At 41.1% G+C, this 143,799-nt stretch overlaps 6 protein-coding genes across 11 annotated transcripts in view; 4 read left to right on the top strand and 2 right to left on the bottom strand.

Moving 5' to 3' along the window:
* The window catches only part of cdk9 (cyclin-dependent kinase 9 (CDC2-related kinase)), a 12,715-nt gene extending 9,062 nt beyond the window's left edge, over positions 1-3,653 (top strand). For both annotated transcript variants that reach the window (XM_063464557.1, XM_063464556.1), the window contains 6 exons: positions 1,404-1,485; positions 1,574-1,664; positions 1,748-1,914; positions 2,004-2,175; positions 2,305-2,453; positions 2,542-3,653. In XM_063464557.1, coding sequence (XP_063320627.1) covers positions 1,404-1,485; positions 1,574-1,664; positions 1,748-1,914; positions 2,004-2,175; positions 2,305-2,453; positions 2,542-2,907 — 1,027 coding nt within the window. In that variant the 3' untranslated portion in view covers positions 2,908-3,653. The remainder of the gene's footprint in view (positions 1-1,403; positions 1,486-1,573; positions 1,665-1,747; positions 1,915-2,003; positions 2,176-2,304; positions 2,454-2,541) is intronic.
* Positions 3,654-35,732: 32,079 nt separating this feature from the next.
* On the bottom strand, positions 35,733-51,540 carry lmo4a (LIM domain only 4a). Its single transcript, XM_063463883.1, has 5 exons — positions 51,337-51,540; positions 40,931-41,177; positions 37,984-38,080; positions 37,725-37,883; positions 35,733-37,288 (listed from the first exon to the last, which is right to left on the bottom strand). The coding sequence occupies exons 2-5, from the start codon at positions 41,170-41,172 to the stop codon at positions 37,280-37,282; spliced, it is 507 nt and encodes a 168-aa protein (XP_063319953.1). The 5' UTR covers positions 41,173-41,177; positions 51,337-51,540; the 3' UTR covers positions 35,733-37,279.
* Positions 51,541-53,749: 2,209 nt separating this feature from the next.
* On the top strand, positions 53,750-70,935 carry lrsam1 (leucine rich repeat and sterile alpha motif containing 1). 2 transcript variants are annotated; one of them, XM_063464883.1, is made up of 25 exons: positions 53,750-54,047; positions 57,235-57,413; positions 57,503-57,559; positions 58,464-58,508; positions 58,736-58,813; positions 59,059-59,127; positions 59,212-59,296; positions 59,377-59,498; positions 59,583-59,673; positions 61,545-61,654; positions 61,770-61,799; positions 62,554-62,676; positions 62,820-62,959; positions 63,054-63,098; positions 63,638-63,708; positions 63,990-64,089; positions 64,180-64,267; positions 64,362-64,436; positions 64,757-64,837; positions 66,905-67,000; positions 67,923-68,021; positions 68,101-68,232; positions 68,855-68,921; positions 69,065-69,270; positions 70,107-70,935. In XM_063464883.1, exons 2-25 carry the CDS (start codon positions 57,342-57,344, stop codon positions 70,227-70,229), a joined length of 2,205 nt encoding a protein of 734 aa, XP_063320953.1. In that variant the 5' UTR covers positions 53,750-54,047; positions 57,235-57,341; the 3' UTR covers positions 70,230-70,935. The 2 variants fall into 2 exon arrangements, with proteins under 2 accessions (XP_063320953.1, XP_063320952.1); XM_063464882.1 differs by having other exon boundaries at positions 69,062-69,270.
* A 1,818-nt stretch (positions 70,936-72,753) lies between these two features.
* ndor1 (NADPH dependent diflavin oxidoreductase 1) lies at positions 72,754-80,001 on the top strand. 3 transcript variants are annotated; one of them, XM_063464662.1, is made up of 15 exons: positions 72,754-72,851; positions 73,883-74,022; positions 74,224-74,301; positions 74,888-74,985; positions 75,080-75,178; positions 75,256-75,357; positions 75,438-75,641; positions 75,819-75,946; positions 76,161-76,372; positions 76,532-76,639; positions 76,726-76,840; positions 77,172-77,318; positions 77,413-77,531; positions 77,662-77,756; positions 77,951-80,001. In XM_063464662.1, the coding sequence occupies exons 2-15, from the start codon at positions 73,888-73,890 to the stop codon at positions 78,093-78,095; spliced, it is 1,785 nt and encodes a 594-aa protein (XP_063320732.1). In that variant the 5' UTR covers positions 72,754-72,851; positions 73,883-73,887; the 3' UTR covers positions 78,096-80,001. The 3 variants fall into 3 exon arrangements, with proteins under 3 accessions (XP_063320732.1, XP_063320731.1, XP_063320733.1); XM_063464661.1 differs by having other exon boundaries at positions 72,757-72,851; positions 73,886-74,022; XM_063464663.1 differs by having other exon boundaries at positions 72,757-72,851; positions 73,886-74,022; positions 77,662-77,809; positions 77,951-78,050.
* Positions 79,817-83,840, bottom strand: ntmt1 (N-terminal Xaa-Pro-Lys N-methyltransferase 1). 2 transcript variants are annotated; one of them, XM_063464664.1, is made up of 4 exons: positions 83,595-83,664; positions 82,111-82,270; positions 81,455-81,707; positions 79,817-80,739 (listed from the first exon to the last, which is right to left on the bottom strand). In XM_063464664.1, the coding sequence occupies exons 2-4, from the start codon at positions 82,267-82,269 to the stop codon at positions 80,483-80,485; spliced, it is 669 nt and encodes a 222-aa protein (XP_063320734.1). In that variant the 5' UTR covers position 82,270; positions 83,595-83,664; the 3' UTR covers positions 79,817-80,482. The 2 variants fall into 2 exon arrangements, with proteins under 2 accessions (XP_063320734.1, XP_063320735.1); XM_063464665.1 differs by lacking the exon at positions 83,595-83,664 and adding an exon at positions 83,730-83,840 and having other exon boundaries at positions 79,818-80,739.
* A 41,701-nt stretch (positions 83,841-125,541) lies between these two features.
* On the top strand, positions 125,542-126,642 carry ier5l (immediate early response 5-like). Its single transcript, XM_063464428.1, has one exon. It carries the CDS (start codon positions 125,714-125,716, stop codon positions 126,593-126,595), a length of 882 nt encoding a protein of 293 aa, XP_063320498.1. The 5' UTR covers positions 125,542-125,713; the 3' UTR covers positions 126,596-126,642.
* The last annotated feature ends 17,157 nt before the right edge of the window (positions 126,643-143,799 follow it).

Here is a 143,799-nt window from a genome sequence, read left to right as displayed (position 1 = left end):
TGCTTGTGTTTTTGGTGGCTGTCGAAATTTTGTGAGGTTTAACCTGAGATTCTGGCGTTTCAGGCAAAATACATTTATATTTAAAAATCGATTCAGGATTGTAATGAATCGATATCGTGTTATTCAAGCTAGAATTGATTTTAATCGGAAAATCGATCATAAAAAACCCACCCCTAGTGTCTGTAAAGGTCTAAGTACTCCTGGCGGCACTGCACCACTTACATGATGTTGTTCACCTTGTTTTGTCTTTGGGATGAAGTAGTTCTTGTCTGAAGTGGACTGAGATCATGTCTACCACACAAATGCCAGCAGTGTTGTTTCTCTAGCCTACTATACGTTTGGCTATATACTAGAGCTGGGCGATATAAGATTTTTTTTCATATCACGATATGTTTTTTTTTTTTCATTTCTGGCGATAACGATATATATCACGATATAAGCCAAATAACTATATTTGTAAGATTTAAATGTGTCGTTGCTCACAAGTAAAATGTGAAATAATTAGCAGCTTGTTTTAATTTAAATATTTATTTCCTATTATAAGTTTAACAGGGTAAATGTACTTAAGGAACATGAAACTTCAGTTTCAGATAAATAAAGGCAAATATTGCAAACTACACAAAATGCAGCCGCTAAAGCGTTTAAGTTTCAAAATAGAACAAACAAAACAGACTACTAAATTGTCAATTCCACTTAGAAACAAAATTGACTAACTTTTGTCAATATCAAATAAACTGAGAACTAAAAGGAAATTCTCAATCTCTCCTTGTTGTATAGCTTAGCTTTTCAAACAGTTTTAACAGTTACTTTAGTCTGACAAAAGCTGAATGACGAATTAGCGCTTTCAGTCAGAGATTGAGCATGCACCGGTTTATTGTATTTCCAGACTTGCTTTCAGCACAATTTACAGTGCGCGCTACTCTATTTTTTGTCAGACTTGAAATAGCCGAAATACCTTCACGCTACGGAACTTCTATGGCCCTTCCGTTCGATAAGCTCTCCGGAATTGGAACCATCATTGGTTTTTTCTTCGGTAACCTTCACTCACGCTCTCGGTTGATTTTTCTCTAGTCGGCAAACTCATTTCCTTCATTACCCGGCTGCAAAAACAAATACACATGTGCGCCTTGGCACTTGTGCTGTACGTAACAAGTCACGTGACGTGACGCTGCGGCTGTGATTGGTTAGGCTCTGCACTACTTAATTTGGATTGGCTGTTCTTTTTCTTTCTTTTTTTTAGAGGACAAGAGAGATGAGGCCTATCGCAATAGTTAAATTTTTCTATCGAGAAAAAGTTATTTCGCAATACATATCGTTATCGTTCTGTCGCCCAGCTCTACTATATACCATTTGAGTTGAGTAGTTTAAAAAGCCGTCTGTTCTAAAATTTGTCTTTTGTACAGGGAGGTGTTCAAAGCGAAGCACCGGCAAACAGGGAAGAAAGTTGCACTGAAGAAAGTGCTGATGGAAAACGAGAAAGAAGGGGTAAGAAACCAGAGCATTGGCGTCATTTAAAATCCAGTGTGCTGAAAGTTGGTGTGGATGAAATGTAACTGGTTTTCCTCCACTTTAGTTCCCAATCACAGCTCTGAGAGAGATCAAAATCCTTCAACTGCTCAAACACGAGAACGTTGTCAATCTGATCGAGATCTGCAGGACCAAAGGTTCGTGTGACACGAGTGCGTGTTTGTGTGGATTTATTTCTGTTTGTTGGGGGTTGTTTTTAATTTGCTGTTCTCCTTTTCAGCTACTCAGTTTAACAGGTACAAAGGCAGCATCTACTTGGTGTTTGACTTCTGTGAGCATGACCTGGCTGGGCTGCTGAGCAACGCCAACGTGAAGTTCACGCTGGCAGAGATCAAGAAGGTGATGCAGATGCTGCTCAATGGGCTGTACTACATCCACAGGAACAAGGTTAGACTCTCAGAGACACAGTGGGTACTTTAAACCAAATGAAATTCCACTGTCAGAATATTAATGGGGATCTGTTGTTCTTTGCTCAGATCCTTCACAGAGACATGAAGGCAGCAAATGTGCTCATAACCAGAGACGGCGTCCTGAAGCTGGCCGACTTTGGTTTGGCTCGAGCCTTCAGCCTGGCCAAGAACAGCCAGGGGAACCGCTACACTAACCGCGTGGTGACGCTGTGGTACCGACCTCCAGAGCTGCTGTTGGGTAAGAAAGAAACAAAAAACTTGTACTCAAACATAGTCACAGGTATAATCAGGAAAAAGTAGTACAAGTAAATTTCAAATGTACTCCTGGTGCAGTTTTTAAATTTCTGTGTTATCTTTGTTTTTGCAGGTGAGCGAGACTACGGGCCTCCAATCGACCTGTGGGGCGCCGGCTGCATCATGGCCGAGATGTGGACACGGAGTCCAATCATGCAGGGGAACACGGAGCAGCACCAGTTGACCCTCATCAGCCAGCTCTGCGGCTCCATCACGGCAGAGGTGAGCCTTCATTCTTCCTCTCAGACTCTGTGTTTGTTCTGTTTCTCAGCTCTGTGTTAACTCAACTAACACTCTGTTCTCCCATCAGGTGTGGCCCGGTGTAGACAAGAAGTATGAGCTGTACCAGAAGATGGAGCTGCCCAAAGGTCAGAAAAGGAAGGTGAAGGACCGCCTCAAAGCTTACGTCAAAGACCCGTACGCCCTGGACCTCATCGACAGGCTGCTGGTCCTGGACCCGGCACAGCGAATCGACAGTGACGACGCCCTCAACCACGACTTCTTCTGGTCAGACCCGATGCCGTCAGACCTCAAGAACATGCTCTCCACCCACAACACGTCCATGTTTGAGTACCTGGCCCCGCCTCGGCGGAGAGGACACATGCCCCAGCAGCAGCCCAATCAGAACCGGAATCCCGCGACCACGAGCCAGACAGAGTTCGACCGCGTGTTTTAAACCAGGTTCTTGACGCTTGGCAGTCCAATTTTCCTTCTAGACATCTGTGGATTAACTGGGAGCAAACGTTTTCTCCTTGTCCTCACTGCATGTTTGAGGCAAAACTTCTTTTTTCTTACAGCTACTCATTTCTCTGTGTTACAGAGTTATTTATGAAGACAGTGTTAAAGTTTTATTTAAGACACACTTACAAGGACACTTATTCTTCTGACACAAAGGGACGTGCATACCTAAAATAAAGTTGTTGTTTTTTTTTGTTTGTTTTTTTTTCTCTTCTTCCTTAAATGTACCTGGCAGCATGTGGTCTGACACATGTGCGGCCTGACTTTACCTTCAGGATGTGAAGTGACTGAAAGACTGCAGTACCTCCAGCAGGGGGCAGCATCATATCGCTGTATATCTTTATACAGCACATGTACATAACTTTTTATACTCTAGCATCGCTGAACAAAAGTGTTTTTGAACTGTGGGCTGGGCCGGTGCCTCTAATGTGAAATTTGGGGTCAATAAAATATTTTAAACACTGATTCCTGACCTTTATTTAGAAACTTTTTTTTTTTTTTTTTTTTGTTTAACAACTGCAGCTGTTTTAGTCTGGATGAAAAACCAGATGTTGTCTTCTGTTTTATACACACTCACAGAATACCATATCTGGTTTTTGGTCAGGACCAGGAGGTTTTTATTTTATTTTTTATAAATAACTAATGTTGTCAACCAGGTTTGAAACTGATAGTGTGTTACATGGACCCAGGATCATTACTATTTCATTATTTTTAAAAAATATATTAAATGTGTTGTTTCCCTGAAAAAGTTATGTGGATATCTCCTTTATTACATAATTTTCTCTTAGATTAATAAGCTTTCTGGTTGCATAAGTGCTCAAAAATGAAATTTAAAAAGTGCATTGGTGTGCAAAAGTCTTAAGTCATTTCTTTATATTTTTCGTCCAGCCAGACTTTAATGAAACTTTCCTCAAAAGTGCTCTTGCAATAGTTGTCCCGGCTTTCTAAACTTCTTTCATTGGCTGCTCTTTCACCAAGCTGGGCATCTTAACTCGAGGGATGAACCTGTGTTTTGTCCAAACTTATAAGAAACCCTAAAGTTACAAAATCTTTAGGTACTTGGATAATAGCAGCCTGTCACAGAAAAACATTTTTGTTTCTGAATTATAAATGCAGAAAAGTACCAACAGATTTTGCAGAACCATCTGGAAAGCATCTGATTGACAACAGCTTCATTCTTCAGCATGACAGTGATCCGATACATACTGTCAGTGTAAAAACACACCAGAGCCCGGATCTCAGCGTTACTGAAGCAGCGTGAAACGATCCTGACAGAGAACAGAGAAAAGGCAGAAATGTCCAAGCTTTGAGAGCTTTGAATATCCTTAAAGAAGCCTGGAGAACTATTCCTGATACTACTTAAAGAAATTACAGAAGCTGCCCCAGAGATCAGGCCGTGTCAAAGAATAAAGGTGCTCATTCACTTTCAAGCTAACAAGAATTGTGCAAACAGGCTACAATAAATCGTTGCATCTATTCCCCATTTTCCAAGCAAAATATAAAATAAGACACGTCTTCTTCACTTCAGTGACCTACATCAGTCCAGCGAGTCAGAAGCCTGGTGGCAGAAAGTGGGTTTATATAATATATATTTTGTAATTTAATTTGAAAATGAAATATAATTTAAGAAGTGCTAAATGTATATTCTTATATCTTAATTAACTAAAAAAAAAATTTCATCTGAAAATGTGGTTGATTTGTTTTATGGATGTTCTACATGAGGCCAACAGAGGAAGGCTTTATTAATATGCATGTATATCTGCTGTGTGTGTTTATGTGAACCCACTCTGGGCTGGTAGTTTCCCTCCCCTCAGCCTAACAGCAGTCTGTGTGCGCTGTCAGAGCAGAGCTTTACAGATGATGGATTGCTCTTTTAGTTCCAGAGCTCATTCCCCGTCACTTCTCCTGAAGAGGAGGGTGTGAAGACAACGCTGACAACAACAACTAACATAAATTAGAAAGCGCTCCAGTGGACAGATGGGCCTCCGACTCCTGCAGCCGCCTGCATGCAAATGGACTCCCGGCTCTCTGCTGCTGATGGTGATGATCTGTATGGATGAGAGGTGGATGGTCTGAGCTGTGCCAGGTTTGGGCCTCATCAGAACTGACTGTGAACTGTTTCCAAAGGCTCTTCACACTGATGTGATGATATTCTGGGTTCAGGAGGTGTTTAGGGGCAACTGCCATGTCAGACTGGGATAAATGTCACCTCACATGGAGTCCTCCATGTGACAGTGCTGCTGTTTTTTGGTGTGGCTGTGCTCTGTGGAGTTCATTTAATGTGGAAATACTGATGCATGCTCTGTTTTCTCACAGTCTCCAGGTCAGGAGCTCATCATCATATGCATTAAGAGAACCCTTCTCCTGTTTTATCTTCTGCAAAATCCCAGAAGAAGCTCCATTCTCTAACAGCCAGCAGGGGGCGAGTACTCTGGTTTCAGCCAAAATCTGATTGTCTATTAAGGAAATTATCTGACCTCAGTAAACACTGTCCCGGCTAAGTCTTACTGAATATAACATGATTCTTATTTTGTAAAATCTGGTCCCATTTAGAATAAAACAGGTGACTTAACAGGGTGGTACAGACCACCACATGCCCACGCTGGCTCACTTTACACCCTTGTGAGGTTCACTTCCTGCTTATATCACATTTCCGGTTCCACAGTTCCTTTTTAATTGCTCTCCTCAGTCTCACCTGTGTTCACTTATCTAGTCACACTGCCCCATATATAAGCTCTCAGGTGTTAAAGTTGTTGCCGAAATGATCCCATATGGTCTTCCGGCACCTTCATTTAATGTGTGATTAAATCTGACGGGCAATTTAATACAAAATGATGTCAACCAAGTTCATTCTTAATAGCGCTGCAGCCTGGCAGTCCTTCCAGGTGACGAGACAGACGCAGGTGAGTCATCGTGCAGTCATGCCTACACACTTTTATCCCTTATCATCCCATTCATGTGCTGATGTGTCCAGACCAACACTGTACTTCAATATGGGGCTAGCTCAGTAACTTTTTATAAGTGGCAGATAATTTCAAATGCAATGTTTGAAAAAGCTAAAACATATCAGCAAGTACACAAACTGCCCACTCAAAGAGTGACAAAAAAGATTAATGTGTGGTAATATCAGAGAAAGAGAGGAAGAAAACACCTTACTTTCAATATTTGATAAACTGGAAAGATTAAATTTAACGATTAAGTTTATTGTTATTGTATTTAATGTCATGTTCAGAGGTTCAGTGCACAGGTTAGATATAAGTAGCAGCAGAGACATCATGATCAAAGAATTCTGGATTGAATCTCAAAGATGGCTTGTTGAATAATAAGCCAAATACAGACTGAGTAACCAAAATCTACCTTTTATTTGCTCAATCCAAAAGCAAAACAAAGAAAAAGCCAAGAGGGAAACCATAAACTCAGTCCAAAGAATAAACATGGAAGCAAGCTGGTGAGTACAACTGACTAAGACAAAGTTAGGGAGGAGACGGGACTATTTATACACACAGAAGGATAATCAGGGTGTAGACAATAAAGGCTAACTGGGGAAGAAGCAAAACTAAACAGACCAGAGACACATAATTACCAAAGTAAAGGAGAAAATGAATAACTGAAAGCAGGGAACAGAGAAACATGAACACTCTGGGGGGACTAATCAAACTCTCTGAACAAAAGCAGTAACTAGAACTACAATGCAAACAAGATGAAAGGCTCATAATGCTGAAAGTCAAACCATAACTACAAAATAAAAGATGAGCCAACCAAGTTGTCGTGGTTTGGGGGGGTTTAAGTTTTGGATTTGTGTATATTTTGATTTCTATTCATTCTTCAAAGTTTTTGTTTTTTAAGTGTTGTTTATTGTGTAAATCTGGGTTCATGTTTTTTATTAGTCTTCTGTGTTTTCGGTTCCTATGATGCTGTTTGTATTTTCTTTTAGTACTTATAGAATTTATCAAGACTTCCCTTGATTACCTCATGTGTATATTTATAGCCTTGTCCTACTTTGTTCATTTTCAGAATGTCTGTTTGCATAACTTTATGTGCATTCGCTGGGTCCATTCTGTCAGAAAAGCCTGCGATGTTGTGGATTAATTTGCGAGACTCAAATGCAGGCTGTAGGAAACAAGAGAATTTAAAACAAGCTTTCCAAGATTCTTTATTTCTCACACGCATAGTCATGCAAGTACAACACACAGTGAAATGTGTCCTGAAAGGCTTGTTGACTGCGGAAAAGCTGACTTTGGAATATGAAACAAAACAATAAATAAATTTGAAAACCTAAAAAAGAGCACAGTCTGTGCGGCGCGGTCTGGATGCGGCCGCACCATCTTTGAACATTGGAAGGAATTACAAAGTCTCCCCAAAAAACACAGAGTTAGGAGGCACATGGGTGTGCAGACAATACAACAAGGGACAAAGGAAGACTGAAACGATATATGCACCAGAGGTAACAAGGAAAGATGAAATAGTTAGGGAACTAAACACAGCTGAAAAAAATCTAGAAAGTGAACAAGGGGAAACAAACCACCACCAAAATAAAACAGGAAATAAGATTAACCTAGCAAAGGGAATTCAGAGGAAAACGGGGATCAGTGAAAGACAAAACACAACACACCGAGGTGGAAGGAACAAAATGAAAAAACAGCAAGTTATATCAATAGCACACTAACCCAAACACACACAACCCCAAATCAAAGATTACCTAAAATGCAAGACTTGAATAAAGTATAACACATAAAAAACACAAATATAAACAATACTGACAACCTAATTTTTAAAAAGGTGAAAAGAACACAGACAATGCTCAAAAAGAAAAGGAAGAAAAAACTTTTAAAGTCTTGGGTCCCAGACTAAGGAAATCCCAGAAAGTTAATTCTGTTGATCTGGATGTTTTCAGTGGAAGAAACATTTCCCAACTCATCCAAGAAACTTCTTTAGTGAAGAAGTCCTGAAGAACAGAATCAGCTTTCTGGGGCTAAAGAGTAAATGATGCCAGTGAGTGAATGACCATCCGTGAACTGAAGTGGTGGCTTACAACACGAGCCATCAGCCACCTGCAACAAAGTTCTGAGATCCCTTGGGGGGGGCAGTGTTGGGATCTGGGTTTGCTTCAGTTGATCAGATCAGTGAGTGACCAAGTTTTCCCATCAGTGGATTTTTTTTCTTCCCTGATGGCAGGGACATGAAGACAATTCCAGGATTCATTAGGCTTGGATTGTGAAAGAGTGGTTGAGGGAGCACGAGATATCATTTTCACACTTGGACTGGCCACCACGGAGTCCAGACGCGAACCCCACTGAGAGTCTGTGCTGGAGAAAATTTTACACAGCGGTGTGACTCTCCCATCATCGATGCAGGATCTTAGTGACAACTTAATGCGACTCTAGATGGAAATCACTGTTGATATTGGATGAGGTTATTTAAATGAATCAAAGCTAAAGGTGGTCCAATAAACTCGTACGTTTCATCACTGTTTTGGGAAACATGTTGATGTAATGGTTTCTGGAGCTGCTTTAAGACATACATTCATCTGAAAGCTCCTCCTGATTTTTCTTTTTCAGCTTTCTGGCTCATGTGTTTAACTCTAATTGAACTCTTTCTTGATTTGATTGTTTCCTGTCTGTAAAAGCTTGGAAATATTCCGGTTCTCTAATTTCATTCCAGCCTACTTCAAATGTTGGTTTCACAGCATAGAAGCTGTGAGTTTCACTTTCACATTTCAAATTCAGGGAGGCCTCCGTGTACTCTTCCACTGTTTTCATTGCTTTCTTCCTTCTCTTTCCTTTGCCCCCCCTTCCTCTAACACCATTTCAGTCCTGCGGCTGTATGTGGCTGATGGCATCCGGCGTGCAGGGCAGCACACTTGAAAGGGGTCCTGTCACTCACTCGAGGCGACCATATGTGTGCCGGCATGAGCTCCATGCCAGCGGCGGGCTGCCTCTGCCAGAAGACATTAGGGAAGCAGCAGGGTGTCATTAAGGCGGCACGATGATTGATTAACTTAAATCTCGAGCATGAGACCTACCAGTCGCAGCTCCTACCTCTCTGCTCACACACACCGCACACACTCAGTGACAGAGGAGAGGTGGAGATGGAGGCAGAGGGAGCCCCCTGCAGATGCGAGGGTGTAATTGCATTATCTGCCCAGTAGGGATAGGATGAGCTTGGGTTGCTCTGAAATGAACACAGCGAGGGGGCCACATCAAGCCATTAGTAGCTCTCCAGCCCTCTGCTTCTACTCAGAGACGGATTTCAGATGCGGCTTTTCTTTCGTGGAGCTGTGGGGAGTTAATGGCAGCTCCCAGTTGCTTATCCACACTGAGTGGCTGGATGTTTTTCTGGTAAAAGACAAGAGGCTGCCTCTTCAAAGCTGACCTCAGAGGAGTTTTTAACACAAAACATCGACTGCAAAGAATGATATTAGTGGTATTTAAATTCTAACAAACACATGGTGTTAAATACAAACTGCAAAAAATACTGGTGCAGCAAGTTTCTGAGTGCTGTCTGGGATTAAATTGGAGTTTTACCTCCATTTACAGTGATGTAAGTGAAAGTAACAATGATGCTACTTCCAAAATTCTTATATTTATTTCAATGCCTTCCCATCCTGATTCCCAAATCCTTTTTTTAAATCTCTGGATTCCTTGATCACTTCGTTTATTTGGAATGTAAACATCCAAAATTGAAAAAAGCTATTCTTCAAAGACCCAAGCTGGTGGGAGGTTTAGTCCACCCTAATTTCCAATATAACTATTGGGCCACCAATATCATATGTATGTTGTATTGGAGACACTACCACCCTGACCCGGCATCACCAGTTGGGGTCACCACGGAGTCTTTTTCGAGCAGGAAAATTTCTCTACCCGCAAATTTAGGCTCATCATCCCCTCTGGTCTTGCCAGTAGTAATAATAGAGTAGTCCAGCAGTCTCTTAGAATCTGGTCTCAGTTTAGGAAGAGTCTTGGTCTCCAGGCTTTCTCACTTCAAAGCCCAATTGCAGAAAACCACCCATTTGTTCCTTCATTGACAGTATTTTTCACATCTGGCACAGAAAGGGTCTAAAATCTTTTGCAGACTTATATGTAATAGGACAATTTGCAATTTTTTCTCAGTTATCTAACAAATGTTGCATTGCTGTTGCTCAAGGTCTTTACGGGATTTCTTATTTTGAAAATTGGTCAGATTTTTTGACATGATCATGTCTGACTTCCTGTCTTTGTCATCCGCTCTGTGCATCTTGATGCTTTAATAGTTTGGAATTTCTTAGATCACAAAGCCTTTATGTTACCTCATACAATACCACAATCTTCTCAGCAAATTCACTTCAAGCTCAGACTGTACAATGCTCAGAGACAGCGCAAAAACCCCAAGAGCTACAGCTCAGACTCTGCAGGCCTCAGCCAGCATGTTAAATGTTGAAGTTCATGAGAGTACAGTTAGAAAAAGACTGAAATATGGCTTGTTTAGAAGGGAGCACAGCTCAGGTTTGCAAATTTGAATCTGAATGAACCAGAAGACCTCTGGAACCATGGCCTTTGGATAGACAAAACAGACAAAATCAAAGTGGAGATATTTGTCCAAACACAACACTTCATACCAACAGTCAGCACTGTGGTGGGGGCCTGATGACTTGGGCTTTCTTCTTGTAGCCAAGGGACTGGGAACCCAAGCAAGAAAAAGAAAAGAATGGAGCTGTTGCAATGGTCCAGTCAGAGTCCAGATCTTAAGTTGCTTGAAATGCTGTAGTGGGAGTGGGATCTTAAGAGAGCTATGCAGAAACAAATATCCGTAAACCTCAAGGAACTGAAGCATCAGTGTAAAGAAGAGGCACCAGTCATATAAGAGATTGATGAGAAAATGAAGTTATTGCTGCTGAAGGTGGTTCTACAAGCTACTGAATCATGGTTCATCATGGTGTAGTTAGTTTGTCACTGGACTGCACAGAGTCCAATGGAGTGCTTCAGTTTCCCACAGATATAGCAGACTGATCCTCCGTTTCACAGAGGGCAAAACAGAAGAGAAGCAGTGAGAGAAGTGAAAGTCTTTGTTTTCTTTGATGTAGGAGAGTTTGAGGTTTTTTGCACGTTATTCTTAATAAATAACATTATGTATGTATGCGATGCACTTGGTGCTATAGGGTTAGCAGCAGACATCGTTATTGTTGTAATGCAAAGGTCCTTTGTCTTCTGTTTAATTGCCAGCTTGTCAGTCATCTGAGAGCTCTGTGACCTTCACATCTGTGGCTGTTGGGCATCTTTATGACTTTTGTCTTTAATTTGTAAGGTTATAACTGACCCCCCATTTGCCAAATTTGTAAACCTTTCTGCTCCTCAGGTCTTCTTGGATGAATTCGATTGGTTACTCTTTGACCTAGGTCACACGTGCAGGCCGACAGCTTCCACAGACAGTTGCAGAAATCTCCAAACAGCATGTGTGCAAAATTACCGACCTCTACTGCTGACTGCCTTTCTCTCTTCCCTCCATCCCAGCATGTCCCGGAGTCATGTGGCGCCTCGCAGAGATGAGTGATGAAATCAGCAGAGAGGGAGTTCACACCGGGACTGCCGCTCGGGCTAATGTTTTGTTTGATATTAACATGCACGAGGCACTTAAACTCCCACTGATTTGGATGAAAAAACATTTGGAATCGGGCTCATCAATCAAAGGGCACACACACAGGAGCTGTCAAAATCCCGGCGTGCGCTGTGTGTGTTACACTGCTCAAAGCAATTGGTGTTATAAAAGGAGAAACTCTGTTTTTCTCTTTTTATTCAATAACTTTAATGATGCATTTTTTCCCCCTGAGGACAGAGGAGCACCTGGACAACCACGAACCTGTTTCTACACTGGTGACCACACCACACATCCACGGTGTCACCACATTTGTGTGCATGGATTTTTAGGGTGCTTCGTTTCCTGCATAAAATCTGGATAAGCAATTTGCTTGTTAAGTCTTGTGTCATTAACCACTTACAGATCCAAATTCTCCTGCAGGTCCCAATCAAACACCTCTCGTTTCAGTGGTGCCTGAAACAAGGGGTCGCTCCAGATTTTCCTCTGTTTTTTTCTTTTAAACAGTCAAAACTTGTCCACATTCTTTCATTTCCAATAAAATGATCAGTGTGTTTGCTCGCCTAAGTGTTACAATGAAGTTTAGTTTTCAGGCATTAATGAAAAACAGGAAATAAGAGGTTTAGCAAGAGTTAGAAGAAAAACTGTTTCTGGATCACTTTCACAAACGGTGTCTTCTTTGGACAACAGAGCTTTGACCTTCACTGTGGACAGTACAGTGAGCTGTGTTCACAGTGATGCCTTGAAGTGTTTCTGAACCTATTCAGTGATTTCAATTTCAGGATCATTTCTGTTTTTAAAAGAGTGCTGCCTGAGGACATGAAGATCACTGGGATCCAATGTTGATTTTTTGGCTTTATGCCTTGTGCACTGAGATTTCTCCAGATTCTCAAAATCTTGTGATATTGTGTACCGCATCAGAGACGAATTGCTGCCCCAAGTGAAGGAGCTAAAGAACTTCGGGCTCTTGTTTATGAGTGAGGGGAGTGTGAGATTGATACAGGGGTTGGTGCATTGTACAGAGTGGTGTGGATGCTGTCCTGGTCTATATCCCCACGCTCACCTGTGCTCATGAGCTCTGGATAAAGAGAAAAAAGAATGAGAATGAGGTCTTGGACACAAGCAGTGGAAATGTGCTTATTCTGAAAGGTGGTTGGGCTCAGCCTTAGAGAGAGGGTGAGAAGTTCAGTCATTTGATGGGGTTTAGAGTAGAGCCGCTACCCCTTCACATTAAATGAGCCAGCTGAGGTGGTTTAGGCATCTGATTAGGATACCTTCTGAGAGGTGAGGTGTTCTGGGCATGGCCTGCTGGGAGGAGGCCCTGGGACAGACCCCAGATGAGTTGGTGGAAGTGGCGGGGGAGACTGAGGTCTGGGCTTCTCTGCTTAGGCTACTACCTGGATAAGTGGTAGAGGGAGGATGGATGGATGGATGGATATTATCTACTTAGATCAGGATCATTATTTTGAAGTTGTTTCATAACACGTAGGTGCAGCTTTTTTTTTTTTTTTTTTTTTTTTTTTGCACACTTTTGAACCATTACCCATCTTTACTTAAGAGAAACTGTCTAAGATGCTACTTTTTATGCCCGGTCACTCTGTTAGTTGCAAAACGTTTCTTGACTTCTTTCCTTTACTTTTTCAGTCTACTGTTATCCTTGTTGAGACTCATTGCTATGATCAAGTTCAAAATGAAATTGTAAAATGTCTCGGGTTAAACATCTGATATGTTTTCTATATTGTAAATAAGATATGACAGCACAGCCAACCAGCCCACTCCACATATCCACCTTATCATGTTTATGGATTGAAAAGTGGAGGAAATACTTAAGTACACTCCTGTTTTGCAGAACAAACATCTTCTTTTCACTCATAAAAGTCATGCAAAGAGTAAGGTGGCTCTTCTACACAATCCTCAAAGACGCTGCTGCATCTTCACCAATCCCGCCGTCTTGTTCTGGCAGATGATGGCTATCCAGCTGCCAAAACACCTGAAGATTTCATACAAATGGTGTGTACTCCCTTCACAGAGCAGTGCATGCCAGCTCTGACCAGAACAGAGAAAGAAGAAGGAATAAGAGGACAAGTACATCTGAGTTTGAGTCTCTAGTTTGAGAGAGAGACGCTTCACAGGTCCTCAACTGCCAGCTTCATTAAATGGTACCTGCAAAACACCAGTCCTGACATGAACAGTGAAGAGGCGACTCTGGGATGTCAGCCTTTTAGGCAGAGCTGCAAAGAAGAACACAGAGCTGACCAATAAAAGGAAAATAATAAGACTGGTGAGAGAACACAGACAGAGGAAGCATGGAGGGGAGAAAAAGAGTGTTATGGACTTAGAGATCCAGAGGTGTTTGGGTCAAAAAGAAGAACATTTGGGAGAAGCAGAGCAAATGAAAAGATGGAGCAGGAGTGCATGACGCAATCTGTCAGCAAGGTGGAGAAAGATGATGATTTATGGGTTTTAAAGTGGGAGATCTGAAAAGGATGAAAAGGAAGTGGAAAATGTGTGTTAATTCACAGAGTGCTCACAGACTTGGACTTAAGGTCTTTCTGTGGTGTAAAAACTGTGCATCATCTCTCACTGGATGGTATGATGATGTAACACTTTCATAATATGATAATATGCTAATAGTCAGGAGGATGCAACGTGATTTTTAAGGGTCCTCTCAGTGTGAACAGACTGGATCTCCTTAGTAATCACCGACCAGCAGAGAGCAGTGTGGAGCAGCTGACTGCAGACAGCACGTCAGTGTGGATGTCATGGGATAGGTTAGAAACAGCAGCTTAAATATCCCTGCCATGCTTTAGATGTGATCAAACATCCAGGTGGATTAGCAAACAGCTGGCACAGCCTCTGGGCTCAAGAGATCAGGCAGCCTCAAAGCCAGAGAGTCTGCAGGAGGTGGCACTTCTTGTCTGAAAGTCAAAGAGCCCAGACAAAAGGCACAGCCTGATGTCTTTTGCTTTAGATCCAAATCCCACACTCATAATGTCGAGTATCTGCTGAGACTGGATCTACATAACCAGCCTGTTATCATCCCCATCCAATAATATTGTTTTGCCAAAGCTGCCAAGGTGTCCTTTAGCAGCATATCAGGTTCTGGTATTTGTCAGACAAGCCTGTCACTACAAACTCTTCATTTTTCTGCTCTGAACAAGTCTCATTTTAACCCAAACCACCATCTTTTCTTAAACGGGAACACACAGTTTTTAGGAGAATGCATTTATCAGAGGTCCACAGCTGTTAAATAAAACCCTCAGAGCCTTAGATAGCCATCAAACTCGAACTCCTACAGGATTATGATGTCCAGTGTCCTGCTGGGACACTGGACATCCAGCTAGAGGTACTTCATGTCAAGCTGAACCAGCATCGTAGCACAGACGCACGCACATGGATGGGCTAAAGCAGGGGTGGGGAACTCCAGGCCTCAAAGGCCGGTGTCCTCCAGGTTTTAGATGTGTCCTTGATCCAATGCAGCTGATTTAAATGTCTAAATTATCTCCTTAAGATGTCTTAAAGTTCTCCAGAGGCTTGATAATGAACCAATCATTTGATTCAGGCGTGTTGACCCAGGTTGATATCTAAAACCTGCACGACACCGGCTCTTGAGGCCCGGAGTTGCCCACCCCTGGGTTAAAGGATGATGTTCCTGCTCCTACTGACCAGCCAAACCACTTCACATCAAAAGGAAAATAACAAGAACACGAGATACACCTGAACAAGATGCTCTGACAGGGTCCTGGCAGGGTAGGGTTTGGACAATGACCAAAAGCATTCTATTCTCTTTCCAATGGCTGCCCGTCCCAGATCCATTTTGTCTTAAAAAGAAGTTGTTCCTTCCCGTCATGGCCAAGCGTCACCCATAGGGGATAAAGAAACATCCACACAGGAAGTGACATGTGTCAATAAAGGTTATTCTTCACTCTTCACTAGTTGCTTCAGTTACTCACCTGAAAGTTGAGAGAAGTTTAGTTTAGGATCCATCAGCAGTGATTTCATGGTCGGTCTCTGGTCAATGCAAATTGAATTCTGTATCGTTACACCCGAAACAGAAGTAAGAACAACTGAGTGGCAGCTTCAAAATGCTTTAGTACTAACTACATTGGAAACAACAAAACTGCAGTTCCTCTATTGGCCACTAGAGATTCCAAAAGCGAGTGAGTCCCTTCATAATCCCATGTTAACGTGTCAAACTTTACAGCAGAAACAAAGATGTTTACAGCCTGCTGTACACGCTTGTTTAGGTTTTATTACAGCTTAAAGTTTGGACTTTACAGAGGTCACTACAGCCACTGAACTGGATATGTTATCCATCTTTGTGGTGCTGATGTCTATTTTTAAACACATAAATCAAAAACACCTGATATGGTTGTGTGTCAGAGTTCTTCAGAATGTATGGGACAATTCGAAAATGTAAGTAGAAAGCAGAAACAAAAGTGTTTGTCTTTCAAAGCCATCACAGGTTTATATTAGTATTTATTTGGGTTCATAAAGTTCACAGAGGTCTGGTCACTCCTCCCCTGCTTTTGTTGAAAAGTGTCTCCATCTTAGATACTGCTTGTCATCTCTTCTTTTTATATGATTCCCCACGCTGCGGATCTCGAGGGCGCTGGCCTTGACTGCATATCAAAAAAGAGCAATTTGACTGGGGCCTTTGAAACATTTAGCTGTAATGTCAGTCCTGGCCTCTTTCAGATAGAAAGGAGAGGGAAATGTCAGTGCAGATTTCTATCAGCCAAGTCAGTAAAGAGTGCCCTCTCTGTGGCCAGCTGTGCCTGCCAACAGGACAACTGCCCTTTATTGCTGGTGTTTTTAGACCCTTTTGCCAGGATTTGGAAATGCTTTTTAACATTCAGTGTGCACATGTTTGCCCCTCAGGGAAAAGACCAGAGGCCACAAAACAAAAAGTCTTGTTTGTACATCAACATTTACTTGTTGTCAAAGTGGAAAAGTAAACTTTTCTTCACTTTCAGTCGATCAGTGCAGGGTGAGGGCAGATACAACAGGAGGTCCGTATCAGTCTTCAGTGGTCTAAATGTTTTCCTCTTTAGTGAATAAGGGACACATCCACCTGTTAAAGCTGGAAAACATTTTTTTAAATCTATATCTGGATGTTCTCTCTGGATACAAAACCAGTCAGGGTGTAAATGAGCACTTCTGAGACAAGTCTTATCCATGTGTGAATGTAATCATTACAACCTGACTGCTTTCTTCAGAAAAAGGTCAACCCTAAGCAGCTGTATTTGTGATCAGTGGCTAATATTAATTACATGCACAAGCAGGGTCTGACAAAATGACACTGTATGATACCCCAATATAAAAACTCCTGCAGTCACACCGAAGGTCATCAGATGGTGGCTCAAAAAAATTTTTCTTTAGAAAGTCTGAAATTAATTTTACCCACAGACAATCCAAGAACTTCAAACCTCCAGGCTGGGTGAAGTTCTATGGTTTTATTTGGATACATTAACTGGCACGTATCTGTGCCTGTGTGATGCACCTGTGGAGTTTATGTGAGCGCTCCATCCTCTCATCTAAATGTGGTTACTGTGGCTCCAAAAAACAGGACAACCAAAATGCAGAAAACAAATAAATAGCTTGGCGGTAGTTACACCCATCTTTGAAATACAGTCTATGTTTTGACCTTTTCTTTTGTCCTTAGAGCAGAACAAAAGAAGTTTGGCCATATTTTTGACCCCTTTAGGGTTACTGTTAGGTTAACAACCACCTCCTTTATGGGCTTTTCACCTGCTTGGCTTAAAAGTTTATAAGGGAAGAACTCTTATAAGACTTGACCTCTAGGATAAATTATAGTATCTATAATTTTCACAAAGAAAATATAACTGGAAGGCAAAAATTACCATTTAATTCATTTAAATATTTAAGAATCTTCTCAGTTTAGTTTTTACTAACCAGCAACTGCACTTCTTCCTTGGCACATTTCAGAGGTGCAGGCATCTGGGTGACAAAAATAAGATTACTGAGAGGTGGAGGAGATCACGTCCATGTCAAAGTCAGTGACTGATTTAGCTCCTGATAGACCAATAGGTTCTCTTCCTTGTCCCTCTATGAGACGAGTCTTCCTGCAGCCGTCTCTGCAAACAGCTTACTGCTGCTTACTGCTAACACAAGTGTTACAAGCGCAGCCAAACCAAACTCCCAGCTGCTCACATATGTGGGCTTAAATGTTCTCAGTGGCCTTCAGGATGAAAGCTGCACAAACCCACAGGCCGAGCCAACACGGGGCCCATTTAATCCTAATAATAAACACGTTAAATTTAATGTCAGCGCTGAAAGGAGGGGGAGGCTTTGGAAGGTCTTGGTATTGAGAGTCAATTAAGCCTGGCTCAGCAGTGGGCTGAGAAAAAATGCAACCAGTGTGGACACAGCAACATTTAGGTATGCTTTTCTCATTTATGCTGCTTTGGTACATGAGCAAAACTTTATTGGCTCTATTTAGAGCCACAGCACTTACTTCAGGCTGTGACTAAAGAGGAATTGAAAACAAAAACAGCAAGTGCAGCACTCAATGAGTTATTCAGCTGTCTTCTGCTGTAATAATGATGAATGATCCTGTACATGATTCATAAGTTTAAAAGAGGAAGCTGCATTTTATATTCATAAAACCCACAAGAGCAAAACCAAAACTTCCTGACTTCCTCTCCAGTTCTTTCCAAGGAATGTCTGCAAATACTCATTAGCCAACATTAGTCAGCCTTGTTAACAAACTGAGCCAGTTAAGTTATTTTTATCTTTTTATGTTTAATCTGTGTTTGTTCATTTGTTTTTAGTGAATCCTGCCCAGTCTGAGGAGTGACCCCACAAACCATATATTTAGTAATACCTGCCCAATAACTAGGCCTGCTAATAAATGCTTGTGACCACCATGGTCAAGAGCGAACTGTTTATTGTGGTCAGAAGCAGGTCAGGTATTTGTGCTTGTGCAATGTTTCTGGTGTAATTTTGATAACTTGACTCTATTCTTTTACTGTGTTTAATTTAGTCCTGTGGGAAAGCTAGTCAAGTTTGGTCATTCTAAGATTCAGAATAGAGAATTATCCACGGTACATTCATTGGCTAGTAACCTTTGACAAGTTATAAGCCAATAAGCATGTGGTTTGATAAAATTTCATAGTCAGATCCATCGCTCTCTCATCACATCCAAAACACCACATTTCAAGACACCAATATGGCGATGGGTGGCTATGTCCATCCTTTATATACAGTCTGTGGTTTACACTGAGCCAGCCTGTATGCATTTATTAACTTGACTTAATTTAGTGAATTTTGTCTAAATTTTAAGCACTCTGTATCTCTTTGAAGTACTACACAAATGAATTGCTTGTATTAACAAAACATATATAGAATAACATTTCTAGATTGTGGCCCGAGCGATAGCATGAACTTCTAGTTAGCTCTTCTTTGATGGTAAATTTCAACAGAAAGAGCTGATTTGTGAGTATGTAGGCTATCCAGTGTCCCTCCTGTCATTAAAGTCATTGCATTTCAAACAGACTGACTCCTGAATTGTTGGATAAAGTCAACAGAAGGACGCCTGAATTCCATCTCAGTATTTTCAAGCCGTGATTATTTCACACCATGCTGATGGGTGAAGAACTTGGACAGGAAATGTTACAGAAACTGAACCCTGCTCCTGAGCTGCAGACTCATCTGGTCACCCAGCTGCTTTCTCTCATAATGCCTCGGTGGCTTTTGATGCTCACAAGCAATTTCCTACAGATGACTATCACATTACATCAAATTAAATTGCATTACCTCACACCCAGCGCAGAGGTTTATTTACTCAACAGATGGCGGCCTCATCCTGGGGAAATATGAAACGTGCCTCTTTGGATCCTGCAGGTTTGCTCATTTTTAATGGCTTTATTTATGAATTAAGAGTCAGGCCAGCTCACATGGCTACAGGTTGACACATAGAAATCAAAGCAGGATGTTGATCTTCACTAATTTGGTTTTGGTTTAAACAAGAAGAAAATTTATTGCACTGTTTACTTTCTGGAAACAGCATGAGAGCTTAATCTAATAATTCATAAACATTTAAGCTGGGTTTTAAATAAACTGTGAGTAAACTCCACCTGGTATATGAGCTGATCTGTGTGGGAAAACTGAGATTCAGTGAGTGGGAATGTGTTGCAGAAAAACACAGTCTGCGAGGAAGCATGATGCATGGCTGTTTCCTGTTTTCCTCCTGTGAATGGGCTCTTTGTTCCCTCTGCTCGGCTGCAGTCGCACTGAACGTGTCTCTGAGGTATCCCGAGCTGAGACCTGGACTCTGTCTGAGAGGCTGCCGACACTGCCGGAGCAGATAAGGACAGAGGTGGCTGGTGCCAAGGAGGGAAATGGAAATAATGACCTCCTTATTATCGCCTTATTATCTGCTCTTTAGCCCGCTGGCTCCTTCGTTAGGCACAGCAGAGATGTATGGAGCAGCTGTGCAGGGCAGGAAGAGCTACAGTGACATGAGAGGTTTTCATTAAAACTACATTTTACCTTCTGACATTAGCCGAAGTTACAGGGAAATTTTAAATTTGCTGTTTAAACAGTCTCATTAAGGAGACCTGTCCTTGCTTCTGAGGTCAGGAAGTGAGTCCCTATGATGTAAATCATTACATTTAATCATGAAGACCTAGTTTAAGGGAGTTTAGGTTTAGAGTAAGGGCTGGGGTAAGTCTCTGGGAAATTAATGTGACATTTTAAAATCAGTTTTCACCAAGTTTCAACTTCCAGAGATGAAAAATGAATCCTGCAAGTCCATAATTGCAGTTCCTCTAGTGTCCAGTTAAGGTTGCTTCCAAAAGTGAGTCCATCCCCACAGACCCCCTTTTTAAAACGTCCCATTTTACAGCAGAAATAAACATGTTTAAAGCCTCCTGCAAAGAATGGTTTTGGTCTCTGCAGCTAATTTCCCCTTTCGGAACAACTCCACTTTCCACCTCCACTTTGTTCAAAGCATCGTTTTGACTTTTGTTAGGGGTTATAGTTAGAGGTGTGGCTACTAGTTGTCTGCTAGGCCTCACTTAAAAGATACACCTTATTATTGGCACTAAAATTCGGCATTGAAATTGTTCTGATCAAACTGGGGCAACCTCTGGTGCTAAAAACTAGAATTTCCTTTGATGGCCACTTTGTTTTGCCTAAAGAATTTGGAGGGAATTTCAACACCTAAAACTAATTTAATGGTAACAAATATAATGTTTAATGGATGAAAAACATTGTGTAACCCAGTGCTTTTACTTTCCATCCTTTCGTAATTATTTTGTTTCTATTTTGCCTCCCTTTGTAGTCTTTTAAAAATATTTTACATCTCTTTGTAGTAATTTTCTGCCACTGTAACACATAGACTTCATTAATCCCACATTGGGGAAATTCACCTGTTACAGCAGCACAAGAGCCAGCGAGAAAAATGAATTAGAGCTATATTAGAAAATTTAAAAATAATTAAAAACAATAGATATATACATGCTATATAGCACATACTACATACTACACATGTAGTTCCTCATCCTTTTATGGTTCTAACGTGTCTCTTTGTTTGTGCTTCCCGTCCTGTTATAGTCAGTTTTTATTTGTATGTGCTCATTTTGTGTCCCTTTATTAGTCTATTGTAGATTTCTTGGAAAGCTTTGCATGCCTTTGTGGCCACGTTTGTGATCATTTCGATAGTTTTGCATCTGCTGACATTCATTTTGTATTCTTTCATTGGCGGTAAATTTGTTTACCCTAGACGTCATTCAGAATTCTTTTGTTGTCATATTGCTTGTTTCTGCTGTTGCTTTTGATTCCTATTTAGGCATTTGGAATTATTTTTGCGTAATTTTGTTGTAATCATGAGTTGTTTTACATCTATATGTAATTATTTTACAGCTGTTTTGTGTACCTTAGTTTGTGTTGTCCATCCTGTTGTTATGTTTTGTTCACTTGTGCTCATTTTGCTTCCCTTTGTAGTCTTTTGTAGTCACTTGATGTTGTTTTGAATCTCTGTGTTTATTTTGCATGTCTCTGTGGTAATTTTTTGTTCTTTTGTAGTTATTTTGTGCCCATTGGCTGTTTTATTGTATGCCTTTGTTATTGTTTTCCGTCCTTTTGTAGTTGTTTCGTGCCTGCTACTACTCATTTTGCTTCCTTTTTTGGCTTTCTTGAAGATGTTCTGAATTACATTTTGGTATTTCTACCACTTTGCAGTTGTTTTGCATCCCTTCATAGTACTCTTGCCTTTCTCTGTGCTTTATTTACATCTGTTTATATTAATTTTTAAATCTTTTTGTTGTCATTTTGCATCAACTCACAATCATTTTAAGTTGTGATTGTTTTGAACCCATGTGTAGTTATTTTTCATTGCTTTTTGATCTTTCAGCAGTTATTTTTTGTTATTTTGTGTTTCATGTCAAGAAGAGAAGTTAAGTTTTGGCCTCTTGAACCCTTGGATTTTGTGTTTTTGCTCTTTATATCTGCTCAGTAGAACTGCCATATTGCTTGCCTGTGATGGCTCTGTGAGTATATAATGAGGCGCTGCCCTTGGCTAAATATAACATGCTAACATTTACACATGAAACTGTATATGGAAATGAAACGGATGCGTCGGTGTGAGGACTTTATTTAAAAGCAGTCCATTTACCGAACTTAATTAAAAGTTAACACTGAAACAGTGAGTGGAGTGAATCTTTAAACATTCAGGCTTCTCAGAGGATGAACCTTTATGACTTCACACCCACTAAAAAACAAAAAAAGAAAAAAAGCCCTTTGATGTTTTCATGTGTAAGAAGCAGTGCCACCTCCAGGGGGCACCAGCGGGGTTCTAGCCTGGTCTATTTTGTCTTTATCGTCCATGTGTGCGTGTAAGTGTGTGTGAACAAGGTTAGGGAGTGCTGGCCACCGGGTGCAGCTCCTGCGTCAACAAATGACTCTAAAGCTATTCTCAGCACCGTGTCCTCATTAAAACATTCCCCAAAGTGCCCCTCCGTTAAAACGCCCTTGGCTTCGTGTTTAGGTGTCTAATTAGGGTCCTTGCCTCAGCCGTGGTCCTGGCTTGTGTGTCAGTTTAATGAGGCAATTAGGGATATTAGAGATATTGTATCTGGACCAGAGATTTGAGGGGAACTGGGAAGTGTAGTGCAGGCTGTGGGGGCAGTGGGAGGACAGAGGTGTAGAGTTGCAGGCGTGTTGGTGCAGGCTCCAGCAATGACCCACTGGAAAAAAGAAGAAAAAGTTAATTAAAGAAAAGTTTAAGAGGGAAACACTGGTTCATGGAGCTTCTGTGGATAATTATGTGCAAAGTACAGTAGCTACTGCAAATCTCAGGCTTTAAATGGTTCACAGGGACTTCTGATTTGACCTTTTTCTTTTTAAGTGCTTCATAACAGTATGTAATGAACAGGCTACAACAAAGAGCTTCTGCCATCTTAAAGGGGAGCTCTTGTGTTCATTTCTAGATACATATTTTTATTCATGGACTCTATTTCAGTAGCTTTGCATAACTCACTGTTCAAATTAATCCTTCACCGGTCAAAATGCATCCTCTATCTGCTCCTCCCATTTAAGCCAACTTGCTTCTGAATGGCTTCAGAAGTGGGTGGGGCTTATTAGGAACATCCCCCTCTTGCTGACATCATATGGTCCCAGGGATTTAAAAAAATGACATAAACTGACTGTTTAGAGCAGTATGCTGAACCTCTATCTGACAGGGATCACATGTACATGCACTGGCCTCATTTTTTAAAACTTTAAAATCATTTAATATACTATTTTAATAAGCTAATAATCTTCACGAATGTCTGATATTCATATTTTTTGATATTCATGTTTTTTCATGTATATCTATACTGTGAATAGCTGCATATATTCAAGCTACATTAGCCATTTTTCTGGCCACTAGGTGGTAAGGAAACATTCACGAGGGGCTTAAACATGGATCAGATTAAACTGTATTAGGATCATTCTATCTCAAATCCACCAATCTTTACATTTCCTGTTGTAAAAAAAAGAAATTTAGCTTCATATATCAAATATACTTCTCAGTATATGTTTTCTTTGATAAATGGTCTGTTAGTCAATTTTCCTTTTTTCGCACATTGACATTTGCGGCAATGTTTGAACATTGAAACTGTTACCAGAGTTTTAAGTCATCATCAAGAAATAAAGAGAACCTGTTCCCATGTTACATGTTTGTAACTGTTACAAATAATGCTTCTGGTCTCTGTGATCCTTTTACCGCTCACTACAAATGGTCACTAGATTTAGTTGAGGGTTGGAGGTAATGGAGCGTGATGCAATGTGGCAATGTAAAGTCCTTAGTTGTGCGGCAAGCAGCAATCGTCTCTTGTCCAAATGTGGTCACATCTGGCTGACAATAAACCCCAAAATGAGAATGCTGAGGTTTCAAAATGGCTCCAGAAATCAATATGTTTCAACCGAGGCTGCTCCTGTCTTTTATACTTTGTGACCAGTTTATGCTTTCCTTTTTGACCTGTTTTATTTTTCTGTTGTTCTTTAATGACATCTGTGTTGATGAGGGTGATGAAATTGAGCCAAGCCATAAATGAGCCAAAAAGTCCAAAACACTGAGCTAAAGACACTAAAGGGCTCAGAAAAACTGCAAAACATGGGTTATTGTAGGTTTAAATAACTGTATTTTATAAAGAACCAGACTTCAAACAGATGGGAGATGTCCTCCTGCAGGTCATCTGCACACTTTGACCTGTGAGTTTGCTGGAGGTGAAACAGGGCACAGGTCTGTGTAAGTGGAGGAGGTACGTTACCTCTAAGTTTGCCTCCATGTGTGCAGGTTTCTGAGTCACTGTGAGAGCCGAGTGCCGTGCTGCAAATTGCATCTGTTCCTAATTACAGAGTGCTAATGAAAGCCTGTACTCCTGGTGGGCCTACTGAGGACCGGCTTGGCACCTCGCCTCCGCCCCTCCAAGGAGGCAAGCGACTGACGGCACATGCAGTCGTAAACAAAGTGAAGAACATACAGTGGGTGCCGAAGACTGATGAAGACGCAAACGCGACGGGCTGATTGTTGAAGGACAGATGCTGTCCTCCTCTGGTTGTCGCTGCGTAGCTCGTCTTCGTCATCTCCGGCAGATCTCTATAATAAGTCCAGATTAGATTAGTGTTCTGACTGCAGCTGACAGCAGCCATAACTCAAGCTGCTAAACTAGTTTAAAGCTTTTCAAACCTATTCATCAACGTTAGAGACCACGTTGACAACTTTTGGTTTGATTGAAAACAGAATGATGTGAAACAGGAAACCCTGTTTTGTGGTTGTTTTGACATCTTTCTTTGGGCTTTTTCTCTTATTATGTGGGTTTTGTCATTTTTTTTGTCATTTTTTTTTTTACTTTTATTCTTGTTTTGCATCTTTTATCATTTTCTTTGTGCATATTTTTGTGTTCTGTGCATTTTTGAAGGTATTTTGTGCTTGTTTGTTCTCATTTTTTCATCATTTTGTGCTTTATTTTTAAATTTCTTTGTTTTGTGGTTTGTTTTGGGGACGTTTTCTTTTGCTTTCCATCACATGTAACACATTTTTGTGTCACTTGTGCTCTTTTTGCTTTATTTTATGAAATGTTATAACTTTTGAAGTTCTTTGGATTTTAAGTATTTTCGTGGTTATTTTGAGACTCTTTGTAGTCATTTTGTGCCCTTTTGTGGTTACTCTGTTTTCACACAGAACGATCCCTATGAGCACCATCTACTCCAATCAGAGATGTTATCAGATGATGATGATGGCACTTCCAGCTGATTTCAAACTGAATTTGGAACATTAGCTGCTCCCAACCAGGAGATGCCCCAGCATAAGTTACCATGGTGATTTAGCCAGGTATGAAAAGGATGACTTTTGTGACTGAAAACTCAGGTTTTAAGCTTGACATACATCAGTAAGTCTGAGTTTAATCTGGGTTTGCAGTACAGCTGTCTGGTGTAATTTTGCTTCCATTTGAAGTCTGTTACAGATTTTTTGTTGAATCTCTTTAAGGTAATGCTGTGTCCCTTTATTATTGCTTCTTGTCCTGTTGAAGTTGTATTGTGCCTGTTTGTTTTGTTGTTGTTATGTTTTTTTTATTTAAGCTCATTTTTCTTCCAATCGTAGTCTTTTGTAGATCGCTTTGCATTTGTTTTGCATCCCTTCAGAATCATTTTGCATCTCTTTGTGGTCATTTTGAGTCTTTTCGTTGTCACTGTGTCAATGTGATCTTTTTGTACATATCTGATATCTCCCTGTGGTTGTTTTGCATCTCTTTGTGGTCAGTTTGGGGACTTTTTGATTTATTTGAATCTTTATTTTGTCCTTTTGCATCCCTTGGCAATAATTTTGAATCCAGTTATGGTTGTTTTGCATCCATATGTAGTTATTTTGAATTACATTGTGGATGTTTATCGCCCCTTTGTATTTTAACAGTTACTTCTGTGAGACACTCTGGCCTCATGACCTCTTGGACCGCGATGTTTTTACTCCTTATTCCTGTTCAGTAGACCATCCATGCTGTCCATGACTCTATGTAATGAGGCACTTCTCTCAGCTAAATCTAACCTGTTCATATTTGCACATAACACTACATAAGGTGTTAGGACTTTCTTCAGAGGAAGGTAGGGTGATATATTGTCTCCTCCCGAGAAGAGAAGCCATCACTCATTCCTGTCACTTCTAATTATTTCTGGTTTACTTTACATTTCAGTAAGGCTTCTTTCTCTTTTCAAGTGTTTCTTTAAGTTCGAGATCTGCCTGAAGGTCACATTTTAAAGAGTACCTATACGACGTGGCTGCAGCAGATGGTACAGCAGTATATTTTTCTATGTTATCAGGCTCTTGATCGTAATCTGCATATGGTGTTTAGCTATCAATATCTCCTTTACACAAGGTCACCTGAGCCCGCTGCCTCACTCCAAGCTTTATGTGTTTGGGTTTAAGTCAGAAGAAGCCATGCGCACACATTATACTTAAGTATAATGTTTGAACTTGCTTCTCTTTCCTTTTTTTGTCCAGGGGAAGCCTCTATTTATCCTCATTTCCTTTCTTTTTATTATGAGAAGTATCTGGAAGGTTTGCTCTGGGAGGTTGGGTGTAAAACTCAAGCAGGGACCCTCAATGTTACTAATTCATTTACAGATTTAATTAGATGGATGGAGCCCTTGCCGTTATTAAAACAGGGAGGGAGAGGATGTTGCCAGCACTACAGGACTTTTTAATTACAACTCCACATCCCTGCTTGCTGACGTCTGGGGAACCAGTTAATTAAAATCCTCATTATTTTACTTTTAATTAGTTCCCCCCTCTTTTGTTTCCTTGCACCATATGGCAATGTTCTGTGGTCAAATCAACTTAATTGAGCTAATTAAGTTGATCAGTTTAATTATTCAAAGTACTCTGATTGGATGGAATTACCGTCCCATCCCCCCTCCCTCTGTCACCTACCAAAACATGTCTGCTTCAGACTCAAATTCACATCATATCCATTTCATATCATACCAACTGTTAGAGCTGTGGCTGTAAATTTATCATCATGATTCACGTGCAGGATGTCTTCAAGTTTTTAAAAACTCACAAGTTCATGGACTCACGGTATCCTGAACACCAAATATCCATATCGAGTAATCCAAACCATGTGCAACTTAATAATGACTAACCTCACGATGTGGTTGGATTAGATCTATCTTAGAGGTCTGCCTCTGCCCATGGAGGACCCTCAGCATCAACTTTTCCTGAGAACATTTTGAGTCCCTGTGTAGTTTGCATCCAATTCTACTTCTGTTGTGTCTCCTGATTTTTGCTTTCCCTTCCTTTGTGCTTAGTTTGTGTTTTTTGTGGGTGTTTTGCATCCCTTCACAGTCAGTATCTTTTGTTTCCAGCACATGTCTTTGATTTTGTGGTTGCATTATGTCTCTCTTTCCTGCTCTAGTTAGTTAGTTAGTTAGTTTGTATCTGTGTGTGCTCATTTTGCATCCCTTTGTAGTGTTTTTTTTTATAACTCTGTTGAAGATGTTTTGCACCCCTTAGTGGTCATTTATCGTCTTCTGTAGCCAACATATCTTTTTGTGGTTGTTTTGCATCCTTTCATAATTGTTTTAGCATCACTTTGTTCGCCATTACACATTAAAGAACTTTCAAAAAAACATCGACAAAATCTGTAAAAAGAGGAGCACCCACACTATCTTAGATACAACTCCAACATTTTGGCATCAACTGACACTCCTTGTTCTGCTTTGCATCCTCAATGAACTCCAGGTAGCAGGGATTGAACCATTCATCCTCGGTAGAGAAACACGAGACAGGAAGGTGTGGATTTTATGTTTTAACCATCAGTGGTACCTCAGTGTTTAGTTGCTTTCAGATTTTATGTTAAGTTTTGTTTTTGGTTGTTTCAAATACGTTAAAACTCTACAAAAGAGGGATAGACTTTAATCTGACCACACACCCTAGGTGAGTCGCTGTTGACCTGGTGGATGCTAAGAGCTTAAGCAGCGTTGAACTTCACGGTGATCCGTTCAGTTTCCTTGAGACATTTCTGACTGACTAACCAGCGAATCCACAGTGTCACTCTGCTTTAGTGGCAAAGATACAATTAGCTTGAGTGGCTGTGACATCAGTGGAGACCTACTGCTGAGTCCATGTTTGGTGTACTCATCATATGGCTCTAAACTCTGTGTACAATATGTGCGGAAACCTCCTGAGGGTGGCACTTCTCACTGATGCAGGAAGTTCCGCATATGGCACCAAAACACTGATGCTCTTCACTTCTGTTACAGTCTGTCAGCACTCACCTGATTCAGTTTAGAGCAGGTGTTCATGCTCTAAACTGAATGTTCAAACATCAAATTATCTTCATTTCCTTATTTATTAACCATCATTGCTTGCTTGTTGGTGCTTGAATGGACTCTCAGCGGATGATTCAGACAGCTCAACGGTTTGTGAGTTAACTTCTGGAGCTCACTGTGAGATTATTGTCAACACTGTTTGTTTATTCATCAGCCAGATTTCACAAAAACTGCCAAACTCTGTGAAAAGGTGAGCAAAGAAGGACCCTTTAAATCCATTATCTTTAGATCTTCAAAATGGGACACTGACCTTAGCAAGACGAAGTGCCATTTAAGTTTGGAGCTGCAGTCTTCTGGTTGTAATTATAGGACCTTGTCAAAGACACTCGTGTCTTTAAACCTTTTCTTCCTTGTGCGACTGACTTTAATGCATTCCAGACTTTGACATGAGCCCTCATTTCGACATAATCATTGTTCACATTATCTCCCATTACTGATCAGGTCTTAAAGGGTCAATCTGACAATATTCCAGTTTAATTTTACAGTCCAGTATTAGTTTTATTGCCAATAAAAAAAGATCGAGTATTTCAGTGTGTGAGTAAACATGTATGCTGTGATAACTTAAGATAAAGGGTGATTTTCTTTAATGTCTCTCTTGGTTGGAGTAAAGTTTGGCATGTTGTTATTTGAAATCTACACTGCTAAAAATAATAATAATTATCATCATCATGGGTACAATACAAAGTCAGTTAAATTTCAATGATATCCGTCATCCAGAAGATCAGTGTCACCTTTGGTGGAAATCAAAGTGACAACAGGTGCTGTGGAAAGGCAACAGCACCATCCACCTGTCAGTCAAAGAGGCCACACCCCTAATAATGAAAACCTTAAGTGTTAACAATATTAAAAGAGAAGAACTGGCAGAGACCAAGACTGTTTATGATAGAAGAAGATATAAAAATGTTTAGATTACGGTGCCAGATGAGTAGGTCCTAATTTTGACTTCAGTTCTCCTTCAAACATCTACCATCACTTTATTGAGACCTTGAGTCCTTCAAACAGTTTCTTTTCTACAGAAAAGTTCCTGTGGAAATTCATCCTACAACTTAAGAAATTATTCAACAAGTTTCTCTAATATTTCATCTCGAAGTGGCTCACTGATCTATATGATAGGTTTGTTACACCACAGGAGTGGACACCGATTTCATGTATTTATTTTAATCCAGCCTTTTGATATGTCTCCTTTTCATATTTCTGTGTTTATAGTGAACATGAATAAACTCCGTGTGAGTGAATATAAAGCCTAGGAGGAGAGTCGTGTAACAGCACGGGCAGCTTTCAGTTTGGTGACTTCACACGGTCGTGATGAAGGCAGCCTGACGTGCTCAGCCTGTCCGTGCTGATAGGAAATCAATTATTTACTCCACGTCTGTGATCTTGAAAAGCATAAGACAAATTCATTAATGCATGCAAATGAGTTTAATTGCAATTATCTCCATATCTTGATAAGGAAAGAGGGGGGTCTCCCAACCTCCCTCCATGGTGCGAGTTCCATGCCGGCCTCGAGCCAATCAAGCCTCATCTGCATCTCGCTAATTAGCCCAACGAATTCAAGAACCAATTAGCAGCACTGCAAAGATGTGAGACGAGGAGAATGAAAGTTTTCAGAGGGTATGACTTACATTTGTCCTCGTATTACACCACACACATGAAGAACGAAGCATGTTCCAGTACTGTGAAGCGATTTTATGTTTCTTTAATCCTCCTCTCCTTATGCTTCTGTTACACTTTAGGGAACAGACACTTCATCATATTATGGGCACAAATCACCAAAGGCTTTGGCAGAAATAGTGTTTTTTTTTTTGTTGATTAAACAAAACACAAACTTTTGGTGATTTCTTTGCACCGAGCAGAATTAGATTTGATCAGGCTGTGTTTTAGTTTACATTTTAACTTTATTTTAAAGTTAAATGTTTCTATTCTCAACATATGGCCACGTTTCATGTATCTCCTGGGCAGATTTCTTGGGGAAAATGGAGAAACAATGGGATCTTTGTCCACAGATACAGGATTACCAGTGAGGCACCGCAGTAATCAGCGCTACGCCTACTTCTGCCCACCACCCAGATTAGCCCCAGTAAGAAAAATGTGCTGCTGAATAACACTAGAAGCATGCTGGAGAGTGGGATTTGGAGGAATTAAAAGGAACCTGCTCTCCACCTCTCCTGTTTTTATTCTTGGACTCTTCTCACAGACTGCATATAAAGGATGAACGAAGCCACCACAACACAGTGAAGTCCTTCTGAGAAGCTTCAATCTGCAGACTTCTTTGTCGCCATCTTGGTGTTCTGAACACCTTGAACATATCCTGGTTCATCATGGATTATTGAAACTAACAACTGAGACCATGGACACATCAGTGTTCACTGAAGTCATAGATCAAGAGAGGAGGAGGGTCATTTTTGCACAGCCTTCAAGGGAGTTGCTCCTTGCTGGCCACTGAAAGATTCAAGATTCAAAAGATTCAAAGTGTTTATTGTCATGTGTCACAAGAGAAAAGGCATTTCTTTGTGCAATGAAATTCTTTCTTTGCTGTCCACCCACAGATGCCGATTAATATATACAATAGAAATAGAACATATAAATACAAATAGTACAAATAAATAGCTGAAGACAGAAAAGGAGACAAAATATGGAGATTTGCAACAGATGTGTGCAAAAGAGCTATAGCTTAATATGCTGGCTTAATATGTAAGATGACCAGATGTGCAAAAAAAAAATTATTATTACTGTTCAAAAATGGTCAGCTGTTCAAGAGTCTGATGTGGAAGAAGGAGTTAGTGAGTCTGGATGTTCTGGATTTCACACTTCTAAACCTTCGTCTCGAGGGCAGAAGTGTGAACAGTCCATGTTGGGGGTGTGTGGGGTCTTTGAGGATGGAGGCAGCTCTCCTCTGGACTCTGCGATGGTAGATGCTCTGCAGAGAGGGCAGCGGAGTCCTGATGATCTTCTCCGCGGTTGTTATCACTCTCAGCAGGTGTTTGCGGTCCATAGCAGTAGTGCTGCCGTACCATGCAGTGATGCAGCTAGTCAGGGTGCTCTCCACAATGCAGCTGTAGAACCTGCTGAGGATCTTGGCCGACATACCAAATTTCCTCAGCCTCCTCAGGAAATACAGCCGCTGCTGGGCCTTCTTGACCAGCTGTGTAGTGTTCAGTGTCCAGGTGAGGTCCTCAGAGATGTAGACGCCCAGGTACCTAAAGCTGCTCAGCCTCTCCACTTCAAGGCCCCAGATAGACAGCGGTGGGTGAGGCCTCCTCTTCTTCCTTGTGTCCACTATCATCTCCTTTGTCTTGTCAGTGTTGAGGGTGAGTTTGTTGTCCTCACACCATGACACCAGACCGGCCACCTCTCTCCTATAAGCCGCTTCGTCCCCTCCAGTGATGCGACCGATCACTGCAGTGTCGTCCGCGAACTTCAAAATGATGTTGACTTTGTTGGAGGCGACACAGTCATGGGTGTACAGGGTGTAGAGGATGGGGCTGAGGACGCAACCTTGTGGGACGCCAGTGTTTGTAATAATGCTGGCTGAAGTCCTGTTGCTGATCCTGACGGACTGCGGCCTGCCAGTCAAAAAGTCCTGTAGCCAGTCACATAGAGTGGGGTGCAGGCCGAGTGTTGCCAGCTTGTGAGTGAGTTTGTGTGGGATGACAGTATTGAGAGCAGAGGTGTAATCAACAAAAAGTACCCTGATGTATGAGTCTTTCTTTTCCAGAAAAGAATGCATGTTTAAGGAAACTGACATCTTTGATATACAGTATATCTTTGTATCAAAATAATTCACTTTTCCACTAGTCACTGTCACACAATCAAAGCTGAATCAATAAATGATTTAATACTAACATGAATTTTTATAATAAATACCATCCATTCATCCATCCGCTCTCTCCATGTCTTCTAGGAGGACACTAAGGCGTTTCCAGGCCAGCTGAGAGATGTAATCTCCTTATTGTCTTCTGGGTCTGCCCAGGAGAATTCTCCCAGCTGGAAGTCCCTGAAACACCTCACCTGGTCCCGGTCCTGGTTTCAATGTGGAGCTATAGGGGCTCTACTCTAAACCCCTCCTGAATGACCGACCTCCCAGGCCTCATTTTGGTTGCTTTTATTGTGATGTCATTCTTCTGGTAATGACACAAAGCTCATGTTCATGTTGACAGCGGGAATGTAATGAAACAGATTCCCTTTTACACTCTTCACCACTGAAATCATGCCCCCATGTCACACCAATCCTTCTGTCAGTCTCCCGTTCAGTGCTCCCCTCGTTCGAGAAAAAGACCCTGAGATACTTGAAGTCCTTAACTTTAGCCTGGAGTGGACACTCCACCGTTTTCTGACTCAGACCTGAAAGTGCTGGTTCCCATCTGTGAACTGAATGAACTGCTTTCTTTCCTCTTGTCTCTATATACACAATACTGGGAGCACACGTTACTGTACTAGAACAACTTTGCATTACTCTGTTTTAGCTCCCTCCCCCCTCTCCTTTAAAGCCAACTTTCTTCTTATTAGCTACCCCTCGTAAAATAAAAGTGGGTGGGACTTCTTTCTGCCTGTGAGGACCATATTAAAAAGATCCCCTCCCTATTACTTGCAAATGTTAATGCTTCGTATTGTTTAAACAGGTGTCTTATAAACATGTTTATCCTCCATATATAGTAGGCTGTAAACATGTTTATTCCTAGTTAAAGCTAAACATTTTAACATCATAGTCTATGGGGACCGAGTCACTTTTGAACCTCAAGTAGCCATTTGAGTAACTGCAGCTTTATCTTCAGCCCGAAAGGTTGGAGTCTGGATAAAACATGACGATACCACTAAATCTTAAATTCAGTTTTGACATAAGAAAAAGAGGCTTCTCTTGTTAGAAACTTTTATTTCGCCTCTGCGACCTCTTTTTTTGAGCCTCTGTCCAAAATAAGCTTTTTCACCTCCACATAAAGCCAGCCTCCCTTGTAATTGAAAGTGGGTGGGACTTGTGTGTTCCTCTCACTGACATCATTAAGATCCAAGAGGAGAAAAAAATCTAATAAACTGTGTGTTTATTAAATTAAAGCCTGAGCTTTTGGCTCAAGTGGATTATTTGTTCACACACTGACCTTGTTATTTGAAACATTAGCCATCTTTATTGGGAACATACATAACTGAAAAAGGATATATATGAGAGAAAAAAAAACACAATCGCACAGGCTGTATTTTGTATTTTTTGTGATAAGAAGCTACAGCCTGACTAGCTTAAACAGGACTGAGGTTGAATTGGGAGAAACTGGTGAGACTCTGGGCTTACAGCAGAGTCATGAGTGAAAAACCAGAGGAATGCACTCACCCTCCATCATTATGAAAGAGCTCTCTGAATCACCACCATTAAAAGCCTCATTGTTGCTGTGAATGTGAAGCTAATTGGACTAACCCTGTGAGAGGGAGCTGCCGACTTCTCCGGGCCCCGTTAATTTGAGGAGTCGCAGCTGGCTACTCATGTGTGCCTCTGCCCGTTCTGTGTGCCTCACTTCCAGCCTTTAATTTAGCTCCACAGAAAGCTGCATAAAACAATACAGGGGGAAAAAAAGGGGGACGAGAGATCCCAAAATTAGCGTGGAAGAGATGATCTTGTAGTTTCCATGCCAAAAAGATTTAAAAAGGCTAATTTAAAGGCACTTTTCATGCCAGAAAGCAATCAGAGCCGAGAGCCTGGAAGGATCAGAGAGCATGTAAAAAAAGTTTTAATTTGAAGGGACACAGAAAAGAGGAATCCAAACGTTTTTATGGCTGAAAACAATGCAAGTCTTCGCTCTTGTATTTTATTTTTTTATTTTGTTTCAGACAACTATGGAGACCACAAACTGCTGGCTGCCTGGAGCCCACAGGAAAAAACAACCCTCCCTTTTAATTAGACCAGCTCACCAGATTAGGCCTCATTAGGCTGCAACACTGGAGTGCAGCTAAAGCCCGCGTAGGCCTCCAGCGCATCCCACTTTAATTGCTTCTGTAATGGCCTCAGCTCAGGCCTTTGAAATCCCATTCCTGTGGGTAATCAGCCATGTTTGTCTGAGAACCACAAGCGTTTCTCCCCTACTTACCCCTCAGTCTCAGGCAGCCAGAGCTAGCTCTTTAGCCCAATCACACACTTGTCACATGTGAGTCGAATGACTGAATTATTATTATTATTAGTTCTTCTGAAAGAACTCCAAATACTCAAGAATCAACAGAGAAATGATGTTCGTACTGCAGCAGAGAGAATGTCAGCACAATGAAAACACGTCAGTATAAAGAGTAAAAATGTGAACAGTACTGCAGTAAACATTTAAACTGCACAGTATACGTCACTGCTGCTGAGTAATCTTTCCAAACACGGTTACTGCATGAAGCTTAAACATGTTCCATATGATACTTCTTTCATACAGCATCCTAGGAAAAAGGTACATCATGGGTGCTGCCGTGCTACGCCCAGTAGCAGCTGTGCTCCTAGTTGATCTAAGAGAGATTTTTACCTGTGTAGAAATGACTATGTTTCTAGAATCTTGACTTTCTTGTTTCGCTTATGTACTGAGAAAAAATTGAACTTCAAACTATAAACATATAAAAAATATCTACAGAGTGCGTGAGGATGACTGTTTGTGCAGTTTGACATTAAAAACAAAGAACTAACTGAAGCTTGGTTAGGCTGCTTTGTGATCATGCCAGCAAACATATTGCCCAACCACTTCTGAAGGACTGCCCTTCAGAAACAGAAGGTCCGGACTACAGGGCGATGAAGCTTCTGTGGCTGAGGTGGCCATATTAGGGATATTCTCCCTCTGACATCACACGGATCCAAGAGTAGAAAAACCTGTCTGAAAGTGAGTATTGAGAGGTTTTAGCTGCTGTTTTAGCTCCTCCCATCCTTCTGTTGTCCCACGTAAACAGATGTAGGCGGAACTGATTCCATTTTTATGATATTGCAAAGATCCTAGAGCAGTAAAACCTGTCTGAAACTGAGTATTTAGAGCATCCTGAAGCCTAAACTATCTTATTTTGGTCCGCAGTGCAGCATCGCTCAAACAAGTCCACCCTTTCAACTTTTTTCTGATTGGCTGGACCATGTAAAGAGAAGTGGGCAGGGCTCATTCCATCATCATGACATCACACAGAGCCAGAAATAGAAAAACAAAACAAAACAGTGAAACACTGTTCCCCCCCCCCCCCATTTCAGGGTTCATCTACTCTGTATGACCTGAACATCGAGGGATAACATGATAGGAGATAAATAACAAAGCCTGCTTTAAAGACTATATTGCTATAAATACAGTTTCCTAAATCAATACAGGATGTTAGCATTTTTACTTTGTTGTTATCATGTTTACTGGAGATGAGGCAACAAAATTAGAAAATGAAACTGTGGCACAGATTGTGGTTAACTCAGACTGTCAGATGAGTCTTTATTCAAATAATCAGTCTTAGCTGTTTTATTAATCGCCATCAGACAGGTGGAATCAACTTTAGCGCACTATAACTTTATCCTACAATGGTTCACATGGTAAAGCTTCCACAGCACTAATGCCATCAGTACAACAACAACAACATAAACATTGTTTTGCTAGAAGAGTATTACCTTCACACTCTTAATTCTTCTTAGTAGAAGGAAAAGTTGGACTTGGCCACTGCCATGTCACCCACTGTTGTAACTTTAACTTTATCATTCTTTGGCCTCCGCCATGTTGGTTTTTCTGGAGCTGGAAGTGACCATATTTGGAGGAGAAGGTGCTGTGCCACGTTGTCAGCTAAAAGTGAGCAAGCCAGTTATTTTAAGCCTCAATAAAATCCAAACAGGTGAGTTATAAACAAATGAACCCAACCGTACACCTGTTATTTAGGAGGAAACTGCTTCAAAGTTGGACATTATAACATGGGAGTGTATAGGGACTGACTCACCTTGGGAGCTGCACATATGCATAAGCTGATCTTTTATTCCACAACAGAAACTCAATGATAGTAGCTTCTCCCTGAGAACAGGAAGAATTAAAAATCAAGGCCAGTCTTTAATAAAGTAAGTTAAATAAAGGGTCCGTCCTTGTTTTTGACACTACAGTCAAAAGACGACTGTTCTTGGTTTCCATTTGTAGTCATTTATATATATGGCAGTACATCTCCCTTCACATACAGAACAGAGCAGGTATCAATGACAGCAGATATGACACTGAAAATGTCAGAAACGGCATTAAAAAGAGAAGCTCAGGTGGAGGTGGGTTGCAAAGCAGCTTGCACAGGCTAAAACAGGTCATACAGAGTCACTGATATGAGACATGTGGAGGAGAACGAGCTGATTTAACTGGGAAAAGACAGTCTTAAAATTCATGGAGAAATCAATCCTATTGTCTGTGACATTCACACTGCCACTAGGGAGCAATTTCTCTTCACTAACTCGCTAAAATGTGAATATTTCACAGAGAAGTACACAGAGAAGTACACGTCTTTAAGTCAGTACAGATGTGATGCTGTCCAGGTGTCTCTCAGCGTGTCGAAGGAAACGTCGAGTAGCTAAAATGACGACACAACAGACCCAAACGAGTTTTACTCAAATATGTGGTCAAATATAGTTCACCTCCTGCAGGAGTCACATTGCTTTCATTGTCTTCTCCTCCTTCAATGTCCACAGTAACTGGCTGGCTGGGAAAATTAAAATCACACAAATGGGACAGTTCCACTTTTCCTCTTTCAGCCAGGCCACAGCTAATCAGTGAAATCCCAACAGACCTCTTTCAGATTTTACTCCTCGCCATCTTCTGAGTCTGTTGGGAAGTTAAAATCTGAACCAGTGGCAAGGGTCCACGAGATCACAGGGAGGTTGACCAGCGGCAGGATTTACAGCGAGGGGGAGAAGGTGAAGAGGAAAAAGGTGGGGGAGAAGGCACGCATTTGGTTTTCCATCCTCTTCCTCAGCAGACCTGTAGATAGTAAAGAGAAGAGGTTATAAACCAAACCAACCACCAGCTTGGATAAACATCCATGAGTCTGCATTAAAGTTAAACTGACTGGAAAACAACAAAACAAAATTCCAATCCACTGGATCGGTCTGTTTCATTTTCATTAAGAACTCTTTTTATCTGCATGCTGTTAGTCCACATAAACTACTTCCAGGTGCAAACACCACATTTTGAATCATCTCCAGATCTTCTCCCCACCACGGAGAAAATTACTCTCAGCTGCTGATGAAGCAACTTTTGACTGAACTATCAAACTCTATTTAAGCCTCTGAAAAAAGGGGGATGGAGCAAAAAATACTCGCCAATTCATCAGCAGTTAAGCTCATATTTTTGCTTCATGAAAATCTTCCTGAATGAAAATGATGTCACTGTCCTGAGTCCAGAAACTGCCTCTCACCTTCTGGTCAGACATGATGTTGTTGCCCTGCAGTGGAGTAGAGTGTCCGCCGAGCAGGCCTCCTCCTGGCCGGTCGTGCTCACAGAAGATTGTCCCGTTGACATAGTGGAAGCGATCGCCGGGAACCAGGCGGTTCCTGCATGTTGCACACGTGAAACACTAAAGAAAAACAAATAAAATGGATTAAAAGTTTCACCGGTCTGAAAAGATGAAAACATGTAAGGTTGATAACGCTGGACTGGTAGAAGATGACGCTCACCTTCAGGTGGTAAACGCTGCCTTGTGCTCGCATCACCATCTCGCTGGCAGGTATAGACTGTCCACAAGCGCTGCAGGCTCCACTGTGTCCAAACAGCCTGCATATGAAACCAAACAGTCATGCATCAACACAACAGCCATAAAGCAGATGTCGTGGGTTCTCAAATCCCGTCTCTACTATTTCAGGTACCTGTGAAATGTTGAAATGTTAAGACATCAGTTCAATGCCACCAAATATGTCAAGATATCTTAATGCCAGAAAAAAAGGTGCCATCACAGCAGTAAGTGTCAGTTTTTCTACATGCTGATGTAGTAAAGGAAAGAAATCTGTCAGATGACTCTTTGGGCTTCAAGTGTAAGAAATAATGTATAAAATTACAGAAAAGACTCCTATAGTTATTATAAAACTGAAGGTTTTACTGTAGAATCTTTGTAAAAGACAGATGCTTTTTCTGTAGATTGTAAATAACAGAAAACTTCCTGCTTTTAACTGTTTATGTTACTTAGGTGTAGTCTGAATGGCCATGAGGGAAGTCTTTAGTAGTGTAAAACTTATGAAAATACAATCAAGTCTAAACTCTATGACCTCCTTCATATTTTCAAAAGCAGTCCAGCAGGCCGGATTAGAGTCTTTGTGAGGCAGATTCTGGCTTCCAGGCCTTATGTTTGACACCCCTGCCTTATATAAACACAGCATGTTGGGACCACTGAAGCTTGGGCAGAAGGGTAATAACAAAAGTTTGTGATTAAAGCTGTAAATGGTTTTAAGTCTTCATGCATCAGTTATATATAGTCTGTATTTAGCACCCATAAAAGGTCCAATGAGAGGGTATCGGCTCCAGGTCGTTTCAGTGTGGCGGCACACAGCAGCCGGTCCTCATCAGTCTGAACCTGGAGGAAGGTCAGTGCCTGTGTTGAACCTTTAAAGGAAGCTGCTTCATCATTAAAGCTACACGTGAAACCCCGCGATACTCACTTGACCACTTTGGCGTCTCTCTCTCTTTCTCCCTCTTTCTTTGTCTTCCCCTTTCAATGACTCCACAGAGTAATGAATTTTTTATCTTAATCCAAACAGTCATTTAATGAGTGTGCCTGAGAGGATCCCTGTCCTCCTTAATTAACCCTCAGACACACACACACACACACTCCTCCCGAGTCTCAGTTAAGGCTCATCTTTCTTTAGCAGCATGACGAATCTAAGGACTCGACCCCAAACCAGAACTTAGGTAAGTCCACCTCAGCTCAGGGTTTGGATAATTTAGCCATGGCTTTCCTGTCTGTTGGTCAGTGACTGTAGCTTTGAGTTCATGGGATGGATGGCGGTTGGAGGTCCTCCCCACTCAAACACAAATTAGCCGAAATCCACTGTAGGACTATTTATACATATTTTGAGCTCTTTATTTGCACTCCTGCCACAGAACGGAACAAACGGCTGCCAAGCAAGAAATCTGAGGCGGCTGTAATTCTGGAGTGGCACTGGAAGTCCAGAGTGGATTTAAATCAGACGTTTCTTCAGCTCGTTTGCGGCTGGAAACACACGCAGGGTTTTTTTTTTTTTGTGAAAATTAGGGCTGGTGTCAGGTGCCAAAAAGCTAGCACTTGAACATCAGTACAAAACGGCCACATGATGCTGTGAACGTTTGGCTTTCAAGCCAATCAAAATGTACGCTGGTTCTCAAAAGCCACCAAAGCAGGAGAGCTTTCACACTGACTGGACTGCTTCTCGAGTGCTCCATCACTGCTGATCGGGCCAAAAATAAGAGGTATTGGCGGAGTTAAAAGCACACATGACTTCAATTTCCACAAGAGTAACAAAAGCCATGAGCTGAATTAAAAAAAAAAAATCTATTCAAAAGCATTCAGCCAATCAAAAAAGGCAACATAGGAAGTGACATCACAAAGCAGCATTCATAAAACAAAACGTAGCTCATGGGATCGCTAATCTTATTCTGGACGAACCACAGTAAAGTCTTGACCACTAGAGGGTGCTACAATGACCAGGAATCATAGACTGTATATGAAAAATGGACACTGCCAACATGCTATCTTGCACTGCTTTGAGGTTTTGTATTTTGAAGCTTGAACAGGCACATTCCAAAAACATGTATAGTTACTAAAAACGAGAGAATAGTGATAGAAACCAAAGGTATTTTTGTAGAAGGCTGTAAACATGTTTATTTCTGCTCTAAAGTTAGACACATTAACACAGGAGTCTATGGGGCTGATTCAATGCCTGAGCCAGCCTCAAGTGGTCACTAGAGGAACTGCAGGTTCTAACATGAGAAGCCATCACATCTCAGGACCTGAGCTTCCTGAGACCAAACTGGTGTATCGACTTGGCACACGTTCCCGAAGCTGTCCAAAAAAAAAAAAAAAAAAGCATCATTCAATAACTGAAGAGCTCCCTGTTAGTTTAGAATCATAGTTTGATTGTGACTCGACTGACCAGTCTGTTTTGTAAAAGGCAGATTTTTGCCTTCAGTGAAGCCTTTTTCAGTTTGGATGAGTTTGAATGAGCTTAAGCATGAGCCAGTCATGAATGCATAGGAACCTGTGAGAGTCCAGCTTCTAATTTGGAGTCACACCAGTGCAAAAACCGCATGAATACTAATCAGGGACATTTATATGCACCTGCATAAACATCCCATTTTACGGCTGGACCGAATGTGGAATTTCCTCCAACACACTGCAGACCTCTCATGATTATTCAGTGTATCTTATTGCAGATTGTGGCGTAATCCGAGCGTACAGTCAGAGCTTTATTTATTTCATGAGAGGCTGCTGTATTATTACTGGCCTGATGCACAAAGTCTGCTGTGTCTCAGGGTCCTCCTCAGCAGCTTTCCAGATCCAGCCCTCAGTTTTTCCCGGAGACGCCCACAAAACCCCTGTCTGCACCTCCCTCACACACACTAACACACACGTTTCGTGTTTCTGAAAAGCCTCACCTGATGTAGTCGTTCTTGCAGAGGATCATGCCGCCTTTGCTGTAGCAGGTACTGCTGTACTCGCCCAGCTGAGCGTGGCAGCAGGAGCACTTGAGGCAGCGCGTGTGCCAGTACCGCTCCATCGAGAAGAGCAGGAAGCGGTCCGCGATACGACCCCCGCATCCTGCGCACGACCTGCCCGCTGTCCCGCCGCCGCTGCCCATCACCGCTACTGTGGGTGCCTCCACCCTGCTGTTCACCATCGCCACTGGAGGGTAAAAGGAAAGAGGAACCATTGGAGGTTAGATATAAAAAAGGTGTCAAAGATGAGACCAAATAAAAGCGTGTCAGTGATGTTAACTCCAAACCTGAGGCTGCGACTCACTTTCTAATATTAATAATTACTTTCAGATTTTGAAGTTGTTGCCACCTAACTGATGATCAGTGTGGGACAGCATGGCAGGGTGAGAAAACCAGGATTGGACTGGACCATGATATTTTTCTAAACTAGCTGTAAATGCTTCTTTTCTACTCGAGCACTTAAAGCACATTATACAACATGTCTCATTCACCCACACACGCAAGCACTTTTCTCTACACCCAAGTGCTTTCCATCCAGCATTCACACACATTCACACTCCAATGAGCGAATCAGGACCAACTCTGGGTTTGGTTTCTTTCCCAAGGATACTTGATCGAAATACTGACCTTCTGATTGGTAGATGACCTGCTCTACCTCCTGTGCCACAGCTGCCTCTTGTTGTATAACCACCAGAAGTCCTCTGACACACCAACTGTCAACTAATGACATATATCTTCTCCTCCAAACAAAACTAAGTTGAATATTTTTCTGTAGCCACTGTTTTTAGTGTTTGTACTTAGTTTGGAGACTAAGTTGGGTATCTGGTATCTATCTATTGGATATCTATTAGAGAGGGGGGTGGGAGCTCAGAGTACAGACGCTGCTCCTCAAGAGCAAAAAGAAATGCATGGAAGGAGATGCTGGGGTATACCTTGGTTTGAGAGGAGCTTGACAGGTTGAAGGGAGGTCTGGGCCCACTTATGGAGTGAGACTTTTACCTGAATAACTAAAGGCTCATAAAACAGTGCATGAGGCAGGAGCATATCCTCAAATATGAATGTAATACACAAACATAAGAACGATCCCCAAACAAGCTCAGAGATGGTAAAACAAAACCACACACACTCTTCTGAACCCGATAAACGAGCCCCGCGAGCAGGGAATATGTGCAAGATCTGGGCCTTGATTTAATTCTTTCCTTCATCATCTCTTTTTAAACATTACGGAAACACATGTACCGTCGGGCAGCATTCAGCATATTCCTCCTCACTCTCGTTTTTCCATTACAGAACTGAGCTGATTTCATGCACAGCTGGGAATAATATTGCTTTTGAGTACAACCACAGCAGTGTGTGTGCCGCTCAGCAATGAGTCAGCAACACTGCCTCTTCAGCCGCTTCCATGATTTATAATTAGGGCCAACAACAACATAAAATAATTGCAGGGCTAGATTTCATTTTCCAAATGAGCAACAGCAGCACAATTTGTCCTCCAGAGCGTCTAATTTCAGCAAGGGCATGTTTAGCTTTACGACTAGCCTTCCCACAAGATCATTTGAGATTGCAGCAAGCAGCAGCTGGTCCTCTGCGGCGAGGCGGGCTGCCCTCAATACCCTCATTTTCTAGAGTAGACACCTGGCTCTAATCAACCACAGGAACACCATGTTAAGAAGCCCAAGGCTACGTTCAAACCACAAACAGCCACACGCACTGGGACCAAACCTTCTTATTAGTGACGGCTCAGTCATGAATGAGTCGATCCTCTGAATGAGAAGTGAGGCCATTTATTTAATCCACAAATGAAACCTTTACATTTGAAATGGGTGAAAACTCGAGCTCATCGTTTTAGCCTTAAATTCTCCTTGAGGTGTTTAAACAGCTTGTAGTGCACAGCAGGACAAACCACAGACACAAAGGGTGACTAAATCCAACAACTTTCTCTAACAGAAAGACATAAAACTAAACAGTGCACAGTCGGGGGTTTGCATTCAAATCTGTGGACCTGGACTCTGTGCTTCCCCCTCTACTTCCTGCCATGAATCTCCTGTTCCAAAGCTGGATTTTCACATTAAACACGTCCAAAGTTTCAAATAATGAGCTCAGTGTTTCTACAAGTAATCCCTGTGAGCTGAACACTCAGTTTGTCACTGATTTTTCTACTCTTGGCTCTGTTTGATGTCAGACCTTCCACATATGTGTTTATGAGGGGCAGCCAATCAGAAGAAAGCTTGCTTAAAGGGGGAGGATGCAGAATAGCTTGTTTTAGACAAGATGAACTGAAGGCCCAGTATAAGGTTATTTTGAACTGTGAATCATGCAAAGCTGCTTTATTAGAGTCCAAAAATAGAATTAAAGAAGCTGGAAATGAACCGACAGGTCCTTCTTGATGTGTCTGCTGACAATGAAAGACAAGAATGATTACATAAAACCTGCATCACTGGTATACTTTAAATTCACTTTGCATATAATCAGTACATTGTCCTGATATTTGGGGCTACGTGAGCTGCAGTTCCTCAAATGCCCACTTGAGGCTCCTGTGAGTCAATCCCCTTAGACTCCCATGTTCAAATTTAACAGCAGAAATAAACTGCTTTGGTCTCGATAGCTATTTTTCTCCTTCTTAGCCACCTGTTTAAATATTACTACGTATGAAAGTTATCAGGGATGTAAAAGCAAAAGACAGGGACGTGCCTGATGTGGTCATCTCAGAGAGACAGAAGCCACACCCACATGTATTTACGAGTGGCACCCAATCAGAAGAAAGTAAAAGTAATCTCAACTTGGAGGCAATTAAAGTGACGTCCAATAAGAGTGAAGTATACTGATCATTATCATAATGTAGCGCCAACTGTTGTTAGCTACAAACTGATGGAAACTGAGCCATTTCCACCTCAGTGGGCTTTTTCATCCAACCAGGATCAAAAGCATTTATAGCTGACCAACTCATTACTAAACCTATCCTGAAGTTCAACCTCTGACCTCACTCTCCCGTTAGCATAAATCCAAGAGGTCATCGCAAGGTCAATAATTCTGGATCTGTTCCCACTTGGTGTTTTTAATGTGACCATGTGCCTAAACATCTCTTTCTCCTCCTTCTGTCTCCTGTCTTTGGTGCCAGATTCCTCTGGGCGGCACATCACCAGCCGTGAAATCAATTAGCGGCCCGAGTCTGCAAAGCATAACAGCTCCCCTCCCACCCCTGTGAAATAAAGTGAGAGGAAAAACCTGTACATCGTCACGAGTTTGTCTCTACAGTGGCATCCAAACACAACCCTGCCCTCTGGATATCGCTGAGGGGGTGAATCAGACCTGACCGGCTCATATGCAGACTAAAAAGGATAAGAAACCTCAGTTAATGAGTCTGAAACCTTTAAAAGAACACACACACACACACACACACACACACACACACACACACACACACACACACACACAGAGCTCTTTAACCTGAAAAATGTCCAAACGTTCCCAAAACAAAACTGTGGAGCAGCAGCCAATGCAATCATCACACTAACACCTGTGTTAATTCGAGAAGATTCGAGACAGCTGCCAAAAACCTCTATGATACAATTCTTATCCAATTAAAATGCAAATCCTGCTTTTAATCATCTCCTGCAGCACACAAAGCCTCAGCGTGTCTCACTGCTGAGACGGTGACGGGGACGTTTCAGGCTACAGATACTCAGATTTATACGCAGCAGGTCGTACGATATATCTGCAGAAAGTAAATATCTTTGTCTAAACACAAGCTGCTTCTGTGTAAACTGTAATTATGTTGCCATATTTACCAGGACGTTTGTCACATTTTGGGTTCAGTCATTGTGTTTTCATGAATGTTTTATCGTCTTCTGGAATGTTACCAGAAACTTTATTGAAAATTTCTGGATGCTTTATGGAAAATCTGCTCTGTTGTGTAATCTGGGCGTGATGTTTTTTTGTTTGCAAGTTATCTGAAAGGTTTTCTGGAAACATTGCAGTTTCTGAAACATTTGTCATGTTTTGCTGTTGTGTTTTTGTATTCTCATAAAAGTTCTGGAATGTCGTGTTTTCTGAACTATTCTCTCGTTAGGTTTCTGTGTTGTTGATGTTATTTTCATATTTTCCTAATATTAATTACTTTTTTTAATGTTCCTTTTTGCAGAAATGTGATTTCTGAAACATATTTCTGGTGTTGCTGCTATGTAACATGTACAGGACATGTGGTTTCCTGAATGTGTTTCCTGAAGTGGAACTTCTTCTGGAATGGCATCGTGATTTCGTAAAGAAGAAGTAGTGTTTTCCAGATTTTTGCCTTGGTGCAGTCAGGCTGTTTTTATTTTCCCATTTTGTTTACCGGAAATGTCATTTTGTCGTTTCCTGCTGAAAGCTTCCCTGTCTACTTCTTAGTTTCCTCTAAAGCCTGATAAAACGCTGCACAGACTTCCGATTCTTCCTTCCTGCACATGCAGGCCTGACCATGTCATTTCCAGCTCCACACTCACCTGTGTGGGCTTTACTTTCTGAGCTTCCCCTCGGGGTGCCAGCAGCAAACACTACGTGCTTTCAAACCGCTGCCGCTGAGCTCTGCTGCACGGCCGCTGAACCACCACAACACTCGCTGAAGCTTGGCTCTTCAAACGAGTCTTCATCTTCGAGTCTTTTTGGTCGGATGTTTGGCTCTGGTGTCAGACTGTAGTTAGTGGAATCTGATTGAAAGCTGGCCAGAACATTCAGGCTGTGAGTATCTGTGTGACTTCTCGGTGAAGCTGAGCGCCACACAAACATTATGATCACATCCAGCAAACTGAACTGTTCTCACCTTTGCTTTTTCTTTCTTTATTAGCAGCTCGTGCAGCTCTTTAATCCTAAAGAATCGCCAGTAAAGGGCAGCTGCGTGTGATGGAGCAGTGAATAAACACAGGGGCTAATGAAGAGACACAAACTGGTGAATCAGATCCAGTTTCAGGCCGATGGGGTTGATAACAGCTCATTGTTTCCTGGCAGTTGACGGATGTCCCTAATATTAAGAAAAATCTTCTTTCTGTGCAGATTGGAGGACCTCAATTAGTCTAAAAGGAAAGGGTTTAAGAGTATAATGTGTCACAGGGCGTATCAGGTTATGGCTGATATGTCATCTAGTAATTCATCACAGTCCACAGGACTCCCAGTTTGAGTGGCTTATATTCCCTTTTAATCAATCTTTTTAATCATTTCTTTCACTCAGTGTTTCTTATTCCATTTAAATCGTGTTTGCCTGATTTTTCTTTTTCTTTTTTATTTAAGCACTTAATAGTTATTTGCTATTTAACCTTGTGACCATTAGGACTGTATTTCAGACCCTGTGGCCATGCAGAGGTTTGTACTTGCTCCTTTAGATCAAACCTGAAAAGATTAGAGCTGAAAAACTGTTTTGATAAGAGATTTAAGGTGTTTATGCTCAACTGTCAATTTTTCATTTATTTTGCTCTTGGCTCGATCACTGTAACTCATTCATAGACCCAAAGTCCCCATTTGGTCTCAAACTAACCAAGCAGCAGCTTTTTACTGGTTCCAGCATCACATCACCCCAGTCCTGACATCTCACCACTGGCTTCTTGTTTGGTTAGAGAAGACGGGGAGGAAGGAAGGAAAGATGGGGGGGGGGGGGGAGAGAAAGGAGCAAAGAAAGGAAATTTCAATAGAAGAAAGGAGAGAACCTAAGGAACAAAGAAAGAAGAAAGGGGAAAACAAGGACACAAGCTAAGAAAAAAGGATAGATGACAAGGATAGAGGCAAAAGTAAGAAAATAAGGGCAAAGTGAGGAAGGGATAGGTAAGGAAGAAAGGTAAAAATGCAGGATGGGGGGGAAAATAAGGATAGGGGAGCAAGGAACAAAGAAACAAATGAATGAAGAGAAAGGAAGGAAAATGGGGTAGTCAAAAAGGAAGGAAAACAAGGAAGGAAGGTAGAAGGAAGGATAGAAGAAAGAAAAGGGAAATAAAGGCGAGAATGAAGGCTTGATAAATGGAAGAAAAGCGAAACAAGCAAGGAGGGAGGAGTGAATGGAAATACAAGGAAGATAGGTAAGGAAGCACAATAGAGGGGAAAAATAATGATTGACAGGAAGGACAAAAAAGGAATGAAGTGAAAGAGAAGAAAGTAAAGAAAGAAGAAAACAGGAAGGTAAAGTAAGGAAAGTAAGAAAAAAAGCTAGGGGAACAAGAGTAGAAGATGAAAAGGAAGGAAGAAAGAAGGAGGGTAAAAGGAAGGGTAAGAGTAAAAGACAGGATAGGAGGAAGAAATGAAAGAAAGAAACGGAACAAAGGAAGGATGACCTGAATGGTTTGCAGTAGTGCTGGGCGATATGGAAAAAATATTTATCACGATATGAATTATTTTATATCACGATATACCACCTGACCTGTGGTCATCTGGAAAGTATGCAGTCTTTAAACAGCGAGTGGAGAGGGTGCAGTCTTTGTTTTGAATTACTGTAAAGCATGTCGCAAATCCGGGTGCACGTAAAGCAGCACCATGTTTCAAAACCACAAGACAGTTTCTTTGCGAAAAATATAATTTTTTAATACTTTATTTTCTCTTGTTAAGAGCATGTATAGTGAGAAGACAACACTAATATATTTGCACAGGCTATTTAACCCTTTAAGACCTACCATAGATCCAAGTCCGCCAGAGCTTATCTTTACATTTATTTATTTTGAGTGTCTTCATAGTTTTATTTTTGAGATACACAAATTTTTATATACTACAGGAAAAATTAAAATAAATAAATGCAAATTTGCAAAAACACAGCATGTGCATCAAAATAATAAATAAATTTACAACAGTGTAATTTGACTTCTAAGCATCCCAGAAACGATACAGAAGAGCATAAAGTCAAACATGACTTTTAAAAACACCAACATAAGCTTTGAAGCTTAAAAAACTACATTTTCCGCGAAAATGACGTCACTTCCGGTTTCGGACAGGTAATGGCGGACATGCGAGAGTTCGCGCTGACTTATATACAAACTAGGAAGTGTTATGAACAGCTGATCGGATCGGCAAAGCCTGTTTCTGGAATATTATGTTTTTGTTGCTGGAAGTGCTTTTTATGCAATTTTTGCAAAGCTATATGTGGAAGAAAGTCGTGACCTAGGGCAAGCTAATGGCATAAGATGTAAGTACAACTCCGCTTTCATATGCAAAAAAACATTATTGCGCTACCTTACGTGGTTACAGTTCTACAGGGATTTAAAAATAGTTAGGGAAAACGGAGTGTGCCTGCTCTGACCGGTTGTAAAGGGTTAATGATATATTTTATGTAATAATTTGTAAAATTCGGGCTAGAAACGATAGAAGACAAATGGCACGATAGACACTTTTCTATCGTCCACACGATATATATCGTCATATCGCCCAGCACTAGTTTGCAGCCATCTTAGCGCTCGCTGGACGCTGACAGGACGAACTGTGCACGAGTTGTTTTATTCTGAAATTATGAAGTGCCTCCTTCCTTCTTTTTCCAAAGCAGCTCAATGAAGCTTCCTCCACACTCTTCAGAGGTGTAATTAACAAATAAGCTGCTTTCAGTCTGAGGTGGTAAAAGTGACTAAACGAGCCCGAGCGAGGGCGCGGCGGTCACACAGATCCAGTTTCTTCTCCTGAGACTCTCACAGAGAGACGTGCCGTTTCATTAAAACAGGCCTCTTTTTAATTAACACCGAGGGCACGGGTTCGTGTGGCAGCAGCGATCCTGCTCGCAGTTTCAGTCAAATTAAAAAGACGCAGCTCTGCCGCAGAAGCAAAAGCTGATAGAAATATCCTTTTTAATAAATATTCGGTCGAATTTATTCAGTCAGGCACTCGTTTAGGAAAACAGTTTCAGACACAACCTGCAGATTCTCCCACAGAGACTTTCCTGTGGTGCTGAAAGCTGAACGAGTACAGCTCAGATCACTTAAACACACTGAAACACACACGCCTGTAACGACGTGATGAAAGTTCACTGCATGGAGCAGGTTTACTGTATATGACAGAGGGACATAGCCACTGTGATGTCCCTCGTTAGTGAAGTCCTGTTCTGAGTGTTTTACCCGGCTTTTTTGGCTCTTAATGGGACCCATAATTAATAACACTGTTTTTAATATGACCTAAAACCAAGATCATAAGTTCATCATGAAGATCCTGAGAGACTCTGCGTCATTTTCCCACAGACTGTTTAATCAGAGCAGTCGCCCCCTGCTGGTCATTAGAAAGAACACAGGTTTAAGTGGCTTCACTTTTCAATAATGTCTTTTTTATAAAGAGCATCGCTGACACCAACAGTGATGGATGAAGCATACATGCCAATAGTCAATAGTTTGGCATGTTTTTTACATTTATTGCAACTCTTGATTTTTAGTTATTTATTTTTAGGAGCTTTTCTGATCATTTGATTTTGATTCTTATTCATAAGCTTGTGTTTGTTATTTTTGTGAAGTCAGAATAAAAAATATTTAGCTATAATAACTGAATTAAAGCATAGGTTTGAATTAACAAGTCAGCAGATATTTTACTTGAGCGTAATTTTCCTCTCTGAACGATTCATTACACAGAATTAAAACTCATTCACTTACAGCAGAGGCCCTGAAACGGCTTTTTGAGAATGTGCTTTTGGGTATTCTATGTTTAAACTCATTTATAAAACAGGATAATCATCATGCGGTCATAAATTTTCATGTGTTATATAGTTGTGCCTTTGTGTAGGTCAGCTATGGCTCAGGTGGCACAGGGGGTCATCTACCAATCAGAAGCTCCAACCTGTGTGTGTGTTTGTGTGACGCCAAAAAAAATGTTCTAAAAGGCTTTTGTTCATTTTAAGAGCTCTAAATAGAGTGCGTGTAGTGCTGAGTTAGAGTAGACTCGCCCACATCTGCTAACAGATTTTTCTACAAGTTTTCCAATTTTTTTGAAAAAAAAAAAAACCACAACATTTTTTAAACTGCATTTACAAAACTGAGTGTTTGCTCAAAGTCACAAAATGTTTCATACCACACACATAAACAAAGCCAGCCGAAATATTACCAGTGCCGAGCATTTATTACACACTGCGGCATGAAAATGAAAAACACAGACTTCAGGACATGACGCTCGAGTCGTTCCAACCTCCCTCCTTGGGCTGTTTTGTTCCATGAAAGTCGCAATGTGAAGCAGAAACAGAAATGCACATTCTTTTATGAGGAATGATCCTGAGTATCCAGTAAAGATTAAACGTCACGCTTAGACGTTCATGAGCAAATCGCAGCTACACTTGTACACGTTTGATCCCAGAGCTTCGATTTTCCATCCGTCACTGCTGGTGCAAACCACAGGCCGGGTAAAACATCTGAAAACTGAAGCCATGAACCTTAAACCTGCACTCTTTATAATGGCCAGCAGGGGGCGACCTGCTTCTCCGGCGATCTCCGACCCAACAACACTTTGTCCAAATTAATAAATCAATCAATAAATAAATTTACCAAAAATGATGAATAAATCATTTTTAATAAATTATGATCCAATTAAAGCAAAAAGGACGATAAAAGAGAGGATGCTCATTGGCTAATGACCTGATTTCAAATCACCAAGATGATTATAGCAACTAACCAATGAGTGATGTCACAGTGGCTACTGCCATCTTTTACATACAGTCTATCATATCAACTATCTCTTTGCCTCTCAGGGTGAACATTTTTTTTATTTGTTTTTAGAGTTTGAATCTGCAGTTGTGTTTAACAAAAAAGGTTAAATGAGATCTGAGACTGGTTTTAAAAGTGGGTGAATATATTAAGTTAGTGAGGACAGCAGGGTTAGTGTTATAGCATCTAAACTTAAATCCATGTGCAGTCCTTTTTAAATAACCATAAATGAGCTTGTGTTCCTACAAGTCTGATGAGATATAAAGTAAACACTTCTTATATCAAAGACTAAAGTAGGACAAAGCAGATTCTCTGGTTCCACTTCATCACTTTGTGAACATAAATGAAGCAGCACATTCCTGTTTTCACTTCATATTTTTGTCATTTCATAGAATAAAAACAGGCGCATGAGCTTGGAAAGACTTTGGTTTCATGTCCTGGACCCTGCCTGTTGTAACTGCCATGCTGCAATGTGAAATAAAGACTCGTGTTGATGCTTTTCTGAGAATATCATGCTGTTTGGAGCAATGATAAAACTGTGTTTGTGCGTTTGCTTGTTTCTGAAGAGTCAGAAGTTTTAAAAATGCTGTCTGAAAGGAAATGTGTCTGAGAAAGTGCAAATATTAAAGACAAAAACATCAAATCTGAGGCTTAAATCGCGGTAAATATTTCAGTCTCGTTTAATTTCACTCCGCTGACAGTAAAATAGTCCTTTCAGGTTCGTGAACTCACCTCCGCGCTTTGAACTTGAATCTCTCTGTTCGTCCACCTAATGTTTGTGCCAAAGGTCAAACAGCTGGGAACTTTTCGGCTCAGTATTCCTGTGAAGGAGCTCCTCTCCGCTCTTCTTCCATGCAGTCTTCTGCTTTTTTCTTGCAGATGTTTGAGCGCTCTCTCTCTCTCTCTCTCTTTCTCTCTCCTGCACCTCCTGCGCTTTGTTCCCGCACTGAGCTGCTCACGGAGGAGCGCTCCTCCCCAATTTAAACCAGCCATGGCCACGCCTCCTCTGCGTCACGAAATGGGCGTGGTTCCTGCCTATGGTCAGGAAGATGGATGACTGCTGATCTAAAATCTAAATATGCCATAATTATCTCCTGACTGTGACTGCAAACAGTCGTTTATTCACATGACGCTTTGCTTCAAGAGAGAAATCATTCTTCTTACACCAACAGGGATTTATTACTAAATAAAAACAGAACCACTAAATAACACAAATCAGCTTAACTTACAGAGTTAGGCTTTCTGCTCCAGATTTTAAATATTTATTTAAATCTAATTTTATTTATGTATTTATGTATTTTAATGGGCGTGTTTCTAATTTATTGTTCGAATGTGAAGAGCCAATCCTGAAATAAAAGGAGTCCAAGGGGACCAAGAAACAAAGAAGGAAGGAAGGAAAGTAGGAAGAAGGAATGGAGAAGGATGCAAAGGGGAAGAAAGGAAGGCATTTAGGAAGAAGGGAAAAAAAGATGTAAAAATTAAGGAAATTACAATTCAAATGGAAAGGGGGGAGGAAAGAATTAAAGAGCAACAGGTAATGAATGAAGGAAGGAAGGAAGGAAATTAGGAACATGGAAAATAAGGAAGAAAGAGAAAAGAAGGAAGGAAGAAAGGGTGACAGACGGACTCAAAAAGGAAGGAATATGAAAGGAAGGAAGGAAGGAAGGAAGGAAGGAAGTTAGGAACAAGGTAAGTAAGGAAAGTAAGAAGGGGGAATGAGAAAAAGGAGGAACAGAGAAAAGGTAGAAAAGTAGGAAGGAAGGTATAGGAGCAAGAGAAGTAAGGATTTAAGGATGAAAGTGAAAAGAAGGAAGGTAGGAAGGAAAAGAAGAAGAAATGAAATAAATTAGTAAGGAAGTAAACTGCATGTCTATTATTATTATTATTATTATTATTATTATTATTATTATTATTATTATTATTATTATTTTAAGTTCGTTTCACCTGTCTTTTATATACAGTCTATGGATGAGGGTAATTATGAACCTTTGAAGTTAATTTCTGACTTTAAGTTTATTAAAAAACATTAATGACATCAGTTTTGAAAAAGTAACATGCGCAGAGGTAACAAAGTCTCCCCTCCTTCACTGAAGATTCATTAGTATGCACAATAAGACCATGACAAGCCTCACATGTAACACCTCCTCTGGTAATAAGCCCACACATGATCCTGTTCTGAGGACACTGGTGTTGTTGGAGGGGGGATCTGTAGTGTGCGTGAAGCTTTTTAAACTAAAGGGGGGCCCCGCGGAGAGCAGCTCTAACCACAGTGTCAGTTCCCTGTCAACACCTTTAATTATGTGGTTATTTATAGCTGCGCGGGCGCCTCTTGTGGGTTCAGAGTCATACATCACACCTGCAGAGGGCTGTGATAAACACTGCTCGGGTTCAGGTCTGCAGGTTATCTGGTTATGTTAATATTTTTATTAAACCGACCAGGTGTGTTTAGTCAGTGGAGGTATAAAGCATGCAGAGAGGGTGAGGCTTAAAACCACAATCAAAAACATCATGCTTTTTGAGCACACCTCTGAGATTATAATTGATGCCACATGTAAACAGCCGGGCTTCGTTCAGTGTGGAATAAACGTGCCTAGCGCGACCCCTGCTGGACAAAGTGCTCACGTGCGGGGTAAGTGCAAAGAAGCTGCACTACCTTAAAGGAGCGTGTTTTCTAAATCATCGGGCCAAAAAACAGAGGTAACAAATATTCAGACGCAGCATTTTCAGCCTTCGGGCTGTTTAAAAACGTTTTAGATCTGAATGCCCTTTTGCCAAATTTAGTCTGAATCTTCGGGGCAGACTACTTTTTTTCGTGGGAGCTTTAAATAGGAAAGGACCTGGGCTTGTTTAAGTTAGTAAAGACATTTCACCTCTCCTCCAAGAGGAGTCTTCATTTTTAAGACAAAAGGTGGAGGGTCCCAGGTATGTAACTCATAGGACTCATAAGACCGCCCTAAACTGGATGACTGAAAATCTACATAATCAAACACTTTTTCAGTTATTATAATTAAGTAAGTAAGATGGGAGCAAAGCAAAAACAAGAAGTATATACCACTCTTTGAAATATCAGCGGCAGTGCGACCTGGTATGACGTATGTGCACATGCGCAGTCTGAACTGTAGGGGGCGACAAGCTCCTGCTATCACGCTGGAGCCGGTAACGGGGCGGAGAAGAAGAAAAATGCAGTTAACTGTTTGTTTTGATTGCATTAATCAGCTCGTGTAGGTTAGCAGCAGTCAGCCTCATTCGATCTGAGTGGAAATATTACCGTATGGCTTCCTTTTAATGAGCTACGAGGGTAAAGTGGGGAGGTGTTCAGATTTAAATAGTTAAAATCGACTAACTGGACCGGCTACTTCACATGTTAGCGAACATCGGAGCTTCCTTTAAACATTTTTATCCTGAGAACAGCGAAGAATAGGAGAGACTATAATAATCACACGGTGAGTTTGAAACCTGACATTACTCTGACTCCACTTCCTGCTGTTGACACACTCCAACAGGCAACATTTAGCATGTTAGCTTATCCGTCAGCACAGTTTAGTGTAGCTGAACGTGTCGGCTGTCAAAAGGTGAGCACAGGTGGGTTAAAGGTGGCTGTCATCAGGTTTAAAGTCTACTGAGGTTTATTATCTTTTTCTAATTCTACTGATTAAGGTCATGTCAGTTTACGGTAATCCTCCGTTCCCCTCCCCAAAGCCACACCCACAAGGGCCTTCAGCTGTGGGAAAATCCATACACCAAGCTCCCCGTGACTGTGATCATACAGATCACATATGTCATTGTGAAACATCTGTAACATCTAGGAATGAACTGAGCAACCAAGTCTTTAAAGTCTATTCATAAACAAATAAGTCAATAAATAAACCAAATAATGCCATTAAATACACCCGACACTGTAAATCAGTGTAGCTGTTTATGAATTTAAAAAGTAAAACATAATTTTGTAATTTTAGTTTGAATTTGTATTCATTTGTTTCAATTTTAAAAACTGTATAAAATGATGGAAGTAAGCACTATGGCACAGCCCACTGATGAGCTTAGCTTTTTAAATGAGTGTACACTATAGGGCCCTGTTCTGGACGAGTTCGACAGCACTTGCCTACTTTGTCAATCACTAATCTGCGTTGTCAGCCTGTTTTGCTCTAATGGGACCATAAGTTCCCAAATGAACTTCTCGTTATTTCCTCTAGAACTTTAAACTAGTGTTTGAGTCCATAAACTCATCAGGAAAGTGTTTACTTATGTCATTGACTTAGTGAGAAGTTGCATCCTTTTCCCATAGATTTTTCTGTAATTGGACTTTTTTTTTTTAACAACCTGAGGAGTCGCCCCCTACTGGCCATGAAATAGAGTGTAGGTTTAAAACACTTCTCAGATCTGGAGGTTAGTCAACCTAAAGTGAAGACTTATATGAACCATTAGTGTTAAAATCCTGTTACTAGTGGCTCCTGGCAGCTGCACGATGACCAGGATGCAGTACCAAGATGGTTGGATGGATTTCCCCGCTGGATAGCTTTGCACAATGTGGAAATTCCAAAGGAGAGGGACATGAATTTTGAAATTTAACTGTATTTCATCCTTAAAAATAGATGTCTGAATTATGACTTTTGCAACCTTTTTATTGACAAAGACATCATCCATGGAGAGGCATATTATATAAAAGTGAGAAAGTAAAATATTTTTAAAAACCCAAAAAACTAGGTGGGGTTTTTTTTAGGTGTAAATTTCCCATTAAATAACAGGCAACGCCCTGTTTTTCCAACACAAGTGAATCATTAAGTGCCAGAATGTGTTATGTTAAATAGCAGATGTTTCTCTGTTTATCTGTAATTTTATGGATTTATTTTGAAAGTGTAAGCCCAAGGGGTCATGCTGGTTACTGCAGCTGCATTCACATTCTTATTGAACTGTCTGAATGTGGAAACACTGAGGCATTTTACTTTTTGTAGACCTCTCAAGCTGTTTATCATCAGCTTTACACAAAAAAAGACAAGCAGTTTGCAGGTGAACTTTCTTATTTTAAATAGGTTTTGAGGCATTAGCTTTAGCGGTCTGGCCCACTTAAGACCAAGCCTGGTTGTTTGTGGCTACTAGATCAAGCATCAAACCCCAGGGCTGAGAAATGAAAGCAGCGCTGAAGAGACAAAACTTGCAGATGTTTTGATGGATGAATAAAGAATGAGAGACCCAGTTAACTGGCCTAAAAGTGCAGGTGAGAAAATGTAAAGTACAGGTGAAACATTTTTACAGTTGGAGTCACCACACACAGTTACAGTCTTTACTGTTTTGTCTTTATTTGTTTTGGTAAAGTCTCATGAATGAAATATGGCAATAGGAAGATTTGTATTTATTTCTCATTTTTCTAGTGAGCTTAACTGTGTTTGAGGTCACATTTTATTAATTTATTTACCCATGTTTGTATTTTTTAAACAGCTACATTTAACGAATTATGAATTAATTTATTAATTGAATTATTTACTTCTGGTTATCCACAGAGGGTCTTTATTTTAATTTCATGCAGTCAGCCTCTGTGGTGGTTGCAGACGTAGTTTACTTATTATATTTCTAACATAAAGCGTTGATCTTATATACAGAAACAAACCTCTTTTATTGTCTTCTAGCTATTTGTCTTGGTCTTTCTGACCTCAAACATCACGCATGTTTTCAGCTGAATTGTTTGGGCCTGATGTGTTTTAGTGGGACCTCACCAGAAAACATGAGAACTGGCAGGTCCACCGTGGGTGCCCCTTCACAGGTTCACACTGAGTACATATGAGCAATGTGAAAGAGTGGAGATTGGGTAGCAAGGGATATACTGCCTGAAAGATCATCCAGCATGAGTAGTTTGGCAGTGGGTCAGTGATGCTTGAAGGGTCACACAGAACATGTAAAAGCCAGTGGTAGTCTGACTGTCATCAGGTACCAGGAAGAAATCCTCAGATCCTCCGTCAGACCTTATGCTGGTGCAGAGTGCCCTGGGTTCCTGCTGGTGCAGGACAATGTCTCACTTCATGTAGTCAGATTATGTAGGACATTCTTGGATGACAAAGACATCGATGCCACTGACTGAGCCTCACATTCACCAGACCTGAATCCAGCTGAAAATGTCTGGGATGTTGTGGTCGGTGTGTGACCAGGAGCTCACGGGGCCCTGATGCAGGTCTGGGAGCAGATCGATCCGGCTTTAGGATTTCATTTATTCAGATCTGATGGGTGATTTAAGTGTTCTCCTAATTTCTCTGAGCATTGTAATAGACATATTAATAACGTTACTTGTGTGAATACATCTGCATTGGAAACCTGCGATTGTTCACCTCTGAACACTGGTGGGATGAGGAGGAGTGTAATCCATAGTTACAGAAACACCTTTAACACCTACACAGAGCTTTGTGAAGGCTTTAGGGGTAAAACAGCTTGTCTCAGACAGACAGTGAGCTGAAAGGCTTCATATACCTCCTAAACTAAACCATAAATAGTTTAGTCCCGGGATAAAAATGTAGTGCTGTAAACGAGTGGAATCGTTCCCTTTAAATCATTCAGTAATCATACTACAGCTTATTGTGTTTCTGTGATACAAGTTAAATTCATATTTATCTGATTAGTCTTTCATGTCTCTGCTTCTCCTAGAGTGCAGGTGGTGTGGTCAGGGTTTTCCAACCTGTCCGTCGGACCTCCGTGTGACTCTTGTGTGAGTGGAGGGGGAGGGGACAGGAAGGAAAACACCCAGGGTCAGGATGCCTCTATTCTTCAGGAAGAGGAAGCCCAGCGAGGACTGCCAGAAGAGACTCGAGTATCAGCTGTGCCGGGTAAGAAGAAGAAGAGAGCCCCTGCTGCTGTGCTAGTGTTAACGTATCTATCACAAATCCACCCGCTTACTCTTATTTATCCTCCTCAGTCTAAGGAAGCTGGTGCTGATGACATCCTGGACATCTCAGCCTGCGGGCTCTCAGAGGTGAGAGGAAAGCTGCACTGATCCCTGACAGCCATCGTGTTGTGGTTTACACATTAACCTGATGAGTAACAGTAGCCTTTATTTCTCTTTTTCTGTTATGTTAGCAAACTGCTAATACCAATACTTCTAAACTACTAGTATTTTTGCTCTCTGTATAGCTATATAAACATCTGTTTACTTAACCTATTTGTGGATAATCTGTTCATCAATATTCCCACCTTTTATACTACCCTTATCTGTATATAATCTGCTCTTATTGCACTTACTGCTCTTGCACTTCTGATTAGAAGCAAACTGTATTTCGTTACCCTGTATATACGTGTGTTATGACAAAAAAGTCCTAATCTATCCTAAACAAAGGAAAAACTCTGCAAACAGAAGAGAAACGGAAGAGAGCAGGGAGTCATTAGTGGGAGCACTAATGAGTCACAATGTGAATCGATTAGTTAGCAGTTTTCGACTTCTATTAAAAAAAAGCCAAATTGGAGCTAAACTGTGTTTTATTATTGGTATTTTTGCTGAGAGATTACTTTTTTTCTTTTTTTTTTTAAGGTTAATCTCTTTTCCATCATAAATTAGCACCCGCTGTCTCCAAAAGTTAGTCCGTCGACTCAGACTTTCAAGTTAAAATGGGCAACTTTAAACTTAAACGAAAAAGGTTCTGCTTAAGATGTAACCATGGATTTATGTCAGGGAGTAATCTTGTAAAGCTAAATACAATCTCAGAGTGCTACATTCTCACAGACAGCTGATGCAGCTGTGCCACCATCAACAGAACAGCATTTTTCTTTCGTTCTTTACATCTTTTCTTTGAGGCTTTTATCCCATTTTTTTTCCTGAGATTGACTAAGATGTGATTAAATTGTGCCGGCTACAGCTAATGTTTTTGTGTGTTACATCACAGGTCCCCTCGAGTGCCTTTTCCATCAGCAAAGTGCTTCATAAGAAGGTGAGACGGAGTCGCAGAGCTTTTAAGTAGTTTGATATTTATTTACTCAGTGAAGAGTTTCTGCAAAAAGTCTCACACTCACAATATTCCTCAGACTCCAGAACTCAGAGCTTCAACTAGTGCTTTAGCTGCTCCTCTTTTTAGTTATCTCTCTTCTGACTGGCCTACCCTCACAGACTAACAGCAGATAGAGCAATAAAAATGTTACCTCTGTTTCTTTCATTCAGGTACTTATCCTCCACAACAACGAGCTGCGGCATCTGGTGCCCAAAGGAATTGACATCAGCACCCTCATTACATTAAAGGTAAGCCCTGGGACCCTGTGACATCATCATATCCTCTTCATAGGTGATGGTGTTTCTCTCGTGTTTTTTTTTGTTTTGTTTTGTTTTTTTAAACGTACTGCATTTCGAATGTGTACCTCAGCTTGAGGCTCATAGCTCATCATCGTTTTTAACTCTCAGTGTTACCTTAGAGTTTGTTAGAGTTAGCATGCAGATGTTAGTGCTGGATTTATTTTCTGAGAAAACCCTCCTGTGACCCTCCGAAGGTTTTAGACCTGCATGAGAACAAGCTCACCTCTCTGCCAGAGGACATCGGGAAACTGACGGCGCTGCAGGTAAAGCCTGCTCTCCAGTTATACAGGAAGTAAGTGTGAATAAACGTTGTCAGCATCCACCTGCGGTCTTTCTTCTTCTGTCAGATCCTGAATGTGGAGAAGAACCGTTTGAAGGCCCTGCCAGAGTCCATCGGGAACCTGCGCCTCCTGCAGACTCTTAATTTAAAGGGTACGATGCTTCCTGCTTGCTTGCTCTGAAGCGAGATGAGTCACAAGAAGCTAGTTATGTATTTTCTTTTTCTCTAACAGGAAACTGCCTCACTGAGCTGCCGTCCTCTGTTGGTTCTCTGAGCAGCCTGCGGACACTCGATGTGAGTGACAACAACATTGTGACGCTTCCCAAAGCGCTGGCCTACATCCGCACCTTAGAGGTGAGGTGTCCACTGATTCAGACCTACAGGAAGGCTGAAAACAAACTGGTGTTTTATAAGTGTGTGTGTGTGTTTCTGTGACAGAGTTTTAGCCTTGATGCTGCCATGATGTCCTTCCCACCTTCGTCTGTGTGCACAGAGGGAACAGAGAGCATCCAACGCTTCCTGTGCACGGGTAGGATTTTCTGCTCCTGGTGACTCATTTATTTGTCGAATAACGACAGAAAAACCTACAGGGTTCCTGTCTGAGTTCACAGTCAAGAAAATTAATCTTAAAATGTCTTATTTCTCTAAACTGTAGGTGAGAATTCTGTTGATTGCTGCCTTTCCTACTGGCTCACTGAGATTTAGTAGATCCTTAGATTTACCACATAGGGCGCAGATGCTGATGCTTCTTTGCTGTGTTGGAAATAATGAGCCTGTGGCGATGACGCAGACTAAACTGTAATCGATTGATGGTTTCTTGTAACAACAGTGAAGTTTTTATCAGAAGTTTAATCTTTTCTAAACATGCTTCAAGTGAGTATTTATCTATTTGCATCAAAACTAAACAACAATAATAAAAAAGGCACAGTCTGTTCAGAATTCATAGAAAATAAACAATGATGAATAAATAAATCTGTTTTTACACATTAATTAAGTTTTAAATTTGAGGAAACAAGAAATGAAAATGTTGGTCTTTCTGTGTTTTCCCGTGCCGCGTCACAGATGAGGTAAGCTGATGCTGATTTGTTGTTCGGTTCAAAATGCAGAAGTGCACAGGAAAAAGGAAAGATAGCAGGGAGTTTTTCTAATTTCCAGTATAAAGAAAAAAACTGGTAAAAAAAAAAAAAGGGTTTAAAAAAGGGTTAAAAATACAACTTTTTTTTCACACGATTCTGTGTTAGTTCTTATTTATTAGGTCTTTAAAAAGGTCTTAAAAGGAAAAACTTTGATATTTTTAAATAGTGCAGGAACTGTGTGGCCTTTGGTGTAACAGCACGTCCCTTCATGTAAACGTGATATGAGCCGAGTGTGGCTAACATTAGCAGCTCTGGCAGCAGTAGACTTCTTCCTTCGCTAGTTAGCGTCAGCACGTCTGTGTGAATGTGGTTTACACCTCGATCATATCTGTTGGCTTTGGGTGCCCGGTCTGCATGTTTTTAACTTCCTGTCACAGAAAAAGAGACAAAGCTATGACTTTGTCTTTGAACTGATGGTGTTGTACATGAATGGAACATGAATAATTAGTTTAAAGATTTCAGATACTTACAACATATCTCATATAAAAGAAATGTTGTAGAAAAACATCAGATGAGCTTAAGGTCCGGGATGCCGGTTTAGCTCAGTGCGTTGAGCGGGCGATCACATGCCATACGAGAGATACGGCTGAGAGTGGCCGGCCCAGGTTCGAAACCGACCCGCGGCTCTTAGCCGCATGTCATCCCCTCTCTTTCTCCTTCCGCTTTCCTGTCAATAAAGCTGAAAAAGGCAAAAAAAAAAAAAAGCTTCAGGTCTTCCACAACACGGTTACTCTAAACAGACGGCAATAAATTCTACAAAGAGTTCAGTAAAATTCACAGATTTGACACGAACACAGACACTGAATCTGAAATCAGAACTTATACATGTATATTTTTACTGTTTCACTTCTCCCTCTCTCGTATGTGTGCGGTTACTTCTGCTGAGGCAGCAACTTTCATCCTGAATTTGGACACTTGGCATTACCTCATGTTGTTTTAATCAGGCCGTGAGAATTCCTGGTCCAGCCTGCAGCTCCACCACAAAAGGCCTCCTCTTTAACAGCATTGTACACTTTGCTGACTGTAGCATCAGGAGGATCATGAACTCAAAAGACCTGCATATGCCCTCCTGGTTAATGAACAGCAGTTATTAAGGTGGAACCCATCTATAGAGACCAAAACTGTTGTTTTGGCACAAGTTAGAAGTTTTAATATCTAGGCTTCTCTGTGTCACATCACGGTGTAAACTAAAAATGTGCTGTATGGTTGTTGTGGTTTGGGCAGCATGAAGGTGAATTGACTGGTTGGTTGGTTTGGTTTCCAGAGCTGGGGGAGGAGTACTGCCCACCCTCTCAGTACCTCCTGCCGGTGCTGGAGAGCGACAGTGGCAAGCAGAGCTCCGACTGCCTGGATGGGTTGGATGAGGCCTGGCAGGTACAGCTTTCTCTTGTGGAGTGTGTTGAGGACACGAACTCTAACTTCTTTGATACGTTTATGGATTTCTGTGTGAGACAAGTGTCTTTCAGTGTTTCCTCTTTTTCTGTTGCAGAACAAATTTAGTGACTATGAGAAGAGAAAGGTTGGTGACAAGACATTTTCTTCAACATCTTTTAATATCTTAGTTTTATCTAGTACCTTTTCTACTTTTTTCAGGCATACAAGTTTTCTTTAATATTTCCTGTGTTGTTTTTCTGCAACACCGGGGTGAAGAACAAAGTTATAGCACATCTTTCAACACAACTACTAGCTTTTATCCCCCAACTTTTGAGTACATTACACAAAGAGAACAAAAGCGCCCTTCTCCTAGCAGAGAGCACAGTTTTGATGTAATTTTTTCGGTCAGTTTTAAACACGGGGTGCCATAAAGGACAGTCCATGTATCTGATTTCCTTCTGTCTTCTGAAAATAACTTTTTTGACCACCAACTTCTCAACTGAAGCGTTACTGTGGTGCACCACAAGGTTCGATTTTAGGTCCCAGTTTATTTTCCATTTCTAGACTCTGATAAGTTTTGTAAGTCCTTGTAAAACTTTGCTGCTTTTTTGTGTTTTAATAGTTTCAGTGAAATTAAATATTCTTATTTTATTTATTCTTATTACAATTTCTTGTTCTGTCCCCACAGAAGTTTTTTTTTAGATTATTATTGTGGAAAATGGCTGCAGACTGTAGTAGTAGTTATTATTATGTAGTTATTATTTAGAGGGCTGAGAATCTGCAGATAAGGCTTTCTGTTCAGAGGTGTTGCATTATTTTTACATGAGCTGAATAAAGTGAAACCCGTGTTTGAGCAGCTGACGTTTGAAAGTTTTCTGACTGGTTTGTATGTCCTGCAGGAGCAGAAGCAGCAGGAGAAGTTGGCCTTCGAGAAGCACCTGGAGGAGAAGCAAAGGGAGCATACCCAGCTTGTAATGATGAAAAACTCCAACAAGGAGAACATCCTCAACTCAGTCCGACAGGTAATAACAACCGCCCAGAAGTCTTCTTGAGAGGTTTAATTGTCAGCTCCTTCTTTCTGTTAACACTGAATCATCCCTGATGATGATGATTCTGTGTGTAATTCCTAAAATTGCCTGTTTTATATGCTGTGTGTACCTTTTAGGAGCAGGAGCGGGTGGAGCAGGGCGTCAGCAAGCAGCAGAGAGCTCAGGAGGCTGAGAGGCAACTGGTGCTGGAGAAAGTCCGACAAGCTGAAGACAACATCAGCAGTCGCATCAGCAGCCTGCTGATGGACAACAACAGGTCTGAAGGGAGGGGTTTCTGCGGATACTTTAAATATGGCGTCTCCACTGATGAGTCTGTGCTAACTGCAGTGTGTTCATCTGCATCCTTGCAGGCAGAAAAAGAGCGCAGAGTTCCTCCAAGCCATGGAGGAGGATCGGTGAGTGTTCTGACCAATCATCCATAATACACAGAGAAGAGAAATAAGACTCTACAACACAGCAGCACTCATCCAATTGTTTCCCACTTAGCTGTCTATTTCTGGAGCACTTTGTGAAGGAGATGCATAAAGTGCTTTCAGGGAAGGGAGGGTAAAAAAAAAAATAAGAGCAGGACAAAAGAACACTTTACAAACCAGTTTGGAGGGCTTGATTTTCATATTCTGATCTTAATGGAATACAGATTGTGAGTTGCTGCGTTGCTCCTGTCTGGAATCTGACTCCATCAAAGCCAGTGGTTATGCTGTATTGTGATGGAGGTGCTGGTAGTTGTGTGAGATATTTCATGAGGGTACAGCGTGGTCCTAGTTGGACTTCAGTTGATATCTTGTCAACACATTACAAAGATGTTTTGTCGATAAAGTCACAGTGATTGTTTCTTCACATCCTGTTTAGGACTTAGCCGTTTTAAACACAGGAAGTTATAGAAAGTTCCTGTAAGTCTGCAGTGAAATGCTGAAACAAAATGTTTTCCCCTCAGGATCCATATGGAGCATCTGACCGCCATCACGCAGGAAGAAGCTAACTCACTGAGGAAGAAGGAGGTGGCAGGTATAGAGCTTGTCTCATTCAGGCATTAAAACACATAATTTTACTCAGTTTTTTCTACTCTGGCTCTTTATGATATCATAGAGAGGGGATCTCTCTAATATGGTCATCTCAGGCATGGAAAGTTAATACTTAAAGTGTGAGATAAAGAAGGATTATTTTGAAGTGTGAATCATGCAAAGCTACTCTAAGAATGTAAACATTGAGCTGGAAAAGACAAAAACATAGCTAGCATGCTCCTCACATGGTGTTTTCTTTCCCCTCTCCTCGCTCTCTGTTTTTAGCGGCCATGCAGAAGATGCTGTCTGACAGCTGCGCCATGAGCCTCCTCCAGGAGGCCAGTGACTACCGCAGACAGAGCCTGGTCACTGAGGCCTGCAGGAGGTCAGAAACACACATATACACAAACCATAAACAGGGAGACCTGTGACAGCTTTTGGAAAGATGTTGTAATCTCTTCTCCTTATGTAACAGTTTAGAGAATTTAGACAGGAAGTTTGACAAGATGCTGTCCCTCCAAGTTCTGGACAAGTCCAAAGCCATCGCCCAGATCTTACAGGAGGTAGGATGAGTAGAAATCAAACCCTCACTCTGTTTAAAGCTGCTGGACTCGGTAACCCACCTCGGTGACCTGCCTTGATTGGTTGTCTTTGCAGGAGGAGATGCAGAAGGCAGCATTCCAGGCGCTGCAACTCCAAAAAGACGCCGTTCACGGGTACATCCGTAACCAGGTCGGTGACGATGCATCATTATTTTTTATTTGTTTTTTTTTATTTTGCTTTGTTTTGTTTTTACAGCTCATTTCTGCCAGAGGTCCAAAAAGCTCAGTTAATTCAGGTCTAAGGAAAAAAAATTGCTGAAAATGAAAAGACACCGGGCATTAACGTCATTTTACTTTTTCCCCACAGTCTGCTCATAATCAGATTCATCTTACTCATCCTAACAATAATGAAGATGTCCAGTTTAAGTTGCTTCTCATAGATTATTATAGCCTCGGCAGCATGTCGCCTCTCCTTGCTTGCCTCATGTCTGCTTCTCCACTGTCCCTCAGATCCATCTCATAGAGGGTGAGTTAATGCAGCTGACTAAACTGGAGATTAAAAGACGCAATCTGGATGCTGAGAACCTGCAGGTGGGTGTCACTGCCTTCTTTGTTTGCCCTCCCATGTTTATTTTCACTTCCATGTCATCGCTTCATGGCAGCAGTTAAACATTTCAAGAAAACGATCAGCAGCTTTAAATGTGCGACTTTAAACGAGTGACAGAGGCAACTACAGTAAACAAACTGTTAAGGTTTTAACTGACTACCAGTGAGGTTTCAGGAAGAAACCTTAAAAGCGAAACGGCAGACAACATTGGGCAGTCCTTTTAACTGATCGAGCTGCGATCAATAAAAATGCAAAGAATTGTCAATGCAGGGTTATCAAAAAAAAAAACGCAAGACTAAAAAGGTGTTCCCCAAGGTTCAGTTCTGAGACCACTGCTATTTATTTTATATGTAAATAATTTCAGTCATATAAGACAAGAGCAAACTTGGATTTTATGCTGATGACATGATGATGAACTGCTCTGCACCTCCTCAGGACCACCTCTCTGTCAGCAGCAGACAGCTTTTAATGCAGTACAGCACAACCTGTGTGATTTATGCTGACAAAAGTAAACTGATGAAACTGTTTCATGTTGTGTATTTTTGCTGTGTATAGTCACGTGTGCAGTGTTGGGAAGGTTACTTTTAAAATGTATTCCACTACAGATTACAGAATACATGCCCCAAAATGTATTTTGTAACATATTCCGTTACGTTACTCAATGAGAGTAACGTATTCTGAATACTTTGGATTACTTAATATATTATCATGCTTTTTACAACTACATGAATGTCCTATTGCTGTGTGATTTATTACTATTACTGAAGGTCCGCAGCTCCGAACCGTAGTAAAGGGACCTCTGGCTAATACGTCGGGTTCATGTCGAGCTCGTAGCCGAAAACTAGCTTTACTTTGTTGTCTGGGTCAACTTTGCTAGCGAGAGACAGAGAGAGGCGTTGAAAGGCTGCTCCAACGGAACTTATTGTTTCGGAGGAAAACACGAACACAGTGTACAGTCGAGTCTTAATAGCTTACTTACAAGTGGGCTTTTGCCTGCAGTGATTATTATTATATTTACATGCTTCCAGCTCCCGTTTCTGCTCGGTGACAGCTCGTACTTTTCCTTTTTCTCCCTCCCTCGCTCACAGACACATCACGGGTATGGCAGTCCATTCTTCCTGCAGCACGGACTACACTGCCCATGAGGCTACATGCTTTAGCGCTATGCCTGTAACACTCTGCCTATTGCCTTCATATTAAATCATTTTTAAAAATATTTCTTCACGTCATTATGAGACGCGAGATTGAGACACGGGCATTAGGGCCTCTTAATGCGTGGAATTATAGAAAAATAGAGGGTATAGCCAAACATATTGTGGTGAGCTCAGACAAGGAGGAAACATAGCTTAGGAGGCATAGCTTAGAACAACAACGACAACAACAACAACGCGCTCTCTCACCCAGGAAACACACAGTCCCAGAGAGAGCGCGTCGCCCTGTAACCATGGCAACCGTAACGCTGCCACCTGGTACAACAACATAGCTGTCAAACAAAACCCAAACAGGCCTGACCCGCCACAATATGAAACAGGAAAGTACCGCCGTGTAATCCATTTATTTTAACAAAGTAACTGTATTCTGAATACCACCTTTTTAAACGGTAACTGTAACGCAATACAGTTACTCATATTTTGTATTTTAAATACGTAACGGCGGTACATGTATTCCGTTACTCCCCAACACTGCACGTGTGTGCTGCTAGTTTATGCGACTGCTGTTGGTTGTACTACTGTCTGCTTTGGTGCGGAGGAAAAGATTCATATTAACTCATTCATATTAGTTCTTTTTTATTTACTTAACTTATTTTTAGCGATGGAGTCACACTGCATTTTTTTTCTATGGTATTTTATTATAACATTGCACTCGAGTCCTGCATGGCCTTTTGAATTTGATATCCAAATTTTTTTTTGTGTAATATTTAAATTTAATTTTTGAAGTCTGTGTTTTTGTAAGGTTGAATAAATAAACCTTAGTACTAATAAACATTGATTGCCTACAGCTGATAATGATGTGTGTGTAACAACACTCCACTTGTGTGTGTTTGTGTGCAGGAAGTTCTGGTGGAGCAGCGCACGGCGCTCAGCGACATGTTGCAGCAGCTGCTGAAGCAGAGAGACCAGCGAGAGCAGGAGCTGCTGCAGGTTCTGGTGAGGAATTATCTCGTGGCGGTTTTGTTCTTCTTCTCCTAATTTCCTGTCATGTTTCTCCACTTCCTGTGGTGGGTGTTCATATTAAACATTAAGGTTCAAATAATGAGGTCAGCCTCCATACAGCAAGGCTTTGGTCTACTCTTAGTACTCCGTTTCATATAGTGACCTGAAACAGAATGGGCTCAGCATAGTCAACTTGTACCCTCTGTTTGTGAGAGGCAGCCAGTCAGAAGAAAGTTGGCCTAAAGGGGGAGGAGCTCAAACAGGTTGTTTCAGAGAGTGGATGAAGGCTGCAGGTCTTGCAAGTCCCAGTATAAGATGAAGAAGTTCCACAACTCTCAGTGCTGAATCCAATATAAATTGCTTTCTACATCCTTCCTTTATGTGGTGTCATTCAGTCATTTTCTGACTTTTTTTTTATGATTTCTATGCTGATGACATTCTGCTGTGTGTGTCTTTTGAGCCTTAGCGGATGGACAGTTAACCGTTTATCTCGGACTGTCTCTCCATCAATGATCTTGATTGGGTATTGTGTGATTATTGGTCCTCCTGAACTATATAAATGTCAGTCAAACTCTTTCTACCTTCTCACAAGTCCAGCGTTCGTGATCTTTTCATTATATTTGATTCTTCTTTGAGCTTCAACTCTCATGAAAAATCAGTTTCACAATCCTGTTTCTTTCACAAATACATTTATGGTTTCTTTTCCTTTATTCAGTTTTAACTTTTACATTTTGTATTGCAATTAAATGCATTTTAATTTTCTATTATATTTTAATGTTTTTATTCCTTTTGTTGTTATCATGGCTTTGTGACCAGATGTCTATGAAAACTACTTTATAAATAAACTTTATACCTGTTTGTAGAGTTTGTGTTTCCTGTTCTGAGGATAAACAAAAACCCATGTTGTGTTTTTCAGGCTGAGATGGAGCTGAAGTCTGAGTCCAACCAGCAGAACTACTGGATGATCCAGTACCAGAGGCTGCTGGACGCTAAGCCGCTGTCACTCCGCATGCAGGTTACATAGCACAGATGAACATCTGTAACATCTGGAAACAGAGTGTGGCATCCCACCCAAAGCTGTAATCTCTCTGCAGGAAGCGGGTGTGGAGAAGGAGCTGGTGAACCTGCTGTGCAAACTGTCCGCTCAGCACTACCTGCCCATCCTGGCTCATCATCGAGTGACGACCGAGGCGCTTCACCACATGAGCTCCTCCGACCTCAAGAAGGTGCGTCTGCAGCGCAAGTTTCTGTCAGGGCTGCTCGATTTTTATTTTGTTTTATTTTTTTAAAATGTTTATCTTGATTATCTGTCATATTAACTGGAAGCCATTTGATTGGCCCAGGTCTAGTCTCTGCACCAGCATCTGTGTATGAACAGCAACATCAAATAATCAATCTTCAGCGTAATGAAACAGAAAATCTGTTTATTTCACTCCATTATTTAGTTACTACTTCTGCCTTATTGAACATTAAAGATGAGATTGTTACCAGAGACAGGGCTCAGCCTGGCTCTTGATCCAGCAGTGTTTTGGACAGATTCTTACTTTTGACAGATCGGACTAAACTATACATTTGGTGTTGTTATTTTCATAAATCAGGTAAAATTAGAAAAACAGGGAGGTGCTGTTTTGATGGTCTCTACTCTGTGAAGATGAATGGTGTCTTGATTTACCTTCGTCACTGAGTAGCTGACATAGCCATCTGCAGGTTTCTATACTCCAACTGGATCATGTTGCATTTAAAGATAAACTCAGTGTAACTTTTAAAGCTTTGTTTTTTTGGATCCATGGTGCCATGTCACATCCAGGTTTATGAAATCATCAGCTTTATGGAATTCTTTGTTTTCAGTTGGGCATCAATGAAGCAGGAATCCAGAAAGCTCTTCTGAACTGGGCCCGGGAACGCCAGCCTGAAGGTACAGTCCACACATCACACCGCAGCTGAGCGTTAGTCACATTGTAACATTGACACACTGCAACTGTTTAATGGGACAGTAGATGTTGGATTTTCAATGTTTAGCATGTGGAAAGTCACGTGATCCGTTTCCTCCTCTAGCAGGACCTTGTAAGGTCACCAAGCAGGAGGCAGAAGCGGAAGTTACCCCCTCTGCGCCATCTCCTTCCCCCCCTCCGTTCTTTCCCAGCACCTCAAACATCCAAATGCCCAGCCCACCACTCACCCCGGGGACCCCCGTCACCCCGTCAGCACCCACCCCCGTGGAAGGGCCGGGATGCTCAGAGTGTGTGGTCTGCATGGAGACCGGGGTAAGAAATGCTAAAATGGTCATGAGTTTAGTCTCAATGAGATTATAAGATTGAGATCAGATGTCAGATTTGAGAGCACAAAACACGCTTTTAGCATAAAAAACTGTTTGGGGTTTTAATAAAGGGGCAAAGTGACAAGTTTGACTGACAGGCATGATCTCAGTTATACAAACATGATTTACTGAGGTTTACTACAAGTGTTGCTGCTGGGAGCATTAATGTATTAGAAATGAGGAGGAGGTGTTATCAGGATGAACGCTGAACCATTGTGCTCTGAAATCTGGATTTTCTGATTTTTTTCCCTCATTTCTGATCTTAAATGGCAGTAAAACTTAACGAGTTTTATTCACCAAAACTGGAGCTCAGGCTTCTCGGTCAGTCTGTTGGTACAGCATCCTCACAGCAGCCCTATTTATTGGTTAACTGCACTGAAAAGGCTCCAACAGCACAAACCTGGTCCTGAGGTCCAGTTCAGGGACTCCAGTTAGCTGAGGTGAAGTCGAGCAGCTACACTGCCTGTGTGGCCATCCACCTGTCTGTCAAAGAGGCCACGCCCCTATTAATGCAAACTGTGCTTCAGTATAGTTAAGATCCAATGGGACTGACACGCTTTTGGAGCCTCGTGTGGCCACTAGAGGAACTGCAGTTTTTGGCATGAGAGGTGTTAGTTTTTACGTTTTTTCCACTGTTAAGTATTTTGGTAATAACAGTCTCCACCTGCATGGGTACAGAGGAAACAGGAAGTGCTGTTGGCTCATTCAAGATGGTGAGAACCAGCACAGCCTGAAAGATGGCTTCAAAGTTCAGATTACTCACTGTCTCTCCTCTCTCGGCAGTCTCAGGTGATCTTCCTGCCGTGTGGTCATGTGTGCTGCTGTCAGGTGTGCAGCGACGCCCTGCAGAACTGCCCTCTGTGCCGGGCCAACATATCCCAGCGCATACGCCTCTACCACAACTAGACCCGCCGCGGCGGTGCCGCCACGCTCTTCCCTCACCAACCGTCACTTTCAGCTATTTATGCATGACGATGAAGCTGCTGCTGTGCCGTGTCGAGAAGCTTTTAGCGGGTTTTTAAAGCGCTGAGCCACTTTTCCTGTAATCACCAAACTGTATTCTGTGAAGGACATTCTCAGATCTTTTTAATGTGTTTCCAGTCGTCTCTGGTGGATGTATTTGTGTTTGTTCTGTTTAAGTTGTGTAATTTTTATTTTATGTAATATATAAAGAGCCGAGTGGATGACACCACTCACTGACTGTTCGCTGCCTTCATGACTGATGTGTGCCTTTTTCTATGACTTTTTTTTTTAAAATTTTAAATTCTAGTGTTGTAACCAAAGCTTAACGTTTAAATAACTCAGTATAATCTGGTGATCCTTAAAGATTTCTGTCCTCATTGCACATCGTTTCCATCTCTGATTCGGCCTCTTACTGCTGCTTTTCCTTTCGTCCATCTGTTTCACCTGTACCATGTAACAGATGTCACCTGTCTCTGTGTAGCATCACTAATGCTGGTGTATTTTACCAAGTGCTCTTAACCTCTCGCATGCTTCAGTAAAGTCTCTCCTTTAATAACTCCACATGAGTTTGTTCAGTGTCAGAGATTCCACCTCAGTGTCAATGTGATCATATCGTCAGACTGTATGAATATAAAATCCATACGTGTCATTTCCTGTGGTCAGAGTGGGTGTTTTTTTATTGATTATAACTACACAGGCAGATATCTCAACACAGTGTATGTATATAAACATGAGCTATAAAACAACTACACACTCATTTCTGAGCTTTTTCTACCTTTACTGTGACCTTTAACGTCGATTTGAGGGTTTAACATTTGGATTTGATTAAATCCTGAGTCCTGAGTTCCATTTTATCGAGCTATTGATGAAGTTGGAAGGCTGGACATAGTGTGCTAGGCTCTTCCACAGAGTGACACTGAAATTAAAAATCTAAAGTTCTCACAGTTTGTTCAGTGTGAATCGTGTTTCCTGTAACTCGGCACAAAATCTGCTTCTCGGACTATGAAAGAGTATTTTGTATTTCTTCAGTGGTTTAGTGACCATCAGATCAATCAAAAAGGAGCTCTTATTCCATAGAGGACAGTCCCTGTGACAGCATATGAAGTGCTTTAACCAGTCCATTTACCATAATACCAGAGACTGTATCAAATGATTAATAATCTATAAAGAACATAAAAATATGAAATAATAAATGGAAAAAAGGAGACATGGAAATCCCTCCAGTCAATGTAAAAGTAAAGCGCCTCAGCTGCAGATTACAGTCCGCTGTAACAACATTTATACATTTTCTAAGTCACCAATTAATACACACACTTCATCAAGTTAGGATCAGATGAGCCAGATAAAGAAAAGATATCTGGATCCAACACAACTGTTTCATACAAATGTTTAATGTGTGTTTGATCGCCCCCTGTGGTTCAGGTGTAGAGGTTCAGATTTCATAGTTTGTGGTTGAATTTAATGTGAAATTATATGACATAACTGTTCATCGGTACCTGACTGTGGTATCTAGGCTGCTGTTGGTGGTGGTGTTGTGCCTGTCAGGTAATTCCCTGATGTGGATGAAGCTTTATGTGCTTAGCTTTAAGTGTTATGACAGTAATATTAGAATTCACTCTGTGAATGGTTCTTCAAGCACCTTCGGTTCTTTCCAGAGTCTGCAGATTATGGACTGTTAATGTGCAATCCTTGCATCCTAGACTAATTCAGATCCAGAGAAGGCTTTTCTAATCCTGCTCATGTCCTCAGATCTCTGAGTGAACCCTTCTCGAAACAGGCAGCATGGTGAATAAGACCTCACAGGAGGAAGGTGGTCGGCCGCTTTCTGTGAACAGTTTCTGTGCATGTTGTCTTCGCTGTTTGTTTGTTTGTTTTTTTTTTGTTTGTTTTTTTTTTGGGGGGGGGGGGGGGGGGGTGTCCCTGGTAAGAAAGTGTCACAAGGCTCAGCTCTATTAATCAAATGCATGTCTCTGACTTTCTCCAGAACATTCATCTGTTGTGGTTCAAGGTGAAGGAGTGAGGAGGTTTGCAGGAATTTTACTTGACCACGAGGTGGAGACAAACACAGAGCAGTCACTGTTTATCTGCAGATATTTTGATATTTGACATAAGACAACATTGAGCACTGTAGGCTAATATAATTTTTAAATGAGACATAACGAAGCTACATAGTGGATGAATCAGGAAATTGAATAAAAAAAAATGTTTTTTAAGATGTTTTAGGCTCAAATTTAAGACAAATCAATAAAAATAAGTCACTTTGTAGCTGTTATTAATTAATACTTAAACGAAAAGTATGTCTTCATCAAGTATAATGTTAAAAAAAAAGGGTAATAATAAAGAATAAGCAGCAGAAGTTGCTTGTGAAAGAATTTTTACGTAAACTTTGTTATTTCTGATTTTCCTCCGGGGCTATGAACGCAGCGTCGGCCTGTGAGCCAATCACAGCGTGCCTGCCGTAAAGTGTGGCGTTGAGGGTCAGCATGACCAGTTGCGCCCCGGCTTCTTAGTTTATTTTGTTCATTTGTATAAGTTTCTAGGTAATTGTCGACGAAGACAGGGACGGTGAGTGGATTTGTTTGTTTGCTTGTGGTCATAAATGTGATTTATAGACGAAAAAATAAAAAGTAAGTAAAATAGCGGATCAGATTTTTATCAGTCGGTTAGCTAGTATTCTAGCACGTTAGCTTGCAGCTCAGTTATGTAGTCCTGAGTGAAGGTGAACACCTGCTAATTTACCTGTTTAACTGTTATATTTTATTCATTTCATTAAATCTACTGTAAAAGTAACCGAGATACCTGCAGGTCACGGAAAATGGTTTGTTGTGACCCAAATAAAGAAATTTATGCGCGGAACATATATTTCTGAGTGAAAAATTAAAGTATTGCTAATCAATGTGTTCAGAGCCAACGTTTCCTGTTTGACGAGTCAGCATGTATTTATCACACAGACGTGTGTACATGTGCAGAGACAGTCTCATGCTTATAAGGATGAAAGTCAGATGATTAGAATTAAAGTCACGTTGTGGTTTGTATTGTTTAATTGATTGTTTTTACTGAAACTAACAGCAGAGCTCTGCTTTACGTTTCTTTGTTTCGAGTCTTCTCTTTATGGGCGCTGTTTTCGTCTAGTATCTATTATAGAATAAATAAAACTTTATTCTGCGCCAGAATCGAGCATCATCTTTGTTTCACCAAAACATTCATTCAGAACTTCATCTGTTTACATGTACACAGCAGGCAGCTGAACAAATGCAGCTTCCTGTCCATTAAACTCTGGGTTATTAACCTTGACAGTGAACTTAAACTCTATCACTGTCACATCTGGGAACTTCGCCACTGCCTGGGTCACCCAAGGAAAACTGAACCTGAGTCTCCATCTGGGGCCAGTTAAGAGAAAAATAAGTGGCTGTGTCACATGAGCCAGGAGCGAGTTTACCAGGGTCTTAGCCTGAATGAGCCACACGTGTCCTAACTCCTGTGGTGGGACTGCATGCTGAGTGGATAAGAGAGAATCGAGCTCCATGTTTAATTTAGTCCCTGAGGCTTTTTTGTATCCAAAACATGATGAGTTTCTGTTCTCGTGTTTCTGTCAGCAGTCATGTCGAATCCCGCCCTGCTCGTTCTGTACGGGAGTCAGACCGGGACAGCTCAGGACACGGCACAGAGGCTCGCCCGGCAGGCACAGAGACGGCGGCTGCGGGTCCGAGTGATGCCGCTGGACGACTACAACGTGGTGAGTGAGACGAAGTTTTTCAAACATAAGGGAAGGGGGGGGGGGGGTGTTAAAGTTTTCAGAGCTGTGACTCGATAAATGTGGAATAACTGTGGGGTCACAGTCGGTGTTTCACATGTTTATACCCAACTTTAGTCCCAGAGCTGCTCCTGAGTACTCCTCCTCAACCTCACAGCGTGTCTTTTTCCTCCCATCAAACAGGCCGACCTGATCTCCGAGTCTCTGGTCGTCTTTGTTTGCTCCACTACTGGTCAGGGAGACCCTCCCGACAACATGAAGGTAAGAAAAATGAAAACTGGAAGAGTGAAAGGTGACCTTCCAAAAAAGAAACATCATTATTTTTAAGCACAATTACCTTTTTACTTCAAGTCTTTCCAGTTTGAAATTAACCAAGAGTTTTCCTTTTTAAAGTTTAGAGTGTTTCCCCTCTTCTTCCTGCTAAATGTAGGGATCTTTGAGGTCTGTCCATAAGGTTTTTGAGTCAGTCAGTCATGGTCAAAGCTTCAGAATGAATCAGATTCGAATCCTCAGATTAAAATCAGATCAGATTCACGCAAAACACATGAAACACATTCTCGGCTGAGAGAGACATTAAAGCTTTTTTAAAACTGTTGTACACTATCAGTAGCGTCAGTATCGTCGGACATAACAGGTGGATTTCTCCTGGACTTATCAATATGAAGGTAAAGTGTTGTATGGCTTCATTAAATGTAGTGAAGTTATATTAAACAAAGAAGCCAATTCTGAGGGTCAGTGAGAACCTCTGTGGTTTTTCTGAAGAATGATAAAAGATTTCATGCACAGCCAATTATATTTTGAAAACCTTTACCTGTGTCTGAGACGTCCATGTGTTCTTTGTTTTAAGAATTTCTGGCGGTTCCTCTTTAAGAAGTCTCTACCTGTCGGCTCTCTGAGTCGGCTCGACTGCGCCATCCTGGGCCTGGGAGACTCCTCGTATCCAAAGTCAGTCCAGGATTTATGCTCGCTGTTCTCACCGTTAGTCTACAGTGACTCGTCTGGTTTTTGTTAAAGCGTGTGCGTGTTGTGTGCACCGCAGGTTCAACTTTGTGGCCAAGAAGCTCCATAAGCGCCTCCTGCAGCTCGGTGCCTGCGTGCTGCTGCCCGTGGGGCTGGCTGATGACCAGCACGACCTCGGGTAAGAGACACGTGTAAACATGAAGATGGCGGAGGGTTTGTTGCTCATGTGCTGAGCTGACGGTGTGTTTGACGCAGAGCGGACGCTGTGATCGACCCCTGGTTTGCTTCGTTTTGGGGGAAAGTGTCGACTCTTTACCCGACTCTGTCCGGCGTGATCTCGATGAGGGAAGACGAGCTGTGAGTATCTGCTCCACGTGTCCCTCTCTCAGAAAGTGTACGTTTAATTTATAGGTTTGTTCTGTCTTTGTTTGCGACAGACTTCCTCCAACCTACACGTTCCACTTCCTGGACGACATGCAAGAGAAGGAGGAGGTCTGGCTGAGGATTCCCATGGATCAAACCATCCCCTCCCAGTCTCACCCGTTTCCTGCCAGAATGGTGTTCAACAGGAGGGTGACGGAGCCGTCGCACTTCCAGGACGTCAGGCACATTGAGTTAGACGTCACTGGGTCCAACATTGAGTACGTAACCTTGATCCCCTGAAGATTACTTTTCAGACCTGCATGTTTTTTTTTGTCCTGAAATGCCTTGTTTGGAACAGAATCTGCTCTGAATACGACCCTGAGTTTCAGTATTTAAGTAAAAGCAGTAAGCCTCGTTAGTCTGCCGCCATCTCCAGCTGTGATGCTGTCCTCCAGGTTTGCTGCCGGTGACGTGGTGATGATGCGCCCATGTAACGCCCCTGAGGATGTGCAGCAGTTCTGCCAGCTGCTGAGATTGGACCCAGAGACCCGGTTCACTCTCAGCCCCACAGACAACACTGCAGGTTGGTCCCTGTTTCTTAAATATCCCTTCCTATCAATGCACTTCCTTTCCTTTGAATAAATCTGACCTCTGAATGTTTTAATGACTCTCTTAGTCAGATCTATAATCTGTATATAAAAGATCGAGGTAGCTACAGTGACCTCACTGTGTTCATTTAAAAGCAGGTTGGAAATAATTTTAAGACAATCACTGATCAGTCTGAGTCTATCTTTCAGTCCCAGCCAGGCTTCCTCAGCCCTGCACGGTGCGCCACCTGGTGGAGAGTTACCTGGACATTGCCGCTGTGCCTCGCCGCTCCTTCTTCGAGCTGCTGTCCACCTTCGCCACCAATGAGCTGGAGCGGGAGAAGCTGGCCGAGTTAAGCTCAGCGGCGGGCCAGGATGAGCTGCATAGCTACTGCAACCGACCCCGACGCACCACGCTGGAGGTAACGGTCGAAGAGGCGGAGCTTAGAAACTTTGAGTTTTTTCTGCTTTTTTTTTGCAATTTTGCAATTATTACACCCAAACAGGATTCAGACCTGTGTAATAAATAAATCTGTCTTCATCTGCATTTTAACTCCGATCTGCTCTCCTTGTTGCTGCAGGTCCTGGCAGATTTCCCTCACACCACAGCAGAACTCAAAGTGGACTATCTCCTGGACCTTTTCCCTGAGATCCAGCCTCGCTCCTTCTCCATCGCCTCCTCTCTGCGGGTAGATCATCCTTCTTTATTAGATTTAAAAAGTATTTATATTTTTAGCGTTATAGCCGTCACTATAAAGATGTGGTCTGCCTGCAGGCTCACCCAAACAGGATTCAGGTCCTGGTTGCTGTTGTTCGCTACAAAACCAAACTGTATAAACCTCGAAAAGGCCTCTGCTCCTCCTGGTTAGCCTCTCTGGATCCTACACAAGGTACTCCACCTTATCTGTAGCATATGCTCACCGTAACTGTTAGCAGCCACCTACATACACTGATGATTAGGGTAGGGCTGATTAATCAAATTCCAGCAGTAAACTGGCATCAAATGACGACTCTTTTTAAAATTCATTTTGGATACAAAGCTCTAATTTTGAACAAACCTCATGCAATTTAAGGGCCTATAACCCTGAAACTATTTGTGGTATAGGATAGGCTTCATTAAATAAAGTTAAGCTGAAATCCTGAAGAACTTTAAATAATTAGATCAGATTAATAAGTCATTCTAATTAAAGAATTAAAATGTTTTCCTAATCTGTGTCCCAGGCGATGTGTATGTGCCTTTGTGGGTGAAGAAGGGAAGTCTGAAGTTCCCCTCAGAGAAGGAGACCCCGGTGATCATGGTGGGACCTGGAACGGGAGTGGCCCCCTTCAGGTCGGCGTTACAAGAGAGGACCGCTGAGGGGAAAACTGGTGAGATATCTGATTGATTACATTTCCTAATCGCTCCACAGTCTCTCAGAGCTCACGTGACGACACACCTCTTCATCCTCTCCCTGCACGGCAGCTAATGTCCTCTTCTTCGGCTGCCGCTCCAAGTCCAAAGACTTCTACTTCAGGACAGAGTGGGAGGAGATGATGGAGGCTGGATTCCTCACCCTCTTCACGGCATTCTCTCGAGACCAGGTCAGAAACAAGCTCCTCTTAACCCTGTAAATAATCACCAATATGAACAACAGAAAATGGGAGATGATCAAACTTCCAGTGTCCAGGAGTTCGGTAGGTTTGCCCTTCAAGCATTATTGTGTTTGTTCAGGAGGCAAAGGTGTACGTGCAGCACCGTGTGAGGGAGAATGGCGAGCTCCTGTGGGACCTGATCGCCAATAAAAACGCTTGTTTTTACATCGCTGGGTGAGTCTGAGGCCTCGAAGCTGCCGCTGATAACCTCCCCCACTGAAACTCAGGTTGTATTCTCAGACTCAGTTTAAATACAATTTCGGGACAAAACAAAAACCCTGGTCTTTTATTGTCTAAGCATCACATCTGGAAGCTAGTTTTGATTCCTCTTTAACTAAACTTCAGGTCTTCTTTGTGTTTCCGTGCAGCAACGCTAAACAGATGCCAGCCAGCGTGTGCGACGCCCTCAAAGAGGCGTTCCAGCAGGCGGGAGGTGTGTCCGCTGAGGAAGCCGAGCAGATGCTGGCGACCATGGAGAAGACGGGTCGGTTTCAGAGCGAGACCTGGTCGTGATCGCCCGACCCCAACAACCTTTTGACTACACTGGGATCCGTCCAGCTGTCAGAATCAACTTATTCCAATGAATGAAAGAATAACCAAAAGCCTCTGACGCTCTCTTCATAGAACGAGATTATTTCACCCCACAGAAAGTTCACACTTTGGCTCTGTTTGTGGGTTTGGATGCTTTTAGGGTTGGGCTTTAGCTTCATCTGCATATTTTCTACACACTACTTTAAAAACCTGAACAGGCTGCTTTGCTTTGAGCTTCTAAGTCGACTGTTATTGTGACGCAGCCGCAGAGGTGTGCTGCAGTAGATCATTGGACCAGTTTCCTTAATTCTTTCTACTGCTTTTGCCCTGCTGTGGAAACACAAACCAAATCTGATGCTTCCTACACTTTCATTCATGAGAAGTCTCTGGAGGTCATGATGAAAAACCTCACTGATCCCCCAACATATGAAATCTCATTTTAAAGTCAAGCAGTAGAAGATCTAAACCCTGATCCGTGAAGGACATACCGAATAGTTTTTAGCTTTTTCTGTGGAAAAGTACTGTAGTCACCACACAGTCTCTCATGTACAGCATCACTGAATATTACCCAATAACAGGGACAGAGAGGATTGCATCTCACAACTGGAATCAAGTTACAGAAACAGTTTAAGGAACAAGTCGCTCTTCTCCTCCTTTCTGCCTCCATTTCTGATCGTCTGTGGCATCAGGAGAATCTCAGCAGGTGGTGATCACAATATTTCATCACATCAGTTTGCCTGATTGCATCTAACCTGTATGAAATCATGTGGCGTGAACTTTTAGTCACATAAACCCTTTGAGAAGGACTGTATGCACTGCAGATAAAGGGCATGTTCATTCCTCCTGAACAGGAGTTATAATGGTAATCTGTGAAGTATTTATTGCCTTTCTTGAGCTTTATTAAGTGTGTTGAACAGAAAGTGAAACCAAGTAAACAGTGTTGCCTTAAAGTACGTCAGTGAGGTCCTAAACTCTTAAATGAAGCTATAAGCATTCAGTAAAATACGTCACAATAAACTGTCCGGATCTGAAAACTCCAGAGTGTTTTTGTTTCTGGTTTCTTCCTGAAAATTAATAATTCATACAAGATACATCCACCGTCAGGCTGCATCTGAAATTAGCCGACTATAAACACTCCAGTGACTAAGCTACTGATCATTACAGGAATGAGCCAATCAAATCATGCAAACGCCACAGCACTGCTGCTGACCACTCAAATAATGTTATGAAAACAGCAGACGTTGATCATTGTGAGTAATCAGCCAAAGCAACGAGCGGCTAGCTCAGCCTAAATTTAAAGCTCAGGGGTTATTCGCTGTTACTATGCCGACATGCCAAGCAAAGACAAGTCTACGATGTAGCCCCCACAGCTGACTGATGGTGGGTTTGACATCTGTAAGAAGAAACAATGGAACTGAACAGGCCAATCACAGTCATCATCAGGAGGCGCACGGCAGATTAAGGTGAAGGCTTTCATTAGGGTTTGTGACTGGATCTAATGTATAAATCCCACATTAAGAGAATTCTTGTTCATGTAGTGCTTGAAAGCCTGATGTGGGCATTGCATCAGTTCATTTTGATGTGAAACTGCACAGCCAATTGTGACACAGCTCCACAGGTTTCTAAAAGTAAATAAACATGCTTGGTTGTGTGCTGTGAACAGAAAGCAAAGAAACACAAGACACTGACTCCATTTCCTTATTTTTATCTTCCAGCTTCCCTGAGGTAAATGGCTCTCAGCACTGACTCCGCCCCTTCATACAATCCCACTACACTCCAACTCCCAGCATCCCATGCTGTGTCACCGTCCACCAGATGCATGTGGTGCTCTTTTCTCCCGTGCATCATTAGGCAGGGTTTCAGGAATCGTAGTACAAACCTGGTAACCCGGATACAACCACTCAGTTAGCTAACCGTTCACACGTATAAAAACACCTTAAGGAGAACGTCCAGCCTCACAGATCAAAAATCGACTGCTGCAATAAATACATCATTTTTATTGATCGTTAATCTGCAGTTTGGTGTATTTTTCCTATAAAATGTCCAAAAGTAACAGAAATGTCTGTCGCATTTTCCTTAAAGTGAGCTTTTTAAAAATACTCGGCGATATAAAAGCAGCAAATCCTCACAGAGAAAACGTCCGTTAGATAACTGTTCAGGAGACAGCGACGCAGCTGCATCCGGCGGACGTCCTGAGAAAGTCCAGCACAGGAAGTGGCGTTTGTGGATGATGCAGAAACATTTTATAGCAGGAGTGATCATTACCCCACGCTGCAGTGACCCCAGAAAAGACAAAGCCCACAGTTAGAGAGCGACCCATGATAGAAAACAGACTATTAAAAAGCCCCACCCCCTTCGCCGCTCGTCCTCTATCTGATGGCCAGCGTGTGGACCTGGTAGAGCTCCTTCGGGAAGTTCTTTTGTTGCTCCTGATGGACGATGCGGAGGCCGGCTTTGCTAACCAGGCTGCACACTATGTTCAGATCGCGGCACACGCTGCTGTCCTCCTCGTCAGGGATCACGCCCTCGTACGACACGTTGTCCTTGATGACGATGAGACCGTTGGGCCGCAGCGCCTTCTGACAGCGGCGCAGGAAGTCTATTAGGTGGTCGTCTGTCAGGTGACCTAAGAGTGGGAAGAACAAAAAAATGAATTAGACTGAGGAAAGTTTAGGTCCCACTCCAGGTCAGGGACGAGTTCCTGCCCCAAGTGGAGGAGTTTAAGTATCTCGGGGGTCTTGTTCACGAGTGATGGGAGAAGGGCGCTGTACCGGTCTGTTGTGGTGAAGAGAGCTGAGTGTAAACGCGAAGCTCTCAATTTACCGGTCGATCTACGCCCCTACCCTCACCCTATGGTCACGAGCTGTGGGTAGTGACCGAAAGAACGAGATCACAAATACAAGCGGCGGAAATGAGCTTCCTCCGAAGGGTGGCTGGCCTCTCCCTTAGAGATAGGGTGAGAAGTTCGGCCATCCGGGAGGGGCTCAGAGTAGAGCCGCTGCTCCTCCACATTGAAAGGAGCCAGTTGAGGTGGTTTGGGCATCTGACAAGGATGCCTCCTGGGCGAGGTTTTCCAGGCATGTCCCGCCAGGAGGAGGCCCCGGGGCAGACCCAGGACACGCTGGAGAGATTATATCTCTCGGCTGGCCTGGGAACGCCTTGGTGTTCCCCCGGACAAGCTGGAGGAGGTGGCTGGGGAGAGAGAGGTCTGGGCTTCTCTGCTTGGGCTGCTGCCCCTGCGACCCGGCCCCGGATAAGCGGAAGAAAATGGATAGATGGATGGACGTTTAGGTCATTTAATCGCACGTTTTTTTTTCATCTGCTTTCCGACTCAGACTCACCAATGACCCACTGGATCCAGATGACATCATAGCGCCCGCTCTCTGGCACAAAGTCCTGCAGGCCGCAGCAGAAGTAGTTGCCCACCCTCTTGCCGTCGTCTCCCAGGTACGTCTTGGCTTTGTCCAGGAACTCCTGTGTCACGTCTACCAGGTCAACAGTCTTGAACAGCGGCAGCAGCAGGCGCTTTGTGATCCTCCCGATGCCCGCGCCGCAGTCCAGAGCGCAGCCTGAGCCAGTCTTCCCCTCGCCATCCTGCAGAGGAAAGAGAAAAAAAGATGACGAGGGTTTACACAAAGACCCAAGTAAAGCACAATTCAACGGCATCACAAACAAGGAAACAGCAGCACTCGCTCCCTTTGAAGGTCATACAGCTGTTATCACCCATTTTTATCCACAGATTACAAAATAATGAGTTTTTCCTACATATAATCCAAAGCATAATGATAATAATTCACTGGAGAACCCTACAAGGGTCAGATCAGCATGTCGGATTAGTGGCTGCTTGGCACATGAAAGGTCTCATCCCCCGTTTTTCATTTCATTATTAATTTTATATTTTAACAAGCAATGTCTGAAAACAATGTCTGAAAACCATGAATTCCCTGTACTCAGAGTCCTAACTCAAACATGCTACAATCTTTTTAGAGGTTCTTACGCCAAGGAATTTCTGCAGGAAGGCCTTGGACCCGTTAATGTCGATGCTGGAGATGCTGCCATAGCCTCCCAGCATGCCGTCCACCGTGGGTGGGATATCCTTCCAGTAGTCCTGAGCGTTGGAGTAGAAACTCGCCTCGTCCTCGACTATGTCCCCCATCCTGAAAGGAAAACGCACAAAAATGTGAAAATCAATCAATGGCTGAATCATGAAAAAAAAAAAAGCTTCAGTAAACATCAAAAGAGATTCAAGGATTTTTGAAGGAGGTTAAATTTGCAATGTCACTGACCACTCTTATTTTGAAAGTTCAGTTGCTGCTAACCAGCTGCTTCTTCCATATAGAGTATATCTGCTTGTTTACACTGAAAGACTGAATTATTAGGGGCGTGGTGCTCCATGGACAGGACCTCTGGACCACATCTGTGCTGTTGGTGTCTTTTTAGTGTTTATAATTCAATCATCTGACCAATGATGTGGCCGCTGTGCGGTTAATTGTATAACAGGCCATCCAAGAAGTCTGAGCTCCAGTTTTGGTGGGTGAAATAGTTGGATTTTTGTTTGGAGGTGTCTGCACTTTAGTGGCTCTAAAAAAGATCCAGAAAGATTTCTGCCATGGCGTCCATGAGGTCACGCAACTGTTTCGAGCTTCAGCTCATGGTCAGACTGACTCACATTCCTGTGGGAAACATTTAAATACCCGCCTAAAGGAGCCTGAGAGGAGATTGTTTTAGTTGTGCTGCTTTTATTGTTATGATGACAGCAAAATGCTTTTTATTGTCTCCATTCCGGACAGAAGACCGAGCCACACTAAAAATAAATAAAGACACACCTGGCAGAAATAAACAGGCTAGTTCCTGTTTCTGAGCAACAAACCTCACTCTCTGGCACCGGACAGTGGGACATGAAGTCTATCACCTGTTCATCATGAAAGGGGAACGCGCACACACGCACACAGGCCAAATGTGGCATCATGTGGCTGCAGTTCAGCTGTCAGCGCCTGTCTTGTGAGCAGGACAGAGTGGATGGTTTAAATGTGCAGAGTTTTTGTGTGTTTATAGTCTCACCCTGCACCTCTGTGTTTCACACAGGAACAGCATGACTACAGAAAGAAGCAGGTACATGAAACCATAAAACTGCTATTTATTATTATTATTATCATTATTAATAATACTTCACACTGGGGCTGTGGACGTAATCACTGCCAGGCTTTAGGACAGTTTTCTGTTATATTTTTCCTTCTTGTATCTGATTTACAGTTACAGAACGAAATACTCGCTGAGTAACTGTGTTATAAGTGGAAGTAAATGACTCTTTATGATTTCTGCTTTAACCGAGCAGTTAATAAAGTTTACAAAGTCCTCTTAAAGTGACAGCTGCACCTATATCTGCCTCCCACACCTGCTCACAACAACAAATAACTGCCTGTTTCTGTCGTTTTTAATCAGAAACTTCCCACCTGTCGCTCTCTGTCACTTTTTACGTACTCTCTCTCTCCTTCGCCTGACGCTCTGCACGTGCTAACTTGCACCTAGCCGCCGCCGTTACGCTGTTTCCGCTGTTAAATACCCGCCTCTGCCGGTTATCAGCCCGATAGAGTCACTCTCCGTGATCACACCGACCTGGTCTGGAGTCAGCACCCGGTCCCGCTCCCTCCTCGGCCCCTCGTGAACCCACTCCCGGTGTCTGCTGTGCTTCACTTTTCTATTTGAGACCGTCACACACAATACGTTACTTCCTCTTTTGGTTTCCTGGGAGAAGAAGCGGCCACAGCGCCCCCTGCTGCCCATCGTAGACCCACTTCTTTCACCTGTGCTATTGGACCAGGTAATTTCAGACCCATGATGAATCATAAAAACACAGCTCAGGATCATCTCTGCTTCCTGTCAGGGTTACTTATTATGACTTTCTATAAGAACCGTGGCAGGACATGGGGAGAAAAAAGCCGAGCATAAAACAAATAGGCTCCACACCCATCTGCCTCACCTTAAAAATCCCTGTTCACTTTTCAGTGGTTCCAGTCATCTCTGGATGTTAAAAATTAAATAATAAAACTACTACTACTTCTTATTCTTATTCTTATTCTTATTATTCTTATTATTATGTTGCATTTGCCTGAAGTCTGTATTCCAGACGTTCTTCTCATCAACTACACTTTCCACTTCCTCCTGGGAATCCAAAGGTGTTCCCAGGCCAGACGAGATATGGAATTTATCCAGCGGGTTCTGGGTCTGCTTTAGGTGGCGTCCTAACCAGATATCTGAACAACCTCATCTTCTTTCAACACGCATAAGCAGCAGCTCTACTCCGCTGTAGTAGTAGTAGCAGTAGATGTAGTAGTAATAGTAGTAGTAGTGTTACTGTATTAAGGTTGAAGAAATTTTTCTAAAGGGTGTCTGAGCTCAGCCTTAGAGATGGGATGAGGCGTTAATAAGATGGTCGTTAAAGCCTCCTCCACACTGAAAGAAACCAGCTGAGGTGGTTCAGGCTTCTTCCTGGACACCTCCTAGATGAGAGGAGGCTGAGGGAGTTTAAAATCTCTCCAGTGGTCTGCAAACACCTTATTTTCTCTCTGGAACAGCTGGAAGAGGTGGGGATGGATGGATGGATGGATGGATGGACGGATGGATGGATGGATAAATCCTCATTTTTCTTTTTTCGTTGTTTCATTTTTGTAACATAAAAACAGCACTACTGTCCTTCTAATTCTAAAGCTTAGGTGGAATTTTAACAGCAAAGGAATAAATCTCACAGTTAGACGATGGAGTTAGAGTAAGAGTCCTATCATTGAAAGTGAGATCTTTTTTCCCAGACTGACCTATGTACAAAAGGCATATATACACTTTCAAAGCATACAAACAAAATAGGAAAACACATCACATAATAGATGTGACAAATGAAACTGCATATATATATATATATATATATATATATATATATATATATATATATATACATATATATGTATATATAACCTTCCTTTAAATCAAAGACCGTAGTTCACATTTGTTGTTTGGGCAGCAGGTTACTTAAATCCCATTTCCTGAGTTCAGTTTGTATACGAAGCACAGCTCATGCTAGAAAGTGAACAGACAGTTTCAGTAATATAGTGTTTAAATTTCTTCAGAGCAGAGCTTGCTGGGCAATCTTTGCAGCAGAGCCAACGATCATTACAACAGTCCTTCACTGCATGCACAGGACCATGCTTAACTATTTCACTTCTTCATACAAGATGTGTGAGAAAAGAAATCAGCTGCTCACATTACAAAGAGGTGCAGTTTCATGGTGGAGCTGCAGTGTTTTCATTGAACCATAGGAGGGCAGTGCAGTATAGAGCTAAAGGGGAAAAAAAAGGAAAAGGTGGGGGAGAACTTCACTGTGATGATTTGGAAAGTTCAGTCTGCAGAGCCAGTCTCCATCTGCATCCAGTCCTCAGCGCTTACACTGCGCAGATACAACCAGCCACATTCCTGCACATGTGCACTCATTAAAAATATAACTGATTATTTCTGTTTTATACCTCCAGAGAAAGGCCTCCTCTCTGAAATATTTAAAACCATCCTGAAAATAATCCCATGTTTCAGTCACATCCACTCCGCTGCTGCTTTCAAGCGACACACAGTCAGTTCCTGCGGTCACCAGTGAGAGGAGCTCCAGTGCAAAAGAAAACGAGAGAGAGAGAGAGAGAGAGAGAGAGAGAGAGAGAGAGAGAGAGAGAGAGAGAGAGAGAGAGAGAGAAAAGGTTCATTTTTGTCATCGTTTGAGGATTCAGTGCTGAAGAGCTGTTCATTCCTGCACTGAACACACAGCAAACCTCAGTAAACCTGCAGGGACAGCACATATCAAACAATCATGAGAAAACTGGGATGCTCTGTGAGGATATGACACATGTTTGTATGTACAACATACTGTTTGCTCAGGAAACATGTACTTTGCAGTAGTTACTGCTACTCTTACATGAAAAAGACAAAGAGAGGATTCATTAGTGCTTTTTCTGAAAAGCAGTCCATTCCACTCTGAAGTTTACGTTTTTCCTTCTCTGCGTCGTTCACAGCTGACAATTTCCACTCATTGTTTTCCCTTTAGGAGCTTTAAAGTTGCCAAAAATCACCCTATTTCTCACTGCCTGATGGGTCCATCATATCCATATCAAGACTGAACCAAGAGGAATTGAACAAAGTCTGGATGCATGTCATAAATTTGAAAGAGACCCAGCAGTCAGACTCGGCCGAGCTGCCAGTTATGAGTTAAATTTGCTTCTTTTTTCAGTGTGAAGCCGTGTGCTCATGTTCTAAATCACCATCACTGATGTTACCCACCGGTTTTGGACTCGTTTTGAAGCCTCAGCATCAATGTTTTGGTCAACACCATGTTGGTTTTCTTGGAGTCAGAAGTGACCAAACGAGGATGAGAGGGTGGAGTGATGAAGCTGCGTGCACAGACTGTATTAGTGCACCACACAGACAGAGATACCTGCCAAACAGTGCTAAGTAAGTAAGTAACAGGCTAATAAAAGTATATTTAGACCACTTGAAATCAATCATTCCACTGCATGTAAAATCATCTACAAGTGATGTAGCATGGTTACCAATTTATTTATTTATTTAAGACTGGCTGCTCCAGTAAATTCAGCACCTCGAGCAACAATAAATAGGAGACTGTGCCAGAAAAAAGAGATGTTTGACGATGAGTGCTCAGGCAAAGACCAGGCCTTTGAGAAAGAGGAACAGAGAAGGTCAAACTAAGCCTGGAAATGTTCTGGTCGGGGCTTCATTGGCCACATCAGGGACTCATATTAAAGAGCGACTGAAGCTAATATGAGACCAGCCTTAGGTTTTGGTGTGGGTGTATTCTGCTGGTTTACACATAAGTAAAAGAAGGACACAGTCACTGTGATGTCACCCATCCCACCCACCTATACATTTTGAAGCTTCTTTGTTAGCATTTTGGCTGACTTTGGAGTCAAAAGTGACCATATTTGGATAAAATGGTGCAAAGCAGCATCCACAAACTGTATGAATATCTGCTAATTGGTATTGACTAATGAAATCCTAGAGTTTTACTCCCCAAACTGGAGCTCAGATTTCTTGGACTGTCTCTAAGTACAATTATCACATCGCAAGATATTATTTGTCAGATGATTGCAATAAAATGCCCTAAAAAGCAACAGTATCACAAACCCAATGGCTGTAAGAGGACATCTGAACCAATGCTGAAAACTGCAGTTCATCTGATGTCCATTTGAGGCTCCAGCACTTGAGTCCATAGACTCCCATGTTAAAATGTCCAACTTTACAGCAGAAATAATTACGTTTACAGGCTGATGCAAAAACTGTTTTGGTCTCTGGAGCTAAATCAACTGTACAGAAGTTAAATATTTATACACCTGACATGTTTGGACTTTGTTAAGTCTTAAAGCTAGAGACACGGGTGGATGTAGCTGCATCGATAACCTCTTTGCCATTGTTTTGGTTGCTGGCAGATTACTGAGGTCACCTGTAGTTTGCGTGGAGGGCGCCAACTTGTCACTTGCCGTTTACTCTTTTCAAGGGACTAAAAAAGGAGTAAAAGCTGCTCCTTACCACTGCAACCAACACATTTCAAAAGGTGCCACTTTTATTTTGAAAGCAAACTGTCTTTGCTTCTGGTTTTTTTTTAAAATTAGGCTACGTGCATGTTTATTTCTGCTGTAAAGTTGGACATTATGCCATGGAAGTCTAAGGGGATTGATTCATGTTTGGAGCGGGCCTCAAATGGACATTAAAAGAACTGACCTCATTTTTCAGCCCTGGAGGTCAAAACCGTGCCACTAAACCACTGAGGGGGGATTTGATTGGAAGAAAACCCTAAAGCATCGTGTAACTGAAAGAATTCTCCAATGAAGAAAGGTCAATAATTACAACAAGCCAAATCCAGGATGGTTCGGTATCATGTGAAACGCCTACGACACTGAACTTATAAATAACCTTGGCATGAGTATGATAATGTGGGCTATATATCTATCTTGCATCGTCAAGTCAGGGAAATGTCATGTTGGATGTTGGAATGTGAAATGTTAAAGACCCACCAGAGATAAGTGCAGCTGATCTGCAAAGACATCTTCAGGGCAGCAGGGCCGCCGCTGAAGAGACCGAGGTCGTGGCCTCTGTATTGTTTTGGGGAATTTGAGGGTTTTAATGACCCGAGGACGAGCAGGGTTTTGAAGATGTTATGTTATCGTTGAGAATGAATTCAAAGTCAGTTGTATGTGTTGCTGCTTATTACATTATGACTCAAGGCTGCAGTTATAGTGGGCTGAATGAATATGAAAACGTGAGCTTACATTGGGTCTGATTTCATTCAAATAAATAAAACACTATAAGTCACGTTTACTTGAACCAGCGCATTTACCTGAAGTGGGGTGGATGTTTATAGGGACAAAGTGATGGATTACTTTCCCAGTTAAACATGACTTCAGGTGCACAATGGCAAAAAAAGCAAAAACAAATGTGAAGAAAGCAAGAGCCTAACAGCTGAGAGGCAACAACGCGGCTGTGGCTGCTGCAGAGTTGCACTGGTGCATTTTCTTATAAATATTTCAGGAAGGTAAACTCGCCTCTTCAAACTCCTCCATCCTGCACTCACTGCTGTGGTTTGGACTGCAGTGAAAGAGAAAAGAAATGACCAAAGCTTGGTGGGTCCATTGCATTGTTGAGGCTGTTCAACCCTGTAAGTTACTCTGGATGATAAACTGTAAAATGAGCTTTCGAAACACTCATCAGGGCAAGATTTTCCTCAAATATGAAAGGCTGAGGTGAGGTAAATTCATTCAGCTGCCAACTGTCTTAAGAACATATTCATAAGAATACCTATAAAACACTTAATGATGGCTCCCTGAGAGGTTGATAAGAGGTTACTGGCACTTTAAATAAACCTTTGACTCAAACACAATAAGGCTAAACTGTTAATTAAGGAGGCTAAAAGAGGGGCAGGGCTTCTTCATAATTAGCAGGTTGCTACCATCCCTCGGTTAGTCAATCAGATCTTTTCCGGGATCAGAGGGAGACTGCTCATAGGCTACTTTGCTTTATCTTTCTTTTTGACTCAAATGAGGCCCATCATTACCAAATTACCATCATGTCATCTTCAATAAGACTTTACAACAGCAGTTTACCAAGGTCATAAATCAAAGGAGAAGAAGGGTCATTTTCTTACAGACTTCTACCCAATTGTTGTAACCCTGCTGGTTGTTAGAGGGAATCCAGGTTTAAGGCAGGTCTTTGTTGGCTTTCCAGACCTTTCTGCACATTCTGTGGCGAGGGCATCAAGATGAGCATATTTCTTAGTCAGTAAACTTCCACCAGGTATCTGCTGACCCACATCGGGTTAGGGTAAGGGTAGGCGGTTTGGTTATGTTTTAACAGCTGATTGAATAAAAAATGGCACCTGTTACATCTTGGCCATATCTGTCATATGTGTTTCCATGTAGGTACACAAATTGGAAGAAAACACAAAGAGGAGGATTTTAATCCATACTGTACTCCTAACACTAAACTTACATCACTGATAACATCCATCCATCCATCCTTCCATCCATCCATCCATAACTTATCCAGGGCAGCTAAGAGATGCAATCTGGCGTTTACCCAGTAGCCTCCTCCTAGTTGGAAATGCCCAGTACAACTCACTGAGGAGGCGCCCAGGAGGCATCCTAATCAGATGCCCGAATCACGTCAGCTGGCTCCTTTGATGTGGAGCAGCAGCAGCTCTACCCTGAGTCCCTCCTGAATGACTGAACTTCTCACCCTATCTCAAAGGGAGAGACAAACCACCCTTTGGAGAAAGCTCCTTGTATCCATGCACTCATTGCTTTGGTCGCCACCCAGAGCTTGTGACCAAAGGTGAAGGTAATGAAATTATATTTGAAATTCATTTTATACAGCCTGCATAAAATTAGACAGTAGGAAAAACATGGGGCAAAGTACCTGAGATGAACTTTCTAATTCACCCTTGGGAGGTTGTAATTTCTCTTGGTCCAGCAGACCAACACCAGTAGTAGCCATCACCAGCTACAGTCCAAAACAGATGAGTTGGAGTATTGTTTTGGATTGGCCAGAATAAGAGCTGGGATACTGTCCTCTAGTAAAATGATTGTGGTGTTGTCTCAAATATGTGAAAATAATACAAATAAGTCTCAAAATATACCCATGAGACCCAAGAAAATTCCACATGTGGGAAACTGCAAATATACAAGAATGTGTTCATAAGTAATAAATATCTGCTGTGCTTTTAATCATTCAGTGAGGTAGTCTGGATTTAAAGTTTGAGTTAGATAAACAAGTAAAAGAATATGAGTTCATGTGGGTATTTTTGGTAATTTGTTTGGCTCGTTGCTGTTTGTGTCCATAAAAAAAGCTGGATGTTAACCTAATAGAAATCCCCTAATTCAGTGACTTGGAGGATGTTAAGATGTTAAAAGTAACTCTCTGAGCCTGTGTTACTCCGTCCACGCCACTCACATTGGACCTAAAGACAGATGGAGGTGTGGTCCACCCATGAGGCTGCAGATGGAGAGACGGACAGAAGGAAAAGACGAAGAGACAAACAGAGATGCACCAAGAGGCAGACAGAGATACACAGCTATTCAAACTTTGCTGTTCCATCCCAGCATTATTGGAAAAGCCTCTACAGTGAGCTCAGCACTGAAATTAGATATTGATCCTGCGCCTCCTCCCCCTCCTCCTTTGGCTCTGCACACATTCCCTTCGCTTTCATTTAGTCCTTCTGACTCTTGAGATTCATTCGACTGGGATTCTTCTCATTTATGCATCCTTGATTCCACCCCTTGCATCCTCACACTTAGGACATAAGGAAGGACGTGAGGAGAGAATAACTGATGCACCTTCAGATTTTTGAGATTAGTCAGTTATATGTGCTGTGAAAAGCTATTTCTTTATTAACTGGGAAGATATAGAAGAATATTACTGACCTTATTAGTAAGTCATTTTATACTTAGGTGTATATTTAATTAAGACTCAGTGGGAAAAGACAAAATTAATGAAAATAAAAGAACATTTTCGCAAAAGATGCAATATAATTTCATCCAGCTAAGGTTAGGTTTAGAAAAATATGACCTAGCAGACATGCTTGTCTGTCTGACACATGAAGTGTAACTCTTCTAGAAAAACATTAAACAAAAACTATTTAATGTAATCTTGTTTCTCAAAAGGCTTTTTGGCACACAGTTTAAGATTCAATCCTGCATTCTTCCTACTGGCCAGCAGGAGGACTACTTTTAAGCTCTGGAGCTTAAAGAAACGAAGCCAGCGCTGGAGTGCTAAAAACTGCAGTTCCTCTAATGTCCACTTGAGGCTGGCTCCCACAGGTGAATGGTGACACAGGCGGCTGTAGCTGACCTCCAAACCATGTTTGTGCTGCTGGTGCTTTATGGATGAAGCATGCTAACCAAGCTTGCTAACCTCTTATAAGATACATAATAAACCTGACAGACGTGAGTGTGCCTGCTTTTTGTATCAAGTCTTGTAAAAACTAAGCACTGCAAACACAGACTACAAACATGGAACATTTAGCTATTCAGCTTAAAGCACAGACTTCTCTGCACAGCCTCTATTTTCTAACACACAGATGATTTAATTCCCCTTAAAATGTGATCATGAATGCAGCACAGGAACATATGGACATAAAATGTTCGAGGCTGGTTTTTCTCCCTTCAGCTCTGCAGTTCTTTCTTCCTTTGCCATCGTGTACATATGAAACGCTGAAGCACACAGCAAATGTTCAGCAGGCGTGCGTCATTGTGGTGACTCATGGACGCTTGAGCACAGTGTGTGCGTTTGTGTATCGCTCACAGCTACACAAAACCCAAAGTTCCTGGAAGCAAGAGGCAGTCTGAGAGTAGACATGTTCGCTATATCAACAAATTAATCTCTACAACAAACCTTTTGTGTGAACTTCAGCAGTCGAGCCTCTCACTGTTGAATGGGAGTGTTGTTGTCAGCTCAGCTGGGATTCCTACTGTGTTACCTCTTTATTAAAACCATATTTAAGGTCTAAAAATGAGCCATGATCTGTTAATTAAAGAGCTGAGCTTTGAAGCCTGAACTGAGTATTTAATATAAATCAAATCCTGCATGTTTGGTGTTACTTTATATCATATTCAACTTTTATGGCAACTGGGGGTCCAACTAAATCGCCAGAAACTTTGACTTTGAAATTTAGGCTGTAGTACAGTTGATAATTAAGCCTATTTAGCAAAATAACTGGTCAACTGGAGTCTCTGAACTGGACGTCTGGACTGTGTTTGTGCTGTTGGTGCCATTTGGAAAATTTTTAATGCAGTTATCTGAGAAACAATACAGCTTGCTGTGCAGTTAATTGTACTAACAGACCGTCCATCTGCGCTTTGGTTTCAGTGGGATTTTATTTGGATGTTATGGTCGTGTTTGTGAGTTTCTGTTTGGTTTGTTATCTCTGATGTTTCTTATTAGAAATGTTATTCTGTTTTGACTGTTCATGTTTTGGTATTAATCATTTTTATTTTGTCTCCTCTTGCTTAAGTCACCATTTGTGTGTTGGTTTTTTCCATGTTTACTTGTTTACTGTTTAATTTTGACAATCATTTTGTCTCTTATTTTTTCCTCAGGTTTACTTCCCCGCTTCATTGTCCTTGATTAGTTTCAGCTGTGTTTTGTTTTCCAGGTGTTTCCTCTCTCTCTGATTAGCGCTCATTGTGTCTGAGAGTATTTACATTATTATAGTATTTTTTATTTTATTTCCCTCTGTTCTTTGTGTGAGTATCTATTTAACTGCCCTTCAGTGCGTTTTGAATATGTTTTGGATTTTGGATCAGGCAGTGTGTTTGTTCCCCAGTACTTTGTTCTTTGATAATGGACTTCTGCTTTCCACCTGGTAAGTAGTTTATTCACATCTGTCTTTGAGTCCTTATCACTTAGTTATTACTTATCCCGCTCATTCAAATATAACCACTGCTGGATTAAAACACCAAAACAGTATAGGCCGATATGCTAACATTAAGGTGGTAGTCCCACTGTGGACTGTGGTCTGAGAATTGTCCTTCATGTAATGCACTTATGTTATTGTCTGCTCACGCTGTGCACATTATGCTCATTCAGAACAAAACAACCACACCAAGACCCCTTGGAGGAAGTAGTCTGGATCCAATTCCAAAAGAACTCCAGAGCAGTTTGTTGATGGTGAGAATGTGATGCGACTTCAATGCAACTTGAAGTTTAAGCTAAACACCTTCACTTAGCCAGTTATGCTTTGCATTTTGAGATGCGGCAGACGTGAAAAATACAGATTTTCCTGAAATGCAAATATTAGGAGTAACCTCTAGATGTTATCTACTAGTCCAGAACACAGCACTTTCTTCCTGTATTTACTTCGGTTGCTCCCACCCCAGACTCTTCTGGCCAATGAGAAGACTGAACGTTCTCACGTTTGCTCAGTATTTTTCTCTGCATGAAAGGAAACCAAACCAGAACAAAATCTACAAGTTTTCACAAATGAACAAATGAACTCCAAGTGTGATAGTGTTCATAGAGCAAAACAAAAACAGAAACCACCATCTACTTGGATTCCTTTAGCACTGTTCTGAACCAATGCACTTTGAGAGGGTCCTTTTATGTATATCACATGTATATTGCAGCCGTTCACTCACTCATCTCACTGAGGACCACTTATCATCTTACTGAGCTAAGAATCTCCCCTCACAAATATGAAACATTTCACGTTGTAATGGTCCAGCATGTCCAGCATGAGACCATTTGGTGACTAACTTAGTTATTGTTATTTAACAAATTTATTAAAAGAAACAATTTTCACAAAGAAATTGGATGAGGAAGGACTTTATCAGGCACTGAGAGGTATTTGAATCTCCATATGTGTAAATACACATATAGATATTTGTAGGTAGGTGTATACAGATAGACGTGTCTGTATATGCATATATATACATGCATGTGTAAAAGTATCCACATAAATATTATTATATAAATAGGATTATTTATTAAAACTATTAAATTACTAATAAATGAAAGATTATGTGTTGTAGGTAAGTGAGTATGGGTGTACATGTATATATATCTATATAATAATAATGGATCGCATTTATATAGCGTTTTTCGAGACCCTCAAAGCGCTTTACAATTCCACTATTCATCCACTCTCACATTCACACACTGGTGGAGGCAAGCTACAGTTGTAGCCACAGCTGCCCTGGGGCAGACTGACAGAAGCGAGGCTGCCATGTCGTGCCATCGGCCCCTCTGGCCATCACCAGTAGGTGAAGTGTCTTGCCCAAGAACACAACGACCGAGACTGTCCGATTACAAGACGAACTGCCAACTCTTGAGCCACGATCGCCCTCAATATATTACATTTGTGAATGCAAAGGCGAGGGAATGAGATGAATATAGACAGAAAGGAGGGATAGAATTATGTTTAGATTTTTCCTACTCTCTCTCTAAAGGACAAAATGTAAGTTTTTGTTAAATATACAACTGATTAATATATTGGCTATTTTTGTTTTGCATTTACAAACTATGAATTACACTTTTTTTGTAATGTTCAAATTAAACATCTATCCATCCATTCACTTCCGCTTATCCTTTTCAGGGTCGCGGGGGGTGCTGGAGCCTATCCCAGCTGTCATAGGGCGAGAGGCGGGGTACACCCTGGACTGGTCACCAGTCTGTCGCAGGGCTAACACACAGAGACAGACAACCATTCGCACTCACATTCACTCCCGCATTCACACCTATGGGCAATTTAGATTCTTCAATTAACCTATCCCCTCAAAATAAACAGTAATCTGATTTCTTCATTTATAACAGACGGTCTGATGAGACCTTTATTCCATGTGGAAATAACATCAACATCCTCTTGTCTGTGTCTGTTTTTTCTTTGATTTTTACCCAGTAAATAAGGTTGAAGCAGAAACCTCGTCTCCAAGGTCAAAACTGGTTGTGGTATGATGGGGTTCATGGTGAACAGGAATCACGGTGACGTTCAAGAACTATACTCGATGGTAAACCTACATTGAGGAAATACTGCCAGCAGATGGTTATTCAGCATCCACACGTTTGCTGGGTACTTTTACTCATTGTTTACATCTAGATCCTAAAACGTACTTTGTTAGATTTAGGAAACAGTAACCCTGCACCTTAAAAATTACAAGCTGGGAGTGACTGACTCACGTCATGTTTACTATGTCCTGGCACAGGACAGCATGCAACGTGCCACTGGTTTGACAAGACAGTTTGAGTTCCCAGAAATGAGAACGTGGTTTATTCAGTGGAGGAAAATCAGACTGAACTCTCCTCTCGCTTTTAACAATGTGATGTGGGAGGTCTCTCTATAAATGTCACAAGTTCCAAGAGTTTCACTGGGAGGGACACATGGACTAACAGAAGTTCAGATTTTTCTGCACCACTGCTCCTCTGTAGCTCAAAGTAGTCAGTAAAAACAATAAAGTTTTAAAATGTTCAAAAATCTTAGAACATTTGCACAAACCGTGTCTTGGGGATGGTTAGGAGCGTGACAGAAGTGAGGATTTGGCTTACTTTTATGAAACTAAAGGAGCTGCCGACTTGACAGCCACCACCACAGACAAGCTCCATTGTCGTGCCAGCAGTTCCTGCTGTGACAAGTCTGCGAGGGCGACATCAGATCTGCAACCCCTCGACAAGCCTGCCATTCAAACACAGCTGTAAGTAGATGAAAACACACTCAATGAGAACACTAAAGAAACTCTTTCAAAATAAAACAGGAAAGACTAAACTTAACTCAGTAAACCTTCAACTAATACCCAAACACAATGGATAGAGATCAGTACAAAAAACTTGAAAGTCACATTTTATTCATCTTGGTTAGAAGGGTGGATGACTATGTGAAATGTTTATTGTGAACACAGATTGTATATAAAAAGACAGGTAACAACACTATGAAAGTACCCTAAACCTGCATTCTTTTAACAGATAACAGTTTGTCTGGTATATCTCAGCATGGTGTGTACTTAAAAAATTTGAAGAAACTGGACAAGTGGACAATAAAGAAGTGTCAGGTCTAAACAACTATCTACAACAGATGAACATGATCTGAAAGTCATGTCCATAAGAAATAGGAAAAAATCCAGGAAAGACCTGACACAGGACCCGAGATCATTTAGTCCCTTAGCTGATCCATATGCTGTTCACTGAAGCCTCATCAGAGATGGTCTCAGTGGAAGGACAGCTGTCAAGAAGCCATTTTCATGGAAGGACAACACCTTACATTTTAGAATGATGAAACTGATGGCAATGATCCCAAACACACTGTCAGTGCAGAAAAAGCATATCTGGATAGAAAAGCACAGAGTGGAACACTGCCAGTCATGGATTGGCCTCCCCAGAGCCCCGACCTCAACATTACAGATGCAGTGTGGGATCATCCTGATTAAGAATGGAACAGACGCAGAAACATTCAAAGAAGAGCTTTGGGGTGTTATTAGTGGATTTCCCCCCCTTATTTTCAGATACTATTCATCTTCTGTAGATAGCACTTGCAGGTCTGCCTTCTTCTTTTGTCTTCCAATTGTCCAGTTTCCTCAATTATTCTTAAGGACACACTGCACACCATGCTGAAATATGCCAGGTTTTCAGCTAAGAGCTCTTTGGGAATCACCTTGTTGATGCAGAAAAGCTATTTTATGGCTGTCAAACTGTGTTGTCTTTGGCATTTTTCATGGATCCAATTAAAGAAATGAAACCACATTATGTGTTTTTGCTACACACCGGAACAAAGCACCTAAAGATAAAAATTTAAATTGGTTCCATGCCAAGTTTCCTGTTATATGTAGACACAACAGTGGTTCATCCCTCGAATTAGGTGCCTTTTTAATGCTTGAATGATTAATAAGTCAGGGTTATGACTTAAAATCGTCAGGTACAAAGACTGGACTGAAAATGTGTGAAAAAGCAGCCAATATCTAAAGAAAAACTTTGAAATACTTTCATAAATAAAGACCACTTAAAAAAAAATACAAGAACGTCTTGCTCCTTTTGAAGCAAACTATATGGAAATCAGCCCTGGCTCAAGATATTTGCACAGCATGCAAACAAAACAAAAAACATATAAGGATGTTTTAAAATGCACATAAAAGAAATCTATTAACTGCAACTTAGCTGAAAGTCGCTTGTAAACAGTACACAGTATAGTGCAGGGAGAGTGCACAGCCATGTTATTATAAAAAACAAACATATGCATGCTCTGGCAGTTAGACACTGTAGTGTGTGCATTTGTACAGTTGGATCGATTCATTTAAAGAGAATACATCTAAGGAACTACAGCTACACAAACAAGACATATTTATCATGCTTATAGTGGTTAGTAAAACCCTGCTTCACGCACTAAAATGTAATAAAAAAAAAATCCACCTCCTGACATGTGTTAACCTTTGGTGTTATCTCATATTCAACAGCGGTTTGCTTCTGTTTTTTTAAATTTTATTTTAGAGGAACGTTACAGAACAGAAACAGAGCAATCCACGAGTGCTCGCCAAGAAGAAAATAACAACCAGCGCTTTACTCCCCCTCCCTTCCTATATCTTCTTTCTCTCTCCTCCTATCTCCCTTGGGCTCACCTTCACTCATCACCTCATCTATTTTTCCCCTTCTGTTGCCAGGCAACAGACAGGAAGAGCATCACTTGGAGACGTCAAAACCACAGGAAGAGCTCACAGAAAGACGCATCACGCAGATGTGCCATGAAACATCAAGGATTTAGCCGAATAAAACCGCCTCTCTCCGTGATGGGAAATGCCACGGGGTCCAAGAAAGATGTCAAGGAGGACGTTTGGGCCGTAGCAAATGTAAACACAATGAGGAGGAACTCAGATTTGGTAATTTATTCAGCACAGCTCATCCTGTGTATGGGAGCAAATGCTTTGTTATTTATATCCAGCACAGCAGTGGGCTGAAAGAGTCCATAATGAATAAACTGGCAACAAAGGATAATGCACTGTGGCTTAAATGAAAACAAATTTAAAGATAAAGGAAACTGGCATGATCTTTAAAACAGTGTCAACATCAGTGTATCAGGTAGTATGAATGTGATTAAAAGGAACAATGAAAACCCCCAAATCCCTCAAAATATGCACGTTTCATCTGTTAAAGCTGATTTAATCGCACCATCGAGCTGACAAAACAAACTACTGCAGTTCCTCCAGTGGCCACTTGAGGCTGCCTCCAAATGTGAGTCAATCCCCATAGACTCCCATTTTAAAATCAGGGGGTTGTTTTTGTTATATTCCATTCATCTGGATATTATCAAGGCTTTCAGTTTGCCCTGATGGTATAAGGGGTGTGGCCTCTTTGACTGGCAGGTGGATGGTGAACCAGGCAGCTATAGCTGCTAGCTGTCTGCTAGGCTTCACATCAGCTAAATTGGAGTCCCTGAAGTGGACCTCTGGACCGTGTTTGTGCTGTTGGAAGCTTTTTAAGGCAATTATGTGACATTCTGTCTGATATTCTATTTGGATGGTACTTAACACTAGCTAGCAGGTATCTGTATCACACACCGTCATGTCCAAATATGACGTAAGTGGGAAAGACATGGAGTCCAGATGATGTCCCAAAAAGATGACATCTTTTTGTGTCGAGTCTCAGTTGTCTTCCTACATCCTACTTCAGTTCTGATGCCCTGCCTGTAGTATGTCCATATGTTTTTCGGTGCAATAAAGCATTATTACCTCATTCTTTGATTAGTTATGAGTTGTTGTCTCCTTCTCGAGATCCTCACCCTCTACCTAGTGATTTGTATTTTATTAGTGTGTTATAGATAAGCTTTTAGCCATCTTTAGTTGGCCTCAGAGCATCCTCGAGCATGAGCAGCATGCCTGAAATACCTCATAGGTGAGGTTGAACGATGTCTCTAAGCTGACTTGGGAACTGAAAGAACTAGAGGAGGTGTTTGGGAAGAGGGAGTTGATGAAAATGGATAGATGATTGAAAACTTTAGTTGGGGACTTTTAGTTGGAGGACCGAATGTTTGGGAAGCTTTTCACTCTAGTCTTTAGTCATGATGATTTCTAGCAGATTGATAGTGCCAAAATGCTAAAGTAAGGCTTTAAAATGAAGAGTCCTCAGACACTGGGAGACATCACAATGGCTAAAAATGACTATGGCTAAAAAATGGCTGTTTGGTATGTATAAAATGGTAATTGCAGTATGTGGTGTCAAACTGGCAATCCTTTGGCCTTCTAGGGCAAGTTTTTCTAACCTGTGGGCTACACCTACTCTTACATCTTATCAGTTTTACAAGTGGACCCCAATATAGCAGGCTAAAGCTGACCTCAGGCTTACTTTTTCAGGATAGGAAATAGTTTATTTTGCAGGCAAAGTTTCGCTTAAATAATATTAATCCAAAAAGCAGAGTGTCCTCATCAGTGACGCCTTACAAAATCCATAAGCTCCACACCTGTCAGACTGTCAGAGTGGTTACAAAACACTTTCCCACACAGCAACTTCAGGACTTTGTGTTTTCTCGTCTTTGACAGCCATAATTCTTGTTTTCAGTCATCATACATTTATTTCCTCTATGTCAGTAAACACTTTGCTATATTTTAGATTTTGAGTTTTGGTTTGCAGTAGAAGGAGGTTTTAGCTCCATGTTCCACATGAGGTGAGCAAATTGGAGCTGCCGATTTTCAAAAAATTAACAGTATAGCAAAATCTTTTAACATTCTGTTGACTTATGCGTGTTTATTATCCAAGGTGTTTTCACAGTATTTAAAACAGAAGAAATATACAAATGTATTCAATGTAATAATAACTGAGATGAAAATATGACGAAAGTATAATTAAATTACCTTGGTCGTGAAGATTATTCTTCCTTAGTTTCCTTACATAAATCTTCACTTGGATGGCTAGTGAAGACTGCTTGTTTAAACTATGTGTTTTGTTATTGTTTTGATCTCAAGTCCAAACTAGCAGGCATATTTGGGCAGTTTAGGAAATGGGCCAAATATGGTTTAAAAGTCATAAGGTGGACTTGACTTGGGGTACAGCAAACATGGACTTTTCTACTCTACTTGAGCATGCAAAGTGCTTTATCCATGTCTCATTCATCCATTCACAAAAGCACTTTTTCTACATATAAGTGTCGCCTATCTAACATTCACACTACAGTGAATGCATTGGGAGCAACTTGGGGTCGGTATATTTTCCAAGGATGCCGCCAACCTTCTGATTAGTAGATGATTGTATTCAGAATCAGAATATAAACAGAAACAGCACATTCACATGGCCATCCTTACATTACCCTGTTACACCTCCTTCATTCCTTCTCCACGCTGACAAGCTGTTCAGGCTAAGACAGGTAAGCAACAAGTCATCATGGTACCGCCACTGTGCCTCAACATTGGTATGCAGAACATAATGCTTTACTACATGATTAAAGACACACTAGATGGTACTACATGAGAAAGTCAGGAATGGTGGAAAAGTTTGGGAGGCTGGTGTAGGACTTGTATGAAGATAGTAAGATAGTGGTGAAGTGTGTGGTACGAGTCACAGATGGGTTCAAGATAGGGTAGTATTACAAGTGGGATCTTCTCTGACCTCCTTGTTTTCTAGTAGTGATCGAGCGGCTGACAGATTAGGTCAGGCAGGAGTCTCTGTGGACCATGATGTTTGCAGATGATACTGTGGTCTGAAGGGAGTGGATAAAAGAGAGCCTAGAGAGGTGGCGGTATACACTGGAGAGAAGAGGAACATCAGGACAAGAAGGTTAATAAGGAACAAGTGAATTCAATCAGACAGTAAGCTTCAAAACAAAACAGGAAGTAAAGAGGCAGACCCCTTTCAAACAACACAGGGTGCAAATACATGGAGGCGGAAATACGAACAATCTACAGATCTGACTGCAAATATGTTTATTTCTGATGTGAAGTTGAAGGCTGGCTCCAAAAGTGAGTTGGTCCCTTTAGAATCCCATGTTAAAAAGACAAGTTTCACAGCAGAAATAAACACATTTGCAATATGCAACAAAAAATAGGTTTGCACTCTAGAGCTAATTTTCCCTTTATAACAACTTTACAACGTGTAATTTCTTTTTTCAACTTAAAGTTTTCTTTTTTGTCATCAGAAGTCTGCACTGCAGCTATGATGGATAAAAATCTAGTATTTTATTACTCTGTTGATAAATAGCTTTAACTTGTATCTGTGTCAGTGCAATGCACCCATAACGTTGAGGAACCAGCCTAAATATGGCTCCAAAGGGTTCATTTACTTTCCCCTACCACACGAGTCTCGCTCTGCACACACGTGGCATGCAAAGCAGGATTCGTGTGTGTGTGCATGTTCATGTGTGAACCCAGCTCACTGAGAAAACGTCCACATATGATTTATCTTCACTCAGTAATGCCGCCCCTTGTCATGCATGTAAAATTCATCCTTATTTCTCTGCTGCCTGCTCTCTCTCTGCTCGCTCTGCTTTTCAGCCTTTTTTCTTCTTCGTGGCAAAGCACAGCAGCGGCGGCGGCGGCAGCATTTCCTTCTCCTCTGTGTCACCTCCACTCCCTCCCTCCTCCCACCCTCTCTCCCCTCCATCTCCTGCTGCTTCCATCCTCCCCCTCCCTCTTCTTTTTTTTTTTTTGCTGTGTGTTTGCAGATGAAACGGGCAGCCTGCCAGTTTTTCATATTTCTTGGCAGCAAAGTGGCTAGCCAACTTCCTGGGGATGGGGAGCAGTGTGGTGCGGTGGGGTGTGGGTTAGGGTGGATGGGTAGGAGGGTTGGGGGCTTGCTAAAGGTTACATTTGCACAATGTGTCTGTGAAAAAAAATAGCAGAGAAAAGAGAGAGAGGAAGGGAGGGAGTGCTAAAAAAAAGAAACAGAGAAAGAAAGAAAGAAAGAAAGAAAGAAAGAAAGAAAGTGAGGAAAAGCTGTGTTGGATCAGCTAAACGACCCCCCCATTCTGGGGTAATGGAAAAAGCCCTCTGGGGGAATATTCAGTATGCAAGAGTATCGACTTGCATGCAGTCATTACAATGATATCTGTCCCTCTCTCTTTCCCTTTTTGTCTCCTTTCTCTGGAATTTTCCTCCGGCACAACACACACACCTGCAGCACCTTCCCTCCCTGTCTCTCCGCCTGTGTGAAAGTCTTCTGTGAGGAAATAGCTTTGGAATTGGGGAGATGGTGGAATCACAGCAGTCTGACGGGTGTGTGTGTGTGTCTGTGTGTCTTAGGGTAAAGGGTGTTACTGCTGCTGATTATATACCAGCAAATAACCACGGCGAAACAACTGCAGGCTCTGTCTTGCTGCGCTGACGGGATTGACTGTGAATAGATAGTGTGAGACTGAGGGAGAGTCAAACAGCCAAGTGGGAAGACGGGGAGGGAGACAGTTCAGTTGTTTACTTCGCTGCTTCACTCCTCATCCGTCTCTGTCAGGGCAAAGATGATAAAACATACAGGGGTGGTACAGATGTGTCTGTAGCGAAGCTGGTGTCTTACGAAGTAAAGCTAATCAACATTCAGAGCCTTTTTTATGACCTGCATCCTAAAACTGCACATTTTCCTGTGCAAAGAAGCAAAAGAAGGAGACATCGCTGACGTACCAAAACTGCACATCCTCTAATGTCCACTTGAGGGTGACTCCAAAAATGCGTCCCTCCCCCAGAGACCCCCATATTAAATTAAGTCTATATAAAACATCAAAGTAGCAACTGTTGTTTTTGTACTTCACATTTTGAAAACTCAACATTAGAATTTGGACCTCCACTTTAATTTTTTAGAGGCAAACATCATATATTGAACTTTTTAAAAAAAAATATACAACCTATCATTGTTAACTAATGGATATTATTAGCTACTGTTAGTGTTATCTATTGTTAATGGACAGTGTTGTTACTTAATTACTCATCAAGAAAGTCATTAGTTTCATTATTCATTACATAACTTTCTCATTACTCTGTAAAATGACCTGAAAAACACTGTCTCATAATTACCAGTAAACAATCAGTGTTGGGAAGGTTACTTTTAAAATGTATTCCACTACAGATTACAAAATACATGCTCCAAAATGTATTTTGTAACGTATTCCGTTACGTTACTCAATGAGAGTAACGTATTCTGAATACTTTGGATTACTTAATATATTATCATGCTTTTTACAACTACATGAATGTACTATTGCTGTGTGATTTATTACTATTACTGAAAGTTACTCGCCATATCAATACCAACTAGATTTTTAAATCTTAATATAAAAGGAGTAACAGTAGCGTGGACATTAGGTAAGGCTGCACTTTTCCGCGGGTATATAAAACAGGTCTGTGGTTGTTGTTTTTGTGGGCCATGTTAACTTTTAAGAGTCACAAATGACCATATTACAATGAGCGGGTGAAGTGCAGAGTTACCTGTGAATGCTTGGTTACTAAACTATATCCACAGAATGGGTGCATCAGACATGTGCAGATTCCTGCTAATGAGTCCTAAGTAACATCTACCTAAGACAACCTAAGTTAATATAATTAACAGCACAGCAAACCGGTTTAAACATACCCTTCCTTTTAAAACATATTCATAATACTGGTAAAGAAAGAAGAGTCAAACACAGAGGCTGTACCTGCCCAAATCCATCTATTTTCTTTTTGAAGGACCTTTCTAGTTTACATTTTCACTTGTTACATTCGAGCCGGCTTTGTTTTGATGCGCACAAATGGTCTCTGTGGAGACGAGTATGTCCTCTGTCTACCAAGACACAGGCAACAGTCCCCAGAGGCTAAACCATCATTTGATAAGGAGTTTTAATTATTTGCACTTTGTCTCTGAGATATCATGTTTCCTCCTACATTTTGTGAGAGAGAAAAAAAGAGAGTACTAAATACTGCAGTACCAGTGAGCTCCCCTGAGCTCTGTGGAGGGGGAAACCAGTAAGAGGCAGAATCACTTGGTTATTATAAATTCTCTAGCTTGGACTGTTCCTCACAAAATTCATTTTGGAAGTCATACTTAACTTCTTCCCTGAAAACCTTGGCTTTATTTAAAAATAAATAAATAAATCTTTAATATAGTTTGGACTGACGATTGCACAAGAAGAGTTTCAAGTTGACCTCAGATCAACATCAAGATCTCCAGCTGGTAAATTGTCCTTTTACTTCTGGGACCAGGGGCGCCTGAAATAACTCTCCACACACTGCAACACTTTATTTTCAGTACCTACTGAGTGGATCTGCTGAACCTAATCTCTGAAGGAAGCTGGAGCTCCAGCACTAGCTGTGTTAGACGCACTCTGTTGATACCCAGTAAACATTTTTTGAAATAACCATCGTCTGACTTGCCAAACTGAAAATTATGCTGATGTTGAAAATGTAACGTTATCGTTACAAATCACACCACTTTTATAATGATTACGCCAATTAGCTTAAAGACTGTAAGTCCAAAACAGCATGTTTACCATGGAACATATAAGAAAGCATTTACAGACAGACAAAAGACAGATAAATAAATAGCCTGAACATGTTTATATTCAAAACGTTAGCTTTATCGTGTCTGTAAACATGGAGTAGATGCTATATATGGCTATCTTCTTACAAACATTTCAAATACTTTTGCCCACCAAATACCATTTAAAAAAATCGAAGACGCATTTATTTGCTTTTTTTTTTTTTTTTAAATGCAATATCGACAACATTTTCTGCTTTGTAAGAGATGTCCGAACTAGACCTCTAGATTTACACAATTTGTGAAGGTCTCTTGGAGTCATTTCTAAAGAACTACAGATTCCCAGATCATCAGATCAAACAATTATACTTAAGTAAAAGTTATCCCGATGTGTCACCCCTTTGCCGAGGTCTGGAAGAAGGCCCAAACAGTCAACCTCAAGTGAGAGTTAGTTATAATTTTCAGGAACCACCAAGGCTCAAGCCTGCCATGAACTGTAAACTGCTGAAACACAAGCGTCACCGTCTACAGTGAAGCCAGTTTTTCAGATCAACATAGACTAAGAGGGTGCTGATCAAGAAAGAAGCTCCAAAAACGACACGTTCAAGCTTGACTGATATTTGCAGCTACTCACATGTACGAGCTGAATGCCCTCTGGAGAAAAGTTTGATGGTCAGAGAAGACAACGATTGAGTTATTTGGTTTTGGAATAGATAAAGCAGGTATTGGAATGGCCTTCACAAATTTTCAGCCTCAACCCTATTGAAAATTTGTGGACTATGCTTAAAAGCCGGATCCACTAACTAATCTAACTAATTTAAATTAACTCTACCAATTCTGACAGGAGGATTGGTGAAATATATAGCCATGCCGTAAGTCTGTTGATGACTACCAAATCATCTGGTCGAGGTGCAACTTGCTCAGGGACATTTAAGCAAAAATCACTGCAGGTATGCATATATTTGAGCCTGTGTGGATTAAAGAAAATCCCAAATAAAGTCAAACTTGTGCAACCAGTTCATGTTTTTTTTTAAGTCATGAAAGATTTATGCTTTAGTCATTCCATCCTGGAAAAAGAAAAAATTCAAACAAATCATCAAAAGCCCCAAAATACCATAGCATTCATGGCCATGATGAGTGTATGGAAACCACTGAACATTACTGGTTACCTGGGCAACCAGAGCAAGGATTGTGTGCTAGCAAGTGACCATTAGCTAGAAAGGGACATCTGAATTTCTTCTTCTGTAGATGCCCCTTTATAATGACATGGAAGTGTCTGTTGGGATTTAATTACACTAGAAACATCTAGTTAACAAATGGAAAATGGCATCGCCTGAGTGTGTCCTTTAATAACCAATAAGCACGAAATATCTAAAAGCAAAGACTTTATCAACAAAATCCAGTTCCCTGTAAGAAGAACCTGTTAGTTTTTTGTTTTTTTAACTTCAGTTTGGAGACATTAATAGATTTGCGGATTTGTGAAATTAAAACCAAAACACAAGGACACACTTTTTTTTTATGTGTGTCCTTGTGTGTGATAATGATTTTAACAGTTTACTCACTGAGGACTGATCTCACAAGCGCCCCCTGCAGTACACCCAGCCAAATTGCAGACATTTTAAATATAATAGTATAAAAAGGAAGTGGACTGTCTCTCTTAGATCACCTTTATCCTTGAGCTTCTCATTGCATTCAACATCTGCACTGTGTGATCACTGGTCTTATCTAACAATGGCAGTTCAGCATTTTGTCAGATGTTGGCATGTTTGAGGTTTACATGGGCAATATTAAGAGGTTTTTTTTCAGTATTGTTGTAAAGTTTATTTTACTAAAACATTTAGGTTTCATGTTTTACTCCGTATTATGGCAGAGTGAAGAAGAAGAAACCCCATCTAAATAATAAATTTGCTATGAACCGGCTTCTCAACAATGCCTTGAAAATAACAGCCTCTGCCGCTGAAACGATTCTCTTTCTCTCTCTTTCCCTGCCACACAGAAACAGACACACATTGGAAACACCACCACCACCACCCCAATCCCTCCCTCCCCTGCTCCCTCTCCTCTTTGCTGTGCTGCTTCTATAATTCAAATTCTGTCATGCTTGTTCCAGACTGCTGGCTCCAGCCTCCCTCCTCCTCCCTCTCCATCTCTTTCTCTCTCTCTGTGTCTTTCTTTCTCCCTCTCTAGGAAAAGAAAAGTGTGGGGGGAGAAAGAGCTCTTTGAGGGACAAAGCTGACAGAACCACACACAGACAAAATACACCAAGCTGCACTGAACAGCAAATGTGAAAAAAGCCGTGCGGTGCATTTGGATTCTTGCAGGAACACTGAGTATTGTCTCCTCACTCCTCCTCCATCTTTCCCACTCATTAGTTCAATTTTCCTATCTCCCTCACCCCTGATTTCAGTAAGAGAAGAAAGCCTGTTTCTGGATCACTTTAATTACCCACTTAAAAAGATACTTCATCAATTTAGTGTCACACTTCCAATAATCTCTGGGGACTTGTGAGGGATAGATTGCCATCTTATCATCCACCAGGTTACAGGAAACCTGTCTATAGAGGTAGGATTAGGACTGGGGTTTGTTTAGATGTATGCTAAATAGACAGATTTTCAGAAACTATTACATTTTTATTCTTTCAATCTAGGTATCATACAATAATTTAGGCACTAATCACAGGGGATGGTATTAATTAAACTGAAGCCTATGTTGCCTATGATCTATCTAGGGTTAATCCTAGGAGGTTAACAGATACCTGGTCATCAATTAACCACTTAGTGCTATGTTAAGAGGTAGGTTAGGTTAGCCACATGGTCATCAAGGTTTCAGTTATTTGGGTTTTACAGGTTTTAGGTTTTTATCTGCATATGCAAAATAGTTGAAAATTATATGCAATTGGGTGTGTGTGTATCTAATCCTAACCCTTAATAGGTCAAAGGTAGCCAGGTGCATGTTATTAAAAGGTCAAATTTATTTGACAGAATGGTCAAACACATGTAATCCTTCTCAAACTGCCAATGATCAGTTTCTAATAACAATTGTTCACCTGCATTTGAGTCCTACAGAAAAAAAAACTGAACACATTCAAAGACATGTTGAGGAAAAGTCTTCTTGCATCATCAAAAAGATATGCTTCATGATATTTAAGCAAACTCCTCATGATCAGCAGCTTCAAACCCAGATCCTTCCAAACCAACAAAATCTGATTTCCAACTCTTTTGGTAACTACACAGATCCACATACACGGATACAGCGGCCAGGAAAGCAGAAGAATATCATATTAAGAAGGCCCTGCGTAAATATGGTTATCCCAGTTGGACATTTGTCAAAGCTGGAAAGGCACCTAAAGAACGCTCCTGGTGATCCAGGAGAGAAGGACAACTGCTGCCTAAGCAAAAACCCGTAGTGATCCCTTATGTGTCAGCAGTATCAGAACAACTGAGAGTCATTTTCTCTAAACACTGCATCTCTGTAGCTTTTAGACCCAAAACATGCTGCGCCAAAAATTGGTCCACCCGAAGGCTGGTCCACCCTGGTACAATCAGAGTAATGTAGTGTACACTGCTAAGTTCCAGGAGGATTGCCATGAACATCGGGGAAACCAAACAACCTCTGGCTAAGCGGATGGCACAACACAGAAGAGCTACCTTGTCAGGCCAGGACTCTGCAGTCTATTTACACCTACAGACCAGTGGACACTCTTTCAATGATGAGGATGTACACATCCTGGACAGGGAGGAACGCTGGTTTGAGCGCGGAGTCAAACCTTCTAGGTGACATTCAGGAAAGGCACATTATATCTTCAAACAGTTTTCCAACCAAGACCAGACACTGTCCCATCTTGCTCCCCTCACCCTCATGAGGTTGCAGTAGATGGGCACCCCTCCCTGAGCCTGGTACTGCTGTAGGTTTCTTCCTGTTAAAAGGGAGTTTTTCCTTCCCACTGATGATAAGTGCTTGGTAAAAGGAGCTTGCATGATAGTTGGGGTTTTCTTTATATTATTGTAGGGTCTTTACCTTACAATATAATACCTTCAGGCAAATGTTGTTGTTATTTAGAACTATATAAATAAAAGTGAATTGAATTGAATTGAATTGAATTGAATTGAATTGAATTGAATTGAATTGAACTGAATTGAACTGAACTGAGAAGACAGTCTTTACTGCTGGGAAAAATCTCATAATGAAAAATAACCCCACAGAACATTAGGTGGCCATTTGATCACAACTAAATTAACCAGTGTTTGGATCACCAACACAATGTGATCTAAGCAAAACCTTCCCTTTTGAACCAAATTTGAACCATTTATTTGCGCCATTTGGACAGCTGTTAGACCAGAAAATTGCTCAGTGGCTGAATGTGATCGGTGAATGTAATTAGGTTGAATTCACATCTTTGTAATTGCCTTAATAACGTAATAACTTGAAAGCACATCTTTTTAAAAGGCCATGAATGCATCTTGATTTAGTCTAGAAAACAACATCCATGGGGTGCTTCATGGGGAATATATCAATTTCATCCTAATAAATTCTGAAAATTCAAAAGAAGAACATTTGTGGTTGCTGCAGGGGATGTATTAACTAATATTACCAAGGATTACCCAAATACTTACATCCAACAAAACCATTTTCAGTACTAGTAAGTGAACTGTGCCCTTACGTTTATCTCGAATCAGCTGACAGGCACACACTGTTCGCCTGATATTATACAATCAATGATTTCTCACCATCAATAACTGCATTAATGACCTATTACGATAGCTCAAAGCATTACAGCAGCATACGTGCATGTTCTGCCAAAGAAACAGTAAATGACCAGTCACTATCAGCTTCCTCTCACCGTTACCGCCAGAGCAACCCAACCTGGCTCCATTAGCATGCTAATCTAACCACTGATGAAAACATCATTATTAGATGGTTCTGATGGTGGCACTAGATAAAAACTTAGCAGTGTAGTGGTCCACCTAATTCTCACATCTGTAACTCATGCGACTGGCATTTCTAATAAAAGAACAAATTGGGCAAACCTAAAAAGATTCATTTTAACAGCAGGAAAAAGCAAAAATAAAAACATATGGTGTGGAAAGTTCTGCACATTTTACAATATCCTGTTCCTAGATGAAATACAGTGGATATGAATTCACTGACCTTGAAACAGAGCTTAGAAAATGGTCAGATCACAGTTTGGCAGTTACTGTTTCAGTCATATCACATGGTCTTCATCTGTAGATTTTAATACAACATGGATGAAAAGTTTACATTAGAAGACGTACAGTCTACTGGGAAGCCTATGTTATGCTTACAGTCATGTGACTGTATCAGAAACTCCAAAAGAGCTACTAAACAGACCCTTTGATTGTTATCTCAAATGTATATAATGTCAGAAAGAGCAATAACCAAGAGTCTGCACTACAAGCTGGAGGTCTGGATAAATAAACTTGACTTTTAAGTGCCCTCTTATAAAAAATAAATAGGGTTGATGTCTGGTATTTATATGGTAGTCACAGATACTGAGTACTTCAACCCCCCTCCTGTCTCCTTTCTTCAAGGTCTTGTTCTGTGTAAGAGCCTGAATGTCCTTGGAGATGCAGAGCTGATGGACAAAATGTCCTCCTACTTGTCTGGTGACCTCCACACCTGACTGGCAAGACTCACAGCTCACATACTGTGGCTAACTCACCATTGGCCACGCAGGGTAATTGAATCATAATGGAACATTTACCCCGGCCCAGCCCGGCCCGGCTCATTGCCCACAACTCTCTGATGATGCAACAGCAACAACTTCAGTCACAACTAATGTCATCCAGGACCAAGGTAGCCATGAAATTGCTTCCGTCCCCCAAACTGAACATTTTTTCTTTTTAACATGAATTTAAACTTCTTGGATGGATCACTCTGAATGGTAATTTGAAAGATTTCCACAGGTAAACCTTTTTCAGCTCCTGGCTGCCTTTCAGATATTTGTCTTCTCCTTATCCAACAGCTCTTAGGTATAATGCAATCTGTCCAGTTTGACATCCACTAGATCACTACCGAGCCACTTAGTGTTACAGCTGGGTTCTGGGTTTTAGCCACATGCCAAAGATTTTCCGGTAAAAATTTCTTTTGTTAGGTTGTTCCAAACAGGTAACAAAGGGGTTGCTGTTAAAGACTTGACCCTAAATGTTGATTAATCTAAGGTTAACATTTTGCATGTCTACTTCAATTTCCTGTGCTTGGAAGAACCAAAAGGCAAAACTTAACACAGAAACTGTAGCATCCAAATGTATGAGACTTAACCTTATCCAAATCCATATTACTTTTTTGTCCTTATCTGAAGTTTGTGATGGGCTCTATGTTATGTGACACAAGTGACACAAGCCATTTTGGAGATGTTACAACATTGGTTCAAGTGAATAAGGTCCAGGGACACAGGAATACAAACTGGTCCACAATCGATTGCCAACCACTGGTCAAGAGGAAAAAATTTATATTTTCCAACCAGTTACAAGTTGTTCCTGGAAGCTAATGGCAGTTGCTGGGAAAAACACTGCTAATATCTTAGTCATTGACAGACTTTTTCCAACTACTCTTTGAGTTGTAAAAACTGTTTTCCTTCAAAGTAAAAGTTGCACACTTTGCAATATGTTGGTTACAGCACTAAGGCACAACTTCTACTTTGAAGGCAAACCTTCTCCATGTCCAATTTGTATTGCAGTTAATCAAGCTTTACTACCACGTGGCTAGGAATTGGTGAGTATTTGCAGGTAAAAACGAAAAACTGAAGGTAACCGTGGAAACCTGTTAGTAACCTCCAGGAACCACTACCAGCCATGTCACACGAACGCATGGAGAACATGGAGTGTAGACTCAGCAAAGGTCTAATTTTTTAGGTTATATTGCATATTAGACACTGGCAATAAAATATGTTTAATGTTGGGGTAGTCTGCGGGAAATTATTTCAAGTCAGCTCAATCACAGGCGTATGTATTATTAAATCCACGTCTTAGGATACCATTATTTTTGAACAAAAAAAGAGCACAAATAAAGAATAAAATTTACTCCTTGTAACTGTTGTTCAGATCTGTCCAAACTGAATTCCACACACATATATTTTCAGACTATCTCTGTCTGCATCTGAAGGGGGTAAAAACAGCTGTCCAGACATAACAGTGTGTGTCCTGACAGTATGGGAATGGTTTCTATCTGAGGCGGTTTCAGTGGTAATCTGAGTCTTGCACGCACACACACACACTCTCTCACTCTGTGGACTCACAGAGTACATCTACCATTCGTAAGCCTTGCAAACATCTGGAAAATGCAGGAAATGTCTTTGTGTAAGCAAAAAGTAGCACCCATGCCAGATAGTGCCACAATAGAATGAAAAAGTGCTGTACACTTCCACTAGCACCATAATTTCACACTCAGAATTCAGGCGCTCAAATAAAACTGCCCGGGGTAAATATAGTGCACTGGATCGTGAATGGGGAACAGCTTCAAACAGCCTGTATCAGCCACAGTCACAAATGTTTCCTGCAGGCATTCACTAAGGGCAAAGCTCTATTTTTGGTACCCTTGGTGTCCCTATCTCTCACAGATAATCCAGTAATTCTGTGTATGATAACATTTCACTTTGAATTGGGCTATAATGCATAATGACCATGTTTGATAGAGACATTCAGATGATTTCTTTCTTCTTCTATACACTTGCAGTGAAGCAGTTTTTTCTGCTATTGGATATTTTACTGTGTTGCCAAGTATAGTTAACCCTGATATGTATAGATACAGCATCCTGTGAAATTCACCCTTTATTTTTAGTTAAGTACTCAGCTCTCTGATATGTCCTTTAAAGCTGACCTGCTATGACTTTCCTCATTTCCTGTCATGCATTTCCTGTTTCAATTTCATGATAATACTGAAACTTTTCAAAGGTGTATAGAATGAATCCACGTGAGTAAAAAGCTCAGGCTTCACACTAATCTAAAAACTTAGTTTCAGACTGTTTTTTCCAACTCTTCGATCTGTGTGATGTCATAAAGACTAGGTATTCCTAATATGGTCATCTCAGACACACAGAAGCTCCACCCACTTCTGTTTATGAGGGGCACCCTATACGAACAATGTTGTCTTAAAGCGAGAGTAGCTGAAACAGCTTGTTTCTGACTGAAGTTTCAGAATGAGATAAATAAGGTGCAAATCATGCAAATTATGTAAAGCTGCTGAAAGCATGTTTTTTAAGGTGATAGTGACCTGATTTCCTTTAATAATTCCATGATTAGGCTGTACTTTCCTGTCTGGCCTGATGGTGGCACTGTTGTCCCACAGTGATAGTGTTTAAATCCAGACAATGATGCAGTAACATAATTGTGTAGAGATATTTGCGGAGTAGCACTTCCTTTGTTTGTGGAGGTTTTAATAACACATTTGCGAATTATAGTCCGGAATTACTGGATAACAATACTGATCAATTGTTGACAAAGCTAGCTACTTTGAGCTGATGTATTAGTATTCCACAGTCTCATGCAAGTATGGTCACTTCTGGCTCCAAAAACCTAAAATGGCAGTGGCAAAAATGCTGGTACTAATGTTTCAAAACTAATACGCAATATCACGCTTGCTATGTCTGTCTTCTATGTACAGTCTATGGTTTTAACATGTCTTAAAGTAGTAACCAAATCAGATTTCACTTGGCTCCGAAACACCTGAATTATAACAGCCTTTAAGATAACTTGAATATATATATAGTATTTTATATATAGTCTCCGGTATCTGCACCAAAAACTTTTGGGGTTTCAAAGTTTGCGCAACCAGTAGAGGTCGCCTATTCAATCTGTGCTGACTTATGCTTCATTAATACAACAGATGAGTAATTAACCCTCCTGGCTATATCTGGGTACCTGGGTACTCATTTGAATAGTAGTGGTGCACAAAAACATAAAGTATTCATTTTCAAAAACATCCCCACCACACATGCTAGAGAAAGACACTGACTAACAGCTGCAAGCAAATATACTGATATATGCCGGCAGAACCGTTATAACGGCTGATGAAATAAGCCAACGGCAGCCTTCATTCAGGCACAGAAGGCGAGTAAAAAGAGGAGACAAAGCTGGAGGGCTGTGAGCAGAATGTTTGCAGGCTTTTCTTTCTGTTTCACTGCTCCCCTCCCTCATTCCCTCCACCCCAGTTAGCTGGAGACGCACAGAAAAACAGAGGCTGTTTGGAAAGGGGAAAAAAATGTAGGCAAAACGAAGCCACACAAAGGCAGCGCTCGCTTTCTCCATCGCCAGCTCACTAATCGGCGTCTTTGCTGTGCTGCATGCCTGTCGCCCGTTACACGGCAGCATTGCCATGGCGACCGGGGTCTGAGTAATCATTTGTGCAATGACCCCTATTCTCCAGAGGGAAGACGGAGGGATGGAGGGAGGGATGGAGGAGGGGGAGCAGGAGGGTGGAATGAAAGCAGAGCCAGCAAAAGCAGAGGAAGGGAGGGAGGGAGGAGGAGGATGAAGAGGAGGAGGAGGAGGAGAAGGAGGAGGGGTGGGGAGCAGCAGAGCAAAGCAGCAGGGACCCAGACGGGAAAAAAAACTGATTTTCTTTCTACTGGCAGCAGGGAAAGAACCTTTTATGTTTTTATATGACGAAGAGTCTCAGAGAGGAGGAAGAGGGAGGACAAGGCTTCATTATAACTGGGGTTCAGTGAGAGATAATGACGGGAGAATAAATGATGGACCAGAAAAATAGGATGTGCAACTTGTGGGGAAAGACAAAGGATTTTCAGAGCTAATGTGCTGCCTTTATTATTCATTGCAGTATGAAGGTGGACATAAATATAAGGTTTGTCCTGCAGGTGGAGCTAGAGGAAAAGATCACAAGATCATTAAAGGCAATCTACTCTGCTCCGCTCCAGCTCTATTTATTATTCTTGGACTTTACTGGAGTAGCTTTTTAATGATTCACAGCTAAAAATAATCTTTATTTATCTTACACTGGGCTGCAAGCTGTTTTAGCTCCACCCCTCTAAGTTATCTTTCCGCTGATTGGCTGCCCTTCATAAACAGTATGCGTTAGGCTTCCATGGTGTTAGTCAGTGTAGAGTGCAATGTCATCCATTTTCAAACTTAAGTCTTAGCATTTTGTCTAGCTTACCACATTCTTTACAGTGGAGACGGTGGCGCACAAAGTTTTGAGTTAGTATTAGTTAACTTGGTTAGCAAGCTGCATCCATAATAGAATAGAGTAGATTATACTTTTTTGTGCCATTGTACATGTATAAAAAATATAATATAATCTGTGTTGGTGCATCACACAGAGACAGACTAATGCTAAGCTACAGGTAATGCTTAGAATTTCACTCACTACAACTGAAGCACATGCTTTTAATTAGTTTATTAAGATAATTATCTGCACAGCAGTCATATTATTTTTTAGCTAGTTACATTAAAAATGCTCCAGCAGCACAAACAAGGTCCAAAGGTCAAGTTCAGGGACTCTAGTTAGCTGAGGTTAAATGCAGCAGACACCTAGCAGGTATGTGTGCACATTAACTTTGAGTTTTACCAGTATCCAATTGACTGAATGATAAAATTCACCCCTGTAGAGTAATTATGAAGGGCCAAACTATCCATAGAGAACAAAACCACCTACTGTAGCAGTCCCAAGGAACTGAACTGGAGCTGGGCCCAAGCACAAGGTCCAGGAGTAAGGACTTAATGGGTTTATTGAGGTCACAGAGTTTGACAGGACTTGATAGTGAGATGGTATTTTTTGGAATTAACTGGTAACTTCCACACAAAGTGTCTGCATAAAAGAGAGTAAGGTTAGTTCGGGGCTAAAACAGGTCTAGTGACTAAATCAAAGAGACAGAGCATGAGGAGCCGAATTTACTACCATGCTAAGTGCAATGATCTGGTGACAACTGAGGGATTTCTTCAGCCTTAAGTAGCTGGCAAATAATCATCACATTATTCACAGGTAGGTAATGGCAGAACTGTCTCCAGGTGCCTCAGTAAAGAAGGCGTATGAGCCAGGAACGGCCTTGCCTCTGGAAAACATGAGCAAATTTACAACAAACACACCTATGCACATGCTGAAAGAAGAGTAAGAGAGAGCATAAGGTGGTGAATTAGATTAAAGAGGTAGGTCAACACAGGAGGATAAGAAAACCATGACCATGACCTGACCATCTACCTCTGGAACAGGAGATATGAGACAGGAAATCGGGAAAAGAAGATTATGACCCTTATGGTTGGTTCCATATTTGATATGCTCGGTGCACAAGAACAATTGACAACAAACAAATCTATTATACAACAAATCAACACTAAAATCTAGACCAGGTAGTAGTACTTCTAAGGTTGTAATGGAGTGTTCGCTCTTGTTACTGCATTTGTTATGCAGGAAAGCACATGTGTTAAGAGCTTCTTGCAGCGTTCACACCAGAAGAATACTCCACCAGAGTATCCCTGATCTGGACCCATGTCCACCTCTTCCAACTTATGCTCGGGTATGCAGAATTCTACTGATTCTAGTCATATCTAGTGAAAGTGCCTGACTTTGTCCTCAGATATCTTAAAAAACTATTTGTAATAAGAATTTTGTCTCCGTGGGTCAAAATGTTCAAATCTGTTGTCTCTTGACTTCACCTAATGTCACACCTGGCTGTTTTCAGGTGTGAGTGCTTTCACCTGTAAGTCATACTAACAGGTGCAGAATTAAAGAAAGAAAAGCAGACTTGATTCGAAGTGGTCAGAGGGTGTCTCGGTGAATCCCAACTTTTACAAAGCACATTGACTTTGTCACTGAGACCGCATTGTTCCATCTAAGAATATTGCTAAAGTCAGACAGCATCTTGCACAGAAATTGGAAAATTAGTGACAGTATAATGAAAAAAACAAAAAACAAACCCTTCCCAAATAAAGCAAGCAAACAAAGAGGAATAAAAAAATTTTCAGATTTTCAGAGTTTTTCTTTTGTAAGGGTTATAACACTTAAGTTATTTCTATAACACTATTCAAAAGGGTTCATCAAAAGTGGAAAATAAAAGACTGGAAAACCGATGATGTGGTCATGACTTTCCTGACATTCATACAGTAGGGTCAGAATTTGGTGCCAACAACAATAAAACATGGATCCATCCTACCTTCTAATTTAATTCAATTCCATTTCATTTATATAGCACCAAATCACAACAACAGTTGCCTCAATGTGCTTTATTGTTGTAAGGTAAAGACCCTAAAATAACACAGTTCAAGCTGTTCATGGATGTGTAATGATGTGGAGGATATTATCTCAGCACACTTTGGGCCCCTTGTCACCAATTGAGCATTGTTTAAATGCTGCAGACTACCTGAGTATTGTCGCTGACCATGTCCATGTCAATGAAGACTGCTCCCATCAGGACAACGCGCCATGTCACAAAACTCAAGCCATCTTAGTTTCTGTGCTCAGTTGGCCTCCACAGTCTCCAGATCTCAATCTAACAGAGCACCTTTGGGATGCACATCAGGAGATTCACCTCATTGATGTGCAACCAACAAATCTGCTGTAACTGTGTGATGCTGTCATATCAATATGGACCAAAATCTCGGAGGGACGTTTCCTGCATTGTGTTGAATCTGTGCCATGAAGAATTAAAGAGGTTCTAAAGGCAAAAGGAGAACTGCACTTTGAAGGACTTAGCTGTAATGCCTATGACCATAATGTTCATTGGATCAGCATATAATTAAACATGGATTACTTAGTACAATGAAATGTTGACTTTATTTTCATTTAATTATATTTTCTGATATCTAAAAACTTACTCCATGCACTTATAAAGGCCCTGCATGGTTAGAGGTGAGGTCCAACCCTTAAAGTATTTTATTGATTTTACTTTAATTGGCAACGAAACAATAAAAATGCCATCTATGATTAAGTGACACTGACTTATAGTGGTACACAAAATAGAAAATTTTCCATACAGTACAGCGCCATATATTGCATGTGATGCAGCCCAAGGCTGATCATAGACAGATATCACTCTCCAAAGCTTCATTAAAATCCAATCAGATAGGTTTTCTGTGATGATAGACGTAAAGAACTGGGTCCCACCCAAACTTCATTGTGGGAAACAATGACGCAAGTCTTCATCAATAAATCATCCTACTCCATTTTCACAGTTTATTGCCTTCTCCTTTGGAATACATTGGTGAAATCTAATTTCTCAAAGATCAGCTGCAAACACAGAGAAAGCCAGACTGAGCGTTGCGTAGAAGTGCAGTAATTAGGTGCAAGGTAGAAGAGACAGAAATGAGGAAGCGGAGAGGAGAGGCATGGTAGTAATAACTGTGGGTATGGATGCAGAACTGTGGCAGGAGCTGCAGAGACGGATACTTGTGAAATGGTCTCCAGTGCTGACCGTGCATGCAAAGGAAGCTGAGAGAAAACTCCATCCACTCTGCTGACACCTGCAACTGTGCTGCAGTGCTGCACTCCTTCACCAGGAGAGAAATAAACATGCTGGGGAAGAAACAGAGGGGAGAGAAAATAAGAGAGCACGCAGAGGAGTGGTAAAAGGAGCCAGAGAGTATCGAGCAGCGAGGCTGAAAAGATGAGGGGAGAACATAAACGGAGGAGATGGGCGAGGGCGGGAGGACGGCTGTGAGCAGGGGGAGTGCAGATACAACGAGGACAGACTGAAAATAGAAAGAGACCGCATTATAATGGAAGAATGTGGAGAGAGAAGGCAGCTTGGTAGTGCAATGAAAGCTGCACTTCTAGTGCGAACATATTCATATGATTTCCATGTGTGCTTTAGGGTACTGTGAAAAGAAGCTGTACGTATGAACTGTATATACTAGTATGTACTTGGAGGTTGTGCTGCATCCTAATTAGAACAAAAGTCCCTAGATTATGAGAGAGGTTCAAACAGTGGAAATTTACATTAAAGAAACAGATGAATATTACAATAATGTCTGTTTTCTTCCCCTCTAACAGTGAGATCATGTTAAGCATGTTCCAGCTGAATAGAAAAAATTAACTGGGACATTTTTTTTTGTTTGTTTTTTCAACAGTATACCTTCAACATTTTGATTTGATCATACTGACATTAATTCTGTTGCCCCCCTTTCATAAGTGAATGTTGTGATTGGGTAGGACTGTTTTGTTGGTAAAGTAGGACAGTTGTTTTATTTTATTGCTATTCTTAAGTAAATCACAGGGAAGGCATTTTCACTAAAACCTAATTATGCCAAAATTATTCAGTTCAATAATTTTTCATTATGAGCACGTTTACAATTAAACTAAGTTATAAAAACAGAAAAAGTAACATCAACATACACGTCATTTGGCCCCCTTATTTTATTTTTATTGCCAATTTTTTACATTGTAATTAGGTGGGTAATGTGGGACTCTTTAGATTCAGGTAGTTTGTCCAGTGAAACTAGTGTGATGTTTTTTTCTTTCTTTTGAACAGTTAAATAAAAGTGTGGAGAGTATTTTAAATTTCATTTGCTACCTTTTTTCTTACAAATGATTGTGAATGTGAATGTTGTGGTAAGGTGGGACATCCATCTGTCCATCGTCTGTTGCTAATCTGGATTTGGGTTGTGGGGGTAGCAGTGTAATAAGTGAAGCCCAGACCTCCCTCTCTCCTTGATTATCTTCTCCAGCTCATGGTGGCACACGAAGGCCAGCTGTGAGATTTAATATCTCTTTTTCTTATAAATGGATCCATAAAGACTTGCATACAGGTTGATAACATTTTCGAAATGAAACTTTTTCACCAAAGTGTAATGTTGCTGGCACCATTACGGTGGTAAAGTGGGACATTTCACTTAGTGATTAAACTTCATATGCTTCTAAGCAAATTATTCTGAAGATTAGTGGTTCGATTTCCAGCTTCCCCAGTCTGCATTTCAGTCTGGAGAGTGTACCAACCAAGTGCTATAACTAACTCATGAATGGATCACTTCCACTCGTAAGTGTTAAATAAAAGTGGAAAAGTGCCATATAAATACTGGTCTGGTTACATAAACATACATGATTGTGGATTCACAGTCTCTGGATTCACAGTCTCTGATTTTTAAGTCCATATTCACCAGAGACAGAGTTACAAAGTTCAGTTTAATTAATTTGGTTAATTTGCTCCAGTACATTTTACAACAAAACACTGTACTCTTAATGATGGCGTGAATATTTCTTTTACAAGGTTTTTGCCATAGTTTGACATAAGATTACCAATTTTGATTTACCGATCTGCTGCTCTACTTCTTCCTGTTTAAACAAAAGAGGAGGCTGAGGGTGGAGCTGGTTGTAGAGGTACAGAGGCCAAACAAATGGACCAAACCGTCTGCTGTGAAATCATAGGGGGGATAGAGTTTCTTTGTAGTGAGGTAGAGCAGCAGACAGGTAACTCAAAATTGGTAATTTTAGTTATTGTATCTGCATTTCCTGCCTTTTGCATTTATAATATTTTGCTAGTATAAAGCTTCAGTTTTTGGTTAAGATAATTTTTGTGGATTTTTTAGACTATTAGTTCGGTTCTTGAAATTGCTTACTTTGACATCTATGTAATTTTGGTGTGTTTATAATCTTTAGTTAAATTTTACCAATAAAAGTTGTAAATTTGGTATATTTTGTTTTTTTCAGCTTTATTTAGTATTATTATTTTTGGAAATGTCCCCTGTTTTGGTTAGCTATTTTTTTAGCTGGCTTAATGTTTAGTTTTATTTTATTATTATTTTTTATTTAACATATATATAAGTACTCCCACTGATAGTCAACAACTCATTAACAAGAGAAACTTGCTGGCCCCATTTATATCTGGCTCTTTTGAGTAGCTAGACTTCTTTATAATATTTTAGACATTAGGTATACTTTTGCTAATTAATTAAAATTTGAACTGTACTATTTGCACCTCCACTATTGTACCTGACTGCTTGGTCTGTCATATTTGCCCAAGAAAAACACGAAGGAAACACGGGAGTGCTTCCTCCAGGATTTGGTCCTTTTTCCTGTCATTAGTAAGGTTTTATAATGAAGATATTGTGGCCTGTCTTTCTTGTTTTCCATCAGGAATAGTAACAGAGTTTAGATGAACAGGATTCCTTAAAGTTACTGAAAGTATCTTTAATGCACAGATTTAAGAAACAGACCTACAATAATGAAATCCAGTAATGAAAATTATATCCTTAAACTGAACAGGTGACACATGTATTTAAACAGGTTACCTCCCCCAGAAGCAGAAAGCACAAAAGTTACGTGATTTCAGATTTAACTATCAAATCTATACAGAACATCTCTCACATCTGGAATCACTGAGTCATGGGTATGTATATAGGTTTAATGTTTAATAAGAAAAATTAAGAATAATAAATGGAAAGTGATTAATAATGTCCATAATCCTTAACATAGTCTATCCTAGCACATAGATATAGTATTAAAATGTGACCTGATGCTTGATATTAGACGTACCTTTGTGTAAATATAGGTTTTCCATTACTATTCGATGAAGTACAGGCACAGATTGCTCAAACAAAACCTCCACCCATGCTCTGTGCATAGAACACTGAATATCTGAAGCACGGAGCAGCAGAGTTTGAGTTTTTGATGTGAAAGAAGAAGAGTGAGTGTTTGAAGGTCTGTTAGCATATGATGACTAATCAGGCTGGTTTAAATCAGCTCGGAGGTATTTCAGTAGTGTAGCTGTAGCATGTGGAAATAATCAGCATTTTGACTTTTTATACTAATGTAATAAGTGTCACTGCTGAAGAGGATCGAAACAGGCACAAATTCTAGCTTCATTTTCCTAATGTTGTAGAAATTTTGTTAAAGGACACCCTTACTGCTTTTCCTTCTTTCCTGTCACGTATACAGCAGTGTTTAAACAAATTCTCCAATGATGATGTCAGAGTACATAAAGGATATGCAGACCTTATGTGGATGTGGTAAATATTCCAGTAAGTCTTTGCCGAGCAGCAGCAGTAGTCCTCATGTATCCCCCCAAAGATGCTAAAAACAGGTTTACTAATAAACACTGTTACTTTTTAAAAATGTCTTAAGGCAGATAGTAACCTTCTCATGTATTTGACCCAAAGTGTTTAATTTTTCTGATGATTTTTGTGACGGAAGACCACAAACTCACCAGGAAGATGTTTACTATGGAAGCTAGTTTCTGAAACAGAAAAAAAAGAAATCACCATCAATAAATCAAAATCTCAAATAACAAATTCAAATAACAGCTTGAATTTCTTACTGCAGCCACAGGTGTCGCCCCCTGCTGGCCATTAGAAAGAACAGAAGCTACATCCGTGCGTTTACAGCCTATGGTTTTAAGGTGTGGCTACATAAATTATGCTTGGTTCGGGTTAAAACACATTCATTCAGTTCAGTTACCATGTATGTTTGTGAGACACCAGCAGATTGTCGGCAGCTTTGATTAGACTTCATGAGAGTGAGAACAGGGTGGGACTTTTTTGTTCCATTTAAAATGGATCTATTCTGCATTCGCTTACTTCTTGTACTATATCTCCTGTTCCAGTGGTGACTGTTTATATTAAATACAACCAATGTTTCAGATAATGAGGTCAGTGTTTGTACAGGTAATCCCTCTGAGACAAAAGCTTGGCCATGTCTAGACTGCTATTAAAACTCAGCCCTATAATGAGGATAACCCTAATATGGAAATCTTAGAAACTATGTTTCACACAGGTGAAAAAACAAGCAAAGGCTTGATCTGACTGAGAAACCGAGGATTGACAAGACATTAGCCAATGAGAATTGAGATTAAATTGGATACATTCATCGGGAAGGAAAGTGTTTATTGAGTTTATAGCAAAGGAGCTGAAGCCTGTTTCTCCATTACACTTCTTCGGCCAAAGGAATTGCCCTGTGCTGGCCACTAAAACAAAGAGTAGGGATAAGACAGTGCACTGAGTTCATTATTCTTTGTACAGATCGGGCAGCAACAGTAAGCACAGAACAGAAGCCCCACCTACCTCAAATTTTGTGATTAAGAAGGGCAACCAATCAGAAGAAAGTTGGCTTAAATAGTGAGGGAATGGGTTTCTGGGCCCTTCATAAGACAAACTGCGGTTGAAATGAGCAGAATGGTCGTTATGGTTTGAATTATATTACAGCTTAGTGTTTCACAGAGCTTCCACTTGGATAAAGTGAGTATAGAGTTCCCTGGTGGTCCAGATGTCCTCTCTTGGTCCGATGGCAGACTCATAACTCAGGACTCTCACACTGAACCCCTTGTAAAACCATGTTATTTCATATTCAGTCCTTTTCTTTAGCTGTCATTAAATTTGTATTCAGGGCCATCGTTCGCAGATTTAAAAAAAGAAAAAAAAGAAAAAACATGCCTGTGCTGTCCTCGTTAGACAAATGTGCCTCACATGCTTCTTATGTTGAATCTGTAGCTCCTCCATTAAGCCTTTATTTTTGCACATATTCATGTTTTTATACTAAACTGAAGGAAACCTTTTCTGTGTCAGGGCTGCAGACCCTCTGGGGCGAGCTCCTCTTTGCAAACAGCTACCTCCTCTGGAAGAAAAGATGAGAGTCTACGTGTGTGTGTGTGTGTGTGTGTGTGTGTGTGTGTGTGTGTGTGTGTGTGTGTGTGTGTGTGTGTGTCACACTCTGCATTCATCATTCACAGAGAACATTACAAGCAGCCGTCCCTCAGCATGGTCCTGGGCTCATCCAGGAGGAGCTTTCTGAGCCTTCTGCCGTGAGAATAAATATCTGGTTGCACTCGGCGGGCTGTGTGGAAGCGCCGTCCCACCTCAGAGGGGGAATTTGGAAAGAGTAACAAAACACTAATCACACAGGGCAGAAAACTAGTGCTGCACTGGCCTCTACAGGTTCAACACAGGTTATTGCACTCACATGGCAAGCTTTTGAACCTATAATTAATCTGTAGGGGCCCCTGCGAGGCTGGTTTCCTGCACAATGTGCTCATACATGAGCAGTGTGGGTTTTCTCTCTTTTCACTGCCTTTTGAATTGGGCCATGTTTGAGCACATTCTACAGGTCCAAACAATCAGTGAGGCCAATTTTTGCTATGTTCTGATTTTGTCCAAGAGTGTCAAGGGTTTTTCCAAAGCTAAATTTAATCCACCCCTGTTTACTGTGATAGGTTCAGCAAGCGATCAATCCACCTCCCAGTACCAAAGCATACTTCTCTTTAAGCCTCAGTGCACAATCAGTCTCAAATTTCCACTAGAAAGAGCAGCAAACACGACGAAGCGCTGGCTGTCTAATTACAGAAAGATGCTGGGGCTTTTTGACAGGACTCCTGTGCAGCTGGGAGAGTTTGTGGAGCCACCATCTAGTGGCCATCAAGTATTTCTGCGCCAGTTTTCAGCTGCACTGCTTTCTGCTTATGTGCTTTTACTGCATCCATAGAATGGAAATTCTTGTACAGGACAAGCTTGAGTCAGACATGAAATAGTGCGTGATTACTGCAGAAGCCTGTGTTGTGCTCTTTTGTCTGCCTACTCATAATGACTAAACCCAACTGTGCGCTTTCAGTTTGCAACACAAACGCACTGCAGATCTTCTTCCAGTCCCTGCGGGCCACAAATATCTAACAGTCTTATTATTATTATTGCCTGTGAAAACTCCTGCCTTCATTTAACTGTGTGCAAAACGAAATATTCCTGCAGTTGACCACAGCTTGATTTCTGCCCAACGAGTCAGAGAAACCAGGCTATACTGATATCAGTCAGATATTTGTATATTCTGACTGATATCGTAACAGGAGACTGACAAAGACTCGAAAAGTGCAAATTTCCACATTTTTGTGGAACAAGTGGAGACTTATACAACAATAAAAAAGGTTCATCACTAATTTCTGCCTCCACCCAACAGTCTAGAGAGAACAGCATCCCTACCTGGATAATCTAAACAACTCAACAGTCTTCAAGCTGAAAAATGAAGCAGAAAAAGCTGCAGTTCCTCTAATGTCCACACTACCAAGTTAAAAAGCCTAATTTTACAGCAGAAGAAAAGTCTGCTTGGATTTACCCCAGTCAGTTGGAGTCCCTGAGCTGGACCATGTTTGTGCTTTTAGAGATTTTTAATGGAATAAATGCGGTTAGTTAACCGCATGGTTAATTTTCCTATCAGTCCATCCATTAATTAGGAGATATCTGTTTTTGTATATTGCATATTTACAACAAGCAGTCTAGCATTAGCTGGTAACTTAGACCTCCATCCAAATATGGTCACTTCTGGCTCCAGAAAACAAATAATTTGTGGATGATGTCACAGTGCATATGTCCATCTTTTATGTTCAGTCTATGGGAATATTTCTTTGATTTAAAAGAAAGTAATGAAAGCATGGTGTTTTATGGATTTATGAAGACTATAATTACTTATCATTATTCATCGTGGATGGATGTTTGTGAATCAACTGAATGAAGCAGGCTTTCCTGCTTCATTTTTTCAGAATATGAAGAATTTGCATCTGTTGTGTTAAAAAGCCAAACTGAGCATTTCCTCATCAGTGAAACCCGCAACCCCATATATATATATATATATATATATATATATATATATATATATATATATATGTAAGAAAGCACAGTTTTGTTGTCATTTTTCTGTCACAGATTTGATCTACCTGTATTTTTACTTTTATAATTGTACCCTTTTTCTTTTCTTTTTTTCCTATTTTCCATTATAATGCAGGGAACAAACTTAATATTTATTTCTTCAGCTACTTGATCCAGACGTCAAAATAAATAAGTTTCCTTACTTTTAAACCTGTGTGGAAGTCTTTCACTCAAAGACTGGCTGGTTTTCGGAGTTGCAGCTACAGGCAGCTGAAATGAGGACATTCCTGTTAGACAGCCTGGGTGGAATTTGAATAGTACAGAGGAACCGCCTGAAGCTGATTGGTCGAGGGCGACATATTTCCAGAGCTCCTGCTTGTCACTCAGCAGATCCCAGGCGGCTGATTGGCTCCCGCAGAAGTGGGCGGGCGCTGTTTCTAGGCTATATATACATTCTGGTTTCAGGGCATCTGCAAATGATTGCTGGCTTTCAGAGGGAGGCGGATCTTTGTGTCCAATGTGTCTCCACAGAGCTCACTTGAACCTTTCTCCTCGAACCAAACGAGCCCCGCTGAGATAGCTGAGAGCCGCTTTCTCTCTCCCGGAGAGGAGCTGGAGGCTGACCGGGGGAACGGAGCAATGATCAGCACCATGGAGTGCGCCGTGGACGCGCAGAGCCTGATCTCCATTTCATTAATGAAGATCCACAACTCCAGGACGCAGAGAGGAGGAATCAAGCTGCACAAAAACCTGCTGGTCTCCTACGTGCTGAGGAACGCCAGGCAGGTCTACATCAAAGAGAAGTACGCGGAGATCTACAGGATGCAGCAGTACGAGGAGGTGATGACTGTCTGCAACGAGATCCAGGAGCTCAACCCGCTGGATCTGGAGGCGGAGGACGCGGAGGACGAGGAGCAGGCGCGGGCTGCTTGCTGCGCAGATGAGGCGAGCGCGTGCGGCTCTCCGTGCCACAGAGGCGCGGCGCATTGCCGGGCGGCGGGTACTGTGGCCGGCTGCTCCCTGCTGGAGGACGGCTGCAAAGAGCCGGAGCCCTCCTATTACCGCAGCTGCTGCATGGAGGCGCCCCCCGCGCCGCTCTGCGAGCAGTGTCCCGCAAACACCAGCGCGCACTGCAACAAGACCACGGTGTTGGACCTGGACACGCATGTGGTGACCACGGTGGAGAACGGCTACCTCCACCAGGACTGCTGCTGCGACGCGCTCCAGTGCGGCCAGAGCGCGCAGTCCCCAGCCAAGAAGCGGAAGGTGGAGTTCGGCTGCTGCGCGTCGGACGCGGAGGAAGCGCCGGACTTCACGGCGGCTCGCAAACGGGCCAAACGCGAGGACTGCTCCTACTCTGCCCCGGACTATACGGACACTTCCAACATCTCCAATCTGATCTCCATCTTCGGCTCGGGGTTTTCGGGGCTGCTGAGCAGGCAGGCGGACTTGGAGCAGATCTGTAGCAAACAAGCCCTAGCCAGCCTCGGAGCGTGGACCCGAGCCATCGTCGCGTTTTGAATGGAACACTTTTTGTTTTGGGGAGGGGAGAGCGGGCTCAGCTGGAGCGGGACTGTGTGATGCGTCCAGCTCCTGTGTGGTGATTGGGGGGGGGGGGGGGGTTGTCAGTTTGCTTCAAACTTTAAACGTTCTGAGGTCCCAGAAAGTTTACAGAATCGCAACATTCTAGCAGAAAGTGAGAGAAACTCTGCAGAAATGTGGACGTTTTTGCACCTTCAGTAACATGGCATGGTCACAGGAGCGGGAAACTTATCATGAGACACAAGTGGTAAACAGGGGGTCAGTTTTAGCTCTTGTATTCACAGCAATGCTGCTAAAAGCAGGTTTCTTAACTACAGCTGTCACTTTTCCCTAACAGTTTAGCAAATTTAGCCTCTTATTTTGTGGAAACTAGGTTACAGAAATTTGGGCCCTTATGGGGACATTTAGGGGTCAGCTTGTACTCCCCTTTCTTCAGAATTGGGCAAAGAAAGTTTCCAGTTTTAAGTTAGTGTGTTCCAGCTGCCCCTTCCTGCCCGCCTTTTCCAGTGTCAGCCATAATAAAATCCCATGTGCTAAATAAACCAACAACTCCAACTGAATTGTACCTCAAAGCACACTTGTGTCTTACAAATCAATAACAATGCTTCTAATTGGAGGAAATGGAGGCGTTCCAGCTGAGCCCGCTCTCCCCTTACAGTGTCTAAATCGACTTTATTTTTGCAAGGAGAAAAAGAAAAAGAAGAAAAGCTATTTATTAAATGAGCAATTTAATGATAATAGTTTTTTGACAGGGAGAGGCGGGAGAGTTGTTGGTGTCATGTGCAGGCTTTTCATAAAATCTGACAGAAATCGATCCGTTGCCTTAAATCCAATGCACACTACTGCTAGCTATTGTCATAAACAGAAAGTCCATTATTGGAAGTGACTGAATGTGTCTGCCGTCCTCTCCCGTCCTGAAACTCTCAAACTGATCTTGCACACTCCCAACAGCTTTGTCGTCCTGTGAAGCACCACATTCGAGAACTCACTCCCCAGAAAACACTCTTGAAGGTACACGGACTCTGAAGCAGCTCATATCGCTTGATGGAGTGCCAACACTTTATTCCACGTGGTCATCTCTGCACCTCCGCTCCCACCTCCCTTCCAGCGTGTGGTAGTAAACAGTCCGGCTCATTTCTGACAGTCTGACATTGTTTTCTTAATCATGGTTGTTGCTCAAAGCCTTTCACAGCAATTCATGATTCCAGCTTTGGTTTTGTGAGTTTCACTTTGTACAAAAATACACAAAAAGTACATAAATAAAAGAGAATGATTGATTTTTAGTCCTTTTGTTTTAAAAAGGCAAGCTCATGTTTTTAGCCATAACCTGAGAATCCATGCGTTAGCTTTATGAGCACTATGTGTACCAAAATAAAGAGAGTATTCAGCCATTCTCTACATATTTTGTTGTTATTCTTGTATTTTTGTGCTTAATAAATTGTATATCACCGGGTAAAACTGTTCAAGAAAATATTTGTTAAAATTTATAATCTTAATAAAAAATGAAAACCTTAAAGCTTGTGTTTGACTGCCACATGAGGTGTTGGGATGCAGCCTGATAATCATGCACACACACAGACTCACACCACACAGACTCACACTACATTATTAATGACACACTTTGATGCACAGGCGTTAAAGTTGCGCTGAGCTGAAAGCCGCCGTTTGCCATCAGAGGGGCTTTCCAGCACAGAAAGGGTAAATTTTAACATCAAGCCATGATCTGTTCTCAGACCTAACCAACAGGTTTAGTCATCGACACTCAACCAAACTGCCGCTGAGCACAAGAGCAAAATAGTCTGTCAAAAAGCACAACGGCTGAGGATTGATTTTGGTTTCGCATGGGGGACACTGAGCCCGGTTTTACGGGGTGAAAGTCCTGGGTTTGACCCCTTTTATCCGCCGTGTTCCTCTCTGTGCTGCTCTTGCCACTGCCTGAGCCACTCTTCAGTACTTTTCCGGTGTTTTCCCCCCACCTCCTGAATTGCAAACCGATGACATCACAGCAGCGTGTTTGGTCAGTTGCAACAACACTTCCTGGAGCAACATTACAGTGTTGTAGGAACAACAACAACACAGCAACAGATACCAGTGTGCTCGGTCTGAGGCTACAGTTATGTGTGTTACTGGGTCACATTCAAAGGTCTGTCAGTTATTCAAATCTGGATTTATATACACTCACAGCTAATCACACTTTTGCACATGCTTTCACATAAACATGAAAGCAGTACTATAGCGAGTTATTTAGTAGGTTTACCATTATACCAGTGGCTCTAAAGCTGTGGGGTGGCCCCCCCGGGGAGACCTATTAGGACCACTGCAGGACAGGGGCGTGAATGACTGGTAGAAAAGTACAGAGTGATGTTAAGTTCCATTAAAATGACTTCTGTAGGGTTAAAATAATCCTGATGATTGTTATTTCACTATCAACTCAGTATCCCTTTGTTGTTGTTAGTAGGGCTGTGCGATATGACCAAAATCTCATATCCCGATATAAGACATCTATCGTCCCGATAACGATATAAATCACAAAAATTTTACATTTTCTGTAAATTCTGTGAATCTCGGGCAGCTCGACTTGCGTGAAGTGTTTCCAGCTGGGCGGCGTGTACCTGGAATAGAGTGTTTTAACCGATGCATGAAACTATATATTTTTAGACATAAGTTGTAACAGCCGCCGTTTTTTTTGTGAGTATTTATTACACGGCGTGCTGCGGGGAAAAGCCTGTTCTAACGTTTGAGTCTAAGGTTTACTTTTTAGCACCTGACGGCTCTTTATTGCTTCTTATCCGTAAATACTCAGCATACTCTTTCACGTGATTCAGTTTATTTTGAAAAGTCTCAACAGGATCTTGAGCTTTATTGTGAAAGGTTTATGTGGAAAATAAACAAGCGGACGCGATGGTTTCACCGTAGTTGTTGCTAAAGACAACGCATAAAAACAGGTGCTTGTCCGTCCATATTGTGGTTATATTAAATATAAGAGAAAGAGAGAACTTTAAGAAATTAATATAGCCACTACAGTGACCATCAAAACGATGAAAAAATATTGCCGTAAACGTTTATTTTGCGACACCACGAAACAAACGATAGCGTAAAATGAAACGATGGATGTTTTTATATCGTCATCCGATATATATCGTTATATCGAACAGCCCTAGTTGTTAGGATTGATAATTGTTTAAATTAGTGAAGTTGGGGAGTGCAATCATATCTTTGGCTCCTGATGAGGTTGGGGGCGTGCTTCAACCACTGGGCTAGATAAAGCCAGGTTAGCTGTTTCCCTCACAGAGAGGCATAAGATAACATACAAGACAAGAAATACTTTACATCAGTTGAAATAAAAATGATGATCATTATTATTGTCATCAAATCTGGGATCTTTTGCATGTTAGGCGAAAAACATGAGGGTAACTGGATCGTGGTTTTAGCATCAGAGAGACCGGAAATTAAAGCCAGGTCAGCAGCACTGCATATTTCCTCCAAAAGGTTGCAAAAAGTTTCAATAAAGAACCATTTTCCACTCATATCCCACGTAGCCCATTAGTTCATTTATACTCACCATTCTCATTCTCGGCCTGTATGACAGAAGTGATGTCACATCCGTTGGAGTCACTTGGGCCAGTTGGTGGTACACCTCTGAATTTTTCTAATCTTGTGTGGTTGCCATTGCCGACAAAGCTGGGTTGAAGACACAAGAGTACAATCGTGACGGTTTATAGTGCCATTTTAATGATATATCACTACAAAAGGTCAGAGATGCACAGATTATGCTTAGAGATTTCATCTATTCCTACACCAGTGCTGATGTGGAGGTTTTGTCTGAGCGTAGAGGCTGATTGTTCAGGAGAATGCTGAAACAACTACTTGTGACATCAGCGCTGGAATAAATGGTACAACAGCGCTATGGCGACCAATGTGACAAACAAACATTACAGAGCCATAAAGAGGCGTCCACACAGGATGAGGCTGTGGGTCAGAAAGTCAGTGGTTTGATCTCCAATTCCTAAAGTTGGTCAAGACACCGAACCCCGAGTTTCCCCCATTGCATCCATCTGGTTGTAAGAAATCACTTCGAGTGGTCAAATAGAAAAGTGCTGCATAAATAGCAGTCTGGCAAAACAGCAAGCAGAGACCATGAACTACCAAACAGGAGAAATATGAAAACCATTCAAAAGTAGAAGAATTCAGATTTAAACTTTTCTCAGCTTAAGCTACATACACACCACAAGCGATTCACAGCAAAGTGACAACCACAACATCGCCAGTGAAAGCTAATCACTTTATATATGGTACTGGCTTTTAAATAAAAAGATCCAAATAAAATAATAGTAATAATAATAATAAAACAAATGAGTGAGTACCTTTAAACAAAGCACGGCCATTGTCTTGCACTGATTCTTTATGCAGAGCTAAGCTAGGTTAGGCTAAGATAAGCTAAGCTAAGCTAACTACCTGCTGGCTATACATAGACTAATAAGTTATAACAAGAGATTATAAATCACAGAAAAAATATCTAGTCTTATTTATTATCTCTCAAAAAATGACAGGCTAATAATTTAAAATATAGCTTTTAAATGGATTAAACAGATGATTAGAGATTAGAAAACTAGATATAACATTACTTACTGAACTCTATAAGTGTTATTTGGTGTATTTCAGAAAAAGCTAAGCTAGATTTTACTCTGCGTTTCTGGTAAACTGAGCTTTTTGGCAGTTTAAAAGTAACCTAACTCCTTATAAAATTCATGACTGATTTAGGTTAGAATTATTTTTTAACACGATTTAAGTCAATTTCATCTCCTAGCCTGAGTGTTAACAATATAAAATACTCTGTTTTTCTATGACAAACGTGTTCTTCTTTATGACCATATATCAATCTTAATCGATGAAGCTAATATATTATATGTATTCTTTTCATTAGATTAAATAGTATTAAATCCACTGAACATAATATAACAACTAAGAACAGTAAAATTCAGGCTTTTGGAGGAGGTTGTACATACAGTATGTATCGGCCATTGCAAAGGCACAACACTGTTTTCTTAGATTATAATACATTTCTTCATTTTTCTCCAATTTGTCATCAGTAATGAATCATCAGACACTCTGTGAGCTAAATGGCTATCTATTTTGCCTCCTGCTCCCATGATGCACCGCTTCTACCATATGCGACATAGCTCACACTTCACATCTCAGCCTGCAAATTCCTCCTCCAGAAAAAACCCCAACTTTGAGCCCTGTTATCTCTGCTCTGTGCCACTTGGTGGTGTTCTTTAAAATCAATGAATGAAGATATCAGCGGGGCTGTGTATGCAGAGCAGAGCCACCTCGGGCTGACCCTCCCTCCATCACTCAGACCTCAACACCCTCCTCCTCCTCTTTTTCCACCTCCTCCTCTTCCCAGCTGGCTCGTTTTTTGGTTTTTTTTCTCCCTTACATCAGAGTGAGGCATCGCTCTTCCCCAGCACATCACATCCATCGCTTACTGCTGCTGCTCCTCCAGCTCTGCATGCTTTTTCCAGCCGCCGCTACCCATAATAACTTGCAGTAGGTAGGCTGTAATTGAAGTGATGAGGCAATGTGGATAATGCATTGTGTAATTATGCGGAAATTGGAAGCAGGGGGATTTATTTACAGAAAATGTCTGCCTACTGCTCTGAACCACGATTCAAAACAATAAAAAACATGAAGCGATACCAGAAACGTCTCATGGCTCAGACCTCTCGCTGCTGTGTAGACGGTGCTTTTGTTTTCTGGTGTATGCACAGCTCCTCCATCTGGAGTGGGAAAGACTGACACCCATGCACACACACACTAATGCACACACATACACACAAGCAAAGTCAAATGTTTAAATAAAGTTATTTCATGCATTTTGGTTTTATCTGCTAATATTATTCAGTGGTAAGACATTTAGCACTCTTAAAGAATCTGAATATGAAGCAAATTAAACAGCTATCCAGATCAAATCAGGACGTACGCACAATAAAAAAATAGCAAATATTTCACTAATCTCACAATTTTTCTGGTCACCTGGTTCTCTGGAAAGGACAATACCAGGTGTCAGGGGGTGATGTGGGGTTGTTGTTGTTGTTGTTGCGTGGGGGTGCTGGAGAAAGAACAAGAAGAAGAAGGGGGATGAGAAGGAGGAGGAGGGGGAAGATAACAGAGGCAGCACTGAGGGGGGAGGGAGGCTTTGTCAGGAGAAGGGGTTTGATGTGTTGGGGGGTTTGCAGAGGGGGGAGGAGGCCACATGTGACAGCAGAAGGGGTGAAAGAGGGGGGAGGAGGTGGACTGTAGGGAATAGGTGTGCTGGGAGGAGGGGGCAGCAGTGACCACACAGGTCAGACAGGTTGTGTGATGGGAGGGGGAAGGGAGGTCAGGGAGGGTTTTTGTCACCAGGATCTGATGCAGACCAGGATCTGGATCAGGATCAGACAATGTGAGCTGAACTCTAATCAGTTTCTGCTCTGACTATTATGGCTTTGGTAAATTTAGGATTTATTCCCATTTTATAGCACCGATTCACAACAGCAGCCATCATGGAGCAGTTTTCCAGCAGTTTTCCAGAGCAGGTTTGCTCATTTCAGTTTAGTTTTTGTTGTTTGAAGTTTGGTCTTAGTCTTTTTTCATTATTAATGGCACATGTTTGATGCAATATTTTGGAGAAATAAGTGATGGTAAGTACAACTAACTTTTCAAAATCAGTTCACTCGAGGTCTCGTAGACATCGAAGTCTAACTAAACGCATCTGTTAAAGCCTCATCAGGCAAGCTGTGATGACAGATTTCACTGAACTGACAAATGATAAAACTAAGAACTTTTTCTCTATATTTTATTTTATTTTAGTTTCCCAAAGTTCACGAAATTTTTTTAGTCAGTTTAAATTTTTATTTTAACTGAATATAAAATATTTTCCGCAACCAGTTTTAGTTAACTTTAATAACCCTGTGTATCACCATTTCTATGTAAAAAGATTGGTGCAAACATTTACGTTTCCTCCACTGGATGTGTTCTTGGGGTTTGGCACTTGCTTCACCCCAGGAAAGCACCATCTCATTTTACTCTGACATCATTGTCCTCATTCAGGTGATCTTAAACCTCTTCTTAAAGCTTTCCAACAGCAGTCCGTCTAAAGGCAGCTTTTGGAGCTCTTTCACTGGGAATCCTCAAAATGAATCTGAGCAACCTTAGCCTTGTTATCTTAATTTCGAGTTGCAGCTTTTCATCTTCCAAAGGTTGTTGCTAGAGATCTCTTTTTTAGTTTGTAGACCCTTCTAAGAGAGCTGTAGAAGGCAGTTTTGATCAAACAGTTTGACTTGTATGGTAGTCTTGGCTTAATGGTGCCGTTTCAGAGCTTGAGCATATTGTTTTGACTTCCAGATGTTATAGAGCCACACCTCTGGCTTTGTTAAGTCTTGGCTTGATGTTTTTCTGGCCTCTGGTGTCACTGCTAGTCAGGCTCTGAGTTCTTCAGCATTCCTCTGAATCACTGAGTGGGTTGGCATGTAGATGAACATCACTTTGGCCATCTTTTGGCTGATATATACACCAGCTTCCTTAGTCTGGCAGGAGAGTGTGTTGGTCTTCGCCTGGAGGTGAGTTTTTCTTGATGACTGCCAGATTGTCTGCGCAGAACTCTTGAAGCTACAAACCCAACAAGAAGTCTGCCACTTTCAAGTCTTATAAAAACTCTCCCTTCAGATTTAAAGGGATCGACTTCAATGTTCAGTCATTTTTATCTAGACCTTGGCGATTCTAAATTGTGAAACTTTTGTTCAAGGATATGGAACTGGTGCCATGGCAACATTTAAAGTTTCACCAACAGCATTTTTGAATTTTATTTCTTATACCTCAATTGTACGTTGTCCAGTCTACTCCACATTTGCCTTTCTGCATAAGTAGCCAGTCCCAGAAGCATCTAAATGCCAATCTTGCATTTGCGTTGTTGGTTTATATATGTATAAATGCAACAAATAATGGTCCAGAGTAGTCACCATTATGATTTTAAGTTTTTACATACGTTAGCAGTCTTAATAATTGTCACCTTCATTATACAAATCAGATATTTTTGTGTCTTTTCATAGAAAGTTGTGCCTTTCATAGTTCCTACACCTGGGTTAGAAGAAAACCTGATTACAACGAGGAGGGAGGGGGGAAAGAGAAAAAAGACCCTTTTAAAAGGAAGGAACCTCCAGCAGGTCCAGGCTCAGGGAGGTCGGCCATCTGCCGCCACTGGTTGGGGGTGGTGAGGGGAGAGCAAAGAGAGCAAAGAAGAGAACAGACACACAACAGACAATAAAACACTGGGTAAACTGGTGGAGGACCAGTAACAACAGATCAGGAACCAGCTGGAGACACATGCAGAAAACAAAGGTAAGAGGGGGAAAAAGATGCACGCTTAAAAAGGTATAAATCCACAGAGAGTGAAGGATCATAGATAATCATCACCTTGGGTTTGTAGCAGCATTAAAGTAAAAGGTAAAAGACTGGACCAGTATGATGTAGCAGTCCTATTTCATAAGCACTTTATAGATGAAGCATAACACACTAACTATAAACTTTATCCAAAAAACACTTCCAAGCTGGTTTCACAGAAGAGTAGTCTGACAACTAAAGGCTATGCCTCCCATTCTGCTTTTAGAAGCTCTATGAAGCACAAGTAAACCTGCAGTCTAAGAGCACGGGGATAAAATGTTTTGGACATGAGGCTTGACTTTGCATCCAACCAGAAGGATTCTAAATTCAATTCTGGATTTAACAGGGAGCGAATGAAGGAGATTTCACTCTTGTCCCTGTTAGTGCTCACAGTGCAGCATTCTGAATCAACTGAAGGCTTTTTCAATTAGTTTTTAGAACGACCTGTTAATAAAGGATTAAAGTAGTCCAGCCAAAAACTAACAAATGCATGAATTTGTTTTTTAGCACCACTCTGAGACATCTTCTTTCTAATGTTAGGCATTTTATCGATATTGTGCAGATGAATGAAAGCCGGCTTACTGATCTGACTATAATATGTCAAACCTGTTTATTTGTTTGTCAGCAAACTCCTCCTACACCATCAGGAATTGAGCAATCTGCCTTGGTACAGTAGCATTGCTACTGTAGCATGTTGTAGCATGTTGCAGGATTTATGCACCTATAAAACCTTTTGAATGCACTGTTTCATTTTGATTTCACAGTAGTAGCATCTAAAGTATGTGTTGAGACACCATGTTTCTAAATACAGTAACCTCAATTTTGTCTAAATTTAGAAGTAGAAAACTTAATGTCATTGGCCTTTGTGTCTCATATAACATCTGTAGTTAACTAAATTATTTGTGTCTGGGTATCATCTGAAAAGCAATGAAAATCTATGTTTTCTAATAATATTGCCAAAGGGAAGCATACCTAACATAAAAATTATAGGTCCCAGTACAAAACCCTGCAGAACTCCATGACTAACTTATATGTTTGAGGATATTTACTTGTTTACATGAATCAACTGGAATATATCAGATAATAATGGCTTAAATCAGCCTAATGTGTTTAATAAAGCGTTGTGATTTATTTGTTAAGGTTTGGGGATGTTTTCTGAGACTTTTGTCTCCACTCAAATATAGGAGGTGAATGGGTGTCATCACAGTGGTTTTTTCAGGAGACTTTTTAAAAAAGAAGTAAATAAAATAACTGTTCTGTCATCAAAATAATCAATGGCCAGTTAAATATTTATATTACAAAAGTAAACAGAGCGATACCCTCTTACCTACATATTGACAAATTAAAAATAAATAAATCAACCATGCCTGCATTTACATACAGACCACCCCTGTATTTACATACCAGGGTGGACCACTTTGTTTTGCATTCACTGTAAGACAACTGGACCCCACCCTCATTATCATAAATTAGAATGAAAAAGCAGACCACACCTCCTGTGCATACTTAATGATGCATATTGATGAGAGAGTCACATTTTGACATTAAAACAAACAGGTCACGCCCTCGTTTCAGTGTCAGATAGTCTGCTGGATGTTATTCTACACTAAAAACCAGGTTGTGACATCATTTAAAAATGACAGTTTTATCCAATCAAAACTTTATAAAGACCCAGTTACGGTAAAGTGGTTTAAAAGCTACTTGATACATAAAGTACCCATAACAGAAATAAGAAAAAAATAAATAAAGTATATATAAAAATAAAGGACACGTACATAACATTAGATGTAAATAAGCAAAATACATTAAAAAATGACACAAAAATGCATACATTTACAAAAAAATTACAGAAATTGCTGGTATAAATGACAAAATAATTTAAACTAAAAAAATTAAGGTTTATTTCCTGTTTGCAAGAGAGAAATCTCAGAAGTGGAATTAACAGTTGATTTATTAATGCACTTATGTGAAGCAATATGCATCTTGCACTTTATTTTGTTGTTTTGATTCTCTGCATTATTGTGAAGCCCTTTGGTGTGCCTTTGGCTTTTTCAATATGCTATATAAATAAAACTGTATTGTATTGTATTGTTTTGATTTGTATTATATGGATTAAAAAGAAGTAAGTAACAAATCATTAAATATGACATACATACTAGAAATGAGTATAACCCACAAATGTTATTAGAATACATGTATCTTATTAAAATGTAGTCACACCAACATTATTAGCTCATCAACACATTTCTGACACATAGAATTAATTAATTTATGTCCCCAAGTGGAAGAATAAAGTTACTGTCCATTAAAATTCTGATTTTTTTTCTAAACTATTACAAACTAGAAAGCTGAATAAAAGTGAAATATTTCACTTTGCAGTGCAGTGGAATTAGAGAGATGATTCAAACTGGAAGACAAAGGCTTTAAAATTAAGAACAATAGGTTACTTGAATATTTGGTTTCTTTCCACCGCCACTCTACCCCACCTTAAGTCTGCAGCTGCATCCCATTTCAGAAACTGCCTCCATGCTCGACCACATTTCAAGCCCAAACATGTCAGAACGGGTCGATGCAGCTGTCCCATTCCAAACATTCCTCCTAATGAGGCCATGAAATCCAGCCTTTCTTTGCTTCACATTTCTGCTCCAAAAGAATTTACCAAGCTGCACTTAAACTTCTGAACGATCGATTGAGGCACTGGTTCATAAAACTCTCCGTGTTTCCAGGTAAAGAAATTCTGATGCTTCACCTAAAGACGACAGAAAATAGGCAAACATCTCTCTGGATTCATGAAATTTCTCTGTCTCTACATGTGTGAGTGTAAAACAACAGTAAGAGTATCAGTTTGTTCACAAACCCACGAGCAGAGAACAGAAGGTTGGTTTAACAGACCACATGCGGTGTTGAGCAACGTGTTCAGGCTGCTAACAGGAACAAACAGGGGAGTGTATGCCTGGCTTTTCTTTTCTTTCTTTCTGTTTTTTTAAATGGTGGCTTTTTCTGTGGAGCAGTTCATGTTTCAGTACAAAAGTCAGGCAGCTCAGTATTGTTGCTATAAATCAGTTTCAGTAAGGGCCATACTTTCTATGTCTGCCCCACTGGGAGAGGGCCAGGCATAGAGTTTATTAACATGCTTAAAACTCTGGGTTATACTGGCACGTATGACCTTTTTCACATAGACTGTATATAAAGGATGGACAAAGCGACTGCATCATTGGCAGAGTCCAAAGCTGTTTCTGTAGCAGGTTGTAAAAATGGTTATTTCTGCTGTAAAGTTGGACTTTTTAATAAAATGTCAAAGGCCTCAGTCAGGAGAGGGCCCCAGTTTGTTACTTGTGGGTGAGATTCTTGAGCTCTGAATCTTCACTGGGATTTCCTGAATCACTCTTTATCTGTCGACTTTACATGTCGAAAGGAGCTAGTTGAGGTGGTTAGGATGCCTCCAGAGGTTTTCTGGGCACACCTAACTGGGATAGACCCTGAACCCAGTGGAGAGATTATATATCTCATCTCTGTCTGGAAATACGTTGGGATCCTCCAGCAGAAATTGGAAAGTGTGGCTGGGGAGAAGGACATCTGGAACATCTCGCATAGCTGGCTGCCACCACAACCCAACTTCGGATAAGTGGAAGACAATGTATGAATGCAATATAATACCTTTTTAATTTTCTGCTTGCACATATTTCTAAAGTCTTGAAGTTACAACTCAAAAGCTATATGAGAAGTTTAATTTAATATAATGTAGGAACCATCATGTTGGATCAAGTAGTTTTACTGTAAAGTACAGATTAGGATGTAACGCATAAAATCCTACAAATCACAAATTACATTTCAGGTCATGTGACCAGCTTTATAGAGACTGTGGAGCATTTTCACAATTTTTATCGTCATTTAGTTTTCATAGTTTGATCAATGGCCACTTTGTTAGGTACACCTATTCGACTGATTGTTAGTGCAAATATCTAATCATCCAATCACATGACAGTAACCTAGGTTTATAGACATGGTGAAGATGACCTGTTGAAGTTCAAACTGAGCATCCGAAAGGTGATTGAAGTGACGTTGAACATGGCATGGTTGTTGGTGCCAGACAGGCTGGTCTGAGTATTTCACAAAGTGCTGACCTGCTGAGATTTGCCCACATAAACATCTCTCGGGTTTATAGAGAACACTTCAGAAAGGAGAAAATATCCAGTTAGCAGCAGATCTGAGTGAAAATGCCTTGCTGGTGTGTGAGGTCAGAGGAGAAAGGTTAGACTGCTTTAAGTTGATAAGAAGGCAGCAATAACTTAGATAACCAGTCATGACAACTAAGGTATGCAGAAGACCATCTCTCAAAGTGCAATATGTCAAACCTTGTTCTGGCAGCAGAGGACCACACTGGGTCCTTCTCCTGTCATTTAAAAACAGGAAACTGAGTCTATGATTCACAGAGGTTCACAGAAAATGTTGTCTGGTCTGATGAGTAATGGTGTGGCATACTTTGGACTCCTCACTAATGACTGAGCATCATTGAAACCCCGCAGCCTGCCTGAGTATTGTTGCTGACCATGTCCATGACCACATCGTACCATCTTCTGAAGGCTGACGAACCTAATAAAGTGTCAAGTGAACACTGATTTCTTCTCAAATCTTCAGTGTCCCACACAAACATCACTCTTTACCACACATTTATTTTTGGGGCTTTAGTTCCTAGCCCCACCAGGGAGGGACAAAATTTACTGAAAACCTGAAGAGACAGGTGAAAGGGCAGATTTTCAAATACGAGTCTAATAAAGAAGAACAAATAAAAACCAAAGGACTTTTTGTTGTTGTTGTTGTTGTTGTACGGCGGACTGTTTTTTTCTGAGAATGTAGGAAAACTTGGTACATTTCTTCCACCTCTTCACGTCATCCCAGGCCAGCTCTACGATGTTGCATCAGTTGCAGATGTTCTCCAAAAGTTCCGGGAACATTCAGCCCCTTTGTTGACTGTGTTTACACTCTGATCAGAGGCCTGTACTATGTAGCAAGATACTTCTATGTAGTGATCAACACATATAAAAATAACCCTCACACCTCAGATTGCAGATACTTGAGAGTCTAAAGACAGAGGAATGCCAAAAGTCTTACTTCAATTGGAAATATACCCCTGCTGTATGCAGAGGTCGTAACGCTGGGGAGAAATCTGAGAAATGTTCAGAACTATAATCTCAAAAAGTCCTGAACCTTTCTCTAGCACCTAAAGTTCTCAAACTAAGTCAACACAAAGACCTGGGACTTGTGAGTTAGAGGGAGTTTTATGACTGTGAGTCAGGGAGCAGGGCTCGTCATACTACACTGACTCATGTGTGGAGCTTTTAGCTTACGGCAGTTGAACAACATGTGAAAGGAGAGCTGCTTTTCTGGTTGAACAGCATTTAGTCTGAAGCCGCTGCTTCGCCTTTAGACTTGTCGTGTTTTACTCTCAGCTCTGCAGTCCTGGAAGTCAGGGGATTTCCACCACGGTCCTCACAGGACCAGCTTTGCTTTTTTTCCCACTTTTCTAAAATAAAGGACCTTCACAGTTGTCAGAGCTCTCTTTTACTCCTGATAGCCACATCTGAAAACTAAAAATCTTCGCCTGCATGAAGGAGCAGTGTAAAGTAGACCGACTCATGCAATATTCAACACTTTCCCCCCTCGTTTCAGAATCCATCTGCCTCACTGCTCAGTTCATCTCTGGGTCACGAGCAGGACGCGTAAAACTCACACAGGAACCGCTCGCACCAGCAGACCGCGCCTTCGGTCGCGTGAACGAGCGATTTAAGAGAATTTGTGACCTCTCACTCCTCCTGCTTTATGACTCGCACTGTACGAGAAGTCAATATCTGAGTCAGCGAGACTCGGCCTCTCTCTGCAGAGGGGAGAAACACTCGTTTGATTCAAATGTCTCAGAACAGAAAATAATCAAATGTAAAAGTACCACGGTGACTGATAACAGCCAAAACAAAGAAAAAAAAGAGGTGTAAAATAACTACAGAGGAACTCAAAATGAGTGTAAAGAAATGTAAATGGACAGAAAAAAGGGTTAAAATAACAAAAAAGTCCACAAAGATGTGAAATGCTCAAAGGCAGAGACGTCAAAGAAGTGAAAGGACATGTAAAAAAAACTAAACCAAGACTAAAATTCACAAAAATGACTACAGAGAGATGTTAAATGATGACGCAGATGAAGAGTAAAACAATTCAGAGATACAAAATAAAAAGAGCCAGAAGACAACCACAAAGAAAAAGAAAATAGTCAAAAAATATGAAAAATAACCTCGCAGAGATGTTGGATGACTGAGAAGTGATGCGAAATAATCCCCAAAGACAGCTGCAAAATGAGGGAAAACAACTGCAAAGAGACAAAGAAAGTCTGAAAAGAGACAATAAACAAAAAACAATTATCAGAAATTAACTACAGTTTTTAAAAAAATTGAAGCGAGAAGGATAAAACAACCAGAAAGAAACAGAAAACTACAAAAATAAAACTACAAAATGACAAACACAGAGATGCAAAGAATGACTGACATGACATAAAGCTAAAAATACTGCAAAGACACATAAAAACCACTGGGAAGGAAAACAAGCACAGGCATAAAACAACTAAAATAAGATATGAAATGATATAAGAGAAAAAATGATCTCAGTGAGCTTTAAAATTACAAAAAAAGACATCAAACCACAAAAACACAGATGACAAACAGCTGGAGAAAAACGTAAATGAACCAGGAGCAGACATAAAGTATCCACAGAGAGAAGTCAAATCACTGAGATGAGGTTTAAGAAGAATCTCAGAGACATAAAATAGCTGGACAGGAAAGAGACAATAATAAATCACTGCACAGAGAAGACAAAATGACTCTAAAGAGATATTAAATGACACTGAAGATGCTGAAATCACCACAAAAATGTAAGATAAACAATTTAGATATAAAATGATGACAAAAAAGATGTAAAAACACCCCAAAATTGACATATGATGGTCATAATGAGATGTGTAGTGTCTGTGAAGATGTGCACTCTCCTGAAGAGACACAAATAAAAACAGGCAAAGAAAGGAGTGAAGTGGAGCAATAGATGACGAGATGTTTTAAGGGAAGTAAAACGACTACAAGGAGATGCAAAATGATGCGACAGGGATAAAAGAATCGAAAGAGATATAAAACTACCAAAACAGACATGAACAGAGATTCAAATGAAAACATCCCAATCTGAAACAATTGTAGACACATCAAATGGAGCAAACCAACTGCAAAGACGACAAAAAAGACCCGAACAGATGCAGAAATGACTAAAAAGAGATTAAAAGATCCACAAAGCTGTATGATGAGCAAATGATAGCAAACTGACATAAACTAATGAAGGGAGACACAAAACAATAAAAAAAAAATTAACATAAAATAATCACAAAAACATTTAAAATTACTGAGATGAAGGGTAAAATCATTCCAAACACACAAAAAATGATTACAAAGATAAAAACAACAGCAAAAAGCCAGAAAACAAAATAAAAAAAAAAGCAATAAATGACAAAAAGATGCAAAGTGACCACAGAGAAGCAACTGAAAGAAGACCTGAAACAAGAAGTTATAAAACTAGCTGGAAAATGTTTTTTTTAAGTCCACCCTCAAAACCCACCTGCTCAACATAGCCTACTCTATATAACTTCTCCATGCTCTTAAACTTTCTTTTATTATTGTGTTTATTTCCTGTTTTTATGCCTGGTTTAGTTGCTCTGTACAGTGTCCTTGGGTGTTTTGAAAGCCACTTTTTAATAAATTTATTATTGAAAACTTCAACTTCAACAACTAAATGAGGGGAAAGAAAAGAGATTAAAATGAGTGAAAGCAGACATAAAACTAAAAAACTAAAAAAAAAATGTAGTAATGAAAAAATGAAAAACATTTCTTGCTCCTGAGACGTACCTCTCAACATTTAGGTTTCAAAAGCACCTGCATACATGTGGGGTAGGTCTGCTTTCTACACACCTGTGTCTGTTGACCTCATCGTCTAATAACACGTCCCTTGAACTCACCGTACTCTATAAAAGGTGGGCGTAACTTCTGGTTCTGGCAGTATAAAATAGTATTTTTTCATCAACAAGGCGATTCCCAAAGAGCTAGTAGTAGAAAACTTGGTCTATTTTGACATGGAACGCATTCTGGAGCTTCAGTTGATCCATCTACCATTCACTGAATCCTCGTCAGAAATGATCCCAGTGGAAGAATGGCCATCACTGAGAAAGGGAGACAGGGCTGAGATATGCCACATCACATAATAACTGGACTGAAAATCAGTGAAAACAGGTCTGATGGAGTGATGAATCCAAATTTCACAGTTTTGGTTCAAATCACCGTCAGTATGCACTGAAGTACAACAGTGAGTAACTACAGCCATCTGTAAAACACAGTGGAGGCTCTGTCATGGTTTGGACTGCATTTCAGCCAATGTTGTTGGAGATCTTGTCAAAATTGATAGCAGACAAGTACAGTCAGATTTTGATCCAAAATGTAATACCACCTGGAAAGCATCTGATTGGCAGCACCTTCGTTTGTCAGCATGACAATGATCCCAAACACACTGCCAATGCAACAAAAGCATACGTTGACAGAAAAACACAGTGGGGAAATGATCAGTCATTGACTGATCTCCCCAGAGCACAGACCTTCGCAGAGGCAGGGCGGGATCATATTCACAGAAAGTGTCAGCCAGCATCCCACAAAGACCTTGGAATGTCCTTGAAAAAGAACTATTTC

Source organism: Pelmatolapia mariae, linkage group LG20 (genome assembly GCF_036321145.2).
Source record: "Pelmatolapia mariae isolate MD_Pm_ZW linkage group LG20, Pm_UMD_F_2, whole genome shotgun sequence".
NCBI lineage: Eukaryota > Metazoa > Chordata > Actinopteri > Cichliformes > Cichlidae > Pelmatolapia > Pelmatolapia mariae.
This window is presented reverse-complemented; position numbering and strand designations above follow the sequence as displayed.

Coding starts and splice junctions, on each gene's coding strand:
- ier5l (XM_063464428.1), top strand. CDS start 125,714: ATGATCAGCACCATGGAGTGCGCCGTGGACGCGCAGAGCCTGATCTCC.
- lmo4a (XM_063463883.1), bottom strand. CDS start 41,172: ATGGTGAACAGCAGGGTGGAGGCACCCACAGTAGCGGTGATGGGCAGC. Junction 38,081..40,930: donor TGCAAGAACGACTACATCAG/GTGAGGCTTTTC, acceptor TTTCATATGCAG/GCTGTTTGGACACAGTGGAG. Junction 37,884..37,983: donor GCAGCGTTTACCACCTGAAG/GTGAGCGTCATC, acceptor GTTTTTCTTTAG/TGTTTCACGTGTGCAACATG.
- ndor1 (XM_063464662.1), top strand. CDS start 73,888: ATGTCGAATCCCGCCCTGCTCGTTCTGTACGGGAGTCAGACCGGGACA. Junction 74,302..74,887: donor ACCCTCCCGACAACATGAAG/GTAAGAAAAATG, acceptor CTTTGTTTTAAG/AATTTCTGGCGGTTCCTCTT. Junction 75,947..76,160: donor CCCCACAGACAACACTGCAG/GTTGGTCCCTGT, acceptor TCTATCTTTCAG/TCCCAGCCAGGCTTCCTCAG.
- lrsam1 (XM_063464882.1), top strand. CDS start 57,342: ATGCCTCTATTCTTCAGGAAGAGGAAGCCCAGCGAGGACTGCCAGAAG. Junction 59,297..59,376: donor GCAGACTCTTAATTTAAAGG/GTACGATGCTTC, acceptor TTTCTCTAACAG/GAAACTGCCTCACTGAGCTG. Junction 63,099..63,637: donor CAAGCCATGGAGGAGGATCG/GTGAGTGTTCTG, acceptor TTTTCCCCTCAG/GATCCATATGGAGCATCTGA.
- ntmt1 (XM_063464665.1), bottom strand. CDS start 82,269: ATGGGGGACATAGTCGAGGACGAGGCGAGTTTCTACTCCAACGCTCAG. Junction 81,708..82,110: donor TCCTGCAGAAATTCCTTGGC/GTAAGAACCTCT, acceptor TTTCCTCTGCAG/GATGGCGAGGGGAAGACTGG. Junction 80,740..81,454: donor CTGGATCCAGTGGGTCATTG/GTGAGTCTGAGT, acceptor TCCCACTCTTAG/GTCACCTGACAGACGACCAC.